Genomic DNA, 144,179 nt, shown 5'->3' with positions numbered 1-144,179 from the left:
ATACTACGTTTTGGCAATGTGTGCACAAATTCTATCATTTTTAGTTTAGACTCCCATACCACATTTATGAAATTATTGGTATCTTGTGAGTCATCTTTTGTATATATATATATACAAAATATAAACATTAATATATGGTACAAATGTCTATTGAAAGTCACATTTTAATATGCTGTTGTCACTTAGATATAATGAATTGACATTATTGTCACAGACACATCACAAGGAGCTTAAACTGTGACTCTAAATTACAAAATGTGAATCAGTTAAAGGAGGGGATAAGGTCTCTGCGCAATGCTAGGCGGTGTTGTCGTAGAAGTTAGGAAATAAAGTACAGGTTCCAGCCCCGGCGCCGGGGAGGAAGTTACGAATCAAATCTACTCTAACATCGTTAGGTTGATTTTCTAGGCACTTTATACATATTTTAAGGCCTGGTATTTCTTAATCATAAGAAATCCGATGGACAAGGTATAATTTGCAGTTGTCACTTCACACAGGCAGACATATACATATATTTATTTACAGTGATTGTATGCTTCTAAAAATAGATTAGCATCCTGCAATTATACTGAAGAGATGAGTAGATGATCATTTCTGTACACGAAAAATAAATACTTCGTGTATTGTATCAGAGATCCTTGTTTAATTCCTACAAGAAGGTAACACCTCCCGAAACGAAAGCTTATTTTTATAAGCTAGAGTTAGAGGAGGGGATAAGGTCTCTGCGCAATGCTAGGCGGTGTTGTCGTAGAAGTTAGGAAATAAAGTACAGGTTCCAGCCCCGGCGCCGGGGAGGAAGTTACGAATCAAATCTACTCTAACATCGTTAGGTTGATTTTCTAGGCACTTTATATATATATATATATATATATATATATATATAACAGACCAAATTTCGATTAGTACATGTATTGACCAATGTTATGACATTACAACCATTCCCGACCACCAGGGTTGACTGGAGTATACATATATGCGTTCATCCATTGGTCTTTTCTCGACTGACATTAAAACCCTTCCCAAAGAGGAGTGTATGTGGTGTATAAATTCGTAGAATGGGACTTTAAGCCGACCCCCCGTGACGTTATATTTACGCTCAGAATCTTTGCACCAACCCTGAGGGTCATAATTTCTGTATCTGTCCAATATATTCTGATCTTTTCGTAGCATTTAAAATGTTTTCCGCCTATCATCTCAGTCGACCCAATGTAGCATTGTATCTTTTGATCATTTATTCTCGTTTTGAACATCATTGGAAGAACTATTTGTCACTGGACGTTAGGCAAACCGTGAATACTCATTAAACAATCAACGATCATCCAATACAAAAAATGAAGTTGACATGGCCAATTCATTGCTTGAGTAAATGAGAAACGGACCATACCATGAAAATTAAGTCATAAACAAATAAAACCAACCAGACAGACCTTAAAATTCACTCCATGCATGTATAGCTATATGCAAATATAATAAAATTAAAGGAAACAAAAACAAACAAAAATTGATAGAAAGGGGGGAGTGAAATAAAAGCTGTTCTATCACTAAGTTCTTGTGGATATATTCATTTTAGAATCCGAAATTGGGACCTTAAAACGCAAACTTAACCTTGTACAATGATCCGTGAAATTAGGTCGAGGTCAGTTGAACCTTGTCGAACTGACATGAAGCATGGACACTTGTCTCTAAAAAAAATGCCTATATTTGTATACCTTTTATAATATTGCTCATAATAAGTGAGGAATTTACTAATTATGTTTTGTTTACGCAGTCGGTGAACCACGCAAATGATGTCAAGGACAATGATATGACTGACGGAAACTACGTTTCAGAAGGCATCACTCATTTAACATGTTTACTAGGTATCAAGCATCCAGCAGTGGCGGATCCAGGGAGGGGGTTCCGGGGGTTGGATCCCCCTTTTTTTGGACGATCAATGTATTTGAATGGGGGACATAAAGTTGGAACCCCCCTTTTTGTCCTGGGTTGGGACCCCCTTTTTTTAAATGGCTGGATCCGCCCCAGTCCAGGTAGTTCTTACCTTCTGGAATGTAAAACTTCCGGCATCATCAGTGCAAAGAGCTAACGACGACGCCAGATTAGCATACTTAGATTCTGCGACTTTCGTTACAACTTGAAAAATAGGGTAACGGGTTCTGTGCATACAATAATTAATAAAACCAAATTATATACTAATCATAAGTAAGTAAGTAAGCAAGCAAGTATTTTTAATGAAATAAAGTACAAACATTCAACTATTATCAAATATAACAATTACAAAATAAACAGTATATGAGATTTATTTTCAAATTGTCTGTGTCATTTGTTATGATTGATGACGCACCAGATTCACAAAAAATCTTGAACGCCAATGACATAACTTTGATAATAGAATTTCGTAACCTGCATCAAATAAATGTTAATAATGAGCTAATGACTACCATAGCCATGGAGAATGTTACAAACCATCCACCAAGGAATCCAATTCCTCTAGAAGGTTGTGGTAACGGCATGAGATAGGCAACAGAGTGAAAAAGTCTAAAAGCGGCAAACAATCGGAAATGTAAAGATGCATAGAAAGGGTCTGGTCCTGTCAAACAGTAAAAACTGCCAATCAAAACAAAAGGAATAATGTTCTCCAGATCGTTTAGATGACATCTGTAATGGAATAAATTTAATCACTCAAGTATATATGATATTTTCAAAAACGTCAACGATGTTTCTTTAAATACTTCGAGTTTGTCACTAAATTTTTAGTATGAAAGCAGGAACATACTGTTCCCAGATTAAAGTAATGACTTTATGTCCATTAGTACCCATTAAACACTAATAATCAATCCATTAAACATATACCATGTTTTACAGTTGTAATTCAAATTTCCCGCCTTAATTTAAATTTGTCCTTGCTGTCCAACCTTGCATTCTTGCAAAAACTATTGCATCAATTTTTAACATTTTCTGGTCCAGCATATGCATCAAATAGTTGCCGCTGGGCGGTAAAAACCCAACAATCAAAATTCAATATACACTAAGAATCTAGATAAATATAAGTACCTGCGTACTCTTTCAATGTCAGGGTCATTCGTTGCTATTTTGGCGTCGGGTTTAATGGCTAGTTTTAAATCCTCTGGATTTAGAAATATCTGGAAAAAATTAGCATCTATTAATGTAACAATCTTGAATGTGAAGACCTAGAATCACGTACACAATTATTATTGCAAATCGCCGGAATGATTTATTTTGGATCATAATGATGAGAATGGTCGCATCTGAGGTTTGCATGCAGTTACCTGATTTTTTCTTCTTAATTTGATTGTGAGAAAACTCATTATCATCATCTTCACAAGGACGATACTGGCATAGAGTACAAACTGCCCGACCACAGGATTTTCTAAACTGAATACCAACGCCATTTTCTGTTGTTGATGTTTCTTTCTAATATACCAATATGAATTTAGATGTGAGGTCACGTGAATATATAATGGTTAATGTTAAAAATAAATATATTATAACAAAATAAACTACTGTTCAAAACACCAACCACAACGAAAATAGAAATGCAATACAATGAAGTGTATAATTATCTTAGCGGTCGATCTTTATCTGTACTATGATCAGATGATAGTAGTCTTTTTATTTCATGATATTTTTATAGTTTTTGTTATCAAGAACTGAGGCTATGTAGAAGTTTCGGTAAAAAACGGTTATTTTACAACACTCTTAGTAAACTGGCAATGAGTGACAGTATACATTATCATTTATATATTTCACACATATTTTCATTGATTAAGGTAGCACTACAGTCAAAATTTTCTGACTCCAATCAAGTCTTTAAAGATTAATTTCTACAAAACTACTCAATGGATTTTTAAAATCTTTAACTCATTTTAAAGCTGAAATATAACTCTTTCTTAATCTATATATAAATTTATTTTTTGTTTGATTAATTTCAACATATAGCTCATTAATTGCCCAAAAAGTGGTCTTCCAACTTGGATGAAAATGGCACATTCATGTCAAATGGTAGTAAAAATCTGTTTTCATCCCTTTAATCAACCATATACAATCAACAAAACCGTGTCTTAGATTTTTGATATATTCCTCCAGTAAGAAGATATATTGATTTAACTGCTGGGTTCGAAACCTCATTTCACCTTTCATCTTTGAAGACCTATAAATTCATTTAGAAACAAATTATCCAAAAACTGGGACACGGTATTGTAGAAAATACATCCTCATTTGAATTTAAAAAAAAGAAATAAACTGTCTGAAATAAGCTGGAACATTAAAAGTGTGCATCAAAAAACATGTTCATAAAAAGATCAAGAGTTAGACCTTCTTGAAAATCCACTTTCCACATGTTTTTTTTTTAATTTAATGGAACTGACAATTTAAATTACACATAAACTGAAAATTGCTTAAAATGCATAAAACTGTATTTAAATGAATAAGACCAAAGAGAAGATATTTATACAGACAGTCAGAGGCTTTCAAAAATACTTTCCCATTCTTTACCATATTAATTTTATTTCATTTTTTGTAGATTTTTTCCTCTTAGATTTTTTCTTTTTCTTTCTTCACTTCCATGTTATATAAACTATTTTTGTTGCAAAACAATAAGATAAGACTACAATATTTATCTTGTGGTCAGGGATTAACAGCTGGACACTGGTATCAACAGATTATTGACATATTAGCCCCTCCCAAATGCCTATATATTTAGATTAATTACAATGTGCTTTTATTTACATAAGTTCAATATCAATTTTCTCCCTGTTGTGATATGATAATGACTTTGGGATTTTTACAAACTGCCCAGAATAATTCTTACTTCAAAATTATGTGATAAAAAAAATATCTTCAAAAAATCATCGTTAGACTGTAGTGCTACCTTAAACACATACTTAATGGTACTGATAGGACGAGTGTATTGACATATGGTACATGCGTCTTTTTATTTCATCTGCACACACACACACACATATATATATATATATATATATATATATATATATATATATATATATATATATATATATATATATATATATATATATATATATATATATATATATATGTTTCATTCGTGATTGTCCGACCGACTTACTTTTTTTATTGAATTACTATTCTTTAGAAAAGATGGTCTGGAAGGGGGCTTCTTCTCTTCTGTAATTTTTTTCGTCATTTTTATGCCCCACCTACGATAGTAGAGGGGCATTATGTTTTCTGGTCTGTTCGTCCGTCCGTCTGTTGGTCGTCTGTCCCGCATCAGGTTTAAGTTTTTTGTCGAGGTAGTTTTTGATGAAGTTGAAGTCCAACCAAACTGAAACTTAGTATACATGTTCCTTATGATATGATCTTTCTAATTTTAATGCCAAATTAGAGTTCTGACCCCCAATTTCACGGGCCACTAAACATAGAAAATGATAGTGCGAGTGGGGCATCCGTGTACTGGGGACACAAGTATTCTCTAATTTTTTTTTGCCTATTACTTTACATTCTTTATACTCTAGTTTATGTTTACTATAGTGTCAAGCTATCCAGCAATTCCCAACCTGCAATTCTCTTTATGAAAAGTTATCCTGCAGTTCGGCGTCATCTAGATATTGCGTTTGGAAAACTACTTGAGCGACAATCTTAATTTTCTTTAAAATCACAGTTTTTGACTTTTTTGATGGAAGATTTTTATATCCCATTAACAAAATTCTAACTTTAGTTTGCAGATTTCCAACTTTGGGTTTATGGTTTTGTAATTAGCATTTACAATAAAAAAAAAATTAAAAAAAAATATGATGACGATTCAAACAAAGTATTATCTGTTAAGTCCATGATGTGATTTGTACTTGTTTTACCCATACAATGTATTTGCGATTTTCACAACTTTAATTAACGATCGACTAAAAATATGGACTTTTGATGTAAAATGAATATTTTCATGGTAAACCGACAATACAACTTCTATTTGAAACTGGGTCACCAACTTTCAGTCCTACCCATTGCCTCGGCAGTTCTGTATGGTTCGTGATTATAGACTTTGCTCTAATAAATAACTATTGGATAGTACTGCAGCGGGAAGGTAAAGAATTTTTGTGGTAGGCATTCCTAAAAGCCGAAAATTTCGTCAGTAACACGAAAAAAAGTCAAATTTGATAAAATAAAGGAGAAAAAGACGAAGAAGAAGATGCTTTATTTCAATCAAATGGGCTCACAAGGAGCATAATGCATATATATAATAGCATTATATAATATTAGTTTAAATTTACAAACATAAGTTACAAACACAAATAAATATTAAACAACAGTTTTCCATATATTCGTATATATATAGGAGTATATATAAAACCTTCGTCTCTGGCACACATCTAGAAAGTAAAAAAGAAATTCTGTGAGTGGGCTTAATATATATCTAGTTTAACTGCAGGAGACACCTAAAGGGACGGTGCTAAAAGGCATGGTGGGTGCATATTAAATTCATTTTTTTATATAAATAAGGCCGTTAGTTTTCTCGTTTGAATTATTTTACATTGTCATATCGGGGCCTTTTATAGCTGACTATGCGGTATGGGCTTTGCTCATTGTTGAAGGCCGTACGGTGACCTATAGTTGTTATAATTTCTGTGTCATTTTGGTCTTTTGTGGACAGTTGTCTCATTGGCAATCATAACACAATTTCTTTTTAATATCGGGACATTAATGATATGGTAAGATATTGTAAGAAGTTGCACATAACTGGTATGTCATCCTCGTGCCTGGTGCAGAGGAGTCAGTACTATTTAAAGTGACACAACTGCAAGATGCACTAAGGGACAATGCTAATCGACATGCCAAAGTGCACATATTACGAACAAGAATGTGTCCACAGTACACGGATGCCCCACTCACACTATCATTTTCTATGTTTAAAGGACTGTGAAATTGGAATAAATTCTCTAATTTGGCATTAAAATTAGAATGATCTTATCAAAGGGAACATGTATACTAAGTTTCAAGTTGATTGGACTTCTACTTTATCAAAAACTACCTTGACCAAAAACTTTAACCTGAAATTTGCACTATCATTTTCTATGTTCAGTGAACCGTAAAATTGGGGTCAAAACTCTAATTTGGCATTTAAATTAGAAAGATCATATCATAGGGCACATGTATACTAAGTTTCAAGTTGATTGGACTTCAACTTCATCAAAAACTACCTTGACCAAAAACTTTAACCTGAAGCCAAAAACTTTAACCTGAAATTTGCACTATCATTTTCTATGTTCAGTGAACCGTAAAATTGGGGTCAAAACTCTAATTTGGCATTTAAATTAGAAAGATCATATCATAGGGCACATGGATACTAAGTTTCAAGTTGATTGGACTTCAACTTCATCAAAAACTACCTTGACCAAAAACTTTAACCTGAAATTTGCACTATCATTTTCTATGTTCAGTGAACCGTAAAATTGGGGTCAAAACTCTAATTTGGCATTTAAATTAGAAAGATCATATCATAGGGCACATGTATACTAAGTTTCAAGTTGATTGGACTTCAACTTCATCAAAAACTACCTTGACCAAAAACTTTAACCTGAAGCCAAAAACTTTAACCTGAAATTTGCACTATCATTTTCTATGTTCAGTGAACCGTAAAATTGGGGTCAAAACTCTAATTTGGCATTTAAATTAGAAAGATCATATCATAGGGCACATGTATACTAAGTTTCAAGTTGATTGGACTTCAACTTCATCAAAAACTACCTTGACCAAAAACTTTAACCTGAAGCCAAAAACTTTAACCTGAAATTTGCACTATCATTTTCTATCAGTGAACCGTAAAATTGGGGTAAAATCTCTAATTTGGCATTAAAATTAGAAAGATCATATCATAGGGAACATGTGTACCAAGTTTGAAGTCGATTGGACTTCAACTTCATCAAAAACTACCTTGACCAAAAACTTTAACCTGAAGCGGGACAGACGGACGAACGGACGAACGGACGAACGAACAGACGGACGAACGAACAGACGGACGAACGGACGCACAGACCAGAAAACATAATGCCCCTCTACTATCGTAGGTGGGGCATAAAAAGATGAAATATTACTTGTTTATTCAAAAATATCACAGACAGAAGGGTTATAGAACTTATAAGATGTGTCCTGTACCCCACCATGCCAACCTCGTGCCTAGTGCAGAAAGCCTGACTCAAATATTTATCTTTCATGTTATATTTTGTCTTCATCAACTAACTCACAGACAGATATCAAGATATCAAGATTGTCTACATAAAGAAGCCCTACAAGTTTGGGCATGATGAGTTAATAGTGTAATTTAAACAATTTCTGTTATCTTGAGATGATCTACACGAAAATAAAAAAAAATGTTTTTCATCATCAACGTAAAATTCATCTGACGTGCACCTGAGACTTATTCTGTTTTGTTGGAGAGTATTTCTTCTCACAGACTAAGAATTGAACAAGGTCGCTATCAGGGTACGCAATCGAGTGAAATTTCTCCTCTGCTCAGGTGATTGTAATAAGGTAAGATATCTTTAAAGATCAAAATGAGTCTTAAAAGTGCTATAGCTACAAAGCTTCCCATCAGCACATTTGGTTTCTCCACTGTATTTCATAGTGCTGATGCAAAAACATTTTTATTAAAATTTTGAATCTAAAGTTGCTTGCAAAGGCTAGACTGTCAACCCCATTTTTTTTTTGCAAATAGTTTAAAGATCCATACCAAGAGGGATTTTTTTGATTTAAATAATAGCTTTGATTCTAACTTGTAAAGGAAATCTCCTAAGTTCTGAAAGTTAGGATAGGCTTGTTCAATTGTAGAAGTCTGAGAATTTAATTTTTTTGAAGGGATTAAAAAAGCCCCAAATTTCCGAACTATACAAAAGAATGGGTTTAATTGTCTGATCAAATACGTGGAGGCTGTTTTTGTCGAGCCTTCGACTTTAGTTGAAAAAGCGCGACTAAGCGATCCTACATTCCGTCGTCGTCGGCGGCGTTCACAAATATTTACTCTGTGGTTAAAGTTTTTGAAATTTTAATAACTTTCTTAAACTATACTTGATTTCTACCAAAATTGGACAGAAGCTTGTTTATGATCAAAAGATAGTATCCAGAAGTAAATTTTGTAAAAGAATAAATCCATTTTTTCTGTATTTTTTTTTAAATGGACTTAGATTTTCTGCCAGGAAACAATATTTTCGCTCTGTTGTTAAAGTTTTTAAAATTTTAATAACTTTCTTATACTATTTTGGATTTGTACCAAACTTAGACAGAAGCTTGTTTTTGATCTAATTAAAAGCTAGTATCCAGAGGAATATTTTTATTGATTTTTTCCCTCATTTTTGTTGAGCCTGTGATTAACAGCAAAAGTAGGCGAGACACTGGGTTCCGCAGAACCCTTACAAATTTTTAATATTTGGATTCAGTGACAAGAAGTCCTTTCGTAGCTTGTAGTATGCTTTCAATGCCTTATTGTACAATTCTTTCTGGGCAAAGGAAAAAGATCCTGATGTACTAAATGTTATACCTTAATATTTAAAATACACATTGGGGACACTCACTTTCCAACCCAATACCCCGGCAGTTCTGTATAGCTAGGGATTATAGACGCTGCTCTAATAAATAACAATTGGATAGTACTACAGCGGGAGGGTTAAGAATTTCTGGCCTATGCATTCTTAAAGGCCGAAACTTTCGTCCAAAAAATGGAAATAAAGCCGAATTCGATAAAATACACATTGGGGACACCAACTTTTCGACCCATCATCTCGGCAGTTCTGTGTGGCTAGGTATTAAACACCCTGATCTAACAAATAACTTTTTGATAGTACTTTAGCAGGAGGGCAAATAATTCATGGGGTAAGCATTCTTAAAGGCCGAAACATGGAAATAAAGCCAAATCCTATCAAACACGCATTGTATTTTTCGACTTTTCGACCCATTTTACCCTTTAGTGATTTCACGAGATTCAGTTGATGTTGGCAGAGACATATAATGTATTATATGTCTCTGATGTTCGTCATGTTTTTCAGATTTTTGGAAGTTGAACTGCCAGATTAAATAGTTAATAGCTTATGTCCTCTGGAGCTGTTAATTTCTCAATGAAATAGTTATTCACTATAATTTTGCATTAAAAAAATACTTTAATATACAGGCAATGAATACACTGGTTATTATGAAGGTTTATTTACTTACTTAAATTAAAAGGGTATTCCTAGAGCTGTTAACACTTTTGGTGGTATCTTTCTATTGACATTGTCAATTTACACAAGGTCATGCTTTTCTCACACTACTTATGACATATTTATATTAATTTGTTGAAAGTGTTATGATAAATTCTGAAAACTCCTAGACTCAAGGTGATTTTCTTTTTACTGTTATTGACTTTTGTGCTTTTTGATGAGACAAGCCCTTTCTATCTGATTTTTATAGTTTGTTACTATACTGCACTATTACACTACTGTTCCAGTTCTAGTCTGTAATTCATTTTTTCTCTTAATTTGTTAACATCATAAAACAGGCCATGTTTTTTCAATTGTTTGATATATGGGTGTAGCTAGCTGCTGAGGACTGTGGAAACCTATAGGTGCTCACAATCTTATCATTTGATCTTTTGGGGATAATTATGGAAAATACACTTTAATTGCTGTTACTGCTTTTAAACACCACAATTGTTCATGTTTTGTTGATACAAAATGAAATGTATCAGAAGGGCACTTTCAGTAGATAACATTGATCTTTATATCTTATTATACCATTATGATTTAATCGATTTTACAAGTGTTAATAAACTTTTTATACTTTGTGTCTAATACTGTTTTATGTAATTTCACATGTTTCATTCTGAAAAATAAAATAATTACAAAAAACATTGATCTTTCTATGGAAAACTGAAATGAGGGAAATATCAGTTCTAGAGAGAACTATCACAAGGTGATCATCATAACCGTTACATATCATTCTATGTTTTCCAAATATGTAACATGTTATAATGCTAGCAGAGTAATATTTATAAAGAATCATAAAGTTCATACTAATAAAATTGAGAATGGAAATGGGGAATGTGCCAAAGAGACAACAACCCGACCATAGAAAAAAACAACAGCAGAAGGTCACCAACAGGTCTTCAATGTAGCGAGAAATTCCCGCACCCGGAGGTGTCCTTCAATTGGCCCCTAAACAAATATATACTAGTTCAGTGATAATGAACGCCATACTAATTTCCAAATTGTAGACAAGAAACTAAAATTAAAATAATACAAGACTAACAAAGGCCAGAGGCTCCTGACTTGGGACAGGCGCAAAAATGCGGCGGGGTTAAACATGTTTGTGAGATCTCAACCCTCCCCCTATACCTCTAGCCAATGTAGAAAAGTAAACGCATAACAATACGCACATTAAAATTCAGTTCAAGATACTGCATGTTTAAACCACAGATAGATCTGGTTGAGCAAAAGATATCAGATTGTTAGTAAGACAAAAGTTATCATTCCAACATTAGATTACTATATATAGCTAGTACCAAAATAAGATTATTTGACAAATTCTCCAATATTCTAAATAATCAAAGTGCTTGTAAGCACTGAAAGGTACAGATTTCTTTCTTTTTCAGTTTGAAGTAAAATTAAGTATTGCATTGATGTAAAGAATTCGTTGTAGTTGATTTAACTACAATTCTGGACAAAGGAAGATAACTCCATTTTTAAGATGACTTTAACAATGACATCATTGATATTTTCAGAACAGATACTAGCAAAAGTTATGTAATTTTCCTGACAAATATAACATCATTTTGTGACTTGAATATCTCAGTATATCTTTCATTGATTTTCTGGATAGTATGTATAGAATGTTATGATCAATGCACTATATTATGTGTATCTCAAAGGTATTGAAAATCTTTGGAAGATTTAGATATCAAGTAAGTACCATAGGGTTAGTATTGCATTTCATGCAATCTTTACCCAAAAATAAACAAGATGCAGTACTGTATGATTGCCATTCTGACAAAAACCAATCAGTCCTTATGCCATATACAGTTTGTTTACACTGGGTGGTTTTGTACTGTGATTGCTTTTCTATCTGATTATACTGTTTGCAAACCCATAGTAAGCTAAGCAAGAAAAACCGACAGATAGGTTTCATATTTTAATACATAAGTCAGATTTCTAATCACTTCTGAAGAAATATTCAGAATTCTAACAAATAATAAATTTTAAATTAATGTCATTTTACAAAGTTCTATTCTGAAGATTCTGTAGAATTGGCAGGTTCAAAGGTGTAATGTACCATCTGTACATTAGCATCTGTGTTATAACCATGGCGATACTGTTTAGGCATCTGAAAGTGAAATGTCAAAATGCATTTACTTTAAAATAGAACAATGACTTGACTGGGATGTTATAAATGTATTTTCGTTATGTTTTACAAAAATCACAATTTTCTCCTTAATTATCTTCTAAATTGCTTTACGTTTTACAGCAGAAATTGAATATGTATTCATTAATTAAGATATAATTCCACCTGAACTCAAAATAACAGAAATGTTTTGAGCCTCATATTTCTACCCGTCTCTTAGCTTTGTACAACTGAATTTCACATTGCCAGAAAATGTACTTTGATGACATATTTAATATAGAAATACAACATACATGTATATAAGTCTGCAAGACATGGTTGCAACAATCTCAGAATAAATGTGAATCAGCATCACCATAATAACATAATATGTGACTTGTTAACAAATATAAATATTGAGCCTTGTTTTATAATATTCGAATATAATTAATATTCCACTTTGAACATAACAAGATTGCACGAGTTGATGTGCTAAGAAAGCCCCAACTCATAATTCAAAACTTTAGGAAGCAGGACCAAGGCTTCAGACAGATCAGTACAGTTCTCACACAATACAAATCACCACTTTCAAGCTACTGATTAAATATGAAATCATTCTGTTCAGTAGTACCAAAGAAAAGTTTAACAATTCAAATGCAAAAATCTAGTCTGATTTATTCTTAAACAATTATGACAAACAGCTGTAATGAACACCTTTGAAATACAAGCATGAAGAACAGACCAAGATTTCACATGTTTTAGAGCACTGTACATATGGGTAAGATTTTCAATGAAAGGTGGGTTAACAATCCTTAAAATCAATATCAGCCTATGTTTAGTTCAAATAAACTGTATGTTAAAATTTCGTTAGTAATACAAAAAGTACTAGTACATAAAGTTTCGTTAGTAATACAAAAAGTACTAGTACATAAAGTTTTTATGAATAATATTGTGTCTACACATGGTACAGTTATGCCATGGTAATTATCTTCTATTAAAATCATTAGTTTATCTACAAAATTATATACTTACCAAAGGTTTGAAGCGATAAATTGGAAATGTACAAATAAATGTAAAAACACCTAAAACAGTAGCAAGAATAAGGAACTGCTTCCATCTGTAAAATAAATAAAACAATACTGACAAGCACATGTAAAAATACAATCATACATTTACGGTCATGTAGATTAGTACAAAAATTTTCCTCAAAATTTAAAAGGATACTACCATGATTTCTAGAAAATTGATGAATTATTTCATCAAGTGCATTGTTGCATTGTGTGTACAGTGTAACATAAACATGATAAAATAGCCAACAATCTTAGACTTGCAATGGAAATTTTAAAGGATACTACCATGATTTCTAGAAAATTAATTATTTTATCAAGTACATTTTTGTGTTATTAAACAGCCTACAGTGGTGGATCAAGAGGGGTGTAGAGGAAATACACCCCCCACCGCTTTCCCCCTTTGCCTGCATTTTTTTTTTGTAAAATGATTAACCATACTAGACTTCGTAAACTTTGCCATTTCCAATGTATTTAATTTTTATGGGGCAATACTTTACTTACAAAGATATTTTTCGCTCGTATTTACTGTAATAATATAATTGATTATGTCAAAGTCATCTGATTCACTACGGTGGAGATGACCAGTGCGTCGAAAAAATGTCACTCAGTCATTTCATTTTACAATAATGCATTGCTTAGCCTGAGGATGACAGGCATGACACCTTCAAAGCGACAAAGAATTGAGCAAGAATGTAATGACTTGTATTTCATCAAATAGAAAGTTATACTCTAATACACTCTCAGAAAAAAAATAAGTTCCACAGCAATATTATTTACCTACAAAAGCATGTTTAACCCCATAAGCCCTAGCCTATTAATAACATAGCTGAATAATGACCCCAAGTCAGTAAGCTCTAGATAGATTCAAGGTCTAAGGTACAGACTATTTGATTTGAGGCGGCAGTCAGAGATATTGAGAGAAAAATTCTGATCCTGATTTTTGCCTTACACAAAAATTCTGGACATATCTTGATTGAAAACAATAACTGTCCTCTTTTTTGCTACTAGAAACAAAAATATCCTACAGAATTATTTAGCATTAAAAGAACATGATGAATAAAAATTGGGCGTAATATTTTTCGAGGCAGGGGTTTGCATGTAAATCCCATATCTGAATGTCTGTTTCGCAGAACTGATATATTGAGTTCTTTTTTAAACTCCGACTGCAGCTTGCCTGCTAGGTGTGGCTTTTAAGTCTCCATTTGTTGACCGTCATTCATAAATTTGTTGTCATTTCAGACTCATTTGTAGCCTTTGGTTGGTTTGGAACCCTTTACTTCCCTAGTTGGGTGAAACATTTCAACCATACATTTGGATAAAAATTGCTTGTTTCTTTCTTAAATCGTGTCAGTCATATTGTAAATTGAATAGCCCAGTGTATATCTTGCTTACAACAAGAAATCTTTGAGGTTTTGCTTACTAAACATACAAGTTTACAACAAACAAGATTTTTCCATGTCCATTTGTACTGACAAGTCCCACATACATAGCTTTGATTCCATCCAATCATTTTATAAAAGACAAGTAATGGGGAGAATACAGCATCAAAAATACCCAACTCTTACACCAACTATAAAATATACATGCCCCACGTCTGGAACCGTTAAAAAAGTGCATTTTACACTTATTCTATGTTTTTTTACCCAAAATATTTTCGCCCTGCTCCACTCGGCAAATTTATACTTCATCTCCCCTTTTCAAATTCCTGGATCCACCCCTGACCTACTATCATGACTTGCAATGAAAATTATATCAAATGTCTTACATTAGTCCTACTTTCATGCCTTTTGATAGATTTATATACTGTAAAGATATATTTCAAGGTTTCAGTGCTTGGTAATTACCACAAAATAAGGTATAATAAGGCAGATTTTTTCCCCACCTTTCATTAATTGATCAAATTTACAATTATAAACATATCAAAACCATCAGAGGAATTACTTATACAAGGTATTTTTACCACACATATTTTCTACAAAATTTTCAAATCATAAATTATAAATGAATGGAAAAACTTTTTAGCAATTGGTCATTATTATTGTTTCATGTTTATTCAGTGTGCTTATATATAGCAGGTACTGAAACCAAATTTGGTCAGGTGGTCAAATAAATTACAGGTAAATTTTAAACTGAGTGGTTTCTGTCTCAGTCTCCCTCCACCCCTTTAAAATATAATCAATTTAATTCATTCTTGAGAGGCCTTTATTTTCTTACATAGGTGGATATCCAGGTTGTTTAGCAAATGCAGGATCTAATCTATCTTCTGTCAGGGCATCAAATTCAGGATGCATCTATAAATAATAACAGGATTAACAAACAAATAAAGTTGTAATATTATACAATTACTGTCTTTTGATGAGGTAAATATGCGGTTTTATTGACTTTTGAAAAAATGATATTCGCTGAGGCCGACGGCCGAAGTGAATATCAGTTTTTCAAAAGTCAATAAAACCCCATATTTACCGAAACAAAAGACAGTAATTGTTTTATTCCATATTCCGAGAGAAGAAAATGTATTTAATTACAAACATATACCAATTTTTTTTTACATGAAACATTTTACCACAACGTTGCATGTAAAAGCGTGTGACGTTTAGCGCGGTGAATAACACTTTCTCAGGTGAATATGCTTCTTTATTCAAAATCCAATGCATATAGAGAAACCTACTAAAATAATACCAATATGGAATAATCATACATATTTTTGTGAATACTGTATGTTGTGTATACAAATATTTTATTACTTATGTTCATTCATATGACATAAAGAAGATGAAACAAGAGTGCACACTCTGAAATGTCTCGCCTTCTATACTAATCATTGATAATATGTTGATAGTCCTAAGTATAAAGCTAAGCTTTATTACAACTGTCACATAAACTTAACATTAACCAAGATAACTAAACAAAGACCAATGAACCTTGAAAATGAGGTCAAGGTCAGATGAACCATGCCAGACAGACATATACAGCTAACAATGCTTCTATACAACATATATAGTTGACCCATTATATACTTATAGTTTAAGAAAAATAGACCAAAACACAAAAACTTAACACTGTGCAATGAACCGTGAAAATGAGGTCATGGTCAAATAAAACCTGCGCGACTGACATAAAGATCATAAAATATTTCCATATACCAAATATAGTTGACCTATGGCATATAGTATTAGATAAAAAGACCAAAACTTAAAAACTGAACTTTAACCACTGAACCATGAAAATGAGGTCAAGGTCACATGACATCTGCCCGCTAGACATGTACACCTTACAATCATTCCATACAACAAATATAGTAGACCTGTTGCATATAGTATATGAGGAAAAACAGACCAAAACACAAAAATTTAACTATAACCACTGAACCATGAAAATGAGGTCAAGGTCAGATGACACCTGCCAGTTGGACATGTACACCTTACAGTCCTTCCATACACGGAATACACGGAATATACTAGTCCTATTGCTTATAGAATCTGAGATATGGACTTGACCACCAAAACTTAACCTTGTTCACTGATCCATGAAATGAGGTTGAGGTCAAGTGAAAACTGTGTGACAGACATGAGGACCTTGCAAGGTACGCACATAACAAATATAGTTATCCTATGACTTATAATAAGAGAGAATTCAACATTACAAAAAATCTGAACTTTTTTTTGGACATGTGACTGACGGAAACTTCGTAACATGAGGCATCTATATACAAAGTATGAAGCATCAAGGTCTTCCACCTTCTAAAATATAAAGCTTTTAAGAAGTTAGCTAACGCCGCCACCGCCCGATCACTATCCCTATGTCGAGCTTTCTGCAACAAAAGTTGCACACTCGACAAAAACCTTGTCTCATTTTTTCAAAAATAACTGCAATGATAATTATTTGAGACCTCTGACAAATCACGGTAAAATATTTACCAATTTAATGCATACAGTATTAACTAATCTAAAAGTTTTCTCTTTGGCTGTCTTGTAAATTCTGTCACTTATTTAAATTCTTTTGTTTTATATATGTTTTTCTCAGATTACGTTTACCAATGGTATGAACAAAAGAGGTCATACGTGGTAATAATCAATCAGACTGGATCGAGGAAATTTGTATTTTTTAGTGATTTGCCTATGTCTATATTGAAGCAATCCACAGAAGTCAGAGTGTACTTACAGGCTCTCCATAATTTCTCTTTAAATGTGGCATATCATAATGTTCCCATGGATTCCTAGAGTGTGCACCAATAGCTGGTAAATCAGGATAGTCTCCAAATCCTGTCCCATCATTGGCCATTGGTTTGTAGTCCTCGGGGATCATCCCATAATTTTTAGCTTTTGCAGCCCTTTCTTCTTCATTCTTAGGCAGTGCTGCAGGAGCCCAGTCTTTATTCCAATTACCTTCAATAACAAGAAATCATCATGTTATGTACTTTGATTTCTAATAACATGAATAATGAACTGCTTAAAACTGGGCTTGAAAACATAGTTTCTGTTAAATTTATTCCCAATTTGTTGAACTCTTGGAAATTAGGAGCTTGATATTTAATGTATGTTGTATACAATATGCAGTTCATTGTTGAAGACTGTTTATGTAGGTTGACCTCTATTTGTGTTTTGTTTGTTCAGAAATTATTGCAATGTTTTTATTAATGCAAATATATGATTGGTTGAGTATCACCATGATCACAATAATAGTGTATTTTTTTAGTTTTATAAAAATGGATAATTACCACGTGAATCACTGTTTACATTTACTCAGAAAAAATTGTTCCGAGTATTCCTTATTTTGATTGGCTAATTTGCTACCTGGATACAGGAGGCTCTTATATATTTCTTTGTTTCGGGAGTTGCGGTACATTTAAAATAATCGTTGAAAATATTTACCCTCCCCCCTTTATTTGATCTGTTTGGATTATCATATTTATTATTTCTAATGGCTTGGCGCTATATTTGCCTATTAACATAAACCATACATGTTATATGTGACTGCCAGTGGTATAGTCAAGTGTTTATCCTGTGCTGTGAATTGAGTAACTTTGCTTTCTTTTGTGAGAAGCCTGGTAATTAGAACTTATATACTGATATCTGATACTAATATTTGTAGGCATATTTATCTGAAATCTCATTAATTAATCATGCATTTTTATCCATTCTCAATGTGGCTCTTACTCATGTTAATTTTTCTAAATAGCTATCAACTAGATGTGTTTAAATTTTACAAATGCCAGTTGTGGAAATTTCTGTGAAAGTCATTTGACTTATTACTCAAGAGAACTAAAAACACTTTTCAAACAGCAGGATTACAATCAAATGTTGGTGTGAATATCAGCACTTGGGAAAATTGAAATTTGTTGCACCAATTTTAAAGTTTTTAGGTTTGTCAAGCAAGTGAATTTAAGCTCATGAACAGGGATGGGGTTGATTACTTTAAAATGTAATTGATTAAATTACAATTTCTTTGCTAATAAAATGTAATTGATTACATTACAATTACACCCTATTTTATATGTAATCGATTACATTAGATTACTTTTCTTGAAAGTAATCATGATTACTTTAGATTACTTATGATTATGTTATATGTTGCAATATCAAAGTTTTTTTATAACTTTTTATCCTCACATAAAAGCTGATTTTTTTAAAAGCCTTAATTTAAGGTAGCACAATACAAAGATTTTTCATCCCCAATCAGACATCTTTAAACTGATGTAATTCGGCTCATCCTTCTTTAAATTTTATAAATGAGGTACCAAAAGAAAGAAGAATGATTAATCTTTCAAATTGTGTTAATTTCATTATGACATAATTATTACATAATTAATTGTTATGTAATAAGTTGCTATATTGTGATGTCCATACTTGAATGAATTTAGCTTCTTTGTTATTCATAGCATCCCAAAATATTTTATAGATTCTTGTACAACACAGTTTGACCTCCAAAACTGTGTCTCAGATTTTTCCTATTGTATTTCATTCTCTCATAAATCTTCAATGCAGTTTGCAACATCAATTCATATTTATTTATTGAACTGATAAGCATGATGTGCTTAAAGTAATAAAGAATTGAATTGAATTGTTAGAAAATTTTTAATACTTGATCTAATTAATAATTTTAATAGAATTATTGTCAGGTGAAAACACAAAGCAGTTTTGTATTACTAAGAAAGTATATACATTTCTCTTTAAAAACAGTTTATTGTAATAAAAGATATCTTGTATTGATGAAACTTCTGATGTCACCTATTGTTTACTATGCATATTGTTTGTAATCTTATGCTATATGTATACCATGTATACTCTGTACATGCGCTTATTTATACTGATGAGCTGTAAGGCTTTTTAATCCTCATCCTTATATCGTTGATATGTCAAGTCAATGCACTATTATTGTCTTTTCATATCTTATACTGCACTCGTTCTATTTGAGCAGTCAAAATGCGTTGACTGTATATTTCTATGTCATATACAGTCACTGACCTGATATCACTTTTCCTCATGAATATTTAAATAGAAGTTTACGAAATAATTATTCATATGACCTCTTCAACCTGTTCTTGTTTGTAATGCATACAATGATGCGGAACGATTCAACCTTGTTTCTTTTGCAATTATTGGAAAAACATATTTCGTTTGTTAATATTTTTGTTTGCAACCTATAAATCATTATGTTTTATGCTTATGGTTGATATTTTAGTTCATAGTCGAACAATTTCGTTCACCATCGAGTGTGGGTTTCAACAGGTAAATGTACATTTCATTGTTTTGTATATCATGTATATTTCTCCGCGAGCATGATATGAGGCCTTCTAAAGGAGAATTCCCCCAATATTTAAATCAAATAAATAACCTTAACACATTAAACTACAATTGAAAATGCTTTTATTAGACTGCAGTATAAAGACAATAATAGTGCATTGACTTGACATATCAACGATGTAAGGATTCAGCCCTAAACGGGGAAATAATGTAGCTCGACACAGCCTAGCATTTCGCCGTTTCTAAGCTTCATCCTTATATCGTTGATATGTCAAGTCAATGCATTATTATTGTCTACATATTAGTATTGTAAAGTCTCAATGTTGACCAAATCATTATACCGCCGCTTCGAAAAAGTGGGGGTATACTGTTTTACCTCTGATCATCCGTAAAACCGTCAATCTGTCTGTCAGTTCGTCTGTCCATCCCAAGAATATTTTTGTTGAACCTATTTCATGAACTACATTACAAGGATTTCTGGAAGGTTTATTGAAGTTGGCTATATCGTGTGATGCGTTTTCAGATTCATTACTCAACAGCTTTCTGTTTACCGAACACTTTTCACATGACAACCAAGTTGAAAATTTTCGTCAAATTTTTCTCAGGAACTACAATACAATGATTTCTGAAATTTGGTTTCAAGGTTTATATAAGTCAGCTATACTGTGTGATGTTTTTTCAGATTCACAACTCAACAAAGAAATATTTGGGCGGGGGTATCATCAGTAGCTCGCACCATCACTGGTTGTTCTTGATTTATATACTCTTTATAGATCCTTTAATTTGGAGAATGAACTATTCTTTTCTGTTCTATTATATATACAGATTTTGAATTGGGTAAACAGAAAGTATTCGAACTGCCATAGCCTTATGTTATATATACAGAGTTATTTCTTAAAATATGTTATTACAGAATCCGGGTCCGTCCGCCCCGATTTCGGTTTGCCCTAGTTACTGTTCGCCCTAGTTACTGTTCGCCCTAGTTCCGTTTCGCCCTGAGACCGTTCGCCCTTATACCTGTTCGCCCTGGGTATGTTCGCACTGATTTGTGTTGTGTTGTGTGCATTTAATTGAATATGTTGAAGTCAGTCTACAATTTCGCTGAATATTTATGATTTTTATTTTTTAGTATAGTGTTGTGTTGTGTGTATTTAATTAAATATGTTGAAGTCGGTCTACAATTTCGCCGAATATTTACGATGCATTATGTTGTCTACAGCTAGCTGCTACTAGGTTATAAGTTCATGCCTAACAATTTGTACATCAGTGTTTTTACCCATCCAAGCTGACTATTTTATTTGAGAAAAATGTTATTTTCATTATTAATCCATCAAAGGCAATTCATATACCAATCAGTGATATCAAAGATTTCAAATCATACCTAATCAGCAATAAAAATTCAATCAACAGTAATTAAAAGTAATTATAAAATAAAGTGTAACAATGCAGCCAAGAATTTTATTTAATTAATATTCTGTATTTAACTGTTAATAGATATACATAAATTTTAATATACACTGTATATAAATATATATTTCTTTCATTAATGTAACATATATGATCATAAATGAAAATAGGGCGAACGAACCCAGGGCGAACGGATTTTCAGGGCGAACAAACTCAGTGCGAACGAACCTAGGGCGAACATGTAATCAGGGCGAACGATCCCGATACCGTTATTACATATCTAACTGTCTAAACGTAATAATGCAGACAGACAAGTTTTTTTTTACCCTGATACCCTGATACTTGACTTGATAAGTGTAGGACTTATGGGTTGTCGGAGTATTTGGCTGTCAGAGCAATGGGTTGTCAGACTATTGGGTTGTCAGACCAATTGGCTGTTGGACTAATGGGCTGTTGGACTAAATGGGCTGTCGGACCAATGGGCTGTCGGAATAATGGCATGTATAAACCCTTTGCAACCGTTTTGGCGACGCACATGTTTCTTCTTTTTTTTTTAGATGGTTCAGTAAGTTGACTATTGCTACGAAGAAAGAAAATCTCTAAGAATGAGAAATTGTATTTTTCAATTTGTTCCCAGAAAATGTGTCACCAAAGTTCTGTATCAGTTTTAAGGTCTTGTGGTGCATTTTAATTCAAAATTATGATTGTGTTAGTATGAAAAAGCCAGATAGTACCTCCATTTAGACATGATGATGTGGTTAACGGGCGACTTCTAATAACTGGGCTTAAAATACAGTTGCTTGCCCTTCGAAGTCCTCGAAAGGAAGCCATTTTGGTGTAACACCACTAATTCAGGCCCGGCCAGAAAGCACATACCAGAAAGTAGTACATATTTAACACAAAATAGTTCCTACGCATGAGTGTAACTTTCAAAATATGTAGAATATTTAGGTATTTTTGGTATCAAATGAAAGCTGAAGGACTGGTGATCATTGTAGAACACTTTTGGACTTTTAATTTTGAATAGTAAAAAAACTGCACCAAATTTTAAAAAGAGGGTACATTTTGTCTGTTTGTCAGATCTGAAGTACCTGTTTTGGTACATCTGAAGTTCCGGGAACCAGTTCTTTCTTATATGCAATGTAAGGTATGTTGATTTTTTCAGTACAAGACACCATAAAGTGTTGCTTTGAAATGCAATGATTGCCACTTTATTTGAACTTAAAATAAAAGAGGTGTGCCTGCTTGAAACGGAGGAATTTAACATAGAAAGCAATGGGACCATGAATTAGTGGTGTACTTCCTATTACAGAGAATCACCAGAAATCCAATTTTTAGAAGTTGTACCTATTCCAATGAAAATAAGTCAAATAGGATGTTAGTAATCATGTCTAATCATCTTTTTTGGGTCAACCGTCCTGCTTATGGGAAATTTAAGCTCTTAAATTGGCATACTCAAATATGTTAGCCTTTTATGGTCATACAACATGCATGCAGTTAAGACTTGACTCCAAGTTCTCATTTTTGCATTTTTTCTGATTCAAATCAATAAAACATGTATTTTATGACTTGTTTATGGAACAAAATAGCTCTTGGTCAAAATAATCTCATGATTTTTCAAGTTTTTTTGTTTTTCTTATGGTAGCCTTTTACAATCTAGGCAAATGGTATATACTCATATAAGAATTCTTAAATCTCACTGTACATGTAATTTTGGACCAGTTTAGCAAGTTATCTAGCTGAGGGATATATAAATTGCTCTTATTAATCTATGTTTTACCACAGAATTATATTTCATGCAAAAAAAAAGCCTTTTTTCAATTTCAAGAAAAAAGGGGGGATAATTTCTCATTTATGTCTTAAGTTTGGACTAATGTATTGTTATTTAATGAAGAACCTCTGATAAAAATATGACTATTAGTAAGCACATAGCTTTCCTAATAGAAATTAATAAATAAAACAATGATATTGAGAATAAAAAAAATATATTGGCCAATGGTAATATACATATGCAGTTTTCTTTGAATAACCCATATGTTACTACCAGTCCAATTTGAGCTTTAAATTAATAAAATAGTATTTGGACTAAGGCTTTATATGTTTTTTATTGCTTGAAATAGATCATAGAATGAAATAGAAGTAATGCTCAAGTCAATATAGCAAGTTTGGTTCTGTTATAGGTGTAACACCACTAATTCAGGCCCGGCCAGAAAGCACATACCAGAAAGTAGTACATATTTAACACAAAATAGTTCCTACGCATGAGTGTAACTTTCAAAATATGTAGAATATTTAGGTATTTTTGGTATCAAATGAAAGCTGAAGGACTGGTGATCATTGTAGAACACTTTTGGACTTTTAATTTTGAATAGTAAAAAAACTGCACCAAATTTTAAAAAGAGGGTACATTTTGTCTGTTTGTCAGATCTGAAGTACCTGTTTTGGTACATCTGAAGTTCCGGGAACCAGTTCTTTCTTATATGCAATGTAAGGTATGTTGATTTTTTCAGTACAAGACACCATAAAGTGTTGCTTTGAAATGCAATGATTGCCACTTTATTTGAACTTAAAATAAAAGAGGTGTGCCTGCTTGAAACGGAGGAATTTAACATAGAAAGCAATGGGACCATGAATTAGTGGTGTACTTCCTATTAATGTTTACTGAAGAGTGGATCAAAGGGAAGCAACTTCATTTTGTCTCACTAATTAGGGACAAGAAGAATTTTAGCGACAAGAAGCGATAGGGAAAAAAATAGCAGCGACCAGAAAAAAAATAGACAAGTCTGTTTATTTACTATTAAAACAATAGATTTATAGAAAATCATCTGATTACACTAACTTCTTCTTCTTTTCTTTTCTTCGTAAATTCCTCCGCAACGGAGCACCCGTGTCACACGGTAGTAAATATAGTTCTTATATTAAAAGAGGAGGAGGTGAAGGGATATATTTACAGGCCATTATTTATCTTTATTAGTAAACTTTAAAACACTAAAAAACAAAGCATTTGCTATGTTAAGAAAGTTTTTAAAAAGGATGTTGATAAAAATAAATACGATTGGTGCTCAAGAATTTACAGTGATTATGTTTATATCAGTTTAAATAATTGCATTAATTACATGTATATGGTAACTCATAAAATTTAAAAGTGATTTATTTTAATTGGCTAAATCAGAGACATATAATACATATTATATGTCTCTGGCTAAATCCTTAAAAATTGTTACGAATGGTTGTAAAAGAAAAAAAAAGAAAAATAAAAGCTTCCACAGGTTTGTTCTTAATATATGTAACAGTGTCCTTAATCTGTGGTCCTTATCAGGCTTTATATTATCTGATTTAAAATTTTAATAAATAAATTCAATAAAATTTAAAATATAAAATTTTAAATAAAAAATTTACAACCATTAGAGTTTTTAGAGTTTGTGTCCATTGGGTGATTATCACTTTATACAGTCTTAATCTTCTTTTGTAACAGTATTCTGTTTGTATGTAGTCCATAGCATAGCTCTCTACTAATATTTTCAATTTGCACAGTTGTCTCTGGACTAAAGTTCATTTCTTTGGCTACTGTTGTGCAGTCTATAATTATTTGAATTATTAAGGACTGGTTCCCTTTGAAAGTATCATTCCATTTGTTATCACCAGCAGACTGTATGATGATTTCTTTTAAATCCGGGAAAATGTTTTTCCGTTTATCGTGCAGAGCTGGGCACTTGAGTAGGAAGTGTTCTAATGTTTCTATTTCCAGCTGACACAGAGTACAATGTACTATTTCTTGTTCCCTTTTGAATTTTTGCATGTCACAGGCGCGTAGCTGCCTATACGCTAACACGCAGTTGCGTGCACATCGATTCGGTATGCAAAAAAAAAGGCAAAATAAAAATTTATAGATTGAATGTTAAAGGAAACACCTATGTTGTCACTTTTTTAATTGATGAAATATCATTAAATAACGGCATTTGGTATCAAATAAAAGTTTCATTGGAGATTATGACAAAATCGGACAGTAACTTGTATCTTTTAATCTACTAGATTTGAATTTGTAATACTCAGTCTAAGACATGTAGTTTTGAAGCACATATTACAGTGCACGGTTCATCAGTTTGGAATGAGATGTACCAATCGGCATTAGAATTATCAGAACCCCTCGATATCGTTGAAAATATGCCGAGGCGATGTGGTCGACAGACTACCAGAGCCAATCACCCTGCAAACACGCCAAAACAGTATTGGAAAGTCTCATTATTTTTTGCGTTCATAGACTATATGATATGATAAGCTAGGGAACTGGAGAGTGGAGTCGCGTCTAGTTTTATCAGAAAATCGCACTTTTGCGCTGTATGTGCTTCATTGTGTTGTGGGAAATATAACAAACGAAAAAATCTCAACATTATCTGAGACATACGAAACTGACCTGGCATGTGATTTTGACGAATTCAATTGGGAGGTCGCTCGATTCTGAACACGTACGCTGGTTCATAACATCTCGCGAGTGCTACCATGGAGATCTATCAGTGTACTAAGTATGTTGAAAACAAATGTACGATCATCAATGAACGACAGTTACTAGCATTACTGCATATTCATCGGGATTTCAGTGTAAATATTGACAATTAAAGTAATACAGAAGTTTGTTTCTGCCTAGACCCGAAGAGCAGATTTTGGATAATTTTGAGAAATTCTGTATCACAAATATGTGTTGTTCATGTATTACTCTATTCAGAAGATTTATTAATAGTTTTACATTCATAATTTTTTTAAAAGGCCTATCTACATATAGCTCCTCTTTTAACAGTCCTATGACCGAAAACCGAAAAAAAAACATTTTTCTGCATAAAAGGGTCCCAAAAATTGGTAGTTGCTTGCACATCGTTTCTTTCTAGCTACGCCCCTGATGTCACATTCTAAAAGGTATGTACCAGTTAGTAATCTGGCTTTGATTTGTGCCTTTTTTACCTCATATGTAACTGATGGTAGAGAGTTCCATACTGGGTGAGTCTGGTGTATTTTGAGTTCTGTTGTATTGCAGAATTTCAAGGTGGATTTTTCCTTCATATCGGTTTGTAGCTTACTTGTCCATTTATCGGCTATGGCTATATTAATTTGTTTTTTCCATTGCAATTTTGTTGGAAGTCTATCTTTCAGATCGTGAATTGGTGCTAAGCGGTAGTACTGTAAGATTTCTTGTACCCTTGGGAAGAAACTTTCTGGATTTTCAGAGTTGACAATCAGTTGTCTTTCCATTAGATTCCTTAGTTTGGTGTTTTCACTTGCTAGGATAGAATATAGCAGGCTAAGTTGTCTCTTGTGAAGTTCTGCTTCAATTGGTAATGCGCCAATAAGCATATATACAGCAGCTGTTGAAGTTCTTATTGGAAGGGATTGAAAGCATCTGATAGTTTTGATGTGGAATTGCCTTAATTCTCCTATTTGTGTCAAATTCAGAGGCAGTATTTCAAGTCCGTATAGTAGTCTTGGAAGTACGTAAGCTTGATAGATCTTGTAAGCTGTTTTGGGGTTAAGACCTCGTTTTCCATTTAGTCCCACTGGAATTAGAGAATACAGAGTCTTTCTTGCAATACTTATATGTTCTTGTATATTTATTCTTGATTCGTTTTTAGATGCTCGTATGATTCCTAAATGTGTTGCTTGGTTATCAGTTTGTATTGCTTCATTTCCTAATTTGATAATTTCTGGTTGATATTTCGACTTCGTTCTTTCTGTCTTTATAAGAGTGCTTTTTTGAGGATGGATATTGTACCTGTGTTCACAGGAATATTTATATGCTATATCAAGCATTGCTTGAATCTCTTGACATCAGCACAATATCATCTGCACATAATGGGCTGCCACAATATTCTAGTCCTATTGATAGTCCTAAGGCTCTTTTTTCTAGTTCTATTGGTAATTCATTGATATAAGACTTGTAAAAATGAGTGGATAATACACCTCCTTGTCTGACTCCCTGTTTTATTGGAAATTTTTTACTGATGTGATTATTCCATTTTACTTCCGTTGACATATTTGAGTACAGATTTTGAATTACTTTCCAAACATCTGCTGGAACTTCATAGTATAATTTTTCTAGCAAGATCATATGATGTACTACATCAAAGGCCTTTTGACTGTCAAGGGTTGCTAGAAATAGATTTTTATTTTGTTGTTTTGCATGTAGTATGCCTTCAGAAACAATAAGAGCTGCCATGATTGGTGAGAGACCCGTTGTAAAGCCAAATTGGAGTTCCGTCTGATTAGCATTCAAGTCAGGCATTTTTTCTAATAATGCATATTCAAAAATTTTCCCCAAGACAGAGGTGACTGTAATTCCTCTGTAATTTGTTGTTAAGGTTGGATCTTTTTTCTTTTTATGAACAGGAGTAAGGATGCCAGTTTTGAATATATCAGGTATTGTCCCTGTCAGCATGATATTGTTAAAGAGATAATTAGCAATATCTGGTAATATTGTATTACCGGCATATTAAAAATGCTCTGCTGTTAAGGAGTAGCCATCCTCTGTTTTCCCTGTATTCAGTTCATTGATGGCTTTTTTTTATCTCTTCTTCAGTAAATTGGGTGATGTCATTTCTATTGATGGTAGATTGATGTACAATTGAGTTGATTAGATTGTATCTAAATTCACATTCTTCCATATATTCTGAGTCAAAATGCTCTTCTGTAGCTGGAGTTGCTAATGTTTCGTAGAATTCAGCAAAGATTTCAGTTTGCTTTTCTTGTTCTACAATATCATCTCCATTTGTATCCTTTATTATTAGTGTTGCAGAGTTATCAGATTGTGCCCTGTTTTTTCTAATTAATCGGTGGAAAGTTTTTGAGTCAGGATTATTCATCATGTTATTGTAAAATCTTTGACTATCCAGATGCTCTTCTTGACGGACTTGTTTTCTTGCTTCTCTTTTGCAATTTTTCATTTCTGTGTATACTATATTATCCTGCTCTTTGGGTCTTCCATTTTGTTTCCAGCTATAAAATGCATTCTTACTTTTTGATATGAGCTCTTTAACCTTCTCAGAGGCTTTCCAATTTGGTCCTTTTAAAGAGACTATTTTTTTCTTGACATTTGTATTGCTGGCTTTGGATAGAATATTGATGATGTTAAATGCCTGTTCTTCTATGTCTGTTATAGAGTCAGTGGTGTTACTCTGTTCCTGTAGTGTTTCTATAGCTTCTTGATAAGACCTTATATTGGTTTCTTCCCATTTGAGTATGGTTTTTGGTTTTGACTTTTTTCCTTTGATCTTATCAGACGCTATTGAGATATTAGTTTTCGCTCTTATTGGAACATGTACATGTGCTGATCCATTTGAATGGTACTGGTCTTCTATTATGGTACTCCTTAATAAGTCTGTATCTTTCTTCTCCAGGATATAGTCAATTTGTGAGCATGATTTACCATTATGGTGGTAAAATGTAGAGTCTCGAGTGTTCTCAAATGTATGGTTCAAATGATGTTTCCTGCAGAACTCTTTCAGTAGTTTATCATGGTTGTTATTTCTGGTTGCTATTAATGAACCATTTAGGTCACCAGTTACAATAATACTATGAGTGTTATCATACTTGTCTATTATTGATGAGATTTTATCTAGATGCTCTCTATATTGAGGATCAGATCCTGTCATCATTGTTGGCATATAATTGTTGATAATTAATACTTGATGAGTCTCTGCACATATTTCAATTACCACTATTCTTTCCTCTTTTTCAAGTTTTTTTATTTTATGTGAAAAAATGTTGGGCCAAAGAGTTATAACACCTCCTTTTCCCTCTTCTATTGTGATTTTCTATATCAATGTTGTTATCATCAAAACAGGAGATATGGTAGTCATGATCGGGTGCAATATTTTGTAAAATGTTGGACTCATATCCATGTAGCCAATGTTCTTGAAGACATAATATTTGCATCAGACTGTAATTCTTTGAGATATGGGGTGTTACCTTTGATCCCTTCAATATTGAAGGAGACAATCTCTAGCATTGTCTGTTGGTTCTTCCTATTTGGATTTCTTCTTGATTGATGTCTGGGGGTATTGGAGTCCCTCTCATCTCTAAAAAAGAACTTGGTAGATGCATTCTATTTTTCTCATTGCTTCCTATAGAAGTCTTTTGTTCTGGTATATTGCTTTTCTGTTGTTGTGGTATAGTTTGTTTTCTGTCTATTTCTGAAGAGGAGTGGGTTGGTGGTTTTAGATTACTCTGAATCTGACTGTATGGTGGTGGTAATAAGAACTTTCTGTTAGGTATACTTCTGGAATCACATGTTGTGGTAGCTCTGTGTCTATTTTGGTGTTCCATACTTCGTGTTGGTAGTTTACTATCTGGATTTAATACCATTTGATGAAAGTTTGTTAGTTGACATGTACCCACAGGATTATTTTCCATCTGATGGACATAGTTTTGTGGTTGACTGTACTGGTGTTGCTCATCTTGGAATGGTATATTCGTTTTTACCAAGTTTAAGGACTCCTGGCTAGGATTCTGGATCTGATATGGTTGTATGTGTTGCATTTTTGCACCTTGATATAGATGATTGTCGGTTAGTCCTTGTACCTGATGTGGCTGGTGATAATTGTGTTGGTGAGCATTGTTATGTGCTTCAGCCCTCCCAGTTGTTTGGTTTGGGATATCATTTGTGTGTTTCCTATGCACAATTCTTTTTGTATGATTATATTCATGAGAATGTCTGATTTGGTGATCTTGGTGGTGAGCGTTCAGGTGACATTCTCTGTTGGTCATTTGGTGTTCATATTCTTGATTATTCCTTTGGCTTAGGAGGTGGGGTCTATTGTCTCTGTTGTTTAGATGATCAGGTATACTAGAGTTGTATTTCTTTTCTGATTCAATATTTATATTGCCAACTTGACATGTTCTATTGGAATTATAGTATGTCTTTGGAATTTGATGATGGTCATGGTGGGAGTTGTTCATATACCGGTAGTGTTCTTGTCCGGATAGGTGGCCTGTTTCTTGAAAGTGTTTTTGCTTTTCTGTCTGTTGAGAATTCCACATCTGATGTATCTGATCCATTGGGTTGTCTTTCTTAGTATAGTGGTTGTTATCATTAATGAAATGTGTTCCACCTTTTTGAGATTGTAGCATCATTTGGGATGTGATTGCATTGTTAAGGCACATGAACTGGATCATTTGTTGTTCCACCTGTTTTACTCTCATTTCTAGCATTTGAGTTTGCATTTCTTGTCTTAGTTGTGATTCTATATCTCTTCTCATTTGTCCTGTATCTGAGTTTTTACATTTACATGGGTAGGGGTCTTCTGTTGTGTTTCTATCATATTCATTTGGACCTTTATTCTGTAGCAGTTCGATGTTTCGTTTGAGAAGATCAATGGTCTGGTCTTGTTGCTTGATGCGTTGTTCCAATGAGGTTATATAGACAGTTTTATTTCCCTCGTTCTTTTGATTTAGATTTTTGGAAGATTTCCTTTGGGACGGCTTTGTATTTTCTTTATTTACCTGATTGATTTTGGTAATTGAAGCCATCACTTCTTCTGTGTGGGTGTTGTTCACCTCTATTTGTTTTGGCAAGGTCTCTTCAGTTGAAATGCTTATTGTTTGATTGACTGAGTGCTGCTCAACCAGTTCTTTTTGTTCATTTGTACTTTTAGCACTTTCTTCAGATGTTGTTTTGACCTGCTGTATTGCTTTTTGACTAATGTTTTGGCTTGTTAAGTCATCATTAGCATGATTACAGGTTATGAGTATAGTGTTGTTATCATTCCCATTGCTGATGTTATCCTCATTCTTTTGTTCTTGAGCAGCCATGTTTGTTTCACTTTTCCTCTCTGAATTTTGTATTGGGCTATACGTAGTGATTGGCAACTGTGTATAGCTAGTGTCTTCACTAGTTTTATCCTTGTTTTCATATATAAGTTCATAGCTACAGAGGTCACATATATATGGAGTGTCTGGGTCCATTTTATTTACCTCCATTGTTGATAGTTTTAAGCAGCTGTAATGAAACCATTCGTTGCATTCATCACAGGCAATGGTGTTTTCTTGAGATTCTTCTTTACACATGGGACATAGGCATATGTCAATGTCATCCTGCATTAGCATATCTTGTTTAACTGGTTGGACTTGACTGATGTTTTGTGTACTGGAGGTTTCATCTGATGTTTTTACCAGTTCTGTACAATCTGTTATTTCAGATGTCTGATTCCTATTCTTTTCTATCATCTTCATCGTTTCAGCCATACCTGTATTTGCAACATCTAGTACATCAGAACATTTGTTTATATATTCCTGTATGTCTGGTAGTATATGCTGTAGAAATATATTTATTTCAGACCCATTTACTAGTATTTTGCTGGTGGTTCTATATGAGTTGATTGTACATTTTGAGATTTTCCCTGAAGTACCATCCATTTTTTTCTTATGTATTTTATATTTATCCTCTACTATATGTCTTTGTTCGTCATAGATAGCTTCATGGGTCACATTGTAATTAGAATTGAATTGTGGGCTGTTTAATTTTTCCTTCATTTCTACCCGGAAAAGTTCATATGCTGCAGAGCTGAAGGCTATTATAACATTATTTCCTGGCTTAAAGTTGATATCTATATGCTTGGAGTTACAGTTGTCAATCTTTTTCTGTAGAGCATTCCTTCTATTGAGGCTGTATTCTCTAGTGACATTTTTTTCATTTGAAATTTGATCTTCTGGACATGCAGTTAATTGTGTTTTAGATCTGATACTTCTTCTTAGCTTGGGAACAGCCATTTCTTGTTTTTGGATCGATGTTGCCATAGTTTTTTTGTATTTTGCTAACTTTAGGTCTGTGCTGAAAAAGAGCAAGCTTTTACCTTGCTATATGTGGATGTCTTTAATGGGATGAAATTGTAGCAAGCTATTACCTTGCTGTGATGGAGTCTTTACTGAGTATAATGATTATGATGATGCAAGCTGTTACCTTGCTATTTAGAAGTATTTGAAAAATATGATTATGTAGATGGGGCAAGCTTTATCCTTGCTTATGTTGTATAATTGTCTTTACTGCGGACGAATTGTAGCAAGCTATTACCTTGCTGTGATGGAGTCTTTTCGTGAGTATGCTGATTATGATGAAGCAAGCTTTATCCTTGCTATATATAAGTATTTGAAAAATATGGTTATGAAGATAGAGCAAGCTTTATCCTTGCTTAAATTGTGTAGTTGTAGCTGATAAAGAGCAAGCTTTTACCTTGCTATATGTAGAGGTCTTTAATGCGAGGAAATTGTAGCAAGCTATTACCTTGCTGATTGGAGGTCTTTCGTGAGAATGCTGATTATGATGGAGCAAGCATTAACCTTGCTATATATAAGTATTTGAAAAATATGGTTATGAAGATAGAGCAAGCTTTATCCTTGCTTTAATTGTGTAGTTGTAGCTGATAGAGAGCAAGCTTTTACCTTGCTATATGTAGAGGTCTTTAATGCGAGGAAATTGTAGCAAGCTATTACCTTGCTGATTGGAGGTCTTTCGTGAGTATGCTGATTATGATGAAGCAAGCATTAACCTTGCTATATATAAGTATTTGAAAAATATGGTTATGAAGATAGAGCAAGCTATATCCTTGCTTAAATTGTATAGTTGTCTTTAATGCGAACGGAATGTAGCAAGCTATTGCCTTGCTGTGGTGACGTCTTTGCTGAGTATGACGATAATGATGATGCAAGCTTTTACCTTGCTTATATTGTATACTTGTCTTTAATGCGGACGAGATGTAGCAAGTTATTACCTTGCTGTGATGGAGACTTTAGTGAGTAAGTTGATAATGATGAAGCAAGCTTTATCCTTGCTCTGAAGAAATATTTGAATAATATGATTCTGATTGTTATGAAGATGGAGCAAGCTTTATCCTTGCTAAGATTATATTTATAATTATAGGCAAACTGTTAATGGTTATTGTATGTTTCGAGAGGACAAGTAAGCTAGAAACTTAGTATGTTATGCTAATATATGAAGGAGCTTGAGAAATTGCAGCTAAATATTTGTTGAGTAGTATGGATTATATATGCGTTGTAGTTGCTATGACAGTATATCAATTCACTCTTGACTGTTGTTTTTCTGGCTGATTAGAACTGTATCTTTGTAGTCTTTTAGCAAGTTTAAGCCTTGCTTTGAATATGTATAATGTTTGAATGAAAGATTAAAGTTAAAGTTAGTAAGCTAAAAACTTTGCTTATACTGTATTTCGTGAACTAATAGCAGAGTTCTACCACTCGTTTTAAGATCTTCCTAATCCAAAGTTTTGATAATAATGGGCTCGGGTGAAGACCGTCTTTCAGTATTTTGAAGTCTGTATAGTATTTTGTTTTTTGACCTGGAAATTTTGTCTGACGTAGGAGATCTCTGGTGAAATTCGGTGAGTAGTACAGGTTGGATTTTTTATTCCTGTCTTTTATGGTTTGGCTATTGTTGTTTGGATCCTTCAAAGGTTTGTTAGTAGATCTTACTCTAAATATCTGTGTGTTTAGCCTGCGTATTTGCCTGTTTAGATAAAAGATTTGATTTTCAAGCCTGGCGGTTTGTTCTGTAAATTTATTCGGGTCCTCGTGCCCTTGGTGTTTATTATATAGTTTGATGCTGTATGGTGGGCACTCCAGGAAACAGACTTTAGTATGCTTGTACCTTGATTCTATTTGAGCTTTCAAGGTTGATAATTTGGTTACTAAGTTGTCTATTTTGCTGTGATACTTTGATGTGTTGTAGGTAAGGGAGATGAATTTTCCTTCTTTTGTTGTTAAGTCACAGGGGGCTATCCACAGAAATAAAATTGCTCTGTCTTTTTTCTTTATGTTGGCCTTGATAGATTTCCAAATAATATGGGTCTTGTTAATATTAAGTCCCGGTTCAGAGACAATTTTGATATCAATGAATTTTTCGGTTGATATTTCGTCCGCCAGATATCTTGCCCCTGCTGTCGGCTATGAGGAGGGCTTTTTTCTTTGGCTCTTTTTTCCTTGCGTCACCCAAACATATGCTAAATATGTTTTTCCTAACTTTTACAGTTGACATATGTGTTTAGGTATTGTTCTTTTGTATATATATACAGGTATTTGAATTTGTTTACAAGTTTTCACCTTACTTTGGATCTTGCACGAGAAAAAATGGCGGACCCTGGACACAAATCTACCCTTATCTATTAAATTAACAGAATTTACAAGGTTATTTCACGAGAAAAAATCAATAAAAGTTGTTAAATAAACAAATGTGTGACACGGGAAAATATACAGGGAAAAACTTTTAGAGAAAAGTTATTAAAACTCTGGTTTTCTTTCGCTCTTCTTTTTCAAACTTCCATTCACTTGCACATGACTAAGGTATGAAAAAATAGAAAAAAATGGCAGCTGAAATTTAAAAAAAAAAATCTTCCCTCTTTTTATTTTAACAATTGTGTTCAGAAATTATTTTTTTTTATTGTTAATAATTCAAATAATTGAACCTTTTATCATTTAAGCCAGAAGCAATTGTGTAATGATATTTATATAGGTATATAGTGACCTTTTTCGTATGAGTGAAATCATCTAGTGAAAAAAATCAAGATTAAATTCATTAAGCAAAATAATTTGGTTTTGAATCTCAACTCAGTCTACATTACACATTGTAATATAGATTGCATTTTTGATTTTGATGCTTTAATGCAAGAATTTGCTTAAAAAGTGTGTTGAGGGATAGTATCTGCAATTTGATGTTGTACCAAACTTTGATGTTGATAGTCCTAAATATAAAGCCGGCTTTACTAAACATCACTCAAAATTTAGAGCGGATTATCTCAGAAAAAAACATGCAAAACTTTAAAACATAATCAAAGTAAATGAGGTCAAGGTAGAAAAACCAAACGAGAAATACATGACACCTTACAATCATCCAATACACCAAATATAGTATATATATCTTCTGGCCGCTTCTTGACGCTTCTTATCGTTAATTTGTAAGACCCTTTTCATCTAAACAAGAGGCTGTTGGGGTTTGAAACATTTCCGAATCAAAGTCGTCGGCTCTTCGAACTTTTCCGAAGTCCTGTTTGATTGCTGAGTTCATGCATGATATTCGTTCCTTGCTTGAAAGTTGTTTGCTTTTGAAGTGATAACGGCACAAAGTGAATTCATTTGTTTGGCTTTTGTCAAATTCTATGACCTACAATATTAAACTTTTTTGTTTACTTTGATAATAAAGGGCTGCGCTTTAGCGCATGATACGCCCGTTGCTCTTTTAACTTGTCTTTTATGCTTTAAATGAATTTATATGATCAACTAGAAATATATATACAAATCAAAAGGGATGTTACATTAATATATTCACCAAAGTTTCATAAAATCCCCCTTTTTTAAGTATAAAAATTCATTACTTAAGAAAACGTAAAATCTAAAATTTATAAAAATGGAAAGGGAGCTTATGTCAATAGATATAAACAATTTATCAAAGTTGCATAAAATTTTGTGAAAGTGTTAGTTATTGTCCCAAAATTGGAAAATCCCCCCTTTTTTAAGCATAAAAATTCATAACACGGAAATGTAAAATCTGAAATTTATAAAAATTGAAAGGGAGCTTACATCAATAGATATAAACAATTCACCAAAGTTTCATGGACATTGGTGAAAGCCTTTTTGAGTTATTGTCCGAAGTGTTGAAAACCCCCCTTTTTTATGAATAAAGCCCCATAAATCCAAAACTTAAAATCTGAAATTTATAAAAATTGAAAGGGAGCTTACATCAATATAGATATAAACAATTCACCAAAGTTTCATGGACATTGGTGAAAGCCTTTTTGAGTTATTGTCCGAAGTGTTGAAAATCCCCCTTTTTTATGAATAAAGCCCCATAAATCCAAAACTTAAAATCTGAAATTTATAAAAATTGAAAGGGAGCTTACATCAATAGATATAAACAATTCACCAAAGTTTCACGGACATTGGTGAAAGCCTTTTTGAGTTATTGTCCGAAGTGTTGAAAATCCCCCTTTTTTTATGAATAAAGCCCCATAAATCCAAAACTTAAAATCTGAAATTAAAAAAAAAACGAAAGGGAGCTTATGTCAATAGATATAAACAATTCAATTAAGTTTCATGGAAATTGGTGAAAGTGTTTTTGAGTTATTGTCCGAAGTGTGGACGACGGACGGACAACGGTATACCATAATACGTCCCGTCTAAAAGACGACGGGCGTATAAAAATAATAATAAAAAATTTCGTGTGGCAAATCTGGGAACAGTATATCTAACATATATCAATCTACATATATTCCTAGGCAAATATCTAATATAATAGGCATAATTGAAAGATTTTCAGTCGGTTTATTGCCTATATATAACTGAAGACTGAAGTTTAGTAGTTGTCTCTGGAAAATCCTGCTTCCACAAACTAGTTATAAGTGGCGTAAAAAACAATCAATCTAAGTACCGTGTGATTAAATCTCTTCACCAACATATTTAAATGCCTGATCAGGGACTGTCTATACTAACATGATAGGTCAGTTATAACAATATCTATGACAACCAGTCCCGTTAGTATTAGACTGTTCGTGGCCTGGTCGCTGAATGCAGACATTTATATAAGAATGTCAATCGTTGACAGGGCCGTAACTAGCCTCTTTTAAAAGTGAGGGAAAATATATTCGCCGAGCGAAGCGAGACGAAAAATTTTCGGCGAGGGGTCTGGGGGCCGCTCAAGGCCCCCAGAAGCTCTGAAAAAAATGACGCAAAATCGTGCATTATTATCGTTTCCCGGACTCTTTCGTACTCTGAAACGCAATTAATTTTTAGCTATTTTTTTCGACAATATTCTGGTCCCAAATCAAAATATATAGATTCATTGTAATTTAAGACCTTTAGGTTAAATGGACATCAAAAGACCGATATGTAGGATAAAGCAAAAATCGTAAACACTCATAATCATTAATAACGGATCTGTATGTTCTTGTCTTGTATTGTGTTTAGACTATGGTGATTTTTTTTTATGATTGAATTTAAATATAGTCACTGTGACAGTGCAGTATTATACTTTAAGTACCACTTAAGTCTACACTAGGGACCATCTTGACCTTGTTTTATGGTATTAATTATTCTTTCATTGTTGAAGACCCTTCAGCGACTATCAAGATGAAGAACAGGAATAAAAACCCTGACCATTTATAATTTGTATTTTTTCTATGTATTGACTTTTTGTGCGATTAAGTCCCGTGTACGTTTACTCCATATTCCTTCATTTTCTAAAGGGTCTGAACACGACTTAATGCAAAGTTTAACCCTTAAATGTAAAAGGTCATATGGCAATACATTGGTTTTTTTTTTTAAAATGATTTGATACCGGGAGATTGGTTTTGTGTTCTTTAATATTAAGTTCAATTCTCCATGAAGAAACGACAAATTTTTCTGTGTCCAGTATCATCGTATCTTCTTAAAATATTTTCTCGCACAATATCTGGACATCGGTGGACAACATGCAACATTGCCAAACCACACAACCGTTCATCCGTCATCGTAGATCTAATTTCAAATATTCTTACAAACTAATGCAGTTTTTTTATTAGACAAAAGGTCCTTCAGCATGTTCAGTATAAGAAAAACTCAAGTTTAAAACAAAATTAGTAGATTTACAAAAGAAAATCAATACTTAGACTATAGCCATAAAGTAGGACAATAAATGAACAAAAGACAAACCCGGATACAGATAAGACACGTAACTAAAAACAAAAAAAAAACCAACACTGAAAACTAAAAGTTAATTAGAAACATAGATAACGAAAAACATGCAGGCCGGGCGACATCAGAGAGTGAAGAGTACTTCTGTTGCTTCTTGCAATACACTCGCCGTGAAAACAATTTGATATGAAGACAAGCTTTTGTTTCAACATTTTTTTTTTAAATTTCCAACATGAGGCATTTGCCTCCATGTAGTTACGGCCCTGGTTGAAACTCGATAATGTTGTTAGCAAAGCAAAGTCTTTTGTATAAATTCTAATAATTTTACCAAACTAAAAATTTACAAAATTTTCTCTTCCTATGTTTTCAAATATTTCTGTTACACACATGCAGGAAATAAAAATTGATAACAATTAAGAGACAGTTTTTCATTCCCAATTTTTTGATTTTTATTGTAAGTTCAACTAGTCCAAAGAACCAAGTGAGCTATTGTCATCACATGGCATCTTCTTCATGGTATTTTCATCTGAAACAATTTCAGGCCAAACGCCAAATGCTTTCAAACTTTACCTGAATGTGTCATTGTGTGTCTTAGGGAATCTATTTTAAAATTTATATTCAGGGATCTTATCATCAATACAGTTAAATAGTTGCTATTAAAATGATAATTTGTCGTACAAGAACATATCAATTATCATTAAAACTATAACAAACTGATCAGTATATATATAGAGGGAGAAATAGCGAAATTCTAACAGGTCAGCTAGCTTAATTATCAATCCCTTATCTCTGGTTTAGACCCTGCTGTTTCTTTATCCCCTTTTACAGTTGAGATCGGTAATTTGGATGTTTTGTCATTTTGTTAGTTGGGTTTTATGCTTTTTTCAGGCCCAGAGGGCCAAGTGGGCTTTCCTCAGCACTGGGCGTCCGTCATTAATTTACATAAATCGTTTCCGCTGAACTACTTGGCCAATTTAAACCAAACTCTGCCTTAGGGAGCTACCATTTGATTTTTATGGGGGGGCTAGGATGAAATTTGAAAAAAATAGGCAGGACAGGAGTTTTGAGTAAAAAAAAAAGGCAGGATGAGAAACTTGTTAAAAAAAAAGGCAGGATGACAATTTGTTTAAAAAAAGTCAGGATAAACTAGTAAAAAAAAAGGCAGGACCGAATAGAGTAAAAAATAAAAAGCCAGGACAGAGATTATAACTAAAAAAAAAAGCAGGACAAAATTTTTCATCCTAGCCCCCCCATAAAAATCAAATGGTAGCTCCCTTAATCTTATGGTATCTATTTTTAATGCATCCGATGACCCCTCATATCAACTAAGATGGCCTCCATGGCTTAAAACAGAACATGGGATAAAATGCAGTTGTTGGCTTATATGATAATATCTCCGAAAGTAAATCATTTATAGCAAATCATATATATTATCAAGGTGAAAATGTTTGTAGAGTCATAATCTATGTGCTCTAAAATAAAATTGACGCAACAGACAACCCGATGTTGGGTTGCTTCCCCATAATTGATAATTTTAAGGATTTTTTTTGCAGTATTTGGTTGTTATCTGGAATATTATAACAGATGAAGATAATCTGTAAACAGATAAACTGTAAAACAATGTAAGACCTTCAAATAAGTCAACATGACAAAAATTGTCAATTGTAAAAGAAGTATTTAAAATGGTCACAACTTGAAAACTAATTGAAATAATGACAAGGGGTCTTCAATTACTATTTCAAGACTACAATGGGCTGACTTGATTTTTGTTTTTGGGGTAGCAAATAATTTCTCCTTTATAGATATATAGGAAGATGTGGTGTGAGTGCCATTGAGACAACTCTCCATCCAAATAACAATTCAAAAAAGTAAACCATTATAGGTTAATGTAAGGCCTTCAACAAGGAGCCATGGCTCACACCGAACAATAAGCTATAAAGTGCCCCAAAATTACTAACGTAAAACCATTCAAACGGGAAAACCAACGGTCTAATCTATATAAAAAACCGAGAAACGGGAAACACGTATAAATTACATAAACAAACGACAACTACTGTACATCAGATTCCTGACTTAGGATATGTTCCATTTCCAGAATTATTCTGTATTACCTTTTATAAAACCATTATAATATCTTTTCTTTCAGCATGCATATATTGGGTGAATGCCCCCAGGAGCCACAGGTCTGTAAGAGTCAGGGGTAACCCTGCCCAAATTTTTTTTGAGGGTTGTTCCATAAAAACATTTAAAAGGAATTTTCAGATTACACAGGCCCTGGGGGAAATAAATTTTATCGCTGAACAAAGGAATTTCTTTTTTTTTTGTTTGTTAGTTAATAAGAATATCATTATAAATTGAGATATACTGTATACAGCAAAAATATCAAGCAAAGAAAGATCTACAAATAACTGAACATGACCATTTGTCCATAGACTTTTTATTGAAATTATTATCCTTTACAAACAAGAGTGCACACGCTGAATTGTATATTCTTTACTAATCATTGATATTGCGTTCATAGTCCTAAATATAAAGCTTTGTCACATAAACTTTATATAAACCAAAAAAAAAAACAACATTGGGCCAATGAACCATGAAAATGAGGTCAAGGTTAAATGAACCATGCCAGGCAGGCATGTACTGTTAAGAATTCTTCCATACTACAAATATAGTTGACCTATTGCTTATAGTTTAAGAAAAACAGACCAAAACACAAAAACTTAACATGGAGCAGTGAACTGTGGAAATGAGGTCAAGGTCCAATAAAACCTACGCCACTGACATAAAGATCACAAAACACTTCTATACACCAAATATACTTGATCTATTGCATATAGTAATAGAAAAAAAAAGACTAAAACTCAAAAAGTTAACTTTGACCACTGAACCATGAAAATGAGGTCAAGGTCAGATGACACCTGCCAGCTAGACATGTACACCTTACAATCATGCCATACACCAAATATAGTAGATCTATTGCATACAGTATAAGAAAAACAGACCAAAACACAGAAACTGTAACTACTGAAACATGAAAATGAGGTAAGGTCAATTGAAACCTGCCAGTTGGACATGTACACGTTACAGTCCTTCCATACACCAAATATACTAGACCTATTGCTTATAGTAACTGAGACATTGACTTGACCACCAACACTTAACCTTGTTCTCTGATCCATGAAATGAGGTCGAGGCCAAGTGAAAACTGTCTGACGGGCATGAGGAACTTGCAAGGTACGCACATACCAAATATAATTATCCTATTACTTACAATAAGAGAGAATTTAACATTACAAAAAATCATAACTTTTTTTTAAGTAGTCACTGAAACATGAAAATGAGGTCAAGGACATTGGACATGTGACTGACGGAAACTTCATAACATGAGGTATCTATATACAAAGTATGAAGCATCCAGGTCTTCCATCTTCTTAAATATAATGCCTTTTAAGAAGTTAGCTAACACCTCCGCCGCCGGATCACTATCCCTATGTCGAGCTTTCTATGACAAAAGTCACAGGCTCAACAAAAAGTAGTTTTTGTGAGTCTTGTTAATCATCTTCTGCTTTTAATTTTACTACTGGGCCAAATTAAACCAAACTGTGCCTCAATTAATATCTATATGATTTTAACCTTATTTAACATGTTTTCAAAACCAAAGCAGGTACAAGTAAGCGACACAGGCTCTTGAGAGCATCTGGTTTCTGTTTGTTCTTTAATAGTGCTGTAAAATCATTGTCCCATGTTTATGCAGTTTCTTAAGTACCAAATCTGTATGCAGTGTCCAAAAAAAGAAGCCAGTAATTAAGTGGTTCAGTCATTAGTTGCTGTCTGTCATATAAGATTTTTTATTATTGTTTTAGAAATCTGGTTGTTGGTTTTATGATTTGATCTGAACTCTTTGCGGAGAGTTGTCTCATTGACAATCATACCACATCATATTTTTTTAAGAGCACTAGTTTTGTTCATTGTTGAAGTCATACAATGACCTGCAAGTTTTGGCAATTTCTTTGGTCTTTGATTGTTATTTTTCATTTTACAGCCATTTATAGAATATTTGTTTTGTTCATGGATTTGTTGAAGGTCATACCATTTTCTTTTCTTTTGTCTTTGATTGACAGTTTTGGTATGGGCAATCATGTCACATCTCCTTATTTTCACATTTGTGTGATCAAAAGTATTCAATAGAATATGTTTTATAGCTTGATATAATATTTTAATAGGCAAATGTTATGGAGGGAAAATATTTAACAATTGAATTATCTGTAAACAAAGAGTCCTGTCTGTGACATGTGAATAGTAAATAATAACACAGAAAAGTTCAAAAGTGAAAGGGACCTTACTTTAACAATAATCCAATGAAAATTAAAAAAATGTTGAAGTTCATTAATGTTTAAAAGTAAACTGGAGTTTAAAGAAATGTGAAAATTGTCTTGAATCTGGTGGTAGTTTCAACACTATGGTAGACTTAGATATGGAATTGTTAGAGAAAAAATCTACTTGCTTTAGAAGTATTTGTTTATAGGATAAAATACAAAAGTATGTATTGCAGACAATTATTTCTTCACATAAATTAAGTTGACCATCTAGCAGTACCAGTGTATTAATGCTATTTTAAGAAGATTCCCTTTGATCTTGCTGACTGATAGTTCCTTTCTCAGCAGAGTCCAGTGATATGTAAATTATCTCTAGAAACTAAGGGTGCACATGCCCATTGTCAATGCAATCAGCAACATCATTTGACAATGTCGTCATAGGTAAAATAGTGAGAAACAGATTATCATTGATCATCTCAACTAAATTGCTTTTCTCACTTTTGCCGTACCAGCTCAAGCAAGAAAATCAATCTATAATTATACCACATAAAAAAATGGCAAAAAAAAATGGCAAAATAATCATTTTTTATCTTTTATTAAATAAATATTCAATTATATAAATATTAAGTATACAACTACAATAGTATGAATCATACAACCTCTACTGATTTGATTTCTTATTTTCATTGTAAAAACTATAATTCAATTGATATAAAACAATACAAAAATTAAAACCAGACTTGAAATTAATTTAAAAAAAAAATTAAGAACCATGTCAATTTTATATGGTATCTGAGATATTAAATTTACATCATTCATAGCTCAAACAATCACATGAACTTGGAAAAAAACGGGACTTGCAACTTTACATGAGAAACTATCTATAATAATTTGACTCATAAAATCAGAACAAAACAAACAATTACTTGAGATTCAGTTGTATGTTGAATAAATGTTTCTTTAAAAGCATGGCATACAGACCATCAGTTGTTTATAAATTTGTAAATATTATCAAAATACTATAACAGTAAATTGTGCATAACAAAAAAGGACGGACAACTTTCTTCTTCTGAAAATTTCTCCTAGATCTGATATATAATATCTATTTTTTGACAAAAATAAAATGATTTTACTTGAAATAAATACCCACATTCCCTCAAAGTTAAGTTATTGAATAGAAAACTAAAATGTGGCTACTTGCCACATAATAACAAATCTTAAACTGTCAAATCAAAATGGTTTTAATAGTCAACATATTCATGAAACTTTTAAATCATTTTGCCAATTAGTCATAGTCAATTCAAGTTCAACCAATACTTAGGTTACAATTATAAGGTATTGAAATCAAAGTTGCTGAAGTGAGCCAGTTAGCTTTAATATAATATTTAAGTTCTACATAAGCTATTTTGGTTTCAACACTCGAAACTTTAAAACAACTACTAAGATAAAATTGGCAAGTAGCCTTGCAAGTAAAAAAGGTTAAAAGTTGTGTGTGGTTTTAGTTGCAAGATATGATACAGATATGTACTTATAAATGCTTCACAACCTTTTAAAATAACATTAATTCTTCCATTTAAAAAATGTAATACATACAACCCAGAGAGGTATAATAACAATGTTATTTGTTGTAAAATTTTATCAACCTATCCATTGTAAAACAATATTAAATGCTCTTCACATAACATTAATATCAATTCAATTTGATTCTCCATTGAGTCTTGATATATCACTAAATAATTTCTATATCGTACATGTATAATAATTCTTTCAGATATACATATACATTAATACTTAATGCGTAATTGTTTACAGTATTTGAATTGAAGTAGTTTTGGCACAATCAGATTATCTTCTCTTGTCAAATTCCTTTCTGATCCAGTCTGAATCTTGGTAGAACCTAGGATCACCTAATTTTAATGCAGTTCTTTTATAAAAATAGTAATATAAAACAGCACCTGCAATGAAAAGGAAAAACATCAAAGAATTAATAAAATTACTACCAAAAGCAAAATTCTATGATATACAAAAAAAAAAAGTCATGTTTTATTCAATTGATACAATCATGAAATGGTTACTATGGGTTCAGTATTATTTGAAGAGACAGTGAGCAATAGTTTTTGTGGGTTTGGCTTTTGAATTGAAGAACCAATTCTCTATCATTTTGTATGATGAATTCGTCAAGCCCATGATTTTTAAGTATTGAAATAAAATAATTACGACCTCAAGACCTAGAGTAGTTTCCAATGTAATTATGTTAAAGGACAGTATTTAAATCAATTTGTGAGCATAAAATTTGTGAATTAAAAATGACAGAACTTTTTTTATCTGATTATAAACCAAAGATTCATACATATGACAACATATAAAAACTTTAATAACAAATAAGTACATGTTTTAATTGGTGAAAACTGAATTTTCTTAGAAAATATTATAAATGCTAAAAGGTAAGTTATTGATAGAAATTAAATTCCATATGAAGGTCAAAATTTTAAGGTGCATTTTGTTCTTATATAAGATTAGTAGCTAGTCATATGATAGATGTGCCTTACTTGTCCTCTATCAACACATTGTATTTACCTGTTCTTTGAATGACAAATAATGGTATAAATCCACTTGTTTCCCATATGTACTTGTTAGGTTCATCCCATCTTAAAGTCTAAAAATGAAAAAAAAAAAAACACATTATACTAACTATCAAAATCTACCAAATTTATAAAAAAAAATTGCCAACTGTATCTTGTATATTTTTTTAAAGTCTGTGGTTTAAAACCTCTCCATTTTTATTTAAATAAGAAATAAAATACAATTATAATTGAAAAATCTGCAAATTTTTCTTTCAAAATAAAATCTGAAATATTTTTTTTGTTTGTTATTTTTTATTTCCAGTTTTGTTAAATTTTGATTTAAAACATTTGGAATATATTCTATAATCAAAGTATTCTTCCTAACATACCATTTCCCAGACATGGAGTCCAACATTCAATCCAAAGTAGGCAAATGTCACCATAATTCCAACTTTGAATTTATTTATGAGTATGTTAACTAGTCCTGCTTGGAAGATGTAAGTGTTGAAAAACAACAGAAAAACTACTATCACAGCAAATATAATACAAACATCCTGTATTCTGAAAAATAAAAAAAAAATACTTAGACTTTAAATTCAATATTTTCTTAAACATGTTTAACATCTTTTATATTTATACATTTGTCTTTTTATTTATCTCTGTAAACATATGATTTTAAATAAAACTGTGTACTTTTGAAATGTTTCAATACTGATGTGTACAATTTATTTGTACCTTTATGATCAAAGGGTCAACATGTATGTCAATTCAATAAATTCACCCAAAAAAAGAAGAATGTGTCTGAATGGACAGACAGGACAAATGGGACATACAAGAAAAGAACCCCTCTCCCAATTTTTGTTGTTGAAAAAACAGCAATTCTGAGAGGGATTTTGAGCCTTACTTTATCTGACCTGTGTACATGGTGTATAATTCTTGACTAACATTATAATACACAAATATGGCCCGTTAAAAAGGTGAATATCCAAATTTGTCAACTCAAGAAGGTTATTTCAATGAGGGCATAGCCCGAAGTGAAATATCTTTTAAGGGTTGACAATTTTGGAAAATTCATCGATTCTAAGGGGCCACAATTGTTTTATTATACCAAACTAGCAGTGGAAAGGCCTTTCAACAAGCTGACGTTTGAAAATATATTTGTGTTGTAGAATTTGTACAACAAATGTAGAATGTTTTTGTAAATATTGATGGCCCTGAAAAGGACCGTTTATAACAGAGATCGTCGGCTGCTGGCACTCTATTCATGTCCAATGCTTTATTTCCTCGTATCTCAGTGAGATTCCAGTGTAACGTTGAACGCTGCCATTTTGTTTATTTACGTCTGTGACGTCATTTTAATGGGAGACAATTCAAGTACAAATCAACAAACTCAAAAGGTTATTCACCGCTGATTAAATAGTCCTTCTTGCGATTGAATGAAAAATAACTGAATAATTCCATGTAACGTGATAACGTTTTACCCAATAGAATTGTTTAAAATATATGTAAGGTATAATAATGTAATATATAATCAAGATATTTGAAAATGAAAATTTTATAGAGGAGGCATGAAAAAGTAGCATTATAATAAATACTAATAATTTTATTTTTTATCAATGCAACATGTTTGTATTGTTTTCTGTCTATTGTTTTGTTATTTATATGTTTGTTTGTTTGTTTGTTTGTTTGTTTGTTTATTTATTTAGTTACAACTCTATTGTTTGGATATAAGAATAATAAAAATCTTGTTCTTATAATTCTTATTATATGAATATTACATGAATATAAATCATTACAGAAAAATGAATATTCTTGAAACATTTTGATTTTCAAAAATTTCTAAAATACTCCCTCTCTGCAATTTCTCTCTAATAATCCTGTTTAAAACTTACACAAACAAGACTAGCAAGATGACATTCTCAAATCTCAGCATTTCTATAAATGAGTTCATAACAATATCTATAAGCAACAAGAAATACTGCAGATACAGTATAGGGCGATATCTTTCAACCTGCATGGTGATTGGTTGGCTTTTCCTCTCTCAAAATGAATAGTTTATAGTCTTGACCAGTTCATTGTTATATATATGCTTCTTGAGTTCTTTCCTGCAAAAAATAATGTATGTAAATCAAAATAATTTAGAGCAATGACTTAGAGGAACTGATTAACATATCAAGAAATACATGTACATGTACATTTGTAGGACGTAGGTAGACTAGCAAACAACAAGTTGAACAGTGAGCTAAGAGCATGATACCACACTATATTTATTGGTAAAAAGGATGTTAATGAGTGATGATTTTATAAATGAAACACACAGTAAAGCATGCTGACATGTGGTTCAGTGTCTTGGTTTGTTATGCCAATGCAAAATGCAATGCAATTACTCCTCATAAAATTTGAAAAATAAATTCCTCACAAAAATTTATCGTTTTCCAGTATTTCACACGAATTTGATCATGATATAAAGCTGTAAATGTAAAAAAAAGTATCATTGATGTTGTGATCCAGTCAATTGTTAAGCTAGTTTTCTGACTATAGTATAGGGCTGCTGAATCATCAAAAATATTTTGAGGCTAACGGTACGGTAGCATCATATCAGCCTAGGAAGAAAACTTTCCTTGTGAGCCCAAGTTAATATGAGTGGGTTGTCTTTGTCCGGGATAGTGTACCTCGCATTATCCTTGAACTAGTGTATTGCCTATTGAATTCTAGTCAAATCAGCACTTGGTTAAATCGGCACCTGGTCAATTCGGCACCCGGTATAGTCAAATCGGCATCTAGTCAAATTGGAACCTGGTTTAATCGGCATTGATATAGTCAATTCGGCACCTTAAATTTGTTTAATATATATTTTTAACAGTATTTTAAGCAAAAACAGTAAAAATAAGGGATGGGTTGTCCAGAAATTTTACAGTATTTACCCAAGAAGAGGTAGATAAGGAAGGGGTTGGCCAGAAATATTAACCTAATTTTATCATGTTTATTCACATTTTTTAGGTTGAATTTTATTTATATACATGTACATGTATATTATTGAATGCCTAATTGACTTTAAATAGGTGCCGATTTGACTTTTTCTATGGGTGCCGATTTGACTTGTACCCTTGCCTATTGGGGGGTCAACTTAATATCACCTAGTCCAGAACCATAATTCTCATGCTCTGCAAATTGTCAAAAAGACCTACATGTAAGACTAAGAGCTACACTAGTCTGCACTACAGGTAAATGTAAAATGCACTCCATCGAACAGTTTTAATGTAGTAATAAATAACTTGCAATGAATAAATACTCTACTACAACGTAACATATACATCAAAGGCAAAACATCATAAAACTTTAAAAAGAGAAATATTACAATTTATATGAGCGCAAAGTTACATATGCGCAAATACTCAAAAAAAAAAATAGTATAGATCTACAAGTATCATATTAAATAAAATAAATAAATTCATTAATAATAAATGGAAGAAACCAAACAATTTGGAATCACACTTAAAAATCTAACAAGAATCACACCCATGACCTTTCGCAATGTAGCAATCAGTCGTAAGTAGTAGACCACAAACCAACACTGAAAGTACCTTTAAGCTTCCAAATCTGTTTGTTGTTGATCATATTTTTTTTTATTATTTTGTTTCCAAATTTCTAGCAGAAGACTGTGCAGTGTCAGTACTACTACTAGCAATTTGTCTTTCTTTTTTTAATTAACATGAATTATATGTGTCTGTTAAAGAGATACAACTACAGTGTACAAATATGTGAGATATGCTGTGTTAAAATTACATTTTAGCTCACAAATGGAACATGTTCCTGTTCGTCCATTTTTGTTTACAGTGACTACGTAGTATCGCATAACTTCGCAAAGTCTCGTTTCTTTCATTTGCTTCTTTTCCCATTACATACCATTTAGAAATTTGAAGAATAGTATTTTCGAATCATTTTAAACTGTTGGAATTCATGTTAAACATGGGTAACAATATAAACCATACAAAATTAAGGAAAATGTAAAGGTAAAAAATGTCACATGATTCATACAACGAGATCCAAGATGGAAGACACTACGCGGGAAGAAAAGAAATGTCAAACCAAAACACGATTTCTCTAAATTTGTAACTTAGATAGAGCTTTGTAAGCAGTTATTGACACAATTTTAAAAACTATATATTCGATACATGTAAACGTCGTGAAATTATGTAGAAATCAAAGGCACTTAGACATGAACCTCTGGTTTTTCTTTATCTTTCTTACTTTGTTTTTTGTTTATTTATTGTAATAAATTTATATACTAACTTTTTATTGAAGGAATCTGTATCATTCATGTCTCCTAATGACCCCTTTCCTGCTTCCCCCATGGTAGATATGCTAAAGGTCATAGTCGCACCGTTGTGCACTCATATCGGTAGGTCTCTTCTATCTACATGTATCTTCATATTTCCGCACTCAGTCACAACTTTGACTATTACGTGCCGTATCACCACCAAACACCACCGCACACCGTTGAACACCACCGAAAATCCCAAAAGTTTATTATTTTGTCTTTTAATGTTATAAATGTGACTTTATTATAATTTTCAAATTATTAATTCAACAAATCAGAAGATTAAGAGTCCAAATATCTATAGAAAACAGAAAGGGAGAGTCTATAACACCCCACTTTTTGAACTCCGCAGACCCCTATGGACACCTCAAATATTTGTTTTTCCATTTTTTTGCTACTATCTATTCTATAAAATAGTTGTACCAACAATAAGAGTATATGTAACGGTATATATTACATTTATGATCTAAGCGAGAACAGAGATCGAAGATACTTCAACTGATTACTAATTATAAACATGATGAATATATATGAATTTTATTATTTTAATAACACACACAATGTAATCTGGAAAGTGATGAATCCGTAGATGTTTTTTTTCTCATATTGATAATCGATTTTAACATAAAATAATGCCCATAAAAATCTAAAAATTGTTTAATTATACGTAATTTAATTTGTTTTATTGTGTAGTATCACAGTTTTTCTTAGTGGTTGGTGGTTTTTGGGGTGTTTGGCGGTGTTCAGTGGTGTGGGGTGGTGTTCGGTGGTGAAAAGACCCACCCCACCCATATTGAATTTGTATCAAACTTAAACTAGGGCCGAGAAAAAAAAGATCGATGTTTCCGGTAACCCGACCGACCCTGTTTTTAAGCCCCGACCCTAACTTTTTTATTGGATCTTCAAAAAAAAAAAAAAAAAATTGTATCAACCGACCCCGTTTTTGACACAGGCTTCTGATAGATGACATAATATTTTTTCTCTCTTGCTTCTCCTTGCATAGAAAGCCAGTAAAACATTTTATTAATGTCAAAAGGTATTCCAAATAGGTTAAAATCCAAGAAATTTGCACAGCAGGTACTTCAAAAACATTGCAAATGGCACACTTCCGGTTTTTGAAACTAATTACGGATCCGGACTTGGAAAAACCATGATAATTTTCCGGATTTCATTTACGTTTTCAAAAAAAAAAAAAAGAATTCCGACCTACCGACCCTATTTTTCAAAATGATGTTACCGGAAACACATATCTTTTTTTTTTAGGCTTAGGGAAACTCCAATATTCTGGGATCATTAGTGAGATCCGTCTCAGAACAGGCTAGGTGATCAAGGAATGTGACCTAGCCATAATTTTGCAATTGTTTATCTTTTGCATGATGCCCATTATTGAGTGTAATAATGGGAAGTACCTTCATGAGGAATATCGGTAAAAATTCATGCCAAATGACTTTTTAACAGTAATTTTTGGTGCATCACAATAAAATTTACTTTTTTTTATAGACTAAAAAAATCGCTGAATCACATTAATTTTTTCCCCAAAATAACAGTAACAATAATTATTTGAGACCTCTCTCAAATGACGAAATAAGAATATTTTGTTGAATCACGGAAAATTTTTAACCAATTTGAGGGTCATCAAAGTAATGGTAGCCGTAAATGACTGTTTGATGCCTGACGAAATAGGGCATAACTACCTTCATTTTTCACAGTTTGTAGTGACAATAATTTTTTTGTAATATATATTTTTATTATTTTCATATCATTTTCAAATCTCATCTACAAATAAAGATGCACAAACAAATTATTCTGCTATAAATTCTTAACATATAGTTAACCATACTTGTTACAAATTATAAAATACAAAGTCAGTAACAGAATACAGAGTTCATCTGCATTGAGCTCTATTTCTTAATAATATTATCAATGCTTGACCATTTTTCTTTTAATCTTATTGCTTTACTGGTAGAGCACAAGTTCATAGAGACCATGTCAACCCTATAATAATAGTTTAGCCATTCAATTGCTTCAGCAACAGATGGGACTGTAAATCTAACTCTACATAAATAAACATATCTCTTCAATATTAAAGAACGCAGTAGGAAAGGATTAATGTCGTGCCAAAATTTTTTATAAAACTCAGTTGTAAAACCATCCAGACCAGGAGATTTTCCATTTTTCATATTTTTTAATGCATTATGAATTTCTGAGCTTTTTAGTTCCCCCTCTAAATTAATATTTTGTTCATCAGAGAGAATTTTGATAAATGGGTTTTCAAGAGAAAAGAAATTAGCTCGGTGTGTATTATTTATAAGTGTTTTCTTAGATGAATATAGATTCTCATAATATAACTTTTGTTCCGCACGAATTTTTGCTTGATCAGTGATAAATTCACCATTATCTAAAGTTAATTTTTGTATTACTTTGTCAATATAATTTCTTTTCTCTAGATTACAGAAATATTTTGTACTTCTCTCCCCTTCAATTTGCCATTTAGCTTTTGCTCTCATTATTGCCCCTTTTATTCTAGATTCTCTGAGCGACCTTAACTGAAGTTCAATACGTGTAATTTCTGACCCTTTTATCATTGATATTTTCATTATTGTTCAAATTGTTCAATTGACTTTCTAGTTCTTGTTCTTCCCTACTGCGTTCTTTCTTTTTAAAAGATGAATAAGAAATTGTTTTTCCTCGTATCATCAATTTTAAAGTTTCCCAAAACAGTTGGTCAGAAATGGAAAATTCTATTTCTTCCTTATTTTCAGAATCAACTCTTTTATATTGATCAATACAATCAGCAATACAAGTTTTAGTATTAGTAATAAATTCTTTGTCGTATAATAAAGCATTGTTAAATTTCCACGTCCCTTTGCCTTTTTCATTTGTATTAAATTGAATGAACAGAGATATGGGTGAGTGATCAGACCTATATGCAACACCAATATCACACGAGGTTATCAGTGGTTGAAAATCAGATGAGACAAGGAAGTAGTCCAGTCTTGCCTGCTTCTTGTTAGGTCCTCTCCAGGAAAACCTCTTTTTTTCTGGGTATAATTCCCTATAAACATCAACCAGATCTATTTCTGACATCATTTCATTAACCTTTTTTTGAGCTTTAGGATTATTTTTATGCAAATAGTTTAAAGTATCCATATCATAATTTTGTGGTAAATTCCAATCACCCCCCATTATTACTGAAGTATTACCAAAATTTTCAATATCTCTTTGGAGTATTTCATAAAAAAACTGGTTTGTCCTCATTGGGTCCATATACCACTGCTATTGTCATTCTATGATTGAAAATTTTTATATCTAGAATTGCATAGTTCCCGTTTTGATCCACTTTCTGTCCAAAAATTTCAAAAGAAAAAGTGCTTCTAAACAAGATAACCACGCCTCTACTGCTCGTGTTATGCGACCCAAATATTATTTTATAACCCCATTCTGCCTGCCAATACTTTTCAAGTTCTTTTTTACAGTGAGTATCTACCAAGAAGACCATATCATAATTTTCTCTACATTTACTAAATATATCTGTTCTTTTAATTTTATCAGAAGACAGGCCTCTACAATTTATGCAACCAATTTTCAAACTACCCATATTTTATATCACTTACAATTGTAACGGATGAATGATCTAAGATTATACAGTCAATAAACATATTCAGAGCAATACAAAAAAATAAAGTACAAGTAAGTAGAGAGAAATGAAAGTGACATAAAATGTTTTTTTCGAACCGTTTAACCCATAACAACCTGAGGTCTCCCGTTTCATGGTAATACAATTCTAATTAAGTAAATTAATTAACTAAAATACAGTGGGTGTCTCTCTTCCCCAGCCCTTTATATATAAAAACAAAATATAGTTTTTATAACAAAAACAAAAAAACAAAAACAAAAATAACTGTTTTCCCCTTTCTTTAAAAAACCTCTAAAAAAAAAAAAGAATTATGGTGCAAATCTCTGTAAGTCTTTTCCCATTTCAAGTTTTGTAATGTTTTTAATTTTGAGGATCAGAAGTTCAACTGTTTGTTAAACATTGTTGTCCGGGGTGCCCCCTTTTTGCTGAAAGCAGATAATTCTGCTTTTATTTGAGAATGCCATGTCTCTCAGGTTGGTTTGTTGTTTTTTAAAGGTGATACAGTTTTGAACAACTGTTAAGTGACATTCTATTTATATTTGGGGTTCTTTAAAAGACATAAAAGTAGCCAGTATGAGGAATTATAGCCATGTGCGTTTTATATGATGGACCGCTACTAATTAAGTCTGACCACGTTCAAAACTTAATAAAAACTATTAACACCTACTAGACGAGTTCAATAAGGGTGTATATTTGGAATAATGTTTACTTAAGTACTCTTGAAAGGCACATATTATGTATTTCTTTAGTTTAGAGAGGGTTTTATTATTCTCCGTGTTTTTGTCTGTATCGTGAGCCAAAACATCCGGTACAGGTTGCGCATGCCCACCTGAGCAATCTAATATGCAAATTAGCCATGTGCGGATGAGCCGGGACATACAATTTATCAACATAGAAAAAAAAACCTAACAATTAGAGAGAGTTTTAGAATACACAATGTAAAAAAAACAAACCCAAAAACAGGAACGTAGTATTAAAATACAATAATAATAAACAGAATGTTACTGTGAGTATTCCAATGCGATTTGTTTAAATATTTTTTCGTTTAAATCAGTTAAAAGTTATTTATTTTACATGAGAAGGTCTGCTGAAAGGTCTATGATGATCTCTTCTTTTTCAGCTTGACAAACGGATACTCTTTAATGTATACAAGATGGACTCTCCTCTGTTCAGATGAAGACAGTGCACGTCTTTCATTTAAAAGATTAAATCGAAGTTTTGCAACAGACGGCGGCACATCGGGCACAACACTATACCCACTTCCACGTTGTAGCTTCATCCCAGCGGCCAGAACGTCGTCTCGATCTATCAGACTATTAAAACGCACAATAATCTTTCTCTTCTCTTTGTCTCCCTCTTTTCCTTGTAGCCTATGCACGGCCTGGAACAGCATTTTTTCGATGCGCTCCTTGGGTATTTCTAAAGTTTTTTCAAAGAAGTGTCGGACATACAAATCAATTGCTTTAGGCATCTCGGCCAAGGGGGTTCCTCTCACACCACTTACCACCAGGTTCCATTTTCTGCCCCAATACTCTAGCTTTAGTCTTTCTTTTTCTTCTGTTGATATTTTTTCCTCAATATCAGGAAGGAGTGTGTTATGTATGTCTTTAATACTGTCATCCATGAGTTTAGCATGAGATTCAAGGTTTTCTACATTGTCCCTTAGTACCTTGACCTCTGTTTTCAGAAATTCAACATCCCCCTCTAATTTGAGGTGCAAACTTGCAAAGCATTCGGACACAGATTTAGATTCGTACATTTTTTTTAATGTCTCATACCTTTCTTGTTCCCTGGGGTCCATGGTTATCAGTTGTCTCCGTATATTTCCGTCAAAATGTACTTTAAATAACGATTATCGATTCTGACTCCGACCACTGACCTCTGTTTACACGAATAACGAAGTTCGGTCCACTCAAATAATATTTCCAAGATAATGTTTGTAACAATTAAAGACTTTTGTATCAGGTTTATGTCATTTAAAACTTGCTAGAGTTTTGTGGATCATCTATTGTTTTTAGTTTACGACCTTCACATAACTCACATACATTTACTAACTGGTTTTTCAATAAAAAAGGCGGAGAGTAGAAAAACACCACTTCATGCAATCGCCATGCTACCGGAAGTAGTGACAATAATAGTATAAAGCAACCATATATATATATATATATACATATCAGTCTAAAAATTTGCACAATGGTCAATGGTTGTGCAAATTTTTAGACAGATATAATTTTTTCCTTATCTGCATAGTATCGCCTATTCTAGACGATCTGGTACATAGTAAATTTGCTGGTTGGTCCTTTTTATAGACTTTTATATATGGACCATAATTTGCTATTGGGCTCCTTTCCTATAACTATAGAAAAGTGATAAAAATATGTATTACTGTAAGAAAAGTTGTAACTACATCTAAAGATGCCTTTATTTTTATCAACATACAAGTGTATGCTACTCTTCCCTAGAAAAAAAATTGAAATTAACAAATTTCAAAGATAATACGACCGTATTTTTGTGTCGTTTCTCGCTTTACTTTTCACTTCCGAAGTGCATAACGCTGACTGATTTATAGATGATCGTCACCGGCAAATTCGTAACTTTTGCTTTCAAATAATAAAGAACATCAACCAATAAGAATAGTCAGAAGAAATTGCAGAGAACTATAAGTATTTCTGTAGCAGGTGTAAGAACACTAGCGTTACTTTGGTTTCCAATTTCGTAACGCAAATTTTAGATGATGTAATCTGCTTTGTTGTAATAGAATTCTTTATAACAATATGCAAATATGAACTCTCGCGAGATGTTCAAACAGGTACATCAGAGATGATTTACATTCTAGTTTTGTTTTTCGTAATAATTAAGTTAGAAAATGACGTTATCGTTATGCGTTACATTTCAAACGAAACAGAAGTCCAGTTATTTCCTTTTTTTTTATTAAAATTGTTTTTGTCGTTAAGTTCTAATCATTTCCGGTCATACGTGAAACATGTGACTAACATGTGATCACGCCCTTGCGGCCGGATGTATGAAATACTAGGTCTAAACATTGTTTTTGTTTCCAACGGGATGTTAGCAAACATAATCTGTAGACTTGTTTCGTCTTGTTTAAAAAAGGAAAATACAATTTTCAAAGAGATTGCGCCGGGGGTCTATTATTTTTCCTATGTGCATAATGTTACATACGATCTTGTGTGAAAATAAATGCCCAATGACTTGACAAAATCGATTTCAGATTTGACAGACGTTATAACACACTTTGTTTCCTGATAACATGTAAAGTGTCCTTGGAAAATTCAATAGACATTACGTCTCTTATCATTGTGCCGATGCTCGTTGGATTGATTTTGCTTCAGCAGTAAATATTACTGGATATTTTAGGTGAATAAAGATAATTTAATAAAAAATACATGTTAATATACCGTTACACTTGGAATGTACAAAGTTGGTATCTTTGTCACAATTTTTAATTATTTTTTTTTATTCATGTTCTGCAAACACTTTTCAGAAACGCAATAAACTTGTCAAAGGAGAAGTAAACTTTTACCATGCATGACTTGAAAGGAAGTACTTTATTGATTTTAGCCCACTAAAGTAGGTTAAAATGTGGAAACCATGTAGATGGTGTTCAGGTCACAAATATCACATGGTGCCTATTTTAAAGATTTTAATTCCAAGTTAAAAGTTTTTTCCTTTACTGGATTTAAAGAATTTTACAGTGCCAATGATTTGGAATAAATTGTATATAACTGGAATTTCAAAACCAAATATAAATACATTTTTTTGGCTAAAACATCAAAATACAACGATCATGGTATCCTGTATCAATGAAGAAAATATGGAAATTTCTGAATAAATTGTACTAATTGTTTTCAAAACAAGCACATATTTAGGAGTTTTATAATACTGTTACATTTAAGATGGATTTTAAGAAAAAGTATACTGTTCAGATTATTTTAAGCAGATTTTGCAATAAAATAAAACTAAAAAAATGCTTTCGGTTTCTTATGGTTTCCTGTCACGTTTAAAAAAAACTTTAATTTGACATTGAAAATAGATTTTAAATATTAACATGAAGCAAGTAACACTAGTAATGGTGTTCATTTATGTCTTTTGAAACATATTGTGCAAAATAAAGAAAATAAAGATTGGTTTCCTGTTTGGTTTCCTGTCACGTAAACGGTGAATCAAAATGTATTATTTTTTTCTTGAAAAACTCAACTGTTCCATTAATACTAATCTAACACCAACACAACCCACAGAATAAAAGTCAAAGTTTTAGAACTTATAAAAAAGGATACAAAAAGAAACCAAAGGCCGAATACCAAATTATGGTCCATATATATGATAAGGCACAAAATATAGACCAGAAGTTAGTTACCTTATTTTGTAATCTCCATTCTACTGACTTGTAGACATGATGGAAACCTTATATATTTAAAAAAAAATAAAAATCGATTGATCTACATGTTCCTGATTGCATCACTCTTTCCCACATGAACAATTATAAACTTATAAATAATGCTGTACAATGGCACACAAAATTGACAAAAAATACATTTCTTAGTAGTTTTATTTTTATGTAACATTTTTATTTAAATCAACTGCCTGAAGTGGATTGTTCTTTTTAATCTATGAATTTATTTGTATTGCATGTACTGAACATAGATTGATTGTAAAAAGTCTACTTGCTTGCAACAAACCTATCACTGATATGAGTTCCCTTGCCTATCTATCATACCCTCTTTTCCCAGTGGCATTTTATTTTTATTATATCCTATTTGCAAAACCAAAATACTGCATTTCTTTGTTCATTAACCATATAGAGTGTTGTAAGAAAATAATCTAAAATCCCTAAAATTTATTGATCAAAATTGTTTACACATGTACCATACTTTATCATGTTTTTAATAGTTGCCAGCCTTTAGTGGTGAGAAATCAATTGTGTTATTTTTTATCTTGCAGTTCTAAGTTTTTGCAAGAGAAAGAAGTGAAAATGAGTGAATTCAAGCTTCATCACCACGTCAGTGAGCTGATGAACCTTTTAGGGTGAGAAAACAAATATTATTTACACTTATATAGATCATTTGTGAAGTAGATATCATTGAAACAGCAACCTTATAATACAACAAATCTCGATAAATTTGTTTGTTCTTATCTTATAGTCGTGAGAGTTTCATATATATAGAAATGAGGAGACATATATAAATTATTGTAGAGCACAATTTGAAGCACATTTATTGATGCACATTAAAATATATTGATGAGTTGAAATTAGAAAGAAATGCTTTACAGTAGGTTCTATTGTTATTTTAAAAGAATGTTTTACTATTTTGTGAATTCATATATATAAGATGTTTTATATTAAGTCATTATGGTCATGCTGTTCAATTTGTATATTTCTGTGTTTTTACCATGTTTACACTTTGATGATTATGATGACTGATAAAAAGTAAATGGCACGTTTACCATGGGGTGCAATAAAATCGTTGGTCATATTGGTTAGAAGAAAGAAAGATACATAGCATGTAACAACATGACTGATAACAACAAATAATAGTTTAAATTATTCAACACTTGTCTGATGCATACTTTCCTTGTTAAAACCTGTTTTTAAATAGTACAAAAATACTGGATAACCATCCTCATGATCCTGACTAGATAATACTACCACACATGCATTCGTTTAAATGTTTTCCAGTGAATATAAAGACTCAGATAGAAATTTATTGTTTGTTGAATTTATCAATATTTTCACAGACATGACAGATTAAATTATGAATTTACCATAATATTTTGATTTCAGGGTTCGGTCTACTGATACAGTTGGAGCAGAAGTTTATACTGAAATGTTACAGAAGAATACAACACCTTATATTACCACACAGGTGATACAAACAATTAATTGATATTGAGATGTTCATGTTTTAGTAATAGAATTAAGTCATTACTTTTGATACACATATAGAGTATTTTAAAAACATTTTTCTACTTTCAAGTATGTCAGAAGAAATTGATAAGAATCCAATTGTGTTAAAAATATAAAGGGCATAGACAAAAATGTCTCTATGATAATACATGTAGCCACAATATTATTCAGTGAACTGTGCTCGAGATTACCATAGTTCCAGTAAAATCAATTAAGAGAAAATATGTGTCTATATAGTATATATATCAAAAGGAAAGTTCTTTTCTGTTGACAAATTCCCCATTAAAGCTAGGTGGGCATTGACAAATGACCAAGTGTTTATCTGTATCTAGCTTTGACTTAATTTGCCCTCACTTAGCAGAATTGTTCTTGAAATACTATGTTTATTTTATTTTTTCCAGGTTTCTGCTCATCAGGCAAAGAGAAAAATAGCTGAATCATCAACAACTCCCATTGAATTTCTAGCAAAGTATGATGAACTCAAAGGCAAAAAGTAGGTTTAATTGATTTTTTTTATCAAGGCTCATTACAGTTTTTTAGGCCAGCCATTTGTTAACTCCACACAACATAAATGGGTTTAAATAAATATATTGTAATCAGTAAAGATCCTCATCGTTTCAATCTACAATATGATTATATTCTTATTTGCTATGACAATACTTTTCTCATTACTTGAATGTGTTGTTTTTTTGCCTTTCCCTAACCAGCGTGACTTACATACATATTATAGATGAAGTGGAGGCATATTTTTAAGATCACTTATTTTATTGTCAAAAGACTTTAAATCTTTATTTAATGAGAAATTTAAAGATTTTGATTTTCAAGGGGAATAACTCAGATAATTTATTATTTATATTTTTAATTGGAGATAACTCAGATGATTTAATAAGAACAATTTTTCTGTCAACTTGATTATTTAGTTTGTTATTTTGAAAGAGAACAAGAAAAGTGATCCCATTTTCTTTTTATTTCTTAAAAGTTTTTTTTTTAATGAGAGCTGTCCTGTATTTAATTACAAGTCTATTATTTAACTTTCTTTCTAGTCACGTGATAATGTTATCTTACTATTTTGAAAACAAGCTGATCAGCACACAAATTTATTGTATTTTAAGAAATAATCAATATAAAGCACTGATAAGAAAGACATAAAAACGTAACGATTTTTGGTTTATATCCGTTTTTGTAAAAGACAGATAAATTTTGCACAAAATCATTTTCTTCCTTTGATATCTTTCAGCATGCGTGACCTGGATCCATTGGTGTTATTGTTGTCACAGTTGACTGAAGAAGAACAGGTTTGTACTTCCCCTAATATGCACTAATGTCAAATTAAATTTTTTAACCTTTCAAATTTAAAACAAAGAGTAATTATTATCCCAAAAACAGACTTGAATGCTCTGAATTCTTATCATTTGTGGAGTGCCACTTCAATTCTTGTAGATTTGGTGGCTATATATACAATGAGGTACAATTTTGTATTAGCTTATATGATGACTTTGGAAAACCAATAAAATGTAATGTTTCCTTGTTACATGAAAAATTGAATGAACCATACATTAAAAATCAGATTACTATGAGATAAACATAACTTTACTGATTAGATATTTAGAATAAATATGAATAATTAAATGTAATAAGCAATTTTCAGTGATTAATTAAAGAGAAAAAAAATACCTGCTCTGAATTAAATATACATTAAAATATTGCTTATCCTAAATTGCACACCTGAATCTTTATAAAAAGAACCATAAGGCCAATTAAAATTAATTGATAGATTTTCATCCCCGCCCGCCCCTCTGAAATCGTCCCGCCCCGATTTTTTTTATTTTCCAAAAATTACGATTTTCGGATTTTGTTCATTTCCATTTCCGGTAACCGTCAAAATTTCGTTTCCTTCAGAACTTCCTGTTTCAAATTTCGGTTTTCGTATTTCCTCGAGTAAATTTTGCAGCTCTATAATGACAAAATCATCTACCGAGAATAGAGATTGATTACGGCATGAGACGGGCATGAAATAATCGGGTTACAAGTAATACGCTTTGTCCAAGAACGCAAATCGCGGCATGACACAAATTTCTGTGGTTAGAAAACCGTTGATATTTTTTTATTGATAAAATGACTTTGTGGCAGAAATTTTGGACTGTATATTTTATCCAAAGAGCAAGAACCGTGGAACACATTGGTACAAAAACATAACTGGATTAAAAAAAATGTGACACAAGCACGAACTTGTTAGATTTATGACAGTATAACATGAGTTCAAAAAGTCGGCAAACATACACTTATGTTTACCTGTTTATCCATAGCTATTGTTTTTTTGTTGACAAACAGCAAACACCTTCTGTCCCAGTACCCTCAATAGAGTCATTAAACAACTTCTTTTTTGTTAAGTTCGTGTTTTACATATTAATTATATTTGCATCTATAAGAAGAATCTTAAAAACTGTTGAGTTTTCATTTATTCTGTACTCATAGTTGCATACCAATGCATATCTGTTTCATTTTATGGAGACAAAAAAAAAGACATCGCTTAGAAAGACAAAAAAATTTGGTGAAGGTAGTCAAACTGAAGAGAGCATTTCTCTATGTTTTTGCTGTCTACTAAAAATAGGTTTCTAAAGCAGCAATTACATGTGGAACAGGGCATGGTTGCCAATCAGAGGTATTTATTTACCTTTGAAAAATTATATACAATTCCTTATACATGTTATATACAATGTATAGGGAACATGTTTACTAAGTTTCGAGTTGTTTGGACTTAAACTTCATCAAAAACTACCTCAACCAAAAACTTTAACCTGAAGCGGGACAGACGGACGAACGAACTGACGAATGAACGGACGAACGAATTGAACGGACAGACACTTCCGACATTTAAAAAAAATCTGTTTTCGGTGATATCCATTTGATGTGGCTCGGTACTTGTGCATCCCGTCAATGTTTTGTTTGTATTATCTTTCATTTTTGGTGGTGTGTTTTGTACGTGTGACTTTTTGTGTTTCTTTGGTAATACTGTACATGATATAAGCTTTTTGTTACGCTTGAATATATGAAGAACACGTCACAAGAGGGTTTCATAAAAAATAAAAAATAGAATATTAAATCCTCCCACCCGCCCCATTTTTTTCAAAAAATTGGATGAAAATCTACTTATTAATTTTAGTTGGCCTAATGACCAAATTATTAAAAAGATGCACTTAACGGTTTAGAATAAGAATTGCAGTGCAACTGGGTGGTTATGAAAGAGAAATACATGCCCTAAACAGACTTAAAAAATGAATGCCTTAAAAAATAAAAGATAATTTTCTTCTTACAATGATATGAATATCCATGCCTTTAAACTGTATTTCTTTTTTTATAATAATGACTTTGTTCCCAGATGAAAACTGGTCTCTCAGGGTCTGCTGATGTTTCTGTAAAAGAACATAGGGTATAAATCAGGTTGTTTAGAGGTGTAGATTAGAGATGCACTGCTTTGTTGGGTATTGATTCAGATTTTTAGATTTCAGTTGGAATATGGAAATGGAATAGCTGATCACTGTTGATTTGTACACTTAGATTTATTCTAACCAATGGCAATAAAAGTAGTCAAAAGGGATCACTTTTTTCTAACACCTTTGTCAAATTTATTTCAACACAACTGTGTTCATGGTTGCCAGTTTTTATTGGTAGAGTAAGCCAGAGAGAACCATAACCTTCAATAGAAAAACTGTCAAAATCAAATGAATTGATTAAGGCTTTACAGGATAATGTTCATTTAAGTATAAAGTTTCTGTTAGGATCTATTTTATGGAAATTTATGTTCAATCAAACTACAGCCATAAGTTATGGCCCATAATGATACTGCTGCAATAAATTTGGAATTCTTCCAAAGAATATTATTGATATGTTTACTAAGTCATGTAAGTAAGTACTATGCAGTATTGATTCTTTCATGTATTTGAAAGTAAAGTTCTTTTGGTGTCTTCAAGTTGCAAACTACATAATGATGTGGTCCTATTTTTCAGACAAAAAAAATATTAGAAAAGCAAGCCAAGACCAAAGCTGATGAAGCTGGGATGACATTACTGCAGCATGGTAAAATTTTCTCACAGTTACCTGCCCCTGGTGCCAAAATTACAAATCAAGAATTCACAGAGGTAAACTGAAATTCATATTGGTCATTTAGTGAAACAAATAACATGCATTTCAGGTAGAACAAAAATTACATAAATATTATATGCTGCAAGAACATTAGGTTACCTAAACATTAACATTGTTTTCAAGGTGGTATGGGTGTCTTCCTCCATCTTGGATTGTAAAAAACAGAGAATCAAAAGTCCAGATTTTCCACCAAGTTAGCAAAATTTGATGCAGGGTTTTGATGTTAGTTTGCATGGACAAGTGTCATGCAATGTGTATGGTGTATTGGTTTAAAATCAAAATAAACCTTACATTCCTTTACAATGAAAAACAAGTGATATATTTATTGATCATTTGAAATCTATAAGTACTATCAGGAAGCATGATCATCTTGAGTTTAAGGGGTCAATATTTCAATCAAATTGTCTGCTTCCTTGCAGTATTAAGTAGTAAGATGAGGGGCCTGATTAGGGGGTTGGGAAAGGGGGGGGGTCTCATCACAATTCACAGAAAATAAATTTCCATGATCACGGATCACGAAAAATATAAAAGGAAAAAAATCTATAAAAAAAAGGAATCACGATAGTGAAAATTCGCTGATCACGAAGAACAAAAATAACCCATCATGCCCCTCTAAGATTAAAGACTGGCTCACACTGAAATGGTCAATGTATGATGACTTGTCTGTCTGCAGCTTATGAGTAAGCTGTTAATTATTTATTAGGTGATGATAAAATCATGGTTTTAATTGTTTTACAAAAACACAAATTTTCCATGGGCTTGTATGTTGATTATGCTCAGAGTTTCCGCTAGCAGTCGCCATTTTTGCAATTTGCTTCTTCTAATGATAGTCCAGAAAAGAAAACTGTTATTAATAGGAAAATGTAAAAGGTAAAAAAAATCTTTGATTTAAAACATTATTCTTTGACTTTGATATAGATAATTGATTTGAGTGGGTACTTTCAATATAAAAAAGAAGATGTGGTATGATTGCCAATGAGACAACTATCCACAAAAGACCAAAATGACTTAGATATTAACAACTACAGGTCACCGTACGGCCTTCAACAATGAGCAAAGCCATACTGCATAGTCAGTTATAAAAGGCCCCGATAAGACAATATAAAACAATTCAAACAAGAAAACTAACAGTGACAAGTGTTTCAAGCATACTAGTAAATATTCGTAAATATAACTCAACATGCAGACATCTTATACGTTCAGGTATTTCACATCCAAAATTTTATGGAAATATTCTTTATAAAGCACAAAAATGTCAGTATTCTCCTCAGAAACTAACAAAACCTTTAAATAGACTTATTAAAAGGGGATATAGTTACGATACTGTTGTCAGGTCATTAAAGATTGCATATTTTGGCTTTAACATTGATTCACTGATAGGGTCTTTGCATCGGAACTAAACACATTTATTTCTAAAAAAACAGTTGTTGGCATGACACGGGTTATGTTCTTCTCATATATTTTATGATAGTATGATACTAAACCCCTAACGGGAGGGATTGTACCTGATATTCATATGATGAAGACATAATCTTTCAATCAGTTTAATTGAGGTCTGGAGCTGGCATGTCAGTTAACTGCTAGTAGTCTGTTGTTATTTATGTATTATTGTCATTTTATTTATTTTCTTTTGTTACATCTTTTGACATCAGACTCGGACTTCTGTTGAACTGAATTTTAATGTGCGTATTGTTATTCTTTTACTTTTCTACATTGGCTAGAGGTATAGGGGGAGGGTTGAGATCTCATAAACATGTTTAACCCCGCCGCAATTTTGCGCCTGTCCCAAGTCAGGAGCCTCTGGCCTTTGTTAGTCTTGTATGATTTTAAATTTTAGTTTCTTGTATATAATTCGGAGTTTAGTATGACGTCCATCATCACTGTACTATTATGCATATTTTAGGGGCCAGCTGAAGGACACCTACGGGTGCGGGAATTCTCGCTACATTGAAGACCCATTGGTTGCCTTCGGCTGTTGTTTGCTCTATGGTCGGGTGGTTGTCGCTTTGACATATTCACCATTTCCTTTCTAAATTTTATTTTTAGTATTACTTCTCAACTTTTTCATTTACAATGGTCTAGAAAAGAAAACTGTTGTAATGAAGAACTCCATTCAAAAGGTTGGCAATATCTGGGAACAACTACTCATATGAGAGTAACCCTTCAATGTAATGACTACACCTTAAATGAGGGATCAATTTCTAGTGATAAAAACTTTTGTTTTGATGTAAAAACCATTTTTTAGTACAAAAGGCACATATTTTTATTTTGAAGAAACTTTCCCAAAGAAACTACATCTTTCGTGTATGATATGGTTAAAACATGTCCAATAATATTCTGGGACTTATATTTTCTTTATTTTAAGTAAGTGGCCCCCTTCTTTTAAAGTTATTCAAAATATAATAAATTTTCCCTCTTTTAAGTTAAAAATAAAGTTTTTCTTTTAAAAGTAAATGTTAAGTGTTTATTCATTACAATGTAGACTCTAAGATAAGTTTGAGAGAATTATCATAGACAACAGTGGGACAAACTCATCTCATTCATGGGGAGGGTAGGGGGGGAAGGAAAATTTTAAACAAAAAATATATATATATGTTACTTGGCGAAAAAAATAATTAAGTGGCGAAAAATATATTGTTTTGGCGAAAGAGGTAGTGAAAAAAATTATTGACCCAGAGGAAACCCTGATTATGCTTGAACCATAAGATCCAGTATTCAAAAAAAATCCATGAAATGTGGTAAAAATGTAAATAAATAAATCCACAGTATTGATTATTATTACAGTTAAAAGACATGTTACTAAAAGAATCAAAATCAGTAGCTGGTACAACATCTACAGAGATATTACGAAAGGCTTTGAGAGAGAAACAGATGAAAAGAAATGGTAATGAGTGCTAGATGTGATGTCATGAGTGGAACACAACCACTTAAATTTAACACATATAGACATATTTCCAGTCTAGTCATTCGATGATTTTATGAGTAACTTCAATAAAATAATTTACAATAATTGAAATGGTTATAACAAACAAAAGTTTTGAAATTTGATATGTGATATTAATTGACTACAAAACAATATTTTATATTAAGAAAATTAATTAGCATTGTCCCTTTCCACTTTCAGATGGGATATTCAGACATTGGGCAGTTTTATGCTCTTTGGTCAGGTTGATGTCTCTTTGACACATCCTCATTTCAATTCTTAATTTTATGACAAAAGTATACGAGTTTTATTTTGGACATATGTAATTTTTTTCAGTCAACATTCCTCCCCAGCCAGAATGGTTGTTTCAGAGACCAAGTTTGACATTGGACTTTATTGTTGGAGTTGATGAACCTATAGATCAAGTAGGTGAAAAATAACTATAGTCAGTTATGATATGCATGTTGCTATTGAAATAGCTTCATCCAAATGTACTCTTATTTTGATAGAATAAAGTCCAAAAATTGTTTGCTGCCTAATAGATCTTTTTCTTTGAGCTGTTTAGTAAAACATGCATGGGACTTTCTCAACTATGGGTGAGTGTGAAGTTCTGTGAAAGTGTAAGTGAAATTCTAAGTTTGCCTCTTTAAAAAGGTACCAGGTTTTGAAAGTGCCTCCCCTTGTTACTATGCATAGTTAAATAGTTTTTCCTTTTTAAGTAAAATTTCTCTCTTGGTTTTAAAATTTTAAACATTTTAACTTTTGATGATACTTTAATGGACCAATTCAGACATGGTGTTTATGGATGTAACATTACTGTTTTGGATATTGATGTCATTTAAAAGATGTTGATACTTCACAAAATAATTTATAAAGATGGTGATTACATTTCTGTATTTAACCATTGAATAAAAGAAATCCATAGACTATCATCTATTCTAAAATCTCTGAAAAAAGTCTTTACAAAAATCTTGTGAAATTTCTTAATTGTCTCATTATGGGAGAACAATATCAAAATATATTAATTTACATAATGTACATATAATATTTGCATGTTTACAGAATATTGTACCCTTGGGTAGCCTCCCTTTGCCGATGCAGGAACAAGCTATTATAGAGGACTTGTTAAAATGTATGGAGGTGAGTATTAATTATATTTGAAATTCACACTACCATTTTCATAAATGATAATAGATCATATATAATACATCCAAATAATGGGGAAAATGAATAGTGCCTGTGCTTTTTTTTTTTTAGTTAAATCTTGAATTTATAAAAAATAATGATTCTTGGTAGGAAAATAATGTTATTTGAGTTATTCATGAATTGCAGTTTTTGAGAATTTTATGTACTGGTCGGATCTTTTAAATTTAAGTTATTAAATTGTCATTAGGACAAAAATTTATCTGTTAAACAGAATTAAAAACTTGAATATGCTTTATCATTCATTTACAGGGGATAGAAGGGAAATACATACTTGCCAGAGCATTGACAGAAAGATATGCTCCTAAAGAATTCATGATTGATGAAAGTTTAGGTAAATTTGCAGTGTTAACATAATAATAACATCAATCAGGTAAAAAGAAGCTGCATTCCTGATTGAAGAAGTGCAAGGCCTTAAGCTTTAAAAGTATTATTTGCTCTCTGGAATCACAGAACTTTCCAAATGGCTATGATATATATTGACTGTTTTATATAAAAAAAATTAAAAAAAAAAAGTGTAGTGAAATTATTGAATCTTACTTAAAAATTTCAGAATGGTTATTGATAACCAATTTATTACAAAGGAGGGGTGAAAGATACCAGAGGGACTGTCAAACTCATAGATTGAGAATAACGCCATGGCTTACAAAAGGAAAAGACAGACAAATAATAGACACAACATAGAAAACTTAAGAATAAACTGATTCCACAGCTATAGATGACTTAATGTTAGAAAATAAAATAAATGGTAACAACAAAAATGAATGAATACAAAAAAAGGAACTATTAAATTGTACAAATAACAACATAAATTATTGAATGATGAGAAAATGCTTAAACTGATTTTTTTTTAAAATTTATTTAAACTTGTATGAAAATGTCTAAATCAGATTATTGTTGTATCATAATTTTTTTTCAGATCCTTCAGTACAAGAACTTGTCAGAAGATTTCTTCCTTTGTGTTCAAATTATTCTACTGTGGTGCGATTTATTGAAGGTAACTTAATATATTTATATCAATCTGTTAGCTGTCAATATTTAATTATGCACATTCTTTCATTCATGAGTTTATTATGTATTATAAAAAAATATCTTTATCCTCTGTATTTCAGAGAAATCTGCTTTTGAGTATGGGCTGGTTAACCATGCTTTAAGTGCTTCTATGAGAACCCTTATAAAGGTGAGTGGTGTATACATGTTTATGATGATATTTCTCTTTCGCTTTGTAAACAAAACACCAGTTTCTGATTCCGATAGAAAATAAGGTGCACATGTTTAACATCACAATTAAAATTCCATTGTCTGTTGTATTTTAATGAATGTTTAAGATAAAAATGGAGATTTCTGTTGGAGTTACTTGCAAATTTAAAAAAGTAATTTTGTAAAAGTAAGTCTGTTATAGATAATGCAAATTTTAAGGTTTTTCTTGTCGTAGAACACACCGAAAGGTGGTCAGGATTGATCAAATGAAAGACCGAGCGAAGGGAGGTCTTTCTTTGAGCAATCCTGACAACCCGAGGTGTGTTCTACGACAAGAAAAACCTTAAAATATGCATTATCTGACTTATATACCGTCAAAAAAATATTATTTTTTATAAAGATTTGCAAAATTTAGTATCCTATTTTACAGACAACACTAAAGTGGGATATTCCTTTCTAATGCGTTCATATTTTAATACGCCCTACGGCTCATTTAGAATGTGAAATAAAACTCACTAATGAATCTAGATATAAACCTTTTAAAAAATATTATCCATACACAATAAAAATATTACTGTAACTGCATGAAGTAAGACACAAATGTATTGTTACCATCCGATAACAGTGTATGACAAATACAAGACACATTGTAAGTAATATTGTTTTTTCTATTTGTAATTTCATTTCTATCGCGGAAAAGTGGTTATTTTTTTTTAACAATTTAAATTGAATCGAATGAAAAATTCAGAAAGATTGTCTTTTGAAAAGCAATACATTTTATTAACAGATACTCAGGATATAATTATATACCCTCCGCACCCGACCCTTTTCTGAGTTACGTTAATGTTATTCAATAGAATATAAGATTATCTTATTAGTTGATCATTTGATAGAGTAAAAGTATACATAAATTTAAAAAAGTTAAGAACTGACACGAAGACGAATATAAATACATGTAGGTCACAGTATGATTTCCTATTCAGCATTTATCGTTCTGAACATGCATGAAATATTTGCCACTGGACGTTAAGCAAGCAACCAAAAATCAATCAACCTATTCAGTGTGACTCCAAGATTTCCAAAATCTAACACACGAATATGTTAAATCTGGCTTTTTATTTATGAAAGTCTATATTAAAATTCATCTCACATATATGATAATGTTCTTTATTGTAGCGATAAATTAACAACACTTCACGTTATTTGTTTCTAAAATTAAAATGCGGGCAATGAATGTTTCCTTTACGTCTATCATCGATTGAACTTTAAAAAATAAATTTCCAAATCGGCAACAAAAACTATCAGACGAATAAAATTTTGAAGTAAATTATAGATTGCATTTTATAAAGGAAAATAATGACCTCACACAGGTCATTATTTTATGCCTTTGAGCATATTTCATTGAAACATGGTATCGTCTGGGTTGATTCGAAAAAGAATGACCTGTCGTTCTGAAAGAAAATAACTCCATATAGGTATATAAACATGAGATAAAAAAAATCATAAAAATAGGCTGATTTTCAATAAAGTTTTTGCTTTGTTTAATCAATATGGTGCCATTCTATTATGTCTGATAGATCTGTGAGGAAGTTTTGATTTTTTCTGTTAGAAAAATGCTAGAGTTCTTTAAACTGTTTACCCATATAGACTTATGTCACTGCTGTAAAAAGTACCTCTTGTTCAGATGATGATAGTTTTGGTTAAAACTGGAACAGTTGAATGCATTCTTCAAATTGCCACTTGAAATCTATCTTTTAGATTATTAACAATTAGTAACAGATTTGTATTTATTTATTTATATTATTTTTTGCAGGATTATATGGTATTAGTAGCACAGTTAGAGCAACAGTATAGAAATGTAAGTACAATTGGACAGGTACATTGATTTAACTATTTATGATATTTAAAACACTTCTTATGTGAATCTAAAATAAAATATGCTAATTGACTGTGTAATTGATTCATACCTTTAAGGTTTGTACATGTATTTATTTTAGTGTCATTGGTTCTTTATATTTTCTTTGTAAACTGCAATTTGCTCATATTAAGAATAATGGCTACAAATGAGAACACATTGTAACCCCTGATAATTCAAGATAACTACATTTTATATTTCAGGGAAATTTAACTCTTCAAAAGTTCTGGTTTTACATACAACCAACAATGAGAACACTGGACATTTTAGCTTCTATAGCAAATTCTATTAACAGGGTAAGTATGAATTCTGTATTGATTAAGGTGCTTCAATGAAAAACTGTAAAACCTTCATTACTAAGACAATTCCATTAACAGGGTAAGTATGAATTCTGTATTGATTAAGGTGCTTCAATGAAAAACTGTAAAACCTTCATTACTAAGACAATTCCATTAACAGGGTAAGTATGAATTCTGTATTGATTAAGGTGCTTCAATGAAAAACTGTAAAACCTTCATTACTAAGACAATTCCATTAACAGGGTAAGTATGAATTCTGTATTGATTAAGGTGCTTCAATGAAAAACTGTAAAACCTTCATTACTAAGACAATTTATACACATAGTTATTCATGGTCAGATGTATTAAACAAATCAACAGTCTTGACGCATGTGACAAATATGGTAGAATTCTGGTTCAGACTATTTTGTTTTATTATTTTTGCAGGATTAAATATAAGCATATGTATTTTAATCACAAACTATATAAAAAATTGAAGTTGAGTTTTAAAAAATACATTGGTATTTTACAAAGAACAAATAATGAATACCAATGACTGGAAAGTTAGTTTTCAAAGTAGAAAAGTTCCACAAGTTATTCTTTGTCATGAGCCATTTGAGGACTCAATTTTTTTCTGCTACAAGTTTACTCATGTCCTGAATATAAATTGAATAATTGCAACTGGACATTAAGCAAGCATCAATTAAAGAGAATTGAACAAAATATATTTACAAGTTTGATTTTTTGTTAACAGGGCGAGTGTATAGGAGGAGCTGTATTAAGTTTGTTACATGAGAAAACTTCTGGTTTGATTGGGTAAGTTGCAAAACGTTAACACTCAGATGACATTAATTTGGATGTAAATATTGTAAACATACACCTGTATCCAAAAAAAAGTTTGTGTCCTTCTTAGGGAGAATACCATTTTTAACCGGATTTTTGTGACAAAAATGTCGGTTATTGATTTGGGGATGTACGGCGGGCGGGCGGGCGGGCGGGCGGGCGGGCGGGCGGGCGGCAATCAAATGTTGTCCGTGCATTAACTCATGAACCGTTCAACCAAAGCTTTTAAAATTTTAATATGTTATTACTGACAACTATTCGAAGGTCAAGTTCAATAATGGCGATTTTGACTTTTACCGTTCAGGAGTTATGGTTCTTGAAAGATTGAAAAATGGAGTTGTCCGTGCATTTACGCATGAACTGTTCCACCAAAGCTTCCCAAATTTTAATATGTTGTTACTTATGAAAGAATGATGGTCAAGTTCAATAATGACGAATTTGACTTTTACCGTTCAGGAGTTATGGTTCTTGAAAGATTGAAAAATGGAGTTTCCAGTCGTGTCCGTGCATTTATGCATGAACTGTTCTACCAAAGCTTCCGAAATTTTAATATGCTGTTACTGATGACAAAATGGAGGTCAAGTTCAATAATGACGATTTTGACTTATACCGTTCAGGAGTTATGGTTCTTGAAAGATTGAAAAATGGTGTTTCCCGTCGTGTCCGTGCATTTTCTCATGAACCATTCAACCAAAGCTTTTGAAATTTTAATATGTTGTTACGGATGACAAAATGGAGGTCAAGTTCAATAATGACGATTTTGACTTATACCGTTCAGGAGTTATGGTTCTTGAAAGATTGAAAAATGGAGTTTCCAGTCGTGTCCGTGCATTTATGCATGAACTGTTCTACATAAGCTTCCGAAATTTTAATATGCTGTTACTGATGACAAAATAGAGGTCAAGTTCAATAATGACGATTTTGACTTTTACCGTTCAGGAGTTATGGTTCTTGAAAGATCGTAAAATGGCGTTTCAATTCAGGTTGTTGCATTTACTCATGAACCATTCAATCTAAGCTTTTCAAATTTTAATATGTTGATACTGATGACAAAATGGAGGTCAAATTTGATATTGACGATTTTCACTTTCACCATTCATCAGTAATGATTCTTGTGATATTGCCAGGACACAAATAAATGTTAATAAATCCGGTTTGCTGTCGTTGTGACAGCCTCTTGTTCAAAAGGATGATCAGCCGCTGCACCCCTTATTATGGACATATACAAGAAAAGTTACTTTGCCTTTCCAGGATACCTTTCGATAAGCACCTGGGCATAGGTTAAATAAATCAGTATTGTAAGCTGTGTGCTCTGACAATGAACTAAAGTTGTTTTTTTTTTCTTATGTCACCTTTGTATGTCCAAAATACTGGATGCGTCAGACATCAAAAATGAAGGATAACAAATCCAGGATATCTTATTTTCAATTCATAAATAAAGAATCTTCTTGAAATTATTTTTTTATCATGTTTGTACAACTATGAATACATATTTATTTCAGTGATGCCAAATGCCAGGAACTATGTCTATTTTTAACACAGTCTGTAAGTAAACAACATTTCATGATTTTGATTTTAAAGTCAAATGAACATGATGAAACCTCAAATTAAAAAAAAAATGATGCAAATATTTTTTTTATAACAAAATAGATAGTTTTCATTATCAAACTTATGTACATGTACTTTTTTCTGAAAAAAAACTTTACTCTGTCCACATTGAGAAAAAGTTAATTGCTTGCTTCCAGGAAGCAATTTGCTGACATATTTTCCGTATGCAAAGTGACCTTAGCATGAACCTTCTCGTAAAAATCCAGTGATCACAATACGCATGGGTCTGTCACTGAAATAAACTATTATCTGATTGTACATGTTAAACACATGCTCAATATCCATGCTCTTTTGTTGATTGTTTACTATAAGGTGACAATCGGTAAACTTCGGTGTCAAAACACAGCATTTAATGAGCTGCCATATTTGTTTTATCATAACAGACAGAGAGAAAAAATATTGACGATTATAAGATATATTTGCGTAAAAATTGAGAAAATCATGCACTGGAGACTTAAGTTTATGATATACATGCATTGGTTCAAGAATTGGATAAATATTATTTTCACCTGTCACTCTTTTAATATGACTTAAATGTGGGTTAATGGCAAAAAGAAAAAGTTACTCTGACATAAGACTTTATTCAATTTCTTTCACACCATCAAACCTGACAGATTTTTATAAATCATCCATTTTTCATATCTTTTTATTTCTTGACAATTCCATGCAGCTTTGATTGAATTTTCCATTTATATATAGGAATTGACCAATGTTTTACTGTTGTAAAGATATCATGTTGGTAGTCAACTATGATTTTAATTATGACAAGAGATGTGAAAATTTGTTTAAAACAATATAGATGGTTTTATTAAATTTTTGTATAAATGAATACCTGTATTTTTCATAATACTTGTTTATTTATTTTATAGGCCTGTGTACCATATTTTGAGATATTAGAGAAATGGATATACAAAGGTATTATAAAAGATCCTTACTCTGAGGTATGTTTGCAATATTGTTAATCGTAGATAGATTATATACAAGGGAATGTTAGTAAACAATATTGTTAATCGTGGATAGATTATATACAAGGGAATGTTAGTAATTACAGCTTTTAACATTTGAGTTTATTATCCTGAAAGTTACTCCTATCTTTCTTGCAGAATATTTTAGAATCAGACATCTTTCAGAAATTAAAGAAAAATGTTTTATTCTAGAATAAATAGAAATATTTAATAAATATTTTTCTCTAATTCTATGGAAATATATCCCTTTCCGAACCCATTGTATAAAAAAAATTGATCAACGTGTGGTTGTCGGTGATCTCAGAAGATGATTGGCCGAGTCAAAGGGTCATAACCTTTCTCAGCTCCCTGAAATGATCAAAATGTTCTAACAGGTGTTAATGAAATTGACAACTTAGTGGAAAGTGGAAGGCACTCGAAGGGGATTTTGGTTTGGAAAAGAAGGAAATTTATCTTTTAATCATTAGAGAAACTGATTATTACATAGTAAGGCGTGGATTATCAGATTTATTCAATCTGGATAGTTAAATTATAAATTTTAAAGTCCTCGCCAAGGCTCGGACTTTAAAATTGATAATTTAACTATCTTGATTGGGTTAATCCTATAATCCACTTGTATCAATGTAACAATCTATATGCCTCTCTATCAGAAAAGCATTATTGTTATAAACTCAGCATGTGGTCAATTCCATAAAAACTAATAAATGATATATATGATCACATCTTTATGTAATATTTAACACTTTGTTATTTTCATATCTGTTTTCAATAGAGAACATTAAGTTCTCATATTATTTTCTTCAACTTATAATTTCTACAATTATCTTCACAAAACGTCATTGAATTTATAGACATATCCTTCAGTTTTGTTTTAAGCATTCCTAGATGAGAAAACATACCATAAAATTTCCTTTTTTCCATATCTAATACATTTAAATACCTTAAATTTTTGACAGTTTTTGGTAGAAGAAAATGAGACGATTCAGAAAGAGAAGTTACAAGAAGATTACAATGATGCATATTGGGACCAGCATTATACAATCTGTAGGGAGAGAATCCCTGTATTCCTGGAACAAGTAGCTGACAAAATACTTAATACGGGAAAATATCTAAATGTTATTAGGTTGTGTGGTGAGTATAATAGAATATGACATGACTTATTGAATAGACAACTGTCTTTTGTTGAAAACTGAGTTTTGGCATCTAGATGCATTTCATGTTATATTTTTTTGTGATGTATGGTTGCTGTGGTATATGTAGTATTATCCTTATCTGTCATACAGTCCATACTATGATGAATGACAGACCAAGTTAACATTTGGTTCCTCTCCACTGATTTTTGTGGATATTACAGGTTTTCACATATTTAGATGATTTTAGTATGTGAGTCTGCAATGTTAAATTACAGATAGAATTTACTGTTGGTTCCGCTAGCAGACTTTTACCAAAATTAGGTGCCTAAGCCTCTCCACTCCTAAAAATGGCATCAAGCTTTTATTGAGAGAGGGGTTTAATTTGTGTAGTTCTTACACATTAAGGTATATTTTATGTATAGTGCTGATGATGTGTTTTATTTTAGAAGGTCCAAGCCAATAACCATTGTGTCTGTATGATTCATGTTTATATCTGTATGAAATAGAGTACTTACTTTTTTTTTATTAAAAATAAGAAAATGGTCTTGAAATATGATTCAAAATATAAAAGCTGTATACTATATAATTTGATATAAAGGAATATTTGCAAACATATAGCTATGCAATACAAATTTTGGTTGATTGTATATTAAAGTATTTAAAACATGAATTTTTATTTTAGGAAGAGATCCAAAGTTTCCTTATGCAGTAGAAATGGTATATACTTTAAAAGAAAGAAAATATTACGAACAGATAGAAAAAGCCTACAGTTATGCCAGTAAATTGTTGCTAGATTTATTAATGAAGGAAAAAGAATTAAATTCTCGTATAAAGTAAGTGTTGCTTGTGTTTTTATAAGGTTTGGGTAATCTTTTTAACTTGTAGGAATTATATGAATAAAAACCAGAAAATAAAATCAGTTTTATACTGAAAAAAACTTCAACACAAGTGTAAAGGAGAATGTATTCCATGGATACAGTACCAATCTACATCTTCATCTTTATGCTTTATAGTTCAAGGTGGCTGCAGAATTTACAAAAACATGTAAATTGTTGTTGAATATGTCATACAGATACATGTAAATGTAATTAAGTTTACTGATTTACATGAATATTAACCACAAAAGAAGGTTAAATGAAGGTTACTTGGAAAATGCATTGAAAATGTACAATCAAATGCTTTTCTCTAAGTTAACAATTTATATGAAATTAAAAGTTTTCAAATTTTTATGTCCCACTTACATTAGTAAAGGAGCATTATGTTTTCTGGTCTGTGTGTCGATTTGTTCGTCTGTTCGTACATTCGTCACGCTTCAGATTAAAGTTTTTGGTCAAGGTAGTTTTTGATGAAGTTGAAGTCCAATCAACTTGAAACTAAGTATACATTTTCCCTATGATATTATCTTTCTAATTTAAATGCCAAATTAGAGTTTTACCCCAATTTCACAATCCACTAAACATAGAAAATGATAGTGCGAGTGGGGAACCCGTGTACTATGGACACATTCTTGTTCACTTTCTTTTGTGGTTGAGTATAAAAAGGCATTGAACTTGAACAAAAAATTATTCAGAATCCTGTTTTTATAGACGAAAGTCTCAGAATGTGAGGCATAGGGATTAATAACCAGGGGACTGCATAAACTATTTGCATAAAGCTTTTTATTTCAAAAGGTAGAAGATCTGGATACTTCTTAACTTGTATCAAGAAAGAAGATCATTTATTTTAGTTATTTTATGTATTTTAGGTAAAATAAAACATTACTTTCTGTTCGACAAGGGAGACTTTGTTGTAGTAATTTTGTGTATTTCAGGTCAATGAAACATTACTTCCTGCTGGACAAGGGAGACCTTGTTGTAGTAATTTTGTGTATTTCAGGTCAATAAAACATTACTTCCTGCTGGACAAGGGAGACTTTCTTGTACAGTTTATGGACATGACAGAAGAAGAAATGAAGCAGGATATTGATAACATAATGCCTTCAAGATTAGAGAGTCTGTTAGAACTGGCACTCAGAACTAGTACAGCTAATGTTGATCCATTCAAAGATGATCTCAAGTAAATATATAATTATTGTTGAAATTAAGAACATTATTTCATCTTTTGATTTAAAGTTATTGATGGGCATTCCATAGAACCATTATTTTTAGATGAAAACTGTGTTGTTAATCTATTAATAGTGGGGAGACAATCAAATTATCAAATGGTGTTTACATTTTTGTAAGAATTAAAACTAAAATGAAAATTTATTATAAGTAATATGGTTCTTAAAAAATGTCTCCCATCCACCCACGCCTTCAAATCTGGAATTTGATTTTATTTTAATAGAAACATCAAATTTCAATCAAAAGGTACCATTTGATTTGATTATATAGATAATATAGATTTGAACTTACTACAGAGTTTTTAAGATAAAAAGTGTTTATTTCATTTTAGAGTAGAACTTTTACCCTATGATTTGATCACACAGTTGTTCCAGATATTAACTATTGATACAAAACAAGAAAAAGGTTTGTAATTCATCAACATTGTAATTAAAGTTAAAGGGAATTTTTTTTAGGATAATATATTTAAATGGTGATAATTTTCAAGTGCAATAACAACAAATAGAAAAAAATGATTGGATAAAAAACACAATAGTGATAACTTTTTGCAAATTGTTTTTGTTTAGAATTATTTGCGTTTTAAGTTTATTTATTTATTACAAAGATGACCCATGATTTATTGTAACATGTTTTTGTTTTAAATTATTTTTATTTTGTGTATATTTAGATTACAGAGTTGATCCAACAGATCTGCACCTGTCAGGATTAGAAGCTTTTTCATTTGATTATGTTGTTAAATGGCCAGTTTCATTGGTTCTGAATAGGAAGGTATGTATATTAGAGAAACACAAGTATATACATTATGTACTTGCAGCTGCAAGTGAAGAAATGATAGGGCCAAAATAAATAAATAGTATGTTTCCGGTTTCTCGACCCTACCTCCGTTTCTGACAGTGACCCTAAACATTTTATTGAAAATTTTTTTTTTTTTTTTAAAAATCCAGATTTTTCGGTTTGTCCTGATCTGACTATTCGTTTAGAAAAATTCAGATCTTTCAAAATGTTTGATAGCTAAGAACAATAAAGATAAGTAAAACATTTCAGGAACCAAGATTTTAAATAGAAAAGCATGGCTTTCGATAACCGTGCAGCGTATTAGCTGTCAAACATGCGAAATGTGATCACATGGTTGCAAAATATAATCGGTATAATTACAATATGATGAATCTTTTTGAAGAACACCATGATGGACTTGTAGACAAAAAAAAATTATGAAATTGATGCATTTTGCTCAAGTTCTTTGCACAGGTACAAGAAAAGATTTTTTAAATATTTGTATATATATAGTGAATAATGTATTCAGAATATATACATATACAGTGAAACCTGGGTAAACCGAACCCTGATAAAACTGAATTTCAGTTTAAACCGAACAATTTTCAAAGTCCCACAAAATTTCCCTAACAATTAACGTTAATTTAACCTGAAAAAACCGAACCCTGTCAACACCGAAATTCCGAACGCTTTTTGAAGGCTAGTTAGTAAATTCTTATCTAAAAATTACCTGTCAAAATCGAACAATACCAATCAAAACAAAAAAATATTATTAATTATTTGCATGATTTAATTAAATAAACACAGGTCGGCAGGGTATCCCCGAAGGTATTTGAGGTTTAATGAACTTGTGAGTTGTTATTACAAACTAATTAGCATGTCTGTGTCCATGTATAAAGTGATTTTTTTTTAAAGAAACGTTAAACTGGTCGGCTTCCCCCATCGCCGATAATGACAAGAAAGGAACTTTCCCTCAGATCAATTAAATGCACCTTACTCAAATAATTACGGCCACAAAATCGAAACTGTCAGTTTAATTAGATAATAGTTTTAAAGCCTTTCACCGGATTAAGAAGTCGTGCAACACAACAAGGTCAATGGATTTCGATTGCTGGATTCCCTTTAGAGGCCCTATATATTTGATTCGAATGCTCCCGAAGACTTCCGTTAGCTATTTAGCAAAGATAAAGTCCGAGAATAAACTGGACCCCTGCTGTTGTTTCACTGTTATGGTGTGCCGAAGTATCAATCAGCGGGTGACCAGTTTAGTCCGAGAACTCTTGTGTACAACGACGTTTCCGATTCAACTACGGAATCGTCATTTGACAGTGACTGTGAATCTGAATTGGTCAGTGAATTAACGGATGAGAAAATAATTATAGAATGCAAAATCGCTCCCAACGATGAGCGTGATTGACGGAGTGGCGTTTTATTTATAAACAAAAATGTAGCAAAACGTCTATCTTCATCTTCTTTCATTTTTACATTTACATCTTAATCAACACAAAAATAAACTGTCGTCTATTGTGTCACCTATTATCCCTTGTCAGTAAATGCCAAAATTATTTGGTGTCGACTTCCGTTTACCTCTACAATCCGAACACCTGTGAAAACCGAACAAAACGCAAAGTCCTGTGGGTGTTCGGTTTGGACAGGTTTCACTGTATTAACAAAATCTCGTTTTGTACCTGTGCTTCTTTGGACCAAAAGTCAGAATCGTTTCAGGTTGGACAGACTGTATCCAAGGATTTGTATAGTATACAAATCCTTGCTGTATTTAATTCTGTCTGTTAATTGACAAATAATTGAAGAGAAAAATGATACCAATTTACTGCTAAAATCAATTCAGCTTTTGTTGTAAAAAATGCTCTTACGAATGTGGTAAAAAAAAAATATTCTCAGGATGCAACATAAACGGCTGTTAATGCTTTTGAGCATTTGACAGTTTGAGTTATTGCGGGAAGGGGCTGACAATGTGTAAAGAGAAATAGAAAGCTTTCCCCTGTAGGCAGACATGGTGAATGATTCATGTTCATTTATAAATGAATCTGCCCCGGCACCATGTCTATTGTTATTCTTTTATATTTTCTATGGCTGGTCCCACAACAGTTTATACTAGAGAAGGAAAAATATCATGTCCTATTAATATCTTCAATTTTTTTCTAAAGATTTAATAAGACTAAGTGTATTACCTCTCAAAAAATCATAAGCCACTGCTTAGCATCGATTTACAGTGTTTTTACTACTTTAAAAAAGGGGGTAGGAATCTGTTCCCCCACATGTATACCCTGTGTGTCATTTACATTGTTAGGTTCAACGAGGCCAAACAATACCATGCCAGATTTTTCACTGCCATTTTTGCTTAAGATAATTAATCGGCAAGAACAGATTCTCCTGTTACGACCCATGATGAAATGCATAACATTTGCATTAAAGTTTATTTTCATATTTCTTACACAGAACTAAAACAGAAAATTAAGAAAGCTGTAGATTTATGTACTATTCTAAATATCAAAGAAGCATGCAGGCACATCAAATGATTTCATTTGGAACCTTTTTCTGCTGTAATCAATAGAAAAAAATAAAAAGTTTTCATAAAATAGAATGTTTTACCTACCTACCCTACCTAATTTTTTCGGGGTGAAATAGGAAATACACTATTTAATTATTTTGGCCAAGCTGTTAAAATAGATATTTCTCTTGGTGTTAAGAATTGAATTTTTCACATGTTCATTCTGTACTCAGCATCGTACAAACTCTGAAATAGCACATGTAAATATCTTTTAAGATGTAATAATTCTTATATGGTTTGCATATAGGGAATATGTTGATATGATTGGTCGAGAAGACTTGACGTTGGCTACTTTTAGATTGACGACATTGACCGAACTTCTTTTCATAGCCAATGTAAACAAGATGGCGGCGATAAAAGCGCAGACGTTAACAAAATTTATTTTTACTGTACGTTAATCATTAAGTTCAATAATATAGTTTGCACTGTGTAAATACAGCTTTTTCTCAAGCCACACCTCTTTAAGGGGAGATTTAGAATATTCATAGAAAATTAATTTTGTTTACATACTTGTTCCCAGTTCTGATCTGTAGGTTGCATCTCATAGGGACATAACTTGGAAAAGTTACCAGAAAATATACATGTAAATATTGTTCATATTGAAATCTATGGTAACCCTACAGTCGAGGTAGGGATAGTTAAGAAATTAAATGTTAGTTTAAACTCTTAAGAAGTTTCAGGGCATATAAACGTTGAAAATATGCCGCACAGCCCTATATTTTGACCTTTGAAAAAAATTGTAGTGCATATGGACTTTCCATTCTAGGATATGATTTTTTTCAAAACTTCATAGTACAAGTGGTACAGTTTTAGCCATAAAGGGAGTTCCTATGGGAAAATGCATTGTCAATATTTACAGAAACGCAACCTAAACCCAAAATCATTCGTTTGAATGATAATAAGACTTTGCAGTTTATTTTTTATCAGATAGCCAATTTCATTAAGTACATATTTGTGCATTAACCAACAAATATATTCATGCTCAAGGCCTATTCAATGACATAAGTTTTCAATTTACGTGTGATAGAGGTAACGAGTGTGGAAAAATAGGTTCTCTATCTCTAATTTTAAAGACTTATAAGGATTAAATGCCTTTTTATTGGTGTATAAACTAGACCAAGTCACTCACAAATATATCATATTGTTTGTGAGTGAATTGGTTGAGTTAAAGGGGCACTAGCTACGAGATATATAAAAAATGTAAAGTTTGATTTTTTTCTGTTCAATCAATAATGAAAGTGAAATAGTGAAATAACAATTCGCTTTTTGCAGCCAAAAAGGTTCAATTTTGTCAAATTACGCTAAGATTCATTGATAATTAGTAATTCACTTGCAAGTGAATGAGTCGACCTCTTTAAATTCGTATTCATGTGAACCTCAATTTAACTCCTAGCAAGAGATTGACAACGCTTGCATTGTACGTGTACTGCTTATTTAAAGAAAAATAATGTCAACAATGAAAGTGAAACTACGGTAAATCAATTGATTACTAATTCGATACACATAAAATCATTCTTATACGGTTGAAAACAATAAGAAACATTTATTCATAATATATAAAATCAAATCAAAGACCTATAAAAATCCACTTGCACGTGTTGGTTTAATCTATTCTTCTTTATTTATGTTTACATCGCTTATATGGTCATCTGAGGTCAAATCAATAGGTAATTAGATGGCGTCTGGACTAAAATACACACGAAACGAACCTATATATTATCTATCCAATGCTCTGTAAACTGTTTATTTTAGACTTTTGATAGTTTGGATAAATGTTTTACATTGTTATAAATGAAATATGAGAATTTGAGTCAAATCGATGACCATGAATTTGACAGCTAGTGCCAATTAATACACCAATAAATTTCTTTAAAGAGGTGTTTAAATCCTATGATGAACTATAGGAAAATAATTAAACATTCAATCAAGTCTGCAATATTTTGAAATCAATTTAATGGAAAATCATAAAGCTGGTTAAATTGAAATGACCTGCATAGAATTACCCTGACTTTTAATGAAGCAGTTGTTTTGGTCTTTAGTAAATAGTAAATAATAATCTATTTTAGGCATTAACAAGATACCAGATGCTGTTTCGTCATTTGTTTTATTGCAAACATGTAGAACGTCAGCTGTGCAGGTAAGGACAACATTTACATGTTGATTAAATATAATGCACTTTCAGTCTCTAAACAGATTTATTTATCAAACAAATGCATAAAACAAGCATGAATTGACATTTTTAGGATTTGAAAATTTCATTTTTTTTTAAATTAGTAATTTTTTTTCAATATCTTAACTCAATTTAGTGCACACACAAATTATTCAATATACTATCAACACATATTTTCTAAAGATTGTTTCAGATTGTCATTCTTATTTTACAAAAATACTACTTTGCACAAAACGTGTACACATGTCATATTATCAAAAGATTTTTTCACAGATTCTTTCTCAGAACTATTACTTTACACACACTGATTACACATATTTACAATAGATTTTTTTTTGCTACATTGTCATTCTCAATATACAAAACTACTACTTTACACACATTTGTAATAGATTTCTTCACTGTCATTTTTGATGAAAAATCTCTTATTTTACACAAGCTTGTCAGACAGTTACCATGACATTTATTTAGATTTATGTACATATCTCAGGAATTTGCACTATCAACTGTTAAAACAGTAAGTAAACCGATTTCACAATTAATGAAGATAAGGTCCTAAAAACTTTAGTACCATATTTAGCTGTGTATAGTACACAGCTATGTATAGTATGCACCCCTTTTCATCCCCCTTAAAATCTTGAAAAAAGTTTAATAAAAAAAGGGGGAAAAAGTATGTTTCACCCTTTACCAAGTTAAGGTGAATTATGAAAGAAATTCATATTTTATTTTCAATTAAATGTCTCCTTAAAATTTATCAATTAGAGCTAGCATTCAATTTTTGAGTAATGAAGTTATAAACATTTTCCATTGCATAGAGAGGCAAAAGATACCAGCGGGACATTCAAACTCAAGTCAAAAATAAACTCACAAAGACATGGCTAGAAAAGAAAACAACAAACAAACAATAGTACATAAAATGTAACATAAAACTAAAGACTAGGCAACAAGAACTCAACCAAAAATGTAAATTATATGTAATATTCATACATTCTATGAAGTGGGGTTTTTATTATGCAGTTAATCTGCATTATGCGAGCACCCTAGATTTGTGGTCTACCCAAAAAATGCTGAAATACTTGCCATTGTTATTATCTAGCTGGCTACTATGTTATATATAACTAATTGAACACTTTTTTAATACTTTTTATTCTAGAATATAAAAAATATTACCATAAAAACGTTAAATGGTTGTCGATTTTCCCAAAAGTTTTGAAGTTGCACATAGGAAGTAGTGCTCATTAGGAATTCTTATGTAGTTTATTATCGCCTGTGCTTTTGGCTAAGATGTCAAAAAACAATTGTACGAAATATTTAATCACCGAAAATCTTTTAAGACAAGTAGTTAAGATTTCCCAAATGGCAAAAGTCGTAGGAATATTGTTTGTCGTCAATACGTAGTACAACTACGTCAGTAGTCTATTATATAATAAGTTCAACTGTTCATGATGTTGGCGGCAATTTCAAATTAGAAGACGAAATTCGTATCTTTTCAATTTGGAGGCAGGGGTTCAAATTAGCGGTGGTCCGAGGTCCGCGACCTTCCATTTTCGAATTGGTTACTAGCCACACCCGACGGGCTCCACTCTGAGACAACTCACAGTGATAGTAGTCTCAGTTCCACTTGAAAGAAATAAAAAATAGCTTTGCAAACCTTTTCGCCAAAGTCTCCAAATCAACGATCATGACAGCGATGTCAATTTTGTTCAATCGCTAGCTATATACAGAAAATCGCGGACAAAAAATGTGTTAATACGAGTAAAATCGTATCTGATTGACAAAAACAACATTGGAACACAATGACAATGGCTGCCGTGAAAAGACAATTACAATTTCGGATCCGATTCCGGAAGCGGATAAGGGTAATTCCGGGTTTTTGGCGAATCCAGGCAGGTGACAAAATACATCTATGCATGGTAAATGAATATAAACACTAGAATTGAAAACCAAAAGATATATGTAAAAGAAAGAAAAAGCAGAAAATATTTTAAACAGAAACTCAAAATTACTTTTGACAAATTTTAATGTCAAAATCCAATATACAATGTGACAGCTGGGAACAGTATATCTAACAATATATATGTTCCTGGTCACAGTTTAAATTTTCTTTATCAGTGATAAATGTTGATAATGCATGTAAGATGCTTTTAAAGTGTAAACATATTACTGCAATTTTGAAGGGGTATTTTTTTTTTCTCAATTTTGAAGGATCAGTTAAAGTAGCTGGAAGATTCTTACGTTATTTTCACAAATAACTACCTGAATGTAGGCAAATCATATGATATATAGGTGGCGTCTTTTGGGCCACTCTACCCCCTCCTGTTTGATAACTTTGAAACGGATGACCTCTCAACCATATACATTCATGTATGGGACTATATATATAACTAATCAAATGAAATATAAGGGGAGTCCATGGGGTGACCCACCCCCTCCTGTTTGGGAACTTACGAAACGGTCAAGATCCCCACCCCTAAACAATATATATTCATGTATGGGTCAATATAACTAATTAAATGAAATATAGGGGGAGTCCCCCTACCCCTCCTGTTTGAGAACTTGGAAACCGATGAGATCCCCACCCCTAAACCATATATATTCATGTATGGGACAATATAACAAATCAAATGAAATATAGGGGAAGTCCATGGGGTCATCATATCCCTTCCTGTTTGAGAACTTGAAAACCCTCGAGATCCCCACCCCTAAACCATATATATCCATGTATGGAACAATATAACAAATCAAATGAAATATAGGGGAAGTCCCTGGGGTCACCCTACCCCTTCCTGTTTGAGAACTTGAAAACCCTCGAGATCCCCACCCCTAAACCATATATATTCATGTATGGGACAATATAACAAATCATTTACATTTACTATGGGCAGGTCAGTCAGACCTCACCTTTGATCCTTGTAGTAGTGAACATTTGTCTGATTTGTGTCGCATAACTATTGTACTATAGAACACATACTCAGTTTTCTTTACAGGGAAACCAGTCCATTCATACTATTACATGTTCGTACTAAGTCAACACGTACTACTAACAGTCAACTAAAACCAACGTTAACTACCAACTAGAACAACTACAATCATTGCCAACTTGTACCACTGCAGACTCACCATAAAAAATATACATTTATATATTCATTGCTATTGAAACCTTGATAACATATAAATTATTTGCCTTAATAATTAATTCATTAGATAAACAAATGTACAATATATGAATGTTTAATGCCACATCAGAGGCGGATTTAGAGGGTTTTTCAGTGCCCCCCCCCCCCCCCCCCCCCTTTCCATTTTTGAGAAAAAATTTGGTTGATTATATAGGGAATCACTGAAGCATGACTGGAGCAGGTCCCCTGTTAGGCAGGCAGTGGGCCCCCACTTATGAAAATTTCTGGATCCGCCACTGCACATAATTACGTTTGCCTGGTTTTTGGTTAACTGCCTACAGCGCTTACAGCGCTTTGATTTAAATTTGAAATTACATGTAACAATAGTTCATTTGAAATTTCAATGAATTCTGCAATCCAAATTTTTCTGAATTATTTATTAAGAGTTTTAAAACTTCATTAATTGTGGAATAAGCTTTCATTACTGAAATATATATGTATACAATATCTTTCTTTTCAGGAACTGTAAAACCTCTCTAGTACCTCATTGTTACCTTCTTTGGCTATATTTTCTTTGAGTGTAAAAGTCAGGAATGATAAACAATGGCACACATTACTTATTAGGTCAGTCAGTGTAGTTCATATAAATAGATTGTGTAACCCAATTTTGTAATGTTGAACTGAAATTATTCTTTTAAATTTTTATCATTTGTGTCAACAACAAAAATCACAGAAAATCAGGTGGTCTACGTTTGAGTATTAGGATTTCAATTTTACATTACCATTTGATTTGCAAAAGAAATCTCTCATGTTGAAGTGACAGCCACTTGGAGGTAGAAATGAGGTACATTTTGTAGTTAACATATTCTCTTATCTCTCACTGTTAATGCCAGTACTTTAAAATATGTAGAGTAAAACCCCATATAGATAGTAAGTTCTTTATTTCCAAGAAGAAGACATAGACTCAGTCAATGATAATGTTGAGTTAGGAAATTAACATCACCTTTGAATATTAGCTTGTAAAAAGAATTCATTTGTTGGTTTTTTTTATAAATTTTTCATCAATTCACTAAGCATTCACTGACTCTTGAGTTTGTCTTAATAGACACACCAATGCATATATATATATATACACACAGGCAGACAGGCAGACATATACATATGTTTATTTACAGTGATTGTATGCTTCTAAAAATAGATTAGCATCCTGCAATTATACTGAAGAGATGAGTAGATGATCATTTCTGTATACTAAAAATAAATACTTCGTGTATTGTATCAGAGATCCTTGTTTAATTCCTACAAGAAGGTAACACCTCCCGAAACGAAAGCTTAGGAGGGGATAAGGTCTCTGCGCAATGCTAGACGGTGTTGTCGTAGAAGTTAGAAAATAAAGTACAGGTTCCAGCCCCGTCGCCGGGGAGGAAGTAACGAATCAAATCTACTCTAACATCGTTAGGTTGATTTTCTAGGCACTTTATATATATATATATATATATATACTTTTTCACTTGTTTGGTCTTTTTGAAAATGTTGTTTGTGCTGTATTTAGACCCTTCTACAAAGAAACTTGTTTTACATGCACATGTATGAAAATTGCGGTTTTTATCCAACGTAATCATAGGTTTGAACGTAGTTTTCAATTTAGACTCGTTTATATATGTGATCCGATGGATAAATCTGTTGAAGAGTTGTCACTGACTTAGACGTACTTATAAATATAATTATTTTCTGTGACTGTATCTTGCATTAATTTGTAGGATCCTTTACTATAGATAATTGAGCTGATTTGTAACAATAACATCTCTATGCCTTATATATCATGTACTGTAGTACGACGCTAGATTAAAACTGACAAGGAAAGGTAACACACGGCCACCGAAAGCTTTATTTTGAAGCCCAGGTGGTCGTGTGGTCTAGCGGGACGTCTGCAGTGCAGGTGATTTGGTGTCACGATATCTGAATAGCATGGGTTCGAATCCCGGCGAGGGAAGAACAAAACATTTGCGAAAGCAAATTTACCGATCTAACATTGTTGGGTTGATGTTTAGACGAGTTGTATATACATAATGTACACAGCCATGTATCACCATCATTGCTGGTGATCTGATGGATAAATCTGTTGTAGAGTTGTCACTGACTCAGACGTACTTATAAATATAATTATTTTCTATGACTGTATCTTGCATTAAATTGTAGGATCCTTTACTATAGATAATTGAGCTGATCTGTAACAATAACATCTCCATGCCTTATATATCATGTACTATATTATGAAGCTAGATTAAAACTGACGAGGAAAGGTAACACACGGCCACCGAAAGATTTATTTTGGAGCCCAGGTGGTCGTGTGGTCTAGCGGGACGGCTGCAGTGCAGGCGATTTGGTGTCACGATATCTCAGTAGCATTGGTTCGAATCCCAGCGAGGGAAGAACAAAACATTTGTGAAAGCAAATTTACAGATCTAACATTGTTGGGTTGATGTTTAGACGAGTTGTGTATATATATATATATATATACAATTCGTCTAAATATATATCCATGACTCCATGTCAAGATTGCCATGCAACATTTCTAAAACCACACATTAATAGAGTACAGTATAAAAAAACAAGAACATTACTTAGCAAAAAAAAGGGATTTTACATTAGTAATTATTTCCCATATAAGATCCCCAATTAGACTTCTGTCTATTTGACTTTTGCAAGTAAGTGTATACAGATAGTAATAATTTATTTCTTTTTCATATGTATCAATACCAAATTGTACCATATTAAATTATTGATTTTTAAAAACTAAAGTTATTTATTCAATGACAGTCTGACTGCAGCAAGGTCAAATGATTTTAATTGCCTCAATTGTAAATATAAACGGTAAACATGAGGAGAAGAAATGTATAGATTAGATAAGATGCTCTTTAACTAACAAAATATAAAACTATAGCATTTAATATATTTGTATTCTGTAGGGTCTTAAATTAATTTAAACACCATTACGATAAAAAAAAGGTTCAGAATAAAAAGCCAAGGTTCCTTTAAAATTTAATCTAAGTACTTGTTACTGTCAATCTATGGTTTTACTGTCACATTTAGTAAAGCCAGAAAACAGGGTTTTGTAATTTTAAATCTTTACTGAAACTTCAAAGAGAAGAAATGACTGTTCTAAAATTAAATTTATGTTAATAAGATAAAGACTCTTGAAAGTGATTTACATTTTAAAAATAATGGAATATCATTATGGAGCCCTTTAATAAATTATTGGTATGAGTAACATATGCTTCCTTCTGGGATCAGTATGAAATCTTTTATGTATTCACCCTTCGATTTTGTTTTAAATAATTTATGTATTGACAGTACATTCCCACTACTGTGTTACTATACTGTTGTTTGATCTAGCTAATAAATGTACTAAAGATTTTTATTGTTTTACAACATATTTCACATTAGACAGGCTTTCGTATATTTAGTTAACTATAAATCCAAAGATAAACATAGTACAAAAATTTATCCCTGTGAAATGTGTACTTAGGGACTTGCATGTACCTTTATCTTGAAGTACCATAAATTTAAACTGGAGTATAATCGGACAACTGTATTAAACTACCAATAAAGTTTTTTAATTGTTTAAATCTTCCGCAATTCTAATGTGAAGTTTAAAACTCATATTTAAATTCCAAGTTTGCTCAAACCCAAGCAAACCTTGGCAGCTGGTATTTCCAATTTCTTTGAAGCAAAATCTTTACTAATCTGTTTTTATACCATGAACATGACAGCTTGAATTCCATGAACAAAAATAAATTCTTTGTATCTTATAATAACAATCTTCAATTTCTTTTAGGCAAAATCTTTTCTAACTAATATTTAGCAAGTTTCTAAATATATAAAACTAACTTATTTAAAATATAAGACGGTTTGAATATTGTTATTTTTGTTTACAGAAACATTTCTGTATGTGATACAAAAAGCTCCAGTCTTTAATGAAATCAAATTTTGTAGAGCCTAAGTTTTCTTACATTAGAATTTCATTTGCTTTGCAGTATTGCATGTTGTTTATTTAACAATGCATTCAAGTTTATAGTTTTGACCTCACAATTAATGTCATAGTTTGTTTTATACTTTGCTTAGGCTTTCACCGTTTTGTTGTGATAGGTTGTAGTTTGCTGGTTGTTGCTTTATAAAATGTTATTTTTGAACACACTTTAAATAATTTTTTGTTGTTTTTTATTAGTGTGTGGATAGGAAACAAAGCAGCCAAGATGTACTCTTTACATTCTTGTAAATGGTATTCTGCAGCCTTTGCTCTACGACAGAAAATGTTAAATTTTGTACAGAACTTTGAATATTATATGCTGTTTGAAGTGATAGAATATAACTGGCATGTTTTTCAAAGTAATATGGACTCGGTAAGTATTTCTATGCATAAATAAAGTATATATGAATAAAACGATCCAGGGTATTATTTTATATATCAATGAGACAGCAATCTAAGGACACAAAAAGAGAGTCCTAGGTATTTGATATCAGATTCTGGTAAATTTTCCCAATTTTAGAAAAAGCTGATGAAAAAATGTAAACTAATGGTTGTTTCTTTTGAAAAATGTTTAAATGGTTGGTCAAAGGACATGTTTAATCACTGTTATGTACTATTGACCAAAACCAAGTGCTATCTAGAGATACTATAAATGGCATAATACAACACCTTTAGGACAAAAAAACAACAACATAAAGCTACAATCATGACATAGTAGATTTTATCATGTACATAAACATAGATAAACTATAAGTACTTGACTGCTTGTTTATTATCTTGAACAAGATCCTAATTTAATTTAAATTAACAACACTTCAAAGAGTTTGCAATTTTGATTAAGCTAGTTGACATGTTTCACCTCGAAGGCATGGCATCATCAGGATAATTTTACATACAGAAATTATTAACTGAAGTACCAAAAGTGGTACATTAAATTTGATGTCACAATGCATATTGTCAAGTTGGAAGAAACAATGAAAGTGAAAGTAGCATGTTATAAATAGATAGATAAATATAGAAAAATAAAATTTGTTTTAAATTTTACTTGAGGTTATTTTTCTTTTATTTGATGCAAGACGTTGTTCTTTAGTCTTGGTATCTAATGGACAAATTTCCAATGGTCCCTACCACTTGGCCAGGCTTTCCTCCCAACATTGCCTGCATTGGTCGAGGTTACTGCTTCCTGCTACGTCAACAACATATCATAATTTGTATAAAATACACTTATCATAATTTGAATTAAAGAAAGTGTCATGACTTGCCAACTGTTGTTTATTGTATGCTTGGCTTAAAAAAAACAACTGTAATGATGATAATGCTACACAAGTTAATGGATGGGTTAAACAAGTACATGTGTTATAATTATAATATCAGTTGTAAGTCACTGTTTATCATGATAATATTAATTTATTTCTAGGTTTCCAATATAGACAATGTATTGGACTATCATTCTGACTTCCTAGATAATTGTCTCAAAGATTGTATGTTGACCAATCCTGATCTCTTAAAAACTGTACATAAACTCATGATGGTCTGTGTTACCTTCTCAAACTTTATACAGGTAATTTATCTACAGCTATATGCCCCTCAATATTAAGCCCGTCAAAATTTTCAAAAACGCTGTATCTCAAAAACAATTCATGATTATTGCTTAAAACTTTAAACGCTTCTAAGCTATTATAATCTAAAGATCTGTTTACTTTTCGAAAATGATTCAAAATTTAATTTAGAGATATCGACTTATTTTGTTAAAAAAAAAGGGGGTGTTTCACTATATGCGCCATATGTCAGAAACTATTTATGATTATTGCATAAAAATTAACACACAAGACGATGGACGTATCATGCGCTCATGCAGCTTTTAATTCTTTTTTGGGGCAAGAAATTCAGTACCATAATTTTTTTTTTTTTATAAAGGGTGTGTACAAGCAAGGGATCACCAAAGACTCCTTTTTATTTCCTGAAAATAACAGTTATACAGACTTTTATTCTCAAATTCCTTCTCCTAAAAATGGCTTTAAACTCTCTTTGCCAGCAGGTCATGTGTTGTTTTGTCACATAGATTATTACTAGTACTAAAGCAAAGGCTTTTTATTATATATTCTCAAATTTTACATATTAAACTCAACAATTGTGTCAAATTATTATTAAAAAATTAAAGGAAGAAAACTACAAATTTAATCAAACTTCCTACAAAACACAATTGTATAATATGAAATTGTTTCATGACAGGTGTTTTTATGTTAAGCAAGATTTGTAATGATCTATTGTTAATAAATGACCTTTTTAAATTTTCAACAGCATGACATATAGAGAACCTTTTTTTTCAGAGATTGAGTGCGAGTACTTCAGTAGAAGTAGAGACTAAACCTACAAGAGAAAGTTCTCTTCAAGCCACAAAAAAAAATTCTAAAGATACCTCCTCTAAACAGAAGATGGCCACCAAAGTAAGATATTATGTAGACAGTTATAAAATGATGAAATTTTAGCACTAATATCTTATAGTGGTTGTTTGACACAAATTTTATCATGTTTATTCAATATGCTTAAAAGTAATGGATCAAGTTAGAGCAGAATGTAGTTACCAGATCAATTAACACTGATATTCTGGTTGCAAATCTCAGCTTCCAAAAAGGTCTTATTGTCTGAACTTGACTGTTAAATTATGTCTTTGACTTTTTGTGCCAATCCTGTAAAGTGGATTTGGCATTTTAACATAATTAAGGAAAAGGAATTGAAGTTCATTGCATCTTCTGGCCTGAAAAAGGTTAGGATTATCAGAAATGCATATGTAAATATGATTTGTTGAAAAATTTTAAATGTTTGGAATAAAGATTTTTATTAAAGTGAAAATTAGTCAGAACCACTTTCTTCAAAAATGCTAAAATGATCATTGATACCTAGAAGAAATAACCATAAAGACCTACTTGATCTCAATCCTGCTTTGTAAACGTACATATGGATTTATTGTATCTGTCTGAGGTCCTTGTTTTACCATTGTCAACTTCCTGTAGATAAAGAGTCTAAGGTAGATATGAGTATGCTGATGTTGCACACTTTAAATGATGCACCATGATTTTAACAGTTAAGTTCAAAATATCAAATTGATATCAAAAGTCAAGTTTAATATCATTTTTGTCGAGCCTTCGACTTTAGTCGAAAAAGCGAGACTAAGCGATCCTACATTCCGTCGTCGTCGGCGTCGTCGTCGTCGGCGTCGTCGTCGTCGGCGGCGTCCACAAATATTCACTCTGTGGTTAAAGTTTTTGAAATTTTAATAACTTTCTTAAACTATACTGAATTTCTACCAAACTTGGACAGAAGCTTGTTTATGATCATAAGAAAGTATCCAGAAGTAAATTTTGTAAAAATAAAATTCCATTTTTTCCGTATTTTACTTATAAATGGACTTAGTTTTTCTGCGAGGAAACATTACATTCACTCTGTGGTTAAAGTTTTTAAAATTTTAATAACTTTCATAAACTATCCTTGATATGTACCAAACTAGGACAGAAGCTTGTTTATGATCATAAGATGGTATCAAGAAGAAAATGTTGTGAAAATAAATTTCCACTTTTCCGTATTTTACTTATAAATGGACTTAGTTTTTTCTGCGAGGAAACATTACATTCACTCTGTGGTTAAAGTTTTTAAAATTTTAATAACTTTCATAAACTATCCTTGATATGTACCAAACTTGGACAGAAGCTTGTTTATGATCATAAGATAGTATCAAGAAGAAAATTTTGTAAAAATAAATTTCCACTTTTCCGTATTTCACTTATAAATGGACTTTGTGGTTTAAGTTTTTAAAATTTTATAATGTTCTTAAACTATCCTGGATTTCTACCAAACTTAGACAAAAGCTTATTTCTGATCACAAGATATTTTTCAGAAGTAAATTTTGTAAAAAAAAAATTCACTTTTTCCGTATTTTACTTATAAATGGACTTAGTTTTTCTTCCAGTTAACATTACATACAGTCTGCAGTTAAAGTTTATAAAACATTTATTAGATTCATAAACTATCCTGGATTTTTTTACCAAACTTGGAAGCTTCTTTCAATCAAAAGACAGTATTGTGAGGGAAATTTTTATTGATGTTTTTCCTCATTTTTGTTGAGTCTGCGATTAACAGAAAAAGTAGGCGAGACACCGGGTTCCGTGGAACCCTTACGAATTTTTATGTCAATCATGGTTTATTTGATGCCCAACTGATTACCATGATTGCCTTTTGTTACTTAATCCCAGGGGGTTAAAACTGAGGTAAGAAAAAAATGTTGGGGGGGGGGGGGGGGGCTAGAATATATTTTGGAAGCTCTGTTGCAAAGTTCTACGCCTGGGCAAAATTAACTTTTAATAGGATTATCAGTGGTTAGAAATACAGTTGGGTATATGATGTGCACCATTAGTTTTATTCTTTTAATCATTCTGAGTAGACAGCATGTGGTTATTACACGATTATTTGTCCATATTTGTTCATGAATAGAACCAGAAATTACAGAATAAGGTGAGATGAATGTTTATAATGACATATCTACACACTGTCTTTGTCTCTTGCACATGGTAGGGCTTTTTGGGATATTTGTATTTGTCTTGTCACATATGTAATCTATTTATTATTGTCTACTGCCACAACACTGTGAAGGTTATAGAGGAATACTCTCATCAACTGTCTGTCAGTCTGTGAGGTCTTGTAATTAAGCACTCTGGCAAATACAATTCTTGTCAGATATTTATGAAATTTTATTAGAGGTTAAAATTAGCACTTTTCAAATTATTTTGAAGACTTTTGCCAATAAAAAGACCTAAGAGCTCTTGATAATATGAGTTAAACAGAAAATTGATTTGTAAGCACTCACAAGCCTACATGTATGAAATTTATTTCAAAGTGTTTATGTAGCATATTTAACTTATGATATCAGGATATAGGTATTTAGTCGGATCTTAACATGTACTTGTGATTTGTTTATAAACCCGTATTGATAAAAATAGACAAACAAATGTCTAAATGTTCAGGACTAAATTAAATCTGTATTTGGGTAAGATAATGCAAGCATATGATTTTTATTGCGTCTTACACTTTGAGAAGCAAATATTCTTGAACTACTTTATTAAAATATTCTGTAAAAACGTTAATTATGAGCTATGAAAGTCAAGTGGCTCGAGCATTATTCTGAGGAAGTTTTAAAAAATTTCGAAGAAATATTTTTTACAGTGGATTAGTTTTCATTAGTCTTCACTATCCTATAGATTAACAACTTTTGGTTATATTTATAATTTAGAATCTTCACGAATGCACAGTTAATTAATTATATTGATGTGCCATTTGTATGCAAGAGTGATATTCCTTTGTATTATGTGCCGATTCGAAAAAAAAGTTATACGAGTATCGTCCCCCTTTAACAGGTTCATTATTTTATAATTAAGTAAAGGTTTCTGATATAATTTTGAATAATTACAAAATGTATCAATTCAATATGTTTCAGTTTTTGTTATTGGTGTATCAAAAACATTGATGTACGAATATAACTTCATAAATTTGAAACATTTAAAATGATTACATACCAATATAAAGAACCGTTCATCATTTTTGAAAAAGACTATAAATAAAAATTGAATTATTTATCTCCCCTTCATGATAGATTGATTGGGAAATTAACCAGAGTTATCTAATATTAATGACAGAGAGGGACTAGCAAGCAATTTTTAATTGTAGCTCAATTAACGTTAAAACAATTTTCCACTATAAACGAATGTTAATTCATACAAATATGAGGACTTTGTTAGCTAAATCTACAAATTTTATAAGATATTATAAATTTTTATTTCAACAGATTAATATGCTAGTTTTTATCAGATATGTCTGGACCAATTTCGAAACTCCTCTCTAATTAAATATTTTTATAAAGAGTTATTTCCCTTAGAAATGTAAATTCTGTATGAAATAACATTGTAAACACAATCTTGGCTTTATTCCTTGTCAAATTTATATCAAAAGATTTATATCAGTTATGTCTAGGATGAGTTTGAAAAGTGCCCATTAACTAATTTTACAGGAAAAATGTCCCTTTGAAATGTAATTAATGTTTTCAAATTACATTTTTAGCACTGACACCTACATTTCTCTTTCACTTTTTATGACGTTTTTGTAAGGAAATCTCAGAAAAGCTCTATAAACTATGTAGATCAACTATATTTACAAGAGAAGTTTGAAAGATAAAAAAAAATATACTAGGGTGATTTCCCTTGTACATGAAAATATGTACATTCACAAGGAACATTAGAATGCTGATCTTTTATTCTTACATACATTCTAACACACATTTATGATTTTATTTTTTTAGGAGTTAAATGTAGTTTTTCAACTATTTAACTTGATGGTACCAATAAATTCTGGGGTCTCTGGTGTGGTGGTATTTGATACAATTATCTGGATGACATATTTATATATAAATGTCATTTCACATTTTCAGAATACCCCAAATGACCCCTTTGTGTCATCCAAAAAAAATAACTCAACTGTATCAATATTGACAGGAAATGTACAATGTCAAAATGGAGGAATGAAATTATCAAGTGTGAATCGATTTTTTGAGTTTTATAGCATTGTAACACATGAAAACAAACAATGATTGCATCAATTAAAGTAGTAATATCAGTATAATCAATATTAGATATAGTAAATCGTAACCGTAATTGACAACACACTTTTGCATCTTGGAAGATGTTGTATGTTGTGACTTTCTGCTATTGAATAATTTATAGAAAGTATATACAGAAAACAAACTTCACAAATGGTTAAAATGAGCTGAAATGTTTTTCTGTGAGAAAATTTGTTTAAGTATTACCGTATCTTATTTAATAGTTTATGTTCCTTTCAGAATTTTTTTCCCAATATATTTGTAAACACAAATTCAGTGTTCTCCCAAGGATTTTTGGATAGCGCTGTGGTAAGCGCGTAATTTTCGACAATTCTCAGTAACTTTAGCGCGAAGCGCAGTTTGTTTGTAATTGCTTTGTTATGTGTTTTTATTAGACATGTATCATGCTGTTGATGTTTCCTCTTGTTATGATGTCCTTGTCATGCTCATGGAAGTTACAGTGTACCCCTTAATGAGGCTTTGTTTGTTTGCTAATGTTATTGTCTGGATATAGAAGAAGAGTCTTTTTTTCTCCATTGTAAAATCATATATTAAATCCTCATACTATCTATGTATAAAACTGAAGGAGAAGTCTTTTTCCATGATGGATCTACACCAGACTGCCTGTGCAGAGATTTCTTAGCACAATCAGGTAATGTTGCAGAACATGTAGGACCAACAATATTCAATAAAGTCATTGGCAGCTTCTGTTTGGTTTTGTAACCAACTGTAGCAGTGTACTGTTAACTTTACGACGTTTGACAGGAATTGACATTTTTTAGCATAAAGATTTCTCATTTTTATGATCTAAACGTTTTATAATATTTAAATGACCTCATCAAGCTGGACATGAGAAAGTAAAATTTCTCCAGTCGTATCAGCTTGGTGTTTGTTTTTCTAATCATATCCTCTCAAATTGTTATCAAATGGTAGAATTTCTGACTAAACAATTATCAGTTCGAATAAGGGATAATTAATACTTAAAAGACTTGCTCATTTACGGGGTTCGTATGGATAGTAAACCCGGCAAATAATTTGTAACAAACCCCTGGCCCTGTGTTTGATCGTTTTTAAAATCATCGTTAGTTCAAAGTTCGTAAAACAAGTTTGTGAGTGACGTCGGGAAATGCGGTCAATTCATTTCATCTCATTTCATTCATATATGCCTCTATATTCTCTTTAAATTAAAAAAATAGATGTCAATGTTGAAATCTTTGTTTATTTTGATCCTTCAATGACGCCATTTTGTAAAATTTATTAGACTGGTCCCGCAGAGTTACTTTAATACAACGGAAATAATTCATTCAAAAATCTTAAACCAGTCGATCACGTGATCCAAAGTTAAAAATACGCGGGAAATTTGAAAAATTTGAAAAATACGAAAAAAAATATAGCGACGCGGTTGCGTTGGATAGCGCTGCGGTCAGTGCAATAGGACAGCAGGGAATTGCAATAGCGCTGAAAAACGCTGTGCTAAAACGGCCTGGGGAGAACACTGCAAATTTGTATCAATAACATTTTTCATCTTGAACATCAGTATTGAACATACATGAATATTAGCCAATTAAAAATCAATCAATTACAAATTTTAAAAATAGAATACATCTCTTATTGCTATGGTATTTACTTTTATGAAATTCCTAAAAGATGGTGTATTGTAGTTTTGTGGAATATGGTAACCCAAATAAATGAAACCCACAATGAATGCAGATTTGACTTTGCTGTATGTGTATTTAGTTTGTTTGTTGTAGATATTCACTTAAACCTGGTGAGGAAGTTTACAATTCTGGTCATTTCAGAGTAAAACATGTTCTAGAAGTCATCTTATTATGATCATTATACATTACTGCTGGATGCTAAGCAACTACCATTTTGTCATTTAATTGTAGATTGTTGCTGAAAATGTGGATTTGTTAGTTGCTAGTGAAAATTTTGAAAGGACAATTGCAAACTTTGACCAGAACTTTACTCGGTTACTGCTGGAATTATTAGAAAAGATAATGGACTACAGCTGTAACAGTGGAGAACCTAAATTACATAATATTTTATACAGGTAAATTCACATGTAAAACACAAAAAGCACTAAAATGCACATAAAGAGTCAAATCATAAAAATTTATATGTCTGCAAACTAATTGTAATATAGTATGAAAAATGATTTAGGCCTAATGAAATAATACCCTTGTTTCTGCTAAAAGGCTGAAAAAAATGGAGTGGGTAGGTTTGATCAAAAAACTTATTTTTTTTAGTTTTTGCCTGGTTTGAACAGGGGAAACAATCTGATTTAAATAGAGATTGTTAAAAAATGACATGCTGTATGTAAGGATATTGACAAATTGTATTTTCTCTCAAATTTTGACATATGCACATTCAAAAGTAACAATTATAAACTGAACGGTTTATTCCCGATTGTCCCACTTTTTAAAATTTTAGAGTTCTGATTGTCCCACATGAAAAGTTCTGATTGTCCCACATTATTTTATGAAGTAAAATGTTCTTAGATAAACAAGGTAACTGTTGTTTGTTTTGCAAAATAAACAAGAATTAATTATTGCACATAAAATATTAATTTTACAAAAGTATAAAATGTTAATTTTATAAAAGTATAAGATATTAATTTTATAAAAGTATAAAATATCAATTTTATAAAAGTATAAAGTATTAATTTCATAAAAGTATGAAATATTAACTTTATAAAAGTATAAAATATCAATTTTATAAAAGTACAAAATATTAATTTCATAAAAGTATGAAATATTAATTTTATAAAAGTATAAAATATTGATTTTAGAAAAGTATAAAATATTAATTTTAGAAAAGTATAAAATATTAATTTTAGAAAAGTATAAAATATTAATTTTATAAAGGTATATATATAAAAAAAAAGTCATCAGATAAAAACACTTTTAATATAAAACCAATATTATATCTCTGAATTATGAAAATAAAAAAAGTTTTTAAATAAATAAATAAATAATGCATGCAATTTAAAAAGGTATTAACTCATTTACATTTTACCCTCTATCTAGGAACAGTATATCTAACAGTCAATTTATATGTTCCAGCATCTATATGAAATTGTTGATGGAGAAATGTTTCTACTAGTACCTTTGCAATTTTAATAGGGATTTCAGAGGACATGTTAACAATATTCTCTGCGCTATTGAAGACTGCTAAAAAAATCACCTGAACCAACAACGTTCTTTATTGATAACGAAGCTGTTGTCTAGATTTTGACCAGTTTTGTTAAATAATCACTATTAAAGATTATTTTACCAATATTCCTTTTGTCTTTGTCGACAAGACTCGTAACCGACTATATACAGAAGAATCAGACTTCAATCAAAAATAAGAAGATGTGGTATGATTGCCAATGAGACAATTCTCCACCAGAGACCACATGACACAGAAGTTAACAACTCAAACAATTCCAATTGTCCCACATTTAAACTTCCCAACTGTCCCACAAACATATTCCCGATTGTCCCACAAAATTTCATTACTTTTTTACCTGAAATTTCAAAAAGTGGGACAATCGGGAAGACACCAACTGAACACATAAAATAAATATATTACATAATAACTTAATAATTCTACTTAAATCTGTCATTTGATTATTTAGGATTAAAACGACATTCTAAAGAATTCAAATCAGTTTACATTGTAATAAGAGAGACAAAGGTTAATCAAAAAGTTTATTATGCTCCATTTATGGGCATTATGTTTTCTGGTCTCTGCACCATTCTGTTTGTTCATTTGTTCGTTCGTCTGTCTGATCCGCTTCAGATTAAAGTTTTTGGTCAAGGTAGTTTTTGATGAAGTTGAAGTCCAATCAACTTGAAACTTAGTACACATGTTCCATATAATATGATCTTTCTAATTTTTATGCCAAATTGGAGATTTTTCCCCATTTTCAAGGTCCAATGTACATGGGACACATTTTTGTTTTACATGTATGTATATATTTATTGTGAACAATTAATCTATTTCAGATTGGATTTTAATGGGTTTTACACAGAGAGACTAGAAGCCATTTCTGCAGAAAGAGCTACAATGGATGCTTCTTCTACACACAGTTCAGATACAGGTAATATAAACAAAAACAATATAACATGAATAGGTAGATAGATTATGTATATTTTTCATTTGTGATTAGTTTGGCAAAATATGAAATTTTATATGTAAAATTGTCTGAATCAAGATGTCCTTTACACATTTTGAAAAATTATAAGTACCAGAAATGAACTACAAATTGAAGTGGAAAAGACAAGATGGAAAAATGAATATAAAAGAAAAGCATGGCAAATTTAGAACTTTGGAGTTATATCAGTGGTAGTCGAACTATTTTTTTCACTCTAAGTTAAACTTTTATTTTCTATTAGACCTGCATTTAACCCAGTCTGTTCATTTCTATTAATATCGAAACAAGGAGATGTGGAATAACTATCCACCAGAAACAGATTGTCGTTATAAGCTTGTATATTACACTTCAACCAATTTGTTCATTTTCTATTTAGGCTGTAAAAATCAATGTGAATTTAAAAAAAGTCAATATTAATATTTCAGGATCAACAGGATCATGGCCGACTTCATCTTTTACATCATCGAGACCTGACAGTGCACGATATGTCCCAGGCTTAATGAAATCTAGGTCATCATCTTCCAACAACAGCACTTCATAAAAATCAAGGAATTATTTTCATCAACCAGTAGTATTGCCAAAGCCAGAAATAGCTAGGAATTAAGTTGGAAACCTAGTTTATACTGACTTATTACTAATAGTTACTTATCAACTTACTGCCTGGTATGCCATTAGCATATAGGGCACCAGTAAAGGTACTGACTTACCGGTTTTGCTTCAAATCAAAATTTTGTGAAAACTGTAATTGCAATAGTCATGTTGACTTTTTAATATGGAACAAGGATATTTGTTATGGAATGCAACTTTATAAAGTATATTGTTATTCATACAATAAGGATATAAAGATTTGAAAATTTATTTCATTTCATTACTATTGTCTTGAGTTGTGATACCGGTACAAGAGTACAAAGGTCAGGAAATGTTTGGACTTCATATAATTTCATTCCTTTTTTAAGGTCTTGAAAAACAGAACAATTTATTTACACTATGTGACATTTTTTTAAACTTTGTCGTTGTACTTATGTACATAGTCCAACCCTGCATGAAAAAATATGATAATCTTATCATTTGAAAACAGTTATTGAAGCTGCCCCAAAAGATTAAACCCATTAGAATTTTCTTCTCTCAATTCAACATACTGACTAAGGTTTTGCCACATAAAAGAAAATGTCACATAAATCCAAACACTTTGACAGAAGGATATCAATTAGAACCATACATATCCAGTATGTGTTGTATTAGTTCTTTAAAATGACATAATGTAACACCCAGCATTACCAAGGTCATGCATTTTTTTCTCCTTCAAATAATGATATGCAAAAGCTGTTAATTGAAGTTATGCAATAAAAACAACAAGTAAGCAGTGTACATTACATGTAAACAAAAAAAAAGGGGGAGAGAAGAAGACATCAAAATGACATAAAAACCCTAAGGGTGCTATAAACAGTTTCGTATAAAAAACTAGGGGTTATTCCCCCGACTAAAAATAGACATGGAGGGAAGTCCCTTTTTATCAACATAATTGGTGAAAAAGTATCATGATTTTTGTATTGGGTTGTAAAATTAAGCTAATTAACTATAATTCAAACAGGTTGAATGATTAAAATAATTTAAAAAATTAGATTTAATATTCATGTTTTGAGGGGAGACAACACTGTAAACAACCTGTTTTTTTTGGCAGTGAAAATTGAAAACTTATTTGCAGCCACTGTAAAAATCTATGAAATTCATCCAGTTTTGATTATGAAAAATGTGCAGGTATCATGATTTCAGGTTTTTAACCGGATTTTTGTGACAAAATGTCGGTTATTGATTTGGGGATGTACGGCGGGCGGGCCGGCGGTCGGGTGGGCTGGCGGCAATCAAATGTTGTCCGTGCATTAACACATGAACTGTGCAACCAAAGCTTTTAAAATTTTAATATGTTGTTACTGACAACTAAATGAAGGTCAAGTTCAATAATGGCGATTTTGACTTTTACCGTTCAGGAGTTATGGTTCTTGAAAGATTGAAAAATGGAGTTTCCAGTCGTGTCCGTGCATTTACCCATGAACTGTTCTACCTAAGCTTCCCAAATTTTAATATGTTGTTACTGTTGACAAAATGGAGGTCAAGTTCAATAATGACGATTTTGACTTTTACCGTTCAGGAGTTATGGTTCTTGAAAGATTGAAAAATGGAGTTTCCAGTAGTGTCCGTGCATTTACCCATGAACTGTTCTACCTAAGCTTCCCAAATTTTAATATGTTGTTACTGATGACAAAATGGAGGCCAAGTTCAATAATGACGATTTTGACTCTTACCGTTCAGGAGTAATGGTTCTTGAAAGATTGAAAAATGGTGTTTCCAGTCGTGTCCGTGCATTTACGCATAAACTGTTTTACCAAAGCTTCCCAAATTTTAATATGTTGTTACTGATGGCAAATTAGAGGTCAAGTTTAATAATGACGATTTTGAATTTTACCGTTCAGGAGTTATGGTTCTTGAAAGATTGTGAAATGGCGTTTCAATTCACGTTGTTGCATTTACTCATGAACCATTCAATCTAAGCTTTTCAAATTTTAAGATGTTGATACTGATGACAAAATGGAGGTCAAATTTGATATTGACGATTTTCACTTTCACCATTCATCAGTAATGGTTCTTGTGATATTGCCAGGACACAAATAAATATTAATAAATCCGGTTTGCTGTCATTGTGACAGCCTCTTGTTTATGCTTAGATTAGGCAATGTTTTTCCCTTTTTCTCTGGATAAAACTTTTTTATATATTTAAAAGTACATTTTATTTTTATTTCATTATAAACTAGAGAAAATTCTGATTCTAGTGATACCTAGTTTTATATAAGTATCTTTATTAACATTACCCCCACTAAGGGTCAAATATACATGGTCCCTCAAAATATGACGTCATAGAAAAAAACTTGATTGCACCCTAAGTTAAAAAAAAGCAGACAACATGACCAACAGTCCACAAAACATTACAAGAAAATAAGAATGTTCATGCTCCTGTAGTTAAAACAGTGACAATCAATAGTGTTCATGGCAAGAAACGTAAGAGCAGCAAAGATATCGAAGGGACATTCAGAAACATAAGTCAAAAAATAAACTGACAATTCCTTGGCAAATAAAGAAATGCATAGTACTAAACACAACATATGAAACTAAAGACTGAGCAAAATGAACCCCTCGAAAAACCATGGGTGATCTCTGGTGATTCAGAAGGGTATGCAGATCCTGCTCTATATGTGGCACCTGCTGTGTTGATTATGTAAGAAAAACCCACTAATAGAATTACAAGAAGATCTGCCCTCAAGCACTGGTCACTATAGTAGATAATAAAATATAAGTCTATCATTCATGAAGTTTTTTCTTGGTTTAGATCTACATTTGTTATTCCTATCTAGATCATAATCTTGGTAATTTAAAGGAAGGGTAAGGTCCAAGGTGAAATATGAATATTATACATATCTTGGCCTGGCCTCAGATGTTAAACACATTTGGGTAATATAATGAATTATGGTGAAGCAGAGGCATGTGATAGTCAATGCAGTAATAATGTATTATATGTTCTGCTCAAGGGACCAAAAGTACGACAGTATAAAAATTTGCATAACAACTGCCTGGATGTCATGCCGACCGTTAAAAACTTCAATAATCTGGATGACAAAAACATGTTTTTTTACATAAATAAGGCCGTTAGTTTTCTCGTTTGAATTGTTTTACATTGTCATATCGGGGCCTTTTATAGCTGACTATGCGGTATGGGCTTTGCTCATTGTTGAAGACCGTACGGTGACCTATAGTTGTTAATGTCTGTGTCATTTTGGTCTTTTTTGGATAGATGTCTCATTGGCAATCATACTTTTTTATATTAAGAATGATGAAATTGGCTTGTAGTTTCTTCCAAGGTGTAAGAAAGGACTTAATAACACTTTGAAGCACAAAGAAATATTGGGTTTATGAAACGGACAAAGAAAGGACAGCGTGCATAAATGAAATCGTTTTATTTAATTTAACAATAAGTTTTTTCTGCTTCTCTAAACATTCAGTATTTGAAAGTATTAGCAAATGATTGTCTGCTCTGAGTCAGAATAATATATCTAGATAAAGTTACATATGTGATATCCTACAGACTGTAGGAATAGTACACATCAAGGGAAACAATAACACTTATTTATGTTTTTGTCCTGATTTGCATGTAACATTTGTCACTGGATGTAAAAAATGAACAATGTAATGTTGTCATTTTAATGTTGTAATTAGCATTGCCATAAAAGCATGAGGTTTTGCTAGCCACAAAACCAGGTTCAACCCACCATTTTTATCTAAAATGTACTGTACCAAGTCGGGAAAATAGCAATTGTTATTGTAGTTTGTTTTCTGTTCACTTCAGTGTTTCTGATGTTTTGTTGTCATAATGTACTATATTGTTTGTTTGCGTAATTATCTGTTCTGAATGTTCTTGCAATTTTTTGTACTGTATTCCTATCATGTAATGGTGTCATTTCAATGTTATATTTAATATTAGCATAAAGGTTCGAGGTTTGGCTAACCACAAAACCAGGTCCAACCTACCATTTCTATCTTAAAATGTCCTGTTCCAAGTTAGGAAAATGGCCATTGTTATGTTATAGTTTATTTCTGTGTGTGTTACATTTTAGTGTTGTTTCGCAGTTCTGCTCTTATATTTGATTTGTTCCCTCAGTTTTAGTTTGCAACCGGAATTGTTTTTTTCTCAATCAATTTATCAATTCGAACAGCGGTATACTACTGTTGCCTTTATTTATCTCCAGTACAGGCAACACGAACTATTACCACCTGTTAACATTCCATCAAGTAATAGATTTCCTTAAAAAAAATATTTAAACCACTGAATCAATTTGAACCCAATTAGTCAAAACCATCTTTATATGATGTTAGATTTATAGTTGAGCTCATTACAAGCCATTAAAATCAACACCATCCGGACCGTGAATGGTCAATGATTTGAACTAATATTTCACGAATGTCATTTCAAACAATTGACGCTCGGTAAAATGGATTCTGTTTTGAAGCATATTTTTTTGACATTGTACAACAGATCCTATTTGAACGTCTTTACTAAAACTGTTTTAAAAAATGATGCTTGTTTTACAAGTTGACCCATGCTGTGTTTGTCTACATAGTAAACACATTAATCAACATTCATAAGCCATGCTTAATTAAACATGTTATTTATCATCATAATTTATCTTATCAATCATATCATATTCTATATCTTGTTGTTAAAACTACATTTTTTTGGAATGAAAGTAATCTAGTATAGCTTCAAATTTGCAATATTTTATTTGTTTCTTTTTATTTAGTTTAAGGTGGTACCTAACACTACAGGGAGATAACTCTGTAAAGTCAGCTAAACGTTTTGATTACGTTGTGTTGTAAATGGAATATTAAGCTTCTCAATGATCAGAATTGGTGTTTGTCAAACTGCTATATAACCAGTGTAATTTTTCTGACAAAACGGTTGGTTCAAAATTTTTGAAATTTTTATATTTTTGTTTAAGGGTCAAAGTAAATACTTTGTCAAAATTTTATGAAAATTAAACGAGCCAAATTAATTTTAGTGAAAGTGTTGGGTACCACCTTAAATGGTCAGGATTTCATAAATCTATCTCTCAACCCATGAGGTAGTAACTATTTTATCATATTTTAACACAAAAACACACACACACACACACACACACATACACACACACATATATATATATATATATATGCGTTTTGTTTAAATATACTTTTTCACTTTTTTGGTCTTTTGGAAAATGTTGTTTGTGCTGTTTTTACACCCTTCTACAACGAAATTTGTTTTACATGCACACGTATAAAAATATTTTTTTGGGGTTTTTATCCAACGCAATCATAGGTTTGAACGTAGTTTTCAATTTAGACTCGTTTATATTTTTTCGTTTGGGCTTGTATCATATTTTCCCTCCGGTTTATATGATCCGTTCATCCTACATTGACTCTTAAAATTCAAGAGTCTATCTAAAATGAGGGTACTTTTTCTAAAAATGAGGGTACTTTTTATATGGCCTTCCAAATACCTTTTCGATCCCTAACATCACTGAAGAGACATTTATTGTCGAAATCCGGATCTGGTGTACTAAAAACATATTGACACCGTATGTTTGTGGCATAACATCGTGGCCACAAGTTAATTTTTTTCTGTTTAGTATTAAATTTATATTAAGATCCATTTTGTTACATCTTGTGATCAATTTTATTTGTTTATTTTATTTAGTCAGCAGGGTTAAAGAACATCAGTTGTTCGACCTGTTAGTAAAATGCGTTTTGTTTAAATATACTTTTTCACTTTTTTGGTCTTGGAAAATGTTGTTTGTGCTGTTTTTAGACCCTTCTACAACGAAATTTGTTTTACATGCACACGTATAAAAATTGCGGTTTTTATCCAACGCAATCATAGGTTTGAACGTAGTTTTCAATGTAGACTCATATATATATATATATATATATGTATATATATATATATTATATAAGTCTGAAAATTACACCAAACAGTGTTAGAGTTAGATTTTATACTGACAAATGTTTGTCCGTCCCTCAGCGGGATTCGAACTCACACCTTTGATACACTACAGCACCAATCGCTTAGCCTCATGTCCAGCGCTCTAGACCAATCGACCACATCCGCTATATAAAAATATAACTTCAATAGTCGTAGTGTTATCTTGTCACGGAAGGTGAATCTAGAGATAGACATGAGACACGTGTTTTTTAAGCGTGTGTAGATGTTATATTATTATTTTCATACACAATGTATTTATCATTTGTCAGCAATCTAACTCAACAATTTTTATATATCATATAGGATCATGATTCATTTCATTATACAGTCACTAGAAATAAGTATATTTTACAAACAAGTCTAAACAAGTGACAAACCATACAATATACATGTCCATATATATATATATATATATATATATATATATCAGTGGCTGACCCCTTTTTTAAAATGGCTGGATCCGCCACTGTATATATATATATATGAACAAAATATTGTTCTTCTTTATATTAATTATAACAATTTCTTTACTTTGTTATTATCCAATGTTTATAATAACCGCCATTTTGTTGATAAGCCTGACCTAAGATGCTGGGTTGCCATGTGTTGCTAAGGGGGCGGGCTTACCAGTAGATAATGGAAAGGTGTGTCCTGGTGTTTTACAGTTCAGCTCCTGGTGAAACTAACGTCTACAACACAGTCTTTGAAAAATCGTCTAGCTTAATTTAACTTTCTACACATGAATGCATGAGTTACTTGTTGGATAGATCAATTAGATTTTGTGTATCCATCCGGCTTCATGCTATATTAACGTCTCATTCTATTCTAACCCGGCATTATTACTATTACCTAGTTGTTATTCACAACATAGTAAATACCATTCAGACTTTACATTCAGACTATTATATTTAAAATTATTCATATAGATTCCATCAAACTGATGGTCTGACTCCATATACATGTTTACATAAACGTTTTATTGAATGATTAAGTACAACATTTGAAACATTATGCAACACAGTCTTCTTCTCCAGTTACGGAAAGCAAACTTATTTTTGGATTGAAGCTTGATTGATTTTTACTGGTTAAGAACATCGTCCAAGACTTTATATAACATATTTTTTCTTGTTCTGTGAATGCAACTTGTGAATTCTTAAAAGATCAAATTCACACATAGATTTCACTTGTTCTCAATGATTGTCTACCGTCTACCTTAGATGACAAGGATTGCCTGTTATCCTGCCAAAGTTGGTTCTGGACACCACCATAACAACTCATAGCAGAACGAGGTTGTACTTTCAAAGGACAAATTGTCCCCAAATATAAAAATAACGACTTTTCCATTTCAAATGCAATCAAAATGTATCCATTCTTTAATTCGTATTAGTGAATTATCAATGGACATTTTGCAATTCTATATCATTTTTTGAATTCCTGAAATAACTCATATTTTCTATTCGTTTAATAATTATTGAGATAAATCTTCCTAGACAAAGTATTGAATCTAGTTATCGCTATTTTGTGCATTTTTCCTTTGATCTTTTTTTGTGATAATTTTTCATATCATGCTACTCGCTTGAGGTGGAAAGTTATCGCTAGAAACTAAGCAGATACGTGGCGTTGCTAACGAAACTGACATTAAATTGACAATGTCGTCATAGGTAAAATAGCGATAAACAGATTATCATTGGTCATCTCAACTCGATTGCCTTTCTTGCTTTCGCCGTCCCGGCTCAAGCGAGAAAATCAATCTCGTTGAGATGATCAACGATAATCTATAAATACATCTTTTCATACACGACTACTACACTGATAATCAATTGTTGTTATAGCTGCTTCACCTACCATTTCATGTACCTCAAATTAAAATGTGTATTAAAATCGACATGTTTGGTGTACTAATTGTGTCAAGCAATATAATATTATAAAGAAGATTTATTCGTAGCCATTTAAAAAAGTTCAACTTAGTTCATGCTGTATTTGATATCGTCGCCATAGATTAATTTAATACATTTACAAACATATAGTAATTAGAAACTTTAGTAACAAAAACTTTACCTTGAAGCTTCCATGCACACACTGATAATTGGGACTTAATATATATTTGAAAGGTTTCCCCAAGGATGCAACTGATTATAACATAACAAAATTATGGTTAACTGTAATGATGTATGGTTAAAAACCTCACCGGGTAGTCAATATAAAATGTATGTGAAACATCCTGAAACATAGGAACAGCCATAAGACAATAATACACATTCAATTCAGTTTTACTGTTTTTAAGGGTTACCAGCATTGCACTTGAATAAACTGCTTTTTTGCTAATTTAAAAAAAAATAAAATTCAAAACCACTGTATACTCTCCCTTCATCATATATATGACTTTAAACGCTTTGACTACATACTTTTGTCAGGAAGTGTAAAATAGTTTAGCTTACATAAGAATTCAAGCGTCTTTAAAAGTATAGTACGATCATTTAAAGAGAAAAATTCCTGTAATTCGAGTTGTGGCTCTAGATTTGTTTAAAAGTTTGGGGATACCAAGTCAACCGTTAGAAGTAGGCTAGCCCTTGAAAATAGTCATAATATGTAGCTTCAGCCTAATTCGTTCTCTAGTGCCCACGACAAAAAAATAAACATAAAAATCCGCCACTGACTTCAAAAGTTGAAGGTCGGTTAGAATAATTTATAAATTGAAAGTAAATCAACCTTTTACAAATTTTATAACTGTTTTCAGATGCATGGTTCTTTCAATTTCTGTTAAATGCAAATACTTAATTATATAAGCCAATGCTCCGTGTGGCAGACCATACCTTGACCTATAATGGTTAACTTTTACAAAGTATGACTTAGATGGAGAGTTGTCTCATTGGGACTCATACCACATCTTCTTATATCCATTAAATTGTCATGTGGGAGTATTTGTGAAGAAAATGTATATAACTTTACATTGGTTTCTACATTGGCTTAATATATTTTTTCTGGCAACTGCATACAATTATTAAGTCTGAAGAAATGTTATGTTATTGTTTGAAGTGAACATTATAAGTGAACCTACATAAATTGATAAAGGTCAAAATTTATACTTTAAAGATTTTCAAAAGTAGTATTTTGTAAACGATCTATTAACTATTAAGCTTTGCATGCCTAGTGGTGCACAGACATGCATCATGCATCTAAGTTGACAAACAAATTAGAAAAATCGATCAGCTTTCATTGAGATCAATTTTAAACAAACTTCATTACAACAAGTTGGATTTACATTTTCTGAAAGAAGCAAAAAACTGTTTTTAGTGCATTCAATTAGATACATTTGAAATGTGTACTCAATTTTGTTGTTGGAGATTACTAATTGCTAATGAAATACAATATTTATTTACGTTATGATGACCCGGGTGGTACATCAGGATTCTGTGTAGTCAAGGTGCATTTTATACAGAGACGGTGTGCACAAAGTTGAAGGCAACTATAAAATACGCCTTTAAAGGTAGTTTTATACAACGGTGTTTGAAATATCTTTTAAATGGGATTTTTTGTTATAATGAAATTATAAATACTGTCTATTAAATCCACATTACTAGTATGGCTATCAAAATTAAATCTTTTAAGCATGAAACAAACATAGAGAAAACGGCATATGTAAAAATTGTAACATTGAATCATCATAAAAAATAACATAATTATTTTCCCGAATTTTCGTATAATAGAATTTTTCGGATTCGGACTACGACGTCATACGAAATTCACCACAAAATATCTACTTCTAGCATTCGTTAATAAAAAGTGATAGAATACAGTCTCATTCTATTGTCATTTCAACAAATACGCCTCAATAACACAACAGAGTGTTTTTGTTTTACTCTGGATAAATATAAAATAGGTCAATTTCAGACCCCCGTTTTATGCATAAGCCTGGAAATCTCATGACTAATCACATATACATTTTGTACGCCATTTCTACTCTAGTGTATTTTTGAATCCTGGACATTACTATAGCAAACTCATCGAAAATCATTGAAGATCATTGAATATCAAGAAATGGACTACTAATGAAATGAACTTTTTTCAGTGGTTGTCGTTTGTTTATGTGTTACATATTTGTTTTTCGTTCATTTCTTTTACATAAATAAGGCCGTTAGTTTTCTCGTTTGAATTGTTTTACATTGTTTTATCGGGGCCTTTTTATAGCTGACTATGCGGTATGGGCTTTGCTCATTGTTGAAGGCCGTACGGTGACCTATAGTTGTTAATGTCTGTGTCATTTTGGTCTGTTGTGGATAGTTGTCTCATTGGCAATCATACCACATCTTCTTTTTTATATTTACACAAACATCTCTCCGCTTGAAAGGATTTGGTTGATTGGTGTTTTCGTTAACGTCCAGTGACAAATTTGTCATGCATATTTAGTACGATGACGTGGTTTGGGTAATGTTATAATAATGAAATGAGTTATTATCTGCGCTTAAAGTTCAGTGACAAGTCAGATAAGTCAGATAAAGAGTCCTGAAAATGCTTGAAATATTTGCAACTGGATGTTAAACAACAAATAATCAATATTATTTTTTCCGGTACAGCCTACTTTGACATAATATGATATTATGTACATGGTGAAATACCTCAAGACAGCGTGTCGTGTATCATGGAAGATTACTAACTTTAACCTTCGAACTTCAAAATCAAATAATTATTTTGATGTCCATCGTTAAAACAAATATGTTCCTGCTAGCCATGCCAAAACCTTTCATTAACATCACAAAACTAAATATATACTATTGCTAGCCATTGACAAGACGTTTTATTTCCATCTAAAAATAAAATGTATTCTACTTAGGTATTGACAAGGCATTTTTTTCCATCACAAAACTAAATATATATTATTGCTAGCCATTGAAAAGACGTTTTATTTCCATCTAAAACCAAATGAATTTCTTACTAGCCTTTGACAAGACCTTTGATTTACATACTTTAAACCGTATACTCTATATTGTATATGATATATAATTGATGGCCATGACGAGACCTTTCTTTTGATCCTAAAACCAAATATATACTTGCAAGATGCAAAAATACCTTTTATTTCCATTCTAAACCCAAATATATACTAGTCAACAAAAGAAACGATACACGACTTTAGAATAAATAAAGGCAACAGTAGTATACCGCTGTTCAAAACTCATAAATCCATGGACAAAAAACAAAATCGGGGTAACAAACTAAAACCGAGGGAAACGCATTAAATATAAGAGGAGAACAACGACATAACACCGAAACGTAACACACACAGAAACGGACCAAGCATCAGACAAAACACCACGAGATTAACAAATATAACATGAAAACCAAATACATGAATTTGGGATAGACAAGTACCGTGCCACGTCTTATCTCAATTTCTCAAAAATAAGAGAAAATACAAACAACTCAACGTTAAAATGCAACACACACAGAAACGAACAATAATATAACAATGGCCATCTTCCTGACTTGGTACAGGACACTTTTAAAGGGGAATAAAAGTGGTGTGTTGAACCTGGTTTTGTGGCATGCCAAACCTCGCACTTTAATGGCAAAGTTAAATATAACATTGAAATGACAACATAATATTACAGGACTACAATACAAATTAATAGAACATATTAGACAAAGAAAAACATGATTAATAGATAACAAAAAGCATCAGGTTTAAAATTCAATACGCCAAAAACGCGCCTTGTCCACACAAGACTTACAAGTGACGCCCAGATATAAAAGATCGAAAGTGAAAAAAGTACAAAGTTGTACAACACTGAAGATCAAAAGTTGAAAAGGTTTCGCCAAATACGGCATTGTTTTTATGCCCGGGATAAGAACATTCTTATTATATAGAATAATTCATGCTATTGCAAACAGTAAATTTTATCAAATGAATATGAAAGGGATATACATAAAGAAACTGAAGTATTAACTAATTACAGAAAACTAAACACGAATACATAACGCCCAGATATAAAAGATCGAAAGTGAAAAAGGTACAAAGTAGAATAAAATTGATCAAAAAGTATTAAAACTAAAACAAAATGAAATACACTATTCTAAAAAGCTTTCATTTGCAATGCATGCACATATGATAATGAAAATCAAAACCTGTCGAAAAGTAACTAAATTCCGTGTAAACGATCATAGGGTGCAAATTATTTTTGCGGAAAGATCGACACAAAAACGACACACAATTTTCTTTATAGTACTAAATGAATTTTCAAATTTGTTTTAAAATATTCAATATGCTGATCAAGTTATGTTCATATTGTAACTAATGGGTTGAAATTTTGTTTTTTAATTTTTTTGGTAAAAAAGGTGTTTTTTGAAATCTCAAAAAATGCAAAATAAGAAAAAAATGTTGTGCGAATTGTTATGCGTTTACTTTTCTGCATTGGCTAGAGATATAGGGGGAGGGTTGAGATCTCACAAACATGTTTAACCCCGCCGCATTTTTGCGCCTGTCCCAAGTCAGGAGCCTCTGGCCTTTGTTAGTCTTGTATTATTTTAACTTTTAGTTTCTTGTGTATAATTTAGAGTTTAGTATGATTTTCATTATCACTGAACCAGTATATATTTGTTTAGGGGCCAGCTGAAGGACGCCTCCGGGTGCGAGAATTTCTCGTTGCATTGAAGACCTGTTGGTGACCTTCTGCTGTTGTCTGCTCTATGGTCGGGTTGTTGTCTCTTTGGCACATTCCGCATTTCCATTCTCAATTTTATTTCGTCTCAAATCAATGTTTTCGATATGAAAACAACACACTGTACATTTGGAACCTTTCGGATAAGTTTTAAGATTGTTAAAGGTTTTTTTAATTTCACTTTAAACATACTACCAATGGTAAATCAATTGATAATGTTTACATTTTAACGATTTCGTGTGGGGCCGAACCTTGCTTTACAAATAAACAAAGAAATTGTACAGTTCTTAAAAAAGAATTGATGGCAAACATTGTCTTTATCTTTAAATGAGAGGCTGACATCATTAGTTGGAACTTCTGTTTGTCGTTTTTAAGTAAAGACAATAACAATCAAAACCAAGGAGTAAACAAAGTCCATAAAATCAAAGGACATTTAAATCAACAGTTATAAATAATAAATAAGAAACAACACGAAATCCACTGAAAAACTAATTAAATTTTGTCAAAAAATTTAGATTTCGCCAAATGACGTCATGAAAGCAAAATTTTTTTTTATTCAAAAGATTTACATTTCAATGGTCATTAAATATTACTACCTTCAATATTGGTCCTATAAACGGAAAACTTAATCTTTAATTTGAAAAAAAGTCGTGTATCGATTCTTTAGTTGACAAGTATATTATTGATAGCCATGACAAGACCTTCAATTCCTTTAAGTGTTGCCATTTGCCGTCACGTCCCTACCACTCGTATAATAGTAAGTTAAATGTCTAAACGAATTGTTCAAATGCCAACCAAACCACATATAGTTTAGATGTCCTTTAGCATCATTCCACTCCCCTTCATATCATATCATAAATTGTTGAATATATTGAAATCAATTGTGATTGCTATCTATTGATAACTTTAGCGTTATGTAGACGAAACGCGCATTTGGCGTGCTAAATTATAATCCTGGTACCTTTGAGCTATTTACAATACCATAGAATGTATTTATTTAATTTCGTTACTGGAGTTCAATAAAATAGTTCCACCCAGTTCTTAATGTCCGCCACACTTTTCTCTTTACACCAACTCAATTTTAATTTTGGTCAAATACATTTAACTTTAACTGAAAGGTTTCTATATGATAAAAAAATGTTTAATTAAAATTTAGACCTATGAATGGATTAGAGTTAAAATTTAAAAAAAGGCCCATAGATAAAACAATTGTTTTTGAGGCAAAGTAAAGGATGTCCTGTATTGTCTTGAAATCGACGACGACTTTCTATAAACATGATTAACATACCCACTATTTAATTAAATACAAAATTATTGAATTTCATTGCGGTTTAGTAAAATAATCTTCGACAACGTATTTCAATAAGAATTTCTAAAATAATAAATTTACTACTATACAAAACAGTTATTTGCTGTCTTTCAGAAAATGTAAAAGTGAAACATTATGCAACACAGTCATCTTCTTAAGTTACTAAAATCTAACTTATTTTGGTAATGAAGCTTGGTATATAATTCTTTAATTTCTTTTATTGAATTATCCAATGGACATTTTGAAATTCTATTTCATTTTTCGAATTCCTGAAATAACTCATATTATACGTCACTGATTCGTTTAACAATTATTGAGATAAATCTTTCTAGTATTAAATCTAGATACATCTTTTCATACACGACCAGTGCACTGATAATCAATTTGTGTTAGCTAATCGATATGTAATGTTGTGTTCCTTTAACTAGTAACACTTCACGTACCACTTCACGTACTCAAATCAAAATGTGCATTAAAATCGTCATGGTCCCATTGTTGAGTGTACTAATTGTGTCAGTCAATAAAATACTATAAAGAAATTTATCCGTAGCCATTTAAAAAAGTTCAACTAAGTCCATGCTGTTTAAATTTGATATCGTCACCACAGACAATTACTTTATCATGTTTATCGTTTAGAATCTGAAGATTCATTTAATACATGCATATGATCTGATGTTCAGTAGCCTTGTCGTTTGTTGGTGTGGTTTATAAGTGTTTCTCGTTTCCTATTTGAATGGTCCTACACTCTAGTACTTTTTGGGACATTTTATAAAGCTTGCTGTTCGGTCTGAGCCAAGGCTCCGTGTCGAAGATCGTACTTTGACCTTAATTGGTTTACCTTTATGAATTGTGACTAGGATGGAGAGTTGTCTCATTGGCACTCATACCACATCTTCATATGTCTATTATTTTAACCTTCATAAATTGATAAAGGTCAAATATTCATTCTTTATAGAATTTCATAAATAGGCTTTTGTAAACGATCTTTTGTTACGCTTTGCATGCCTAGTGGTGCAGAGACATGCTTAATTAATTTAAGATCATCTAAGTTGACAAACAAATTAAAAAAATCGACAAGCCTTCATCAGTCCATTGATACCAATTTTATACGAACTTCATTACAACAAATTTGAATTACATTTTCTGAAATCAAAGAACTGTTTGTACTGCATTCAATTTAAAAAATTTCAAATATGTATTCAAAAACGCTGTAGTAGATTACTAATTGCCAATGAAATACAATTTTCATTTACTTTATGATGATGTGGGTGGTTGTTAACGACCTTGACTACACAAGTGTTCTGGTATTACAAAAAATACAACATACATTAAAACAACACAGTCGTGGCTATTTACAGTAATCATGTTGACTAACCAACATGGTCACTTTCGACCATTTCAATAAGTCATATGGACTGCATTCACTTGTCAAACTGACAAAAAACGAGTATGACATATAGTCATTTTGACTTCCTAACATAGTCATAATTACCACACTACTCAGTCAAATGTGACTTACCATCTAGTCAAACGACAAATAGCATAGTCAAAATGATCAAAGTGCAACTAAATTGGTCAAATTGACTCATTCGGGTTTTCAATGCATGTCTTTTCATGAATCATAAATACAAGAATTGCAAACTCATCGAAAGCATTGAATAACAAGAAGTGGACTACTAATGAAATGAACTTTACACAAGCATATCTCCGCTTGAAAGGATTTGGTTGATTGATTGTTGTTTTGTTTAATGTCCAGTGACAAATATTTCAGACATATTTAGTAAGATAACAAGGTTTGGGTTGTATTTTATATAAAATATGTTATCGCTGCGCTTAAAGGTTACTGGCATTTTAAATATGTTTAAGTAGTGTTTCTTCTTATACTTTTCGTACAACCTTATCCGGCCATAAACTTTTTTTATTTTTTACATTGTGTTATAATATTTGGCATGAACTTGTTTTACGTTAAAAGATTGTTTCGCATAATTAGAAACGTAATGTGAGCTTGACCGTTGAAATCAAGATTAAAATGTTTGAAATATTTGCCACTGGACGCTATACAACCAACAAGCGATCAAAGAATAAATATCATAATATATAGTATTGCTAGCCATTTTCAAGATGTTTTATTTCCATCTTAAAACCAAATGATTTTTTCCTAGCTATTGAGAAGACCTTCTACTTCCATACTGTGTTACATATTTGTTTTTCGTTCATTTTTTGTACAAAAATTTGGCCGTTAGTTTTCTCGTTTGAATTGTTTTACATTGAGGACCTTACGGTGACCTATAGTTTTTAATTGTTGTGTCATTTGGTCTCTTGTGGAGAGTTGTCTCATTAGCAATCATGCAACATCTTAATTTTTATATTTAAACCAATCATATACTTGATAGCCATGACGAGACCTTTCATTTGATCCTAAAACAAAATATATGCTTGCAAGACACAAACATTCTAAAACCAAAATATTTTTGAAAGCCATGAAAAGAGCTTTTCAGTTCATTTAAGTGTTGCCACTTGCGGTCATGCCCTTCACTCGACGTATAATAGTAAGTTTGAAATATCGAAAGGAAATGTAAAATAGCTTCCATAAGAATGATAGCGTCATTAAAAATATAAGTTCGATGATTTAAAAATATAAAATGCATGTAATTCGAGTTGTGGATCTAGATATTTTTATTTAAAGTTTGGAGATACCAAGGCAACCTTCGAAGTTCCACTTGAAAAAAGTCATATAATGTGTAACCGTTAAGCCTAGTCCGTTCTCTGGTGCCCCACCACAAACAAATAAATATAAAAATTCGCCGCTGAAAAGTTCTGTGAAAAATAATATACACATTGAAAGTAAATTAAACATTTACATAAACTGCTATCAGATGAGATGCATGGTTCTTTCATTTCCCTTATAATTCAAATAAACGTAAATTGTTATGTCGAAGTATTTGTGAAGAAAATGTATAAAACTTTACATTTTTTAAGTCTGAAGAAATGAACATTATTCGAATTACATAAATTGATAACGGTAAAAATATGTATTCTTTATAGATTTTTATTAATAGGATTTTGTAAATGATCTATTAACTGTTGCGTCAGTTTACACGCCTAGTGGTGCAGAGACATGCATCATGAATCTAAGTCGACAAACAAATTAAAATAAATCGATCAACCTTTATTGAGAAAAAAAATATACGAACTTATATTTATTACAACAAGTTCGAATTCCACTATCTGAAATCAAAGAAGTGTATATCTTTGGTTTTGCATTCAATTAAATTAATTTGAAAAAACGCTGTTGGAGATGACTATTGTCAATGAATAACAATATTTTCTGCACTATTGAAGCAAGATTTTTCATTTTCATTAAAGCAAGGGACTGATTATTTATTTTCACAACAATATATATATATATATATTTATAATATTCGAAAACATACAATTTTTAAATTATTTGTTTATAAATTATACATAATACATGTATAGTTAAGTCATCATGTACCATTTAATCAGAATTAATCATCATCCTCTGCAGAAATGAATCTTCTATATTCCCAACTGCATGTTCATGCATTGCTTCCAGGCACTATATTAAAGATTGATTGTATCTAGCCTATTTTAAAAGTATTGGCAAAAACATGGTACGCCGAGCGGAGCGAGGCAAATTTTTTTTAAGGGTTTTGGAGCCACTGAAGGCACAAGAAGCTTTAGAAGAAATGATGCAAAATCATGCTTTCTGGGTGTTCCCCAAACCCTTTCTTATTTTTGGTCTCAAAGCGGAATGTATACATTCAGTGTAAGACTCAAGTTTTTAGGGACAACATTAATAGATCAATATGCATGATAAAGCAAAAATGTAATTTACATAGTTGAATCTGGGGCTTCTGTTTTTTAAACTCATGATCAAGTTAATAACAAAATTACTAAATTACAAAAGGAATGCAACACTAACAGAATACAGAAGGGCAATCAATGAACAAAAGACAAATAAATAAGAAACATTGATCCCGAAAAATCAGGGGCTACGTCTTAGGGATAACAAACTTGCTTCTTGCAATGCACTCGACGTAAAAACAATTTGATATGGAGACAAGCGTTTGGTTTTGACATTTTTACATGAGGCATTTACCTCAATGTAGTTACGGCCCTGTTAAATAAAAGTGAGGTAAGTGTTGCTGAGAAAACATACCTCAAGTTAAATGAAGCCAATTTACAGACATTTCAAGTATATTTAAATAATATTTATACTTATATTATTAAACAATTTGGGCAGTGTTTGCCGAAAGCGATTTTTTTTTGAAAAAAGATGAATTTATGAAGAATCTGGTGCCATCTCATACTTTCGATTAGACCAGCCGAGTTATTTATTTTCAATACATTGCAAGTCAGGTAATTTATTTACAAACTACCACAGAACAAACCATTTATTTTTGTGATTCTCAAGGCTGAGTTATTTATTTTCAAAATCCTCCTGCCCCCCCCCCCCAGAATATCGAATGGTCATCCCCTTAACGACGTTGAATACACATAAGTGTTTTAGGGTTGTCAAGCTGGTTGTAGTTTATAAAGTGCATTCGTTAATAAAAAGTCATAGAATACAGTTCCAATATGCAGGATAATCAAGAAGACATATTCCAATTGTCATTTCAACAAATATGCCATCATAACGTTACATAATGTTTTGTTTCACTCTGGATTAATTTGTAAAAAGCCAATGTCAAACGAGGTACCCCAAAACATACGTCCACTTGTATGTTTGTCCATCTGATGAGTTAAGCCTTTTTCAACTGATTTTTATCGTTTGTTCTTATGTTGTACTGTTATACCACTGTCCCAGGTTAGGGGAGGGTTGGGATGCCGCTAACATGTTAACCCCGCCACATTATTTATGTATGTGCCTGTCCCAAGTTAGGAACCTGTAATTTAGTGGTTGTCGTTTGTTTATGTGTTACATATTTGTTTTTCGTTTATTTTTTTTATATAAATAAGGCCGTTAGTTTGAATTGTATTACATTGTCACATCGGGGCCTTTTATAGCTGACTATCCGGTATGGGCTTTGCTAAGTGTTGAAGGCCGTACGGTGACATATAGTTGTTAATGTATGTATCATTTTGGTCTCTTGTGGACAGTTGCCTCGTTGGCAATCATACCACACCTTCTTATATATATATATATATATATATATATATAAGCCTGGAAATCTCATGGCTATAGTTACCTGCATTTTGTACGTCATTTCTTCCCTGTTTTTTTTCGAATCAAGTACACAATTATAGCAAACCCACCGAAAATCATTAAATATCAAAAATTAGCCATCTCTCCGCCTGAAATGATTTGGTTGATTGTTGTTTTCGTTGATGTCCAGTGACAAATATTTCATACAGATTAAGTACGGTGACGTGGTTTGGTTTATACTGTTTATGAAATGTGTTTTTGCTGCGGTTGTCAGATAAGACGGATAAAAAGTCCTAAACGGCACTCACACCACATCTGCCTTTATCTATTAAAATATGTGCCACTGGACGTTAAACAACAAACAATCAGTATTAATTTTTTCGGGTACAGAATACATATCCACATGAGGATTCCACCTCAGGACAAGGTGTCGTGTAACATGGAATATTACTTACTCAGTTAACCTGTGAACCTCAAGGTCAAATAATTATTTTAGTGTTCATCGTAAAACAAAATTATATTCTTGCTAGCCTTGACAAGAACATTTATTTCCATAAAAAAAACTGTAAATATATATTATTGCTAGCCAATGAACAAGACGTTTTATTACCATCTAAAAACCAAATAAATTCTTGCTAGTCTTTGCCAAGACCTTTTATTTCCATACTTTAAACCAAACTATATACGTGATGGCCATGACAAGACCTTTCTTTTAATCCTTAAACCAAATATATACTGATCTTTTATTTCCATTCTAAAACCAAATATATTATTGAAAGCCATGACAAGACCTTTTCGATTCATTTAAGTGTTACCACTTGAGGTCACGCCCCTCCCACTCGTATAATAGTAAGTTTAAATATTTTTAAAAAAGAACAAATATCTACCAAAACCACAAAAAATTAAGATGCCTTGATAAGAGATCATAAGACATCTTATATTTTGACCCTGAGCGTCATGTCACTCGATCATTTAATATCATGAATTGATTAATATATTGAACTTCTGACGTAAACTATTGTTACTTTTTTATAATTTCAATATTGTTAGTAATATGTCGTGTAATGCATATAATAACAGCGGCTGTAACACTGATGAACAGAATTATTCCAAATTAATAAAGCATACTCAGTCGTGGTAAAGACGCTGCATGGAATATCGAAATGTTTGTGTACTGTTTAAAGCGTTTTCGATAAAAATAAGTTTTTTTATTGTGATTTTGGAACACGAGTAAAGAACCTAAAGAATTGTTTGCGATTTTCAAATCTAAATTAATTAGGTCTTTCCACCTTTCCGTTTGGACCGACGCTTTCCAGACTCCATATGAGAGTTATTTCCCCTTATGTAAATGATATAAGTATTATGCATTTCTAACTGGTAAACCATAAGTGATAGAGACCTAGGGTCTTCAGATTTGAGGTCCTTGGTCCAAAAAAAAATGAAAATGAGGGCAAGGTCAAAGGTCAAGGTCATGTTCTAAATTTTGATTTTTGCTTATTTTCACTGATTTTCAAATACCATATGACATATCGACAAATAATTTTTCATAAATTGTTAGTTGCGACATATCCTTACTTGTATATTTTGGGTGAAAGGGTGCGCAGACAATAAATGGGAGTTTTTGCCCATCTTATATTTAGGTTTACCCGTAAAGTGATATTACTCTTTAACCAAACATATTAAAGACCTAGGGTCTTTTGATTTAAGATCCTTGGTTTGTGACCTTGAAATTGAGGTCAAGGTCATAGGTTAATAGGACGTTCTAGATTTTGACCTTTGCTTTAAATTGATATTAATACATCATAAAGCCATAGGAACTAACATTTTAAACTGATTTTTCATATTTCAATATCAAAATAGATCTTTACTAGTGGAAAGACCTTCAATTGTTCTCTGAACAATTGGTTTTTAATTATATGTGTTATTGTTTCCCCATCTTTTATATTGTTTACGGTTGTTGTAAGTCTGTTGTCATTTTTTCCAAAGAGCATTCAATTTATAACAAAGCAAGTAATGGTTGAACAAACCAAGAATAGTGTACATGATAGAATTACAAAGAATGATGAACCCTGGGTAAATATCACAGTATAATGATCGCCTCGTCCTTTTGTCCTTTTATCCCATCCTTTTAATCTCTCTGACACACATTTCATAAAATAAAAAAGTAAAAATAACAAAAATACCGAACTCTGAGGAACATTCAAAACGGGAAGTCCGTTATCGAATGGCAAAATCAAAAGCTCAAACACACGAATTAAAACACGTTCTCTAGTCCTATGATTTTATGCTTATTTCTTGTATGCCACCAACCCAATAAGTGTGTAACTGCATCTTTTTAAATAAATGTGATATAAGGCTTTGTTAGTCCATATTGTTTGCACTCATGCTTATTTTTTTTTTTATCAGATATTCAGTTTTACTATTAATGCTGACCCACGTGTTAGTATATTATATGACTAACAAGTTAACAAAAATCCAAATACATTTTCCCTCGAGATCAATGTATGATTTTTGTCGGCATAAATCTAGTCAGCAATAAAAGATCTACGTATATAAGAATAAGTACACGCCTCTAAATAAAGAGACGGGCAGATATGTAAAAAAACTATATATATATATATATATATATAGATAAATCACAAAGAATAGGTTATGTAAAAAATGCACGTTGGATAAAGTTAAGAACATTTCAAAAGTCCCCTTTATAATCTCGTTAGAAAGGAGTTTTATATGATAACATTTTGATATGTTATAGAAAGCTTGAAATTTTAAATACCACTCAATTTAATTGGCTTTTTATTCACGAAAACTTACAGGTATTGGAAATAATTGCAATTTATACCAAAAAATGTTTTGAACTCAGAAAACTATCAATATAGTACAGACAATTTTAAATGTAACCCATTTTAAGACTTATCCCTACTAGGATTGTACTGTTTATATAACTGCCATGCTTTTTTGGCCTACATTCATATGTCTCTGGTCTGTCTGTGGTTTAAGATCTTTCAATTGAGATGAGTACATTCATTATTATATATGATTGTCAATATTATTATGTCAATTATCTAAATCATTGTTATAAATTACTTTGCTCTTCATGTGCCTTCAATTCGAATAATTAAAATATTTATCTTTTTGTCTAATAAGAGTATGGTAGGGGTTTACAGCATGTAATGGACAAAACATATACCTGTACTAACGTTAACTTATAAGCAATGTATCTGGTGTTGATTAAATACTCCTCTTTAAAAAGCGGCCAGTGGATTAAATCAAATAGCTGTGTTGGTCTAGGTTAAACTAATGAATCAAAATAAATTCTTTAAAATTATTGAAAATTACTCTTGCATTAAAAATGTTGACCTACCACTATAGAAAGAGGCGTTGTTTTGCGTCAATCATTTGCTTACGTGAAGTTCCGGTCGTTACTATCCGGTACACACTGTCATTTCGAAACGGGTACCTGTAACAACACCTATCAGGTAAGAATAATAATGAAATTCATTCAGTTTTTAAACATTTTTTTGGGGTACACACGTTTATCGTATAATATTCTTTTGTAGCTCTACATAATATCGGATAAAATTAGTAGTTAATAGTTTTAACTTAGATATTAAAGACGCATCTCGATTTTTACGACCAAACAAAATAATACCTGGGTTTCCGATGACCTATGTGGAAAAGTTAAGGGTAATTCAGCAGGCAAATATATTTAAAAAATTTTTTTTAACTGGTTTAACGAAGGGAAACAGTCAATATGTATGGTATGTGTTAATAAAGTTTTATTTAATTGGCCCTTTCCACTTTTCTTAAGCAATTCGTGAAACTATTTCATTTTTTTTTCTCCAAACGAGAGTTGTCATACTAAACAGCTAAATTGAAATACTTGACCTCATTGCGGGAGGACTTTTTATTTCATTAAGTTTGTTCAAACATTGATTTTGTTTTTATAAAGGTTTTTAATTTATTTATTCAAATCATAAGAAAGTAATATCTGCTATTCGATTTTATAACAGACCCAACACTTTGGACTATTTCATACAGTTTTGGTTTTTTAAAGCTAAGTCGCAGGGTTGTAGAACTGTTAAAAGACATTTCCAAACTAAATCAACCTGTTCACTTTATGCGACTTCTTCCCTGTTGTAAATCTTTAATGTTTATTACTACCATATAAATACTTTAGAATATTTATGATTTATTCTTCGGTAGCAGTTAACTTATCATGTGTACACGACTATTTACGTGTGTGTTTAGCACTGATAGGGGCCAAGCTCTTAAAAAGGGCACCCAAAATGTCTGATCTTCCTGGTAATGTTTTCCCTTACCACATCCACTTTCTTTTTACTTGAAACACAAACACAGGAGCCTCTTAATACAAATAATGTCTTTTAAAAGTAGCATGTAGGTTTGCGAAGGAAAATTTCACCATTGTTTACCCTTTTTGCTATTGATTTCTATTAGTTCTTAGAACCGTTTCCTAAGTAAAGCAGAGTGTATATAATAACATATATGGATTTTACAAATGCGTGGCGTGAAGACAATAAGGATATTCTTTTATAAATATAAGTTGAATAATAGTATATCAATATTCGGTTGACTGACACGTATCGATTTAACATTCAACTCTTCTAACAAATTTTAATATAAATTTAATACATTGTCACTCAAATATAGCTGGCTAAATCCTCTACGATTCACAAACCGGCCAATAAGTTCCCGCCAGTCTCTGAGTGGCTTCACAGACTATCATCGAAAGTGTTCTAATGTAATTTAGATTACAAATTCAAACATTTTACTTAAGTTCTAAGATACCATTGATCAATTAGATATTTTAAAATCTCGACCCTCCCACTTACACTTCACATTTGTTTGGTCAAGTCTTTAAAAAAATCTGTGAAATCTTAAATTTGCTTATACTTTTGTGCGATTGAGGACACGTATTCATATATTAAAGTTCAAATATTGAATTGTACCATCAAAGTTAACCAATAGACACAAGAGACATAACTTCCCGAGTGAAATGTGAAACAAATGTTTAAAGCGATAGTACTTAATTCTAACAGTGGAATTTCTCTAAAGGTCTTTATATCAGAGAACTGACCCAGCCGACCGGCGACACTATGGACGTTCTGGTTAAATGTCTAGTTAGGGGTATTTCGGTACTCTACAGTAGTGGCTTGAACACATACATTGTCAACCAAATAAGATGGAACTACTGTTTTTTCACACAACAGATTATAATTTGGTCTTTTTAGGAGTGCATGTCGGGTTATGCCCCTCACACATGTTAACCGAACCCTCTCCCTCATACATGTTAAGCAGACTGTCCCACAAACTTGCTTTGACCTATAATGATTTACTTTTATAATTTGTGACTTGGATGGAGAGTTGTCTCATTGACACTCATACCGCATCTTCTTATATCTATATAAAAAATATATCTATCTAGTCTACGTTTCCTCAAAGTATTTTCGTGTATATCTGTATATGAAATGTTTTATTAGTGATAATAAAAGATTTATTGGCCTTAGAATAAAAGAAAATATATAACGGCTGTGACAAATCATTCATCTAGTTATTGATTATGGCTTAAACCATTTGTGTTGACGACGTCCGCAGCTATTAAATCCAAACATATTATACTTCGACCATATAAAATTTAAATGTTTACATTAATTATTAACCTTAAATGAACAATAGCTGGCTTAATAACCCTTATGGGATTGCCAACGTGTACATTATGAATTCAAAATATTTATTTATATTCGGTCTTACAGCGTATATTTGAATGAAAGGTTACAGATGTCTAGAAAACCAATCATCATCGGTTCAGAATTTTGGTTGAAAGTAAAAAAGTAAAAAGAAAAAATGAATATTTCGAGATTTTTTTATAAAAAGTATAAAATATATAAAGTGGTAAGTTTGAAATGAAGTCCGTGTTGAAGATCTATTATGTTTTTTTCTTTTACAAATTGTAACTTGAATTAAGAGTTGTCTCATTGTCACTCATACCACATCTTCTCAAATATATTTTTAGACGAAGTAATAAATGACATCGTCACCTGTTTATACATACTTTTATTTTTATGCATATGTGTATGATCAGTTGTTGGTAAGACTCTCAACGGCTATTGGAAACCGTGGCTTTTTTCATGATTATTTAGAACACTGTTTAATTTTGAGTCGAGAGATCATGTGGATAGCCGGAATCGGTTTTATAGTGTATAAAATTGTCAAAAACCGTTTCTTTATTTGACATTTTGTCCTTGTTTTACCTGGTCTATGATAACTTTTTTTTTCATTTTTGACAAAAGGTAAGGCCAATTTCTCCTGAATTTATTTTACCCACAGGGTCTGTAACAGAAAGTTGTTGAAATTGATAAAATCTGAATATTTCAAACAAAAAAAAATTTTTTTTAAATTTACAAATTTCCATATTCAGTGGTATACATTGAAGCTGAATACATTTTTGTTACAAAGTCGTCAAATTTTCATGTTCATGTTGTGAAATTTTACAGCAAAGGAGATTTCCCAACATGAAGTTGAATAGTTTGCTCCTGAATGATAAAACAGTCTTCTATCTAGTTTGGGTTTTGGTTAATGTCCTTATACATGTCTGCAATTAAATTTAAAGTAAATAATAATTAAAATGGAGGATGAAAATGGGGAATGTGTCAAAGAGACAACAACCCGTTCATAGAGCAGACAATAGCCGAAGGCTACCAATGGGTCTTCAATGCAGCGAGAAACTCCCGCACTCGGAGGCGCCCTTTGTTGTAGTCGACCAAAACTGCAGTTAAGAACCATCTATTGTGTTACCATAAATATTGTGACATGTTCCACAATACACCAAAATATTGTTAGAACCTTTAAGTATATGCTAAAGGCTGTGGGGCTGCATTGGAATTTTAGTACCATTTGGAGATTTTTTAAATGGAGTGAAATAAATTACGATGAAATTGACCATATCTCTTTTCTGTTTTCATAACCCACCGGTATCATTTATTATTTGATGAAATTAACCATTTGTAAATGATATTCAAAATTCAAGGCATTTGTTTAAATAACTTATTGGCACGGATCGACATATTAATCCCAAATTTAAACATTATTTTTCATGTTTTAAAATGTAATTGACCTGTTTTTAGAAAAGAATTCCTTTTGGAAAATCTAGGAATAATATATAATATTTGATATCTTGCCAACATATTTTCGTTCCTGTTTTGTGCCAAGCATTATGAATTTTAAAAAAAAAGACATAATTAAGGGGAAGATTAACCGGAACTGGCACGGATCGACATATTAATCCCAAATTTAAACATTATTTTTCATGTTTTAAAATGTAATTGACCTGTTTTTAGAAAAGAATTCCTTTTGGAAAATCTAGGAATAATATATAATATTTGATATCTTGCCAACATATTTTCGTTCCTGTTTTGTGCCAAGCATTATGAATTTAAAAAAAAAAGACATAATTAAGGGGAAGATTAACCGGAACATTTAAAAAATAACGATTTTGATTTCCAAATATATATTTTTTCAATTCAATTACAATGCTTGCTCTATAGAAAATTACTTGTAATGCTGATATTTAAAAGATTGACAATACTATCCCTGCATGTAAGACTACACGACTGAGGAATAGAGTACATGTAAAACAAGCCTCGCAAATATAAAGAAAGACGCCAACATTCCAAACTTACATTCTGAAAAATATGGTATTTTTTTAAAATTGATTTAAGTTGAGATTTATAACTGTTGAGTTTCAATAACCACAATTGTTTTTCAGATTTCTTAAATTTTATATTCAACTCATGCATGCCATTGAACAAAGTTTTCTACGTGTTTAAAGTAGCCATCTTAAATGACATAATCCATGATCATGATACAGATAGGATCAAATATTACTGTAGCGTGAACAACATTTAAAAATCTCCGAATTCGAACACGTCACTTGGTCACACTATTTGTATGTCTACACAACCAGGTCTGTTACTATTTTCATTTGTTTATGTTTACTTTTTTTCTATGACTCGTATATATGGCTTTTGAAGTGTTTCTTGTATTTGGTTTTGATGTTATATTTGTTATTCTCGTGGTGTTTTGTGTGTTGCTTTTCGGTGTTGTGTCGTTGTTCTCCTCTTATATTAAATGCGTTTCCCTCGGTTTTAGTTTGTTACCCCGATTTTGTTTTTTGTCCATGGATTTATGAGTTTTGAACAGCGGTATACTACTGTTGCCTTTATTTAATATCGTGTTCTTGTGTCATGAAATAATACTCATGTCCTTTTCCATTATATATAATTAAAATTCAGGACTACTCTTAGATCGTACTTTGTTAATTTTGACTGTCGGGTTTTTTTACTGGTATAGATTTGATTATTCTAGTCCTTTTCATTAGTTTGTTGCATTGCGTTGTCAGTGTCGATTTATAAGTGTGAATGTAACTTTGGCATCTGTCGCCTCTCTTTGATAATTTGCAGTAATAATGTGTGCTGTTATACCACTAACCAAATTAGGTGTACATCTGACCGCAACAAGGAAGCAGTAAATTCTAAAGGTTTTCTTCTGACATTATTGTTTTTCAATGGTATTTAAGTAAATCAGGTCGTTTATTGTCCCGTCAGACGCAGATATTTAAACGTTTTATGTGTTTCAGAAATTTTTTATTGGGAGCTTGAGTTTTTGTTTAAGCCAAAAGGAGATGTACAATAAATACCTTAATTTCACTTGATATAGTACATTCAATTTAAATAGTCTATTGTAGTGCAAATATCTATTGTCCTTTATTGTTTGTGTAGATTGAAACAATGCCCTACAATTACTAAATGAAGGGAATATCTCAAACATTTTTCAAAACTCGCTTTATCGGACTACCATAACTAAATGAAGGGAATATCTCAAACATTTTTCACAACTTGCTTTATTGCACTACCATAACTAAATGAAGGGAATATCTCAAACATTTTTCACAACTTGCTTTATTGCACTACCATAACTAAATGAAGGGAATATCTCAAACATTTTTCACAACTCGCTTTATTGGACTACCATAACTAAATGAAGGGAATATCTCAAACATTTTTCACAACTTGCTTTATTGCACTACCATAACTAAATGAAGGGAATATCTCAAACATTTTTCACAACTCGCTTTATTGGACTACCATAACTAAATGAAGGGAATATCTCAAACATTTTTCACAACTTGCTTTATTGCACTACCATAACTAAATGAAGGGAATATCTCAAACATTTTTCACAACTTTCTTTATTGCACTACCATAACTAAATGAAGGGAATATCTCAAACATTTTTCACAACTCGCTTTATTGGACTACCATAACTAAATGAAGGGAATATCTCAAACATTTTTCACAACTTGCTTTATTGCACTACCATAACTAAATGAAGGGAATATCTCAAACATTTTTCACAACTTGCTTTATTGCACTACCATAACTAAATGAAGGGAATATCTCAAACATTTTTCTCAAATTGGTTTATTGCACTACAATAACTAAAAATTTTTACCGATGCTTTATGCATCACATTCTGGATATAGATACCAAAAAGGACTTGCCATCAATAAAAATTACGACAAAAGTTCACAATGACAACCATATACATCTAAAGCATAGGATTTCGGAAAACGATAAATGGCTTCCTTCTCCTTTAATAAGATGCCATCTTTGAAAACACATGGAAAAGAAACATAAATTAACATTAAACTCGAAATATTTATAAACCAAATCTCCCTGTTTCTAAAATACAATTTGGTACAATTTTGATTTTTTTGTTTTTATCAAATATTATGGCTAAACTATATACTGGTCTTGGAAGTATTTATGTAGTACATAAATCTGAATGATTAACGTCTTTAATCCTGCTAACATTTTTAACCCCGCCACATTCTGTATGCATGTGCATGTCCTAATTCAGGAGCCGGCAGTGATGCAGTGGTCGTTTGTTCACGGTTGATGCGTTACATGATTTGTTTTTCGTTCATTTTTTGTACATGTATAAATTAGGCTGTTAGTTTTCGCGTTTGAATTTTTTTTACATGTGTCATTTCGGTTGTCGCATTGGCAATCATACCTTATCTTCTTTTTTATATTTATAACACTATATTTTCAGTACTGTAGTTCCACTCCTTAAAGAACTATTTGTGTGCGTATTCAATTGTTTATGTCCTATGTATGAATATTTATTTGTTTAATACTGGATTCACTGCAACTTTTCGTACTGCATGGTAAAATTACATAATAACTACAACGTTAATTATAAAACAAGTTTCAATTTTGTGAAATCTTGGTCCAGCTTTGCCATTAAACTGTTCCATCTGTAAGTTTGTCTGTACTCAGAATAAAGCTGAGGTGTAAACACGGAAGTATTTGTTAAAATTTCAGAAGTTTTAAGTGTAAAAAGTGTAACATTAATATCCTTTTAACCGACTGGATTAGAAAATATTAATCGCTATATTCATATCTTTTAAAGAATGATAATACAATTTACAATTTAATTAGTATTACAAATATTGCCGGCTGATGCCTCGACTAGTCGCATACTGATTAAGCTGCTGAGCAGCGTTCCATCATCTCCAGACTTTCAAAAACAAGTGCTCTTTTGTAAGATTTTAAGCATTTCACTTAGGTACTTTTCAAATTGGTTGTTATCTTTTTTTTGTAAAGTGTGTGCTGTTCTATCAAGTTCGTGTGTGTGTGTGTGCTGTGTGTGTGTGCTGTGTGTGTGTTAGTCCTCAAACATATGTTCAACCTATTCACAATCTGTATATACCTGGTAAAAACTAGGCGCCTGTGGTCATAATTTTCGTCTGCCATTATTGTGTTTCGTTCATCGATTATATTGACTTAAATCAGTTCATTAGTTATTGATGATGTTTTTCTCATTATGCTATTGATGGAATTTGTAGCTGACCATACGGTATGGTTGGTCCTTACACATCGTAGGACGACGACCCCAAGACCTATTGTTTGTTGTAACCTTATTTCCTCCATTGATGCTTTTGGATTGACATGTTGCTGGACATAATTAATCTGACTACAAACTGTTTGCTTTTTTATGATGCATCGCTAAACAAAATGTCCCTTTAACTCCTTCATTTGATATGCATCTTTGTGGATGCTTGTTGTAACTAGAAATATATTTTTACCTTGGCACTGTAAATGAAACAATGTTTGCTCTGTTAAAAAACTTAAAATATTGATTTTATTAATCACTGCTTTAAACAGAGAATTGATTGACGTAGAGAAGAGGTCGATATGTATCTCCCTTTTCAATTTAAATACCTGGTCGCTAAAGGACCAGCCATGCATATACAAAGGAGCTTTTGAATATTTTAAAAAAATCATGGCCGACAATATTTTTAAAGGTAAGGCGTCTATGAAAAATTGTACATGGTACATGCCAGTAGATATTATTTGTTGTATTTTGCTGAATGTTCAGTGGCAAATGCCGAACATGATTTGTGTACAAAAGTTGCATTGCTTACATCTTTGAAATATTAACTAATCGATTATTTATCATGCATTTAGTATTGCATTCAGTTATATAATGCAAAAGTCAATTGAAAACTACAATGTTTCCAAAAAAAAAAAGCAGTATTTGATTTTAATTCGGCTAAAAAAAGTTGTTTTTAATTAGTTTTAAAAAGCGGTAACATGGCCTTAGACAAAGTATTATTAAGACATGAATGCAAACAAGGACGTATAACTGATATTTAATAATATGCAATTTGTAATTTTTTAAAAAGGTGGAATCAAATAACGGGAAGCTTTGCTTTAAAAGTGTGTATACATTAAACACATACGATACATATAATACGAGTTCATTGTGACGTTCGCGTGTATGATTTGGACGAATTCTTCACATTTTATTTTATTGTTTGATTAAAACATGAACTATATAAAAGCACTGAGAGTTTTGGATAAATATTTGAAAAGAAATTAATCATACATTTACCTACATGTAATTCTATTATGCTATTACATGTTTAAGCTTGATCTCCCTTTAGGAGCTTTAAACACATTGAGTGGTCAGTGAAATAAATTTAAATTAAGTGAGACACGATAATTAAACTGTGCTCTACACCGTCCAATTAAAAAAGACAGAGAAAACCCAATCAATTCTGTCTAGTTACCTGTAATCATACACACTTTAAAATTCATGCTTAACACGGACATGAATTACTATATAAAAGATTTATATGACTTGGAGCAGAATAACAAGGATCATTGATTTCAATTCCCTATCGGGTACCAGTAAAGTCGGGATATATTTCTTGAATCATGCATGAATGGTAAGAATATCATTTTTCAGAAGTTTATAGTTTTCTTATTTATTTGTTCATTGAAATGTAAGATATAAAAAATATCGAACGCTGTCAAGCGGAGCAATCATATTTCACTCAGGTTCAAGATATGTAACTAATTTAAAAAAAGACTGTTCAGGTGTTTACACTTTAGAAATTACTTTGAGTAGAGACACGCCAGTACTAGTTAGAATATTTTTTAAGGATAAACATCCTCTATTCATGTATAAAAGTGCAATGCATTTAGTATTTCAGAAGGATAATTTGTTCATTATTTTTATTTTTGATGGACGTGTGTTTTTGTAAAAATAACCTTAAATTGTATAAAATATAATATATCATATCTGGTAATAATTGTATGTACTTAGTATAATTGTATTTATTGAGATTATGGAAGTATTATATGAATATAACAATTTCATGTTGAGATGGACTATAGATATTTACACAACCATAGATAGTGTTACTGAGTGGACAGTATCGAATACAATTCAGGTGTTAATACAGACTTATCATTGTCTACAATGACGAAAACACCCACCAATGTCCCATTATACCTTTTTGGAACACAAAACATTCAAAATACATGTAACTTTTATATATCTAGTGTTGCTAAGCAATAAAATCTGTTTCAACTGCATATGTACCCGGAGTGAATACCGAGCTGTAAACCAGCATGTTTGGCCTTCTGTCTTGATGAACATCATGATTGTGTGTACATTTGCCATGATACAGTTTCAAACTGTTCATGTACTTGCTTATTTGTAATAATGTTTTATCAATTAACTGATAAAGCAATGATCGATTTAAGCATTAACTATTTAAGTTGGATTAATTAATTATTCATAACATTTTATACAAGTTCATTCACTTAAAGTTATGTGTCAAATTTTGCGTTGTTCTCTCCATGCATGATTGGTATGTTATTTTGCTTCTTTCTAACTTGCATGGGTTAGTTAATATGATTAGTTCGTTATATGACGATTTAAAAGCTCAATAGAGCTTATGATTTCTGTATAGGCTAAAATAAAACTTTTAAATCAATATTAGTAACACTTCAAAAGGGTCAACTTCATTTAGTGGCCAGCCAATTTTAAATGCATCATACGTACGTATTTACAGCCGATTGCATTGTGTAGTTTTTCCAGACCATATGAGTATTTGGACAGTATGCGTACGGTCGGACTGTACGCGTACGGTCTGGTCTGTCTGATTTTAAGAAGTTGTTCAAGTTTTTTAAATACAAATGTATATAACAGATAAAGATAACTGAATTCTCGAATTACATGTAATATAAAAAGTTCAATTGTTATTGGAATAGAAACTTAAATGTTTTCACTATTTAAAAAGTCGCGCTCATTTAATCTGTAAATCTGTCAGTAATTCATATACATGAAATTTTATATTTCTCATTGTATTTAACATAATGTTATATTTAAATTTATGTTTTAGTCCATTTATATGCTTATGAGTTCAGAATGACGTCTATGTTTACAGAATATGACATATAAAGTTATAAGACTATTCCATGCAGCTCTTATATAATTACATAATTTGATCATAAGAGACTAACTAGAAGCGTGTAGTATATTACTCAAATACAACTCAACCATAACAATATCGACAAGAAATGTACAATGTCATTATGTAGGACAGAAAATATCATCCTTGAAGAACTTAATTATTCATAGATATTTATGTTAAATATAAACAGTTATAAAAAACTTTCAATTAAAAAGCAATCTATTCGTATTATTTATTTCTATTCCCTTTACAGTTGTTTAAACGATTGTATGAACAGTGTCATTGGGTTGGTTAGACGTTAAAAGATTTTAAGTATTACTAGAGTTACAGTATATTAATAATTGTTTATACTTCATGACTATGACCTTTAAGTTCGTATTCTATTATTAACCTGTTGAATCTCCACTGAACTTGCGTCAGTTTGTTTACGTGTTACCATGCCGAGGTATGCTTTAAACAACTTAAACTAATATGTTAGGATGTTTATAACACTATTTTTGAAATGAGAGTTAGTTAAGTGGAATGACAGAACTTTACATGACAAATAGATTTATCTTAAAGTATTAAATAAACGCATCATAAATACCAGGTTAAAATACTATATACACCTGCGCGTTTTGGTTTCAAAAGACTCATCATTGACGCCCGAAGTGGAACAAAAGTCTCTTTAAAATTGTTTGAACAGATTCACCAATATAACTTATGTGATCGTGCAAAGGTTGTAATAAAATTATAAAACTATAAATGTTTACACACTGACAGATTCAGTAATTGAGGTATTATTGAATAGGTTCATATACAACTTTGCAATTTGCTCCTTACTCTGAAATCTTTACTTAATCGAGTGTGTTGACTATTAATGGAACCAAATCATAGCCTCTTTTATATTTCTAGGGATATCATTGGTTAAAAGTGAACACGGCGAGACCGCTGAATATATGTAATATGTAATCAGTCAGTGATATTGTTTGCCTTAAATTAGTGGAGAATAAAGGCTTTTTCCCCTGGAGAAAAATCCCAATTTAAAAAATGGCTTAAAATTATTCCCAAAAAGACAACTCAGTTTTTTTTCCCAAACAGTGCAGTCTTAGTAGTATTTGTGCATAAATACAAAAGGAAAAACACTCATTTAAACATTTTTCATGCCTAAAATGACTATATGTGCAGATATGAGGGTCTATTTATGTATAATCACTGACAAAAAGGGGTCTTATTTCAAAGCAAGAGTTGACTCTTGAAAAGGGGTCTGTAAATTGAAGTTTCAGTCATATTTGTGGTTTATTTTGAATTTCCCAATTTGATGAAAATGACGCATATTTTCCCAATAAAAAAGGGTAGAGGTAGTTTTGAAAAAGCCAACAATATAACTACTGTCAGTTGGCGTGGTTTTATTTACCGAATCCGTATATGGTATAAGGTCACTAACACACTACATATAACTAATAATAAAAGTCTGAGATGCTACCTTGAGATTAGGTATATATGAGATTAATGTCCGTAAGTGATAATCTGTGCCCAAGGGACGATGGGAAACCAGTGCGACACACCATTTGAAGGCATATCTCCTCTACCCTTTTTTATGCCGAGATGAACAGATAGACGATATGTTTGCAGGTTATTCATCTTATATGGATCATATCTGGCTACTTGTCTTATTTAACGTTGATTCTTCCATTATGAAACACTTGTGCCAGTACGATTATTTTGTTTCATTTTGTTTAACTGTAGCTCATATATATATATCTTACTTTGAGAATCTAACTTGTAATTAATTGATCAAAACGTTTTATTTAAGAATATATTAATATCTTTTTTCAGGATTATGAAGCCAGAAACTTTGGAACAGCAATAACTGAAACCCAGAACTAAAGACAAAAACACAAAAATGAAAAAGTTTAGAATACGTAACCCGTTTAGCAACCTTGAACTATCGGATTTTAACAATGGAATACGTATGTGAATACTTGTAATCATTAGCAGAAAATTGTAAAGTGACTGGTTGTTTAATGGGACATTGGACATATTGAAATAAACATTATGACTATCAGGCAGACTAAGGCATTTGATTAAAATCTAAAGGGGCATTAGCTGTCAAATTCGTATTTGACCCAAATTCTCGTACATGACAAAACATACTAAAACATATATCCAATTTACAAAATAGACCTGACCAAAACAGCATGGAATTGCTTTGAGTGCATATTTAAGGCTAAAAAACATGTAATTATCTATCTAGGAGGCAGTTGACTGTCAAATATCCCGATATAAGCATATACATACATATATATATAAAGCCACAAAAATTCATGAAATACATTTTGTTTCTGTTTTACATGTATTAGGACAGGGGATGTGGACAGTCAATGACAAGGTTGTTTTCTGATCTCTTCCTTGTTTCGCCTACCTTTCGTTGGCCTTATATGTTGACATATTTTCTTTCATGAATAAACATACTGACCACATGCGCAACCAATCTCAACTATAAAAGGTCAGCAACTCGACATTTGTGATAATATTGTTTCTCCCCCTGCTCTTGCCAGAATAAATATTTATGGTAAAATCCCTATGTAAAAAAAAATAAACAGTTATAAAAAGCAATTTATTCGTATAAGTTAACTTGTAATATTTATTTCTTATCCCTTTTACAGTTGTTTAAAAATCTAGCCCGGTACACATATGAACGGTGTCTTTGGTTAGACATTAAAAGTATTATATTTATAATTGTTTTTATACTTCATGACAATGACCTTTTCAATATGGAAAATGTGTTTTGTAAATTTTCAGAACACCTGATAAAATATATATTTGGCTTAGACGATGATGAAACTGAAAATAATGAAGCTCTTCTTCCACAACATGACAAGAATGGAAACAAAGAAATACATCAGAGTACAAAGGTTTACTGTGAACAACACTTGATGGATGGAAGAGTGTTTCTTTCTTTAACTGACGAAAATGGCCAACCAGCACTTCCGGTCACGGACTTAAATAATCCGAAACAAGTTATGTTAGTGATGCAGTCTTTAAAGCCTCAGAATGGAACAAACGGGCATAATCAGAATGGCAGTAAGAACGAACTAGTTGAAAGTGAAAGTGCTATAGTTTCTGGCAAAAATGGCCATGCAAATGGATATACAAACGGCTTCAAAAATGGCCACACAAACGGGCATTCAGTGCAGTTTATCGAAATTGTGCCCGGTATTAAAGGAAGAAAAAACAACGGAAAACTGGACCAGGAAATGTGGAAATTCGGCCTTGCAGCTATTTATGTACTTTTCGTCCATTTCTTTTCGACATTTTGTATTGTAGTAGCTCAATCGCGTTTGCCTGATAAAACAAAATTTAGACCTCTTCCAGACTTATTATTAGACAATGTGCCATACGTACCATGGGCATATCGAGTTACAGAAGGAATTATATATTCCTTATTTGTTATTGGAATTATAATGATGATACTCCATAAGAATAGGTAAGCCTCATTATCTTTTTTTAAAATGTAGATCTGATTTAATAAAGTTAATTAGGCCGCAATTTTTATGCCCCACCTACGATAGTAGAGGGGCATTATGTTTTCTGGTCTTTGCGTCCGTTCGTTCGTTCGTTCGTCCGTCCGTCTGTTCGTTCGTTCGTTCGTCTGTTCGTTCGTCCGTCTGTCCCGCTTCAGGTTAAAGTTTTTGGTCAAGGTAGTTTTTGATGAAGTTGAAGTCCAATCAACTTGAAACTTAGTACACATGTTCCTTATGATATGATCTTTCTAATTTTAAAGCCAAATTAAACTTTTGACCCCAATTTCACGGTCCACTGAACATAGAAAATGAAAGTGCATGTTTCAGGTTAAAGTTTTTGGTCAAGGTAGTTTTTGATGAAGTTGAAGTCCAATCAACTTGAAACTTAGTACACATGTTCCTTATGATATGATCTTTCTAATTTTAAAGCCAAATTAAAGTTTTGACCCCAATTTCACGGTCCACTGAACATAGAAAATGAAAGTGCATGTTTCAGGTTAAAGTTTTTGGTCAAGGTAGTTTTTGATGAAGTTGAAGTCCAATCAACTTGAAACTTAGTACAAATGTTCCCTATGATATTATCTTTCTAATTTTAATGCCTAATTATATTTTTTATCCAATTTCACGGTCCATTGAACATGGAAAATGATAGTGGGAGTGGGGCATCCGTGTACTTTGGACACATTCTTGTTTTTAGTCTGAATTGTTTTACATTTTTTATTTCGGGGGCCGTTTCTAGCTAACTATGTGGTATGGGCTTTGTTCATTGTTGAAAGCTGTACGGTGACCTACAGTTGTCACTTTCTGTGTCATGTGGTCTATTTTGAGCTATCTCAAAGGCAATTATTCCACATCTTTTTTATATTAACTGTGCTTAGTCTGAAACTTAGCTGTGGTAAGTTTAAAACTTTATGTGCTAAGTCTGAAACTTGACAGTTCTAAATCTGACAATGACAGTTCTAAATCTGAAACTTACCCGGGCCAAGTCTGAAACTTTTAAGTCGTGCAATGAGTTTCTTAAAATTTTAATGTTATCGTAATTATTGAACCAATGCAAGCATATAAATAATAAATAATTATTTTATTATAGTGTCACATATTGATTGACAATAATTACAAATCAAAGTATTCAATAAAACAATCAATACCCAGTCATAAATTTGACTTATGAGACACTTAACACATGCTTTTAAATGCATAAACATGTTTTATCTTTCTGATGATAATTTTCAGAATTTTATCGTGAAATTATATTAATTTGTATATATATATACATTTCTTTTAAAAGATGTGTTCTTTAGAATAAGTTATATACAATTGATCGTCTGGAGCATGTTTGTCGCGGTTTTCCCCCTCGCACTTGCGCTGTGCGGTGAAAGAAGTTACTAGTTAAGGTCATTGCATACTGAAAAATATCGGCGAATTAGTGTCTTGGAAGTCAATACTTCAATATTGGTACATTTATGAAGATTATGATAATATAAAAGGATGACTGTTACTGGACTTATTCTGAAACTTAACTGTGCTAACCAAATGTATTCGTTCATAGTGTGTTAATTTACGTTTTTCTGATCGAGTTAAGCCTTTCAATTGATATTTTATCGTGTGTTTTTCTATGTTGTGATGTTATGTTATTGTTTCAGAAAAAGGGAGAAGGTTTGGTACCATTAAAACGTTTTATCCCGCTGCAAAGGTCTGCACCTGTCCTAAGTCAGGAATCTGATGTACAATACTGTAGTTGTCGTTTGTTTATGTAATTTATACGTGTTTCTCGTTTTTTATATAGATTAAACCGTTGGTTTTCCCGTTTGAATGGTTTTACACTAGTAATTTTGGGGCCCTTTATAGCCCGTCATTGACCTATGGTTTACTTTTATAAATTGTTATTTGGATGGAGAGTTGTCTCATTGGCACTCACACCACATCTTCCTATATCTATTGGATGGAGAGTTGTCTCATTGACACTCATACCACATCTTCCTATATCTATTGGATGGAGAGTTGTCTCATTGGCACTCACACCACATCTTCCTATATCTATTGGATGGAGAGTTGTCTCATTGGCACTCACACCACATCTTTCTATATCTATTGGATGGAGAGTTGTCTCATTGGCACTCACACCACATCTTCCTATACCTATTGGGTGGAGAGTTGTCTCATTGTCACTCACACCACATCTTCCTATATCTATTGGATGGAGAGTTGTCTCATTGGCACTCACACCACATCTTCCTATATCTATTGGATGGAGAGTTGTCTCACTGGCACTCACACCACATCTTCCTATATCTATTGGATGGAGAGTTGTCTCATTGGCACTCACACCACATCTTCCTATATCTAAGTATAAAATTAAGAAATGAAGCAAACTCTACATTGGCATATCGAATTTGAATTTATTAAATTGTATTTCAGATTTATAGCATTAAGAAGAGGTTTACTCATTAGTGGAACAGTGTACCTCATGCGTGCAATATGCATAGTGATGACAAACCTACCCATGCCACAAGAAAAGTACAACTGTGACAGATTGGTAAGAATACTTATGTTGTACATTTAAATTGATCAATTGTATTTCAAGTAGATGTACATTTTAATTCTTATGGATGATTTGATTTTCTAAGTATTTTTGGTTTCAAAACGTCAAATAGTATTATTATATTAAATCCAACCGACAAAAATGATTGCATTTACTCGGAAAACGTCTCATTGTCAATCATACCACATCTTATTTTTATACTATATAAATACTTTCGAAGAGGCAAATATTTCGTCATTTTCTATTGCTAGTATTTAGGAATTGAATAGAACTAGACAAAACTACTAAACAGCATGGTTGTGCAGTATAAATCAAATGTTACAAACTTTAATTATGATTTTCATCATGGTTAAATAAAAAATAAGGCGTTCCTGTGACACAGTCCTACAACAAAGATAACCCAAATAATTCCGTCCCTTCTCTCGATCGACTCCAACTCGCGAGGGCCTCTACTCTCAACGGTCGCGAATCAAGGATTTTGATTGGTGCCATTTGGGTGAGAGAGCCAATCAGCTGAAAGCTTAATGTTATTGCTGCCATCGTATAGCAGCATAAAATAACGAATGAAAGCTTCAAAAGCTCCGTAGTGGCACAGGGAAATGCCACGACTCAAATACTGCTAGAACCCGAGATTTATTAACAATATATTGGATTGATTTTGTATCCAATTCTATAATAACACAATACACGTACGGAATCGTGGGTATAACTTAGACTTGTTTAGATTATTTCTGATTTTAACTTTTCATTCACGGATCCAAGGGGAGGGGGTTGTTCCGGGAGTTGGAACCCCCCTTTTTTTGGCCGATCAATGCATTTGAATGGGGACATATAGGTAGAACCCCCTTTTGTCCTGGGTTTGGAATCCCCCTTTTTAAAATGGCTGGATCCGCCCCTGCTTTTAATAATATTAGCTTTTTCCCTATTTATTGTTTGGTCCCCGTAATCTTTGAAATATTCATTTGTGGTTTTGTTCGATCTCAATTTTAGTTATTAATCAATCATTGTTAGTTTGGTTATGTTTAATTTAATCGAACTTGACCTGATTTACAACGTATAATAGCCAAATGGGTAGAATGTGTTTTGTTTTTTATCTAACCTCTTATTTTAAAACATTTGCCACTGCACGCTTGACAACCGTTCAACAAGATAACCATCAGATCAGCTCCAAAACTTTTTTTTAGTATAAGTTGTTTGATTAACTGTCGAGTGCAAATAGTAAAGCGTGACATCCTGGTACAAATTCCTGTACACATCTACTGTCAAGCAGGGAGCTAGGATCCCAGGCTATAAATAAATTGTTTTGACACCTTTTTCATCAAAGAATTGTAAAATTGAACAATATACAGTAACTTATGAAAATACGAAATTGTTCCATCAACTTTAAGGTGCAGTATCAAAAACAAATATACACAAATGTAAATATTTAAAACTGTGTACCTTGGTCAGAACCAACTTATACATGTAGTTTGTTTATGTTGACGGATTTTTGTTTTATAACAGAAGGGATATTGATTAACTCAATCGGTATTTTAAACATTACAAATCCATTACACAAGTAAAGTTTCAAGACAGCAAAATTCTAGACGCACAAAAATAATTCCCTAAATCACCTACCAAAGGGTTGAAAAAATATATTCGGTGTCTATAGATATAAGAAGTTGTGGTATGAGTGCCTATGAGACAACTCTCCATTTGTCACAATTTTTAAAATTGAACTATAATAGGTCAAGTATGGTCTTTAACACGACACATTGTCTCACAACGAACAGCAAGCTATAAAGGGTCTGAAAAATGAATAGTGTAAAACCATTCAAACAGGAAAATCAACGGTCTATATAAATAAAAAAGAGAAACGAGAAAATCTTATGAACCACATTAACAAATGACAACCACTGACTTAAGGACAGGTTCAAATAAATGCAACGGGGTTACAAGTTTTAAAAGGTTCAACCTTCACCCTTACCCGAAACAATAGTGCAAAATCACAGCATAGAAAGACGCACTAAAATATCAATTGTAGTCTCTTTAGAAATGAAACAAGTTGTGTATTAATTTACAAAGATATTATTTGTATGCCCCACCTACGATAGTAGAGGGGCATTATGTTTTCTGGTCTGTGCGTCCGTTCGTCCGTCCGTTCGTTCGTTCGTCTGTCCAGTTTCAGGTTAAAAATTTTGGTCAAGGAAGTTTTTGATGAAATTGATGTCCAAACAACCTGACACTTAGTATATGTGTTCCTTATGATATGATCCTTCTAATTTTAATGTCAAATTAGAGTTTTGACACCAATTTCACGGTCCACTGAACATAGAAAATGATAGTGCGAGTTGGGCATCCGTGTAATGGGGACACATTTTTGTTTGTACAATACCTTATCAAACAAAGAAACAAAATATATGTTCTTTTTTTACAGGAATTTACAAACAACTGGGCGAAGTTAAGAAGAGCTTTGATAATTTACCTCGGAATGGGAATGAAAGTGACCGGAATGAAGACCTGTGGAGATTACATGTTTAGTGGTCATACTGTTATTATAACCTTGCTGATACTATATATTAACCAATGTAAGTGCTTGTATATCTGGGTTTCTTCCTGAATTAAAAAAAAACAATCATATTTGTATTCAACAGCCAAGATTATAGGGGATTTTTATGTATGAAAGGCATCCATTTGGATACATTTATTCCGGCACTAGTGAGCAATTAGTAAAATATCAGGTTTAGTAATTAAAGTCTTAGCTGCTGTTGGCAAAACATTTCGGAATTTGGAGTCCTCAGTGCTCTTCAACTACTTTAAGAAGCGATGATTGTTATTCCTAAGTTAAGAAATTGGTCTAAAGTCTATACTGTTTTTGGAAAAGAACTTTTCGGAATTTGGTCCTCAATGCTCCTCAACCAAGGAAGGATGCTTATTATTCTCAAGTTTAGTAATTGGTATGAAGTCTTAGCTGCTTTTGGCAAAACCTTTCAGAATATTTGGATCATCAATGCTCTTCAACTTCGTACTTTATTTGGTTTAATAAAGTTTTTTTTTATTGGAGCATCATTGAAGAGGCTTTAATAGACGAAACGCGTCTGGCATACACAATCTGAATCCTAGTGTCTATGATGAGTTTCTCTTTTTAATGTTGGGCAGTGATAAACACACGGATAAGAAATTCTATATAATTCAGTTTTCAAAAATGAAATATTTATCATAATTCCTGACTTGGAAAATGTTTGCATTTGACAAAATGATCGTCTTTATGAGTACATATTGAATAATATTGTCTTTTTTATATTTTCAGATACACCCCAGAGATGGTACTTTTTTCATATATTTATATGGATTTTAGGTTTAACAGGAATTAGTTTCATATTCCTAAGCCATGGACATTATTCAATAGACGTAATAGTAGCATTCTTCATAGCTTCTAAAATGTTTGTTACACATCACGTGATAGGTGATAACATGAGCCTGATGAAACGAAGACACGGATTATTAAGAAAGTGGTTTCCTATAGTATATATATCGGAACACAATAGTCAAGGAATCATTCCAAATGAATATGAATGGCCCTTTCCATCTTTAACAAGAATAAAAAGGATCTTTCGAGGAAAAAGCCTTACAGAATATATTGTAGAAATATAATTGGTTGTAATTTATTTAGATATAAAGCAAAATTCAATGCACTTTTTAAATATGTCACCCTGCCATTCATAACTAAATTTGTATAATTAAAATGTATTTATCATTGAATTTGTCAGAAGCTTTAATACCCATGCACTTTTAATTCCCTCCATATTGTCTGCTGCATTGTTTTAGAGTTAAAAATTGCATGAAACATGGAAATAATTTAAAGTATATT

The 144,179-nt window shown here is 31.8% G+C and overlaps 3 protein-coding genes and 1 long non-coding RNA gene across 14 annotated transcripts; 2 read left to right on the top strand and 2 right to left on the bottom strand.

The window, feature by feature from the left end:
* Nucleotides 1–12,128: 12,128 nt before the first annotated feature.
* Nucleotides 12,129–22,383, bottom strand: LOC143048360 (NADH dehydrogenase [ubiquinone] 1 beta subcomplex subunit 8, mitochondrial-like). Its single transcript, XM_076222012.1, has 5 exons — nt 22,285–22,383; nt 17,562–17,785; nt 15,615–15,691; nt 13,363–13,447; nt 12,129–12,333 (listed from the first exon to the last, which is right to left on the bottom strand). The coding sequence occupies exons 1-5, from the start codon at nt 22,379–22,381 to the stop codon at nt 12,235–12,237; spliced, it is 582 nt and encodes a 193-aa protein (XP_076078127.1). The 5' UTR covers nt 22,382–22,383; the 3' UTR covers nt 12,129–12,234.
* A 21,740-nt stretch (nt 22,384–44,123) lies between these two features.
* LOC143048358 (transmembrane protein 138-like) lies at nt 44,124–49,492 on the bottom strand. Of its 3 annotated transcripts, none has more exons than XM_076222011.1 (5): nt 49,380–49,492; nt 46,979–47,191; nt 45,476–45,647; nt 45,100–45,178; nt 44,124–44,477 (listed from the first exon to the last, which is right to left on the bottom strand). In XM_076222011.1, the coding sequence occupies exons 2-5, from the start codon at nt 47,101–47,103 to the stop codon at nt 44,368–44,370; spliced, it is 486 nt and encodes a 161-aa protein (XP_076078126.1). In that variant the 5' UTR covers nt 47,104–47,191; nt 49,380–49,492; the 3' UTR covers nt 44,124–44,367. The 3 variants fall into 3 exon arrangements, with proteins under 3 accessions (XP_076078126.1, XP_076078124.1, XP_076078125.1); XM_076222009.1 differs by lacking the exon at nt 49,380–49,492 and adding an exon at nt 48,873–48,996; XM_076222010.1 differs by lacking the exon at nt 49,380–49,492 and adding an exon at nt 48,671–48,779.
* LOC143048357 (gamma-tubulin complex component 2-like) lies at nt 49,112–101,584 on the top strand. Of its 5 annotated transcripts, XM_076222004.1 has the most exons (31): nt 49,112–49,217; nt 58,004–58,087; nt 58,845–58,926; nt 59,369–59,460; nt 60,205–60,262; nt 62,975–63,106; nt 65,895–65,994; nt 66,370–66,458; nt 67,096–67,173; nt 67,489–67,570; nt 68,156–68,233; nt 68,349–68,416; nt 70,250–70,294; nt 70,555–70,647; nt 71,384–71,445; nt 72,975–73,017; nt 73,950–74,021; nt 75,002–75,176; nt 75,861–76,011; nt 77,054–77,233; nt 77,612–77,685; nt 77,948–78,048; nt 82,693–82,763; nt 83,287–83,313; nt 90,141–90,315; nt 91,360–91,503; nt 92,273–92,389; nt 94,431–94,451; nt 98,475–98,638; nt 100,578–100,672; nt 101,152–101,584. In XM_076222004.1, the coding sequence occupies exons 2-31, from the start codon at nt 58,035–58,037 to the stop codon at nt 101,265–101,267; spliced, it is 2,838 nt and encodes a 945-aa protein (XP_076078119.1). In that variant the 5' UTR covers nt 49,112–49,217; nt 58,004–58,034; the 3' UTR covers nt 101,268–101,584. The 5 variants fall into 5 exon arrangements, with proteins under 5 accessions (XP_076078119.1, XP_076078121.1, XP_076078123.1 ...); XM_076222006.1 differs by lacking the exon at nt 83,287–83,313; XM_076222005.1 differs by lacking the exon at nt 94,431–94,451 and having other exon boundaries at nt 49,113–49,217.
* Nucleotides 101,585–123,788: 22,204 nt separating this feature from the next.
* On the top strand, nt 123,789–140,326 carry LOC143048356 (uncharacterized). 5 transcript variants are annotated; one of them, XR_012969802.1, is made up of 4 exons: nt 123,789–123,908; nt 136,100–136,233; nt 137,066–137,750; nt 140,206–140,326. It is a non-coding gene; the product is annotated as an uncharacterized LOC143048356 (long non-coding RNA). The 5 variants fall into 5 exon arrangements; XR_012969806.1 differs by lacking the exon at nt 123,789–123,908 and adding an exon at nt 128,391–128,413; XR_012969804.1 differs by lacking the exon at nt 123,789–123,908 and adding an exon at nt 131,723–131,818.
* Nucleotides 140,327–144,179: the final 3,853 nt, after the last annotated feature.

This window comes from Mytilus galloprovincialis, chromosome 10 (assembly GCF_965363235.1).
Source record: "Mytilus galloprovincialis chromosome 10, xbMytGall1.hap1.1, whole genome shotgun sequence".
Lineage (NCBI taxonomy): Eukaryota > Metazoa > Mollusca > Bivalvia > Mytilida > Mytilidae > Mytilus > Mytilus galloprovincialis.
The sequence above is the reverse complement of the archived record's forward strand: the minus strand, read 5'-3'. Positions and strand labels throughout refer to the sequence as shown.

Coding starts and splice junctions, on each gene's coding strand:
- LOC143048360 (XM_076222012.1), bottom strand. CDS start 22,381: ATGGCTTCCTTTCGAGGACTTCGAAGGGCAAGCAACTGTATTTTAAGC. Junction 15,692..17,561: donor AGAGAAATTATGGAGAGCCT/GTAAGTACACTC, acceptor TATTATTTATAG/ATGCATCCTGAATTTGATGC. Junction 13,448..15,614: donor CAACCTGGATATCCACCTAT/GTAAGAAAATAA, acceptor TTTATTTTACAG/ATGGAAGCAGTTCCTTATTC.
- LOC143048358 (XM_076222011.1), bottom strand. CDS start 47,103: ATGCAGGTTGAAAGATATCGCCCTATACTGTATCTGCAGTATTTCTTG. Junction 45,648..46,978: donor ATCTTGCTAGTCTTGTTTGT/GTAAGTTTTAAA, acceptor TTTATTTTTCAG/AATACAGGATGTTTGTATTA. Junction 44,478..45,099: donor ATTTGTCATTCAAAGAACAG/GTAAATACAATG, acceptor TTTTCATTGCAG/GTGCTGTTTTATATTACTAT.
- LOC143048357 (XM_076222004.1), top strand. CDS start 58,035: ATGAGTGAATTCAAGCTTCATCACCACGTCAGTGAGCTGATGAACCTT. Junction 66,459..67,095: donor TTGATGAACCTATAGATCAA/GTAGGTGAAAAA, acceptor GCATGTTTACAG/AATATTGTACCCTTGGGTAG. Junction 92,390..94,430: donor AACAGAAGATGGCCACCAAA/GTAAGATATTAT, acceptor GTTCATGAATAG/AACCAGAAATTACAGAATAA.